General features: G+C 41.9%; 2 protein-coding genes and 2 pseudogenes across 7 annotated transcripts in view; 3 read left to right on the top strand and 1 right to left on the bottom strand.

Annotated features, from left to right (window-relative positions):
- The window catches only part of TJP2 (tight junction protein 2), a 134,267-nt gene extending 94,375 nt beyond the window's left edge, over positions 1 to 39,892 (top strand). For 3 of the 4 annotated variants that reach the window (XM_061200357.1, XM_061200358.1, XM_061200359.1), the window contains 20 exons: positions 975 to 1,077; positions 6,595 to 7,303; positions 11,324 to 11,427; positions 12,365 to 12,518; positions 14,012 to 14,120; positions 14,233 to 14,360; positions 15,810 to 15,876; positions 16,733 to 16,883; positions 20,435 to 20,543; positions 21,811 to 22,021; positions 22,866 to 23,053; positions 23,689 to 23,784; positions 24,523 to 24,602; positions 25,371 to 25,581; positions 31,706 to 31,806; positions 33,030 to 33,242; positions 34,374 to 34,484; positions 35,686 to 36,015; positions 37,822 to 37,907; positions 38,945 to 39,892. In XM_061200357.1, the coding sequence (XP_061056340.1) occupies positions 975 to 1,077; positions 6,595 to 7,303; positions 11,324 to 11,427; positions 12,365 to 12,518; positions 14,012 to 14,120; positions 14,233 to 14,360; positions 15,810 to 15,876; positions 16,733 to 16,883; positions 20,435 to 20,543; positions 21,811 to 22,021; positions 22,866 to 23,053; positions 23,689 to 23,784; positions 24,523 to 24,602; positions 25,371 to 25,581; positions 31,706 to 31,806; positions 33,030 to 33,242; positions 34,374 to 34,484; positions 35,686 to 36,015; positions 37,822 to 37,907; positions 38,945 to 39,110 (3,427 nt within the window). In that variant the 3' untranslated portion in view covers positions 39,111 to 39,892. The remainder of the gene's footprint in view (positions 1 to 974; positions 1,078 to 6,594; positions 7,304 to 11,323; positions 11,428 to 12,364; positions 12,519 to 14,011; positions 14,121 to 14,232; positions 14,361 to 15,809; positions 15,877 to 16,732; positions 16,884 to 20,434; positions 20,544 to 21,810; positions 22,022 to 22,865; positions 23,054 to 23,688; positions 23,785 to 24,522; positions 24,603 to 25,370; positions 25,582 to 31,705; positions 31,807 to 33,029; positions 33,243 to 34,373; positions 34,485 to 35,685; positions 36,016 to 37,821; positions 37,908 to 38,944) is intronic. The other variant, XM_061200356.1, reaches the window with a different exon arrangement.
- LOC133098102 (UDP-N-acetylglucosamine transporter-like) lies at positions 1,971 to 3,415 on the top strand (annotated as a pseudogene).
- Positions 5,142 to 6,043, bottom strand: LOC133097915 (hypoxanthine-guanine phosphoribosyltransferase-like; annotated as a pseudogene).
- A 42,308-nt stretch (positions 39,893 to 82,200) lies between the features above and the next one.
- ENTREP1 (endosomal transmembrane epsin interactor 1) lies at positions 82,201 to 143,751 on the top strand. Of its 3 annotated transcripts, none has more exons than XM_061201209.1 (11): positions 82,201 to 82,280; positions 94,224 to 94,280; positions 119,911 to 120,021; positions 127,022 to 127,150; positions 128,701 to 128,808; positions 128,944 to 129,077; positions 135,435 to 135,564; positions 135,737 to 135,815; positions 137,125 to 137,277; positions 139,900 to 140,192; positions 142,913 to 143,751. In XM_061201209.1, the coding sequence occupies exons 1-11, from the start codon at positions 82,251 to 82,253 to the stop codon at positions 143,114 to 143,116; spliced, it is 1,428 nt and encodes a 475-aa protein (XP_061057192.1). In that variant the 5' UTR covers positions 82,201 to 82,250; the 3' UTR covers positions 143,117 to 143,751. The 3 variants fall into 3 exon arrangements, with proteins under 3 accessions (XP_061057192.1, XP_061057191.1, XP_061057193.1); XM_061201208.1 differs by lacking the exon at positions 82,201 to 82,280 and adding an exon at positions 82,838 to 83,361; XM_061201210.1 differs by lacking the exons at positions 82,201 to 82,280; positions 94,224 to 94,280 and adding an exon at positions 83,193 to 83,361.
- The last annotated feature ends 428 nt before the right edge of the window (positions 143,752 to 144,179 follow it).

The following is a 144,179-nucleotide window of genomic DNA, read 5'->3' as shown; positions in this document are numbered from 1 at the left end:
ACATCCAGACTTTGAATAGAGGAAAGCAATAATTTCCACAGAAAGATGGCTATAACTGTCTATCGTAACTATCATTCCTGGGTTTAGGAATCATTTATGAACATGGAGTGTAAAATTGGCATGCTCTTTTTTTCCCCTAATGCCTACCCACACTGTCTATATTTATTTTCATTTTTATTCGTTAAGAATGAGGATAATCTGCTTAATGATTATCTAATTTGTAAGAGGGTTGTAGAAATTGGGAAAATTTACCAAATGGAAACCCAAGTTTTCCAATTGCCAGGCTTCTGGTCTGAAGAGAAAATGCTATTGGAAAAGATGCATGTCTGAGTCCCCTTAGGATAATTTCTCAGGGCAGAATCTAAAGTTAATTACACAGCTGCCTTGGCCACATGGCTCCAAAATTTAGCTTCTCTTGGCATTTCATCTCAATGGTCCTCTCCAAGTTAGTATTCTTTCATACAGAGAGCATGGTAGAATTTTTACATGATTTTTTTGGATGAGACAAAGTAAGAGTTAGGGTTCTGTGACCTCAAAATTTCTTTAAGAATCTGAGGCGAGCTCTTGATTTCATCCCCTCTAAAACACAAGTGAATATCAACCTCCTTTGGGGAGGTCTGTAGACTTGCTGAAGCGCACCGTGTACCATGGGTAAGGAGGCCCTGACACACAAGTTCCATCTGTGCTCCAACCTCGCTGCCGTCCAGTGCCTCCTGGAGGGACCCCGTGGGTTTGGGTCCTTCTCCCCAGGTGGTTTCCAGGAGACACTGTCCAAAGTGGGCTGAGTGGCTTCTGGGTTCCTTCCTCAGAAGAGCTCAGACCAAGTTGATGGATTAAGCCTCAGGAGTCATTAGACACTGAGCCCTTTAATAAGCATTTTGGGTCAATCTGCCACTTTTATTTGTTCCTAAATAAATGATTCAGAGGGACGAGATGGGAGTTTTTCACATTCCGTTTTTCTGTTTTATTTGCAGAGAAAATGACAGGGTGGTCATGGTTAACGGCACCCCCATGGAAGACGTGCTCCATTCATTTGCTGTTCAGCAGCTGAGGAAAAGTGGGAAGATCGCTGCCATTGTACGTTCTGGGTTTGTTTTCAGCTCACCTCGGTAGGACTTTGTTTTTATGCCCAGAAGAAAATTACTACTTGCTCTTCAGCCCTATCTAGGGACCACTATTTCCATATCCTCAGTACTTTGGGAGGGTGATGTTAAGGGTGATGTAAAGATGTACGTGAATGATCCCTCCCTGCCTTCTCCTCATCCTACTCCTAACTTAAGACCAGTGCTTCTCTTGTCTGAGTGAATTTGCCTTGAGCCAGGTTAAACAAGTATTCCCTAAGAGAATTAACTAGATTGAAAACAACGGTAAAACAGCATTAATTTAGAGACTAAATTATGAGCTCAGAAACTCATTTGTAAAGGCCCTCACAGGATCTGTTCTGTCTTCATAAACTCCTGTTTCTTAGGAGATACTGGCAATCTGTACCATTCACTCATTTATTAGCTCACTCAGTCTTTCAGCAAACATTGGTTGAAAATCAAGTTGGCCCTGAAGCAGGTCTGAGTTGCAAGGAGTGTTCACTCCAGTGGGGCAAGTGGACACACTAAGCGAGAATTGGAACACAGTGTGTTAGGGGCAGTGCTGGGGGAAATGCATCGGATGTGTGGTATTTAACTTTTTTTTCAACTTTATATTATGAAAATTTTCAAACAAAAAAGAAAAGTTCAAAGATTAGTATAATCAACACATGTATCTTCTACAATGTTAATATTCTGCCATATTCACTTGATTTTTCTCTATGTATGTATATAAAGACACATATTTTTAGTGAACCGTTTGAGGGGAAGTTGCAGACATGACAGTTTAATCCTTCTTCTCAAGTCTCCTAAATAAGGACGTTCATCTACATAATTATACTACTATTATCCTATTTAAGAGAAGTAGCTACAGGCTGTATGGCAGGGCTAATGGCGGTCTCTGGGAGGGCTCACGCCAGTGAGTACTTCCCAGAACTGCAGCTGCCAGTGTCCTTGTCCCCATGGTGAGCCTCAGCTGCCCACCGCCTCTGCAGGAGACCCTCCAACACTAGCAGGCAAATGAAGATAAGACATTGTCAGCCAACCTAAAACACCTTTCCTTGGGAATTTTGGTCTTTCAGACTACCAGTTTGGTTCGAACAATGTGTTATTCTGGGACTTTAAAAGAAGAGGGGCCTCATTATCTATCATCTACAGCTGTGGCTGTTGCTGAACTTTTGAAGACAATGGCCTGCATTTTATTAGTCTACAAAGACAGCAAATGTAGTCTAAGAGCACTGAATTGAATACTACATGGTGAAATTCTTAACAAACCTATGGAGACGCTTAAACTTGCTATTCCATCAGGGATATATACTCTTCAGAATAATTTACTCTATGTGGCACTGTCAAATCTAGATGCAGCTACTTATCAGGTCACATTATCAGTTGAAAATTCTTACGACTGCATTATTTTCTGTGTCGATGCTTAGTAAAAAAATTAGGTGTGTACCAGTGGCTCTCCCTAGTAATTTTGATGACAGGAGTTGCTTTTGTACAGTGGCCCTCAGATTCTCGAGCACTTAATTCTTTTTTTTTTAATTTTTTATAAATTTATTTATTTATTTATTTTTGGCTGCGTTGGGTCTTCGTTGCTGCATGCGGGCTTTCTCTAGTTGCGGCGAGCGGGGGCTTCTCTTCGTTGTGGCCTGCGGACTTCTCATCGTGGTGGCTTCTCTTGTTGTGGAGCAAGGGCTCTAGGCACACGGGCTTCCATAGTTGTGGCACGTGGGCTCAGTAGTTGTGGCTCGCGGGCTCTAGAGCACAGCCTCAGTAGTTGTGGCGCACAGGCTTAGTTGCTCTGCGGCATGTGGGATCTTCCTGGACCAGGGCTTGAACCCGTGTCCCCTGCATTGGCAGGTGGATTCTTAACCACTGAGCTGCCATCGAAGCCCCACAAGTGCTTAATTCTAAGGAACTTTCACCTGGCTCACAATTCGTAGGCCTCATGGCAGTTCGCACAGCATGTTTTTCAAGTGGCTTTGCTCGGTTTTACTTTGAGAAAATCTTAAAAGAAACCAAACAATCAGTGTGGATAAGAAACATTCAACTTGGTTTCTTTGGAAGTATATTTGGATTAATGGGTGTATATGTTTATGATGGAGAACTGGAATCAAAGAATGGATTTTTTCAGGGGTGTAACCGGCTGACATGGATAGTTGTTGTTCTTCAGGCACTGGGAGGCCTTGTAATAGCTGCTGTTATTAAGTATGTGGATAACATTTTAAAAGGATTTACAACCTCTTTGTGCATAATATTATCAACACTGATATCTTATTTTTGACTACAAGATTTCGTACCAACCAGTGTCTTTTCCCTTGGAGCCATCCTTGTAATAAGAGCTACTTTCCTATATGGTTATCCCAAACATGCAGGAAATCCCACTAAAGCATAGTGGTAATACTATCTTTATCTGGTTTTTCACATTGGTGCACTGGGGATCTCGACATTAATCCTGCACAGAGGACTTCTACAGATTCTAAGAAAAAATCATCATGCTGAATCTGATTATAATGTTCAAATGGTTTGAAAATATAGAAGTTTAAGGATAAAATATATGTATATGTAACAAAATGCCCATTGCATCTAGAAATCAAAATTTGAAAGTATTTCCAGGGATTAGAATAATTATCAGAGGAAACTTGAAATCTGAGTTTAAGAAGATTTTATGTTTTTGATTGCTGCAGAAATAACCTATGCACTCTTTGCACGAGCACACAACAAATGTCAGACATCAATTTTGCAAATTAGATATATTTAATCTTATTAAATGTTTTTTATCTTACTCTTTCTGTACAGATATATCAAATAACATGGCTATTCAAAGTTTGAAAATTATAATTACCTATAATTTTGCACATATAAAGCTGTGAAGAAATAGAAGTATGATTTGAAAAACATTTTCATGTATCTCAGATTTTTATAGTTATACTGAAGATTACTAAACAAAGGATTGCTATATGTTGCAAATGTTCGAATGCATAAAAATTGATAAAGTAACATTCTGGGTCTGATTTGTCAGAAAAAAATTCATATTTAAATTTAATGTAAAGAAATATACACATCTATTTCTCCGTCTACATTTTAAGATCTTTTAGTGCTTCAAAACTGCTGGAAGCAATCCAGTTGTTCCTGTGCTAGATAGTAGCCAGTGACTTTTACACTAATGGAGTTTTGTCCTTAATCTCTTAATTGTATTTCTTTTCTGTAAATCAGATAAATCCTTGTTATTACTTTAAAATAAAAAAAAGTAATAATAACTCTACAATATCATTTAATATACAGTCCATACCCTAAGATGACTTTGGTAGATTATTTTTCTTCCCCATCCAGGATCCAATCAAAGTTCACTCATCATATTTGGTCCTAATCACTTTAGTCCATTTTAATCTTTTTTTTTTTTTTTAAAGAGACAGCCTTTATTTTAAGGATTTTTACATTGAAGACTTCAAAAAGTGGTAGGTTTTTAGAACTTATTGACCTATATTGAAAAGGAGCTGTTGGCAAAGATTCGCCAGAAATAATCTGAACAAGCGGGAAAATACAGTTAATGCTACTGAAATCTACTAAAGTAATTCCAGGACATATGGTTTATCCAACATAACAATACCTCTAAATGCTGTCACTGATATGAAACTGACTGCTTCTTTTCTAAACACACAGTGGTATAATTAACAATATTCAATCACTTCTGTTCTTTCCTGAATATATAAAAATTAAAATATCAATTAAAAAACTAATATATTCTTGTCTTTAAATGTTTCTTACAGATACAATTTCAATATTTTCATTCAATAGTGGTGTGGTTTAAGAGATTTTTCATTCACAAGTCAAACAACAATCCACCCAAAGGGAACTGATAGTCTATAGGCTCATAGTGCAAATAAAGAGTTCAGGAATGCAGCAACTGACCTTTCTAAAATACAAAACAGATAAAATTCTTAGAAGATACATGCAATAAGCTCTACTAAGCAGCTGGCCACAGAACTAGAACATTTGATAATTTTCCTGGTGATTTCAATGGGACTCCAGATGTTTCCAAACTCAACTTGAACTCTCATCTTAGGCTTTGTACTTTGCTTTTCCAGTTTCGCTAATGACACAAACATGATTCAAATCCCTGAAGTATTCATTGTAGTCAAGGGCATATCCTACAACAAACTTGTCTGGAATTTCAAATCCCACAAAGTCTGGTCTATATCCAACACTTCAAGGGGTCCTTTTCACCAGCAAGCTTGAAGCCTTGACCATCTTTGGATTATGCTGCTTGACTAAGGAAAGCAAGGTTTGCCTTGTTTTGCCAGTGTCAATTATATCTTCAACAATCAAGACATTCTTTCCAGTTAAAGTTGAGAGATCATCTCCACCAATTACTTTCTTTTTAACATTTTTATTGGAGTATAATTGCTTTACAATGGTGTGTTAGTTTCTGCTGTATAACAAAGTGAATCAGCTATACGTATACATATATCCCCGTATCTCCTCCCTCTTGCATCTCCCTCCCTTCCACCCTCCCTATCCCACCCCTCTAGGTGGTCACAAAGCAGCGAGCTGATCTCCCTGTGCTTTGTGGCTGCTTCCCACTAGCTATCGGTTTTACATTTTCCACCAATTACTTTTACGTCACCTGTTGACTGGTCATTATTACAGTAGCTCTTAAGTCTGATAAAATCTACAGTCATAGGTATAGATCTATCACTATTTCTGTTCAGTGCTTTGATGTAATCCAGCAGGTCAGCAAAGAATTTATAGCCCCCCTTGAGCACACAGAGGGCCACGATGTGATGGCCTCCCATCTGCTTCATCACACCTCGAGCCAGCCGTTCGGTCCTGTCCATAATTAGTCCATGAAGAATAAACACCTTTTCCAAATCCTCAGCATAATGATTAGGTCTACAGAATAAATCTAGGTCATAACCTGGTGTATCATCACTAATCACGACTCTGGGGCTGCGGGTCGCCATAGCGGAGCTGACTGGTGCGCGGGCTGAGCGCAGTCTGGGGAGGAAAAGCCGGCGGCGGGGCCGAACAGAAGGCGGAGGCGCAGGCGCGGGAGGCTGTGCGGCGCGGGAGAGCAGAGTGGTCCGCCCGAGCGCCCAGGCGCCGGTCCATTTTAATCTTAAAGGATCCCTCTTTTACCTCCTCTCTCCCCTTACCTGCCCCCCCCCCCTTTTGAATGACATTGACTTTTGGATGAACCTACGCAGTTGTATACGGAATGTCTCACTTTCTGGATTTTCATTTTTGTAACTTAGTGATTTAAAGCCCTTTGGTGCTTTTCACACTTTGAGTAGAAGCAGATTTTGGAGGCACTGTGCTGAGAGTGTTATACTCATTGTCTTATTTTATCCTTGACCCCCTGAGGGGTCCTCGTTTTCCAGATGAGGACCCTGAGGCTTAGCGACTGGGTGGGGACACAAGAGTTTTACTGGAAGGAGAACCCGGGCTCTTAACCACTGCATTCGCTATGTTTGGTTGTGATTGTCTTGCGTCCCCACTGTTTGTTTTGTGACAGGTGGTCAAGAGGCCCCGGAAGGTCCAGCTGGCCCCGCCGCAGGGCAGCCCTCCCGTCCACGAGCATGACCGGGCTTTCGAGCTGCCGGACGAGTTTGATGGCAGAAGCGCGCGCAGCGGGTACAGCGAGAGGAGCCGGCCCAGCAGCGGCGGAGGGCGCAGACGCAGCTGGGAGGACAGCCCGGAGAGGGGTCGTCCCCACGACCGGGCGCGCAGCCGGGAGCGGGACCGGAGCCGCGGCCGGAGCCTGGAGCGGGGCCTGGACCACGACGACAACTACTACGTGCGAGCCCGAGAGCGCAGCCGTGGCCGGAGCCTGGAGCGGGGCCTGGACCACGACGACAACTACTACGTGCGAGCCCGAGAGCGCAGCCGTGGCCGGAGCCTGGAGCGGGGCCTGGACCACGACGACAACTACTACGTGCGAGCCCGAGAGCGCAGCCTCGAGCGGGGCCTGGACCACGACGACGATGACTACCGGCGAGCCCTGCAGAGCAGCTGCGGCCGGAGCGTTGACCCGACCTACGATCACGCCTACAGCCCGGAGGCGGAGTATGGCCGCAGGGCCCAGCCCGATGCCCGGTACGGGGCGTCCCGGAGCCGCAGCCGCGAGCACCTCCACTCCCGCAGCCCCAGCCCGGAGCCACAAGGGCGGCTGGACTCGGACAGGCCCATCGGGGTCCTTCTGATGAAAAGCAAAGCCAATGAAGGTAGTCATGCTTGATGAAGAAAAAGCACTCTAATAGCTAACTCTTACGTGGTACCTGCTATGTGCCAAGCACTGACCTAATAAATGCTTTGCACAGATTAGCTCATTTTGTCCTCACCACCACCCCCTGTGGGAGTTAGTCATATCTTCATTTTATAGACAGGGAAACTAGAGGCACAGAAAAGTTCATTGACTTGCACAAAGTTGTATCATCAGTGGCTGAGCCAGGTGGTGGGAATCTGGCTTTAAACTGATAGGCCAGTGGTTCTCAGAGCAGCATAAATATCACCTGGACACTTATTAGAAATGTGGATTCTCAGGCCCCAGACCAGCCCCCACTGAATCAGAAGCACTGGGGTGGCCCCTGGAGTCTCTGTGTTAACAAGCTCTCTTGGTGAACCCAGTGCAACTTAAACTGATGAAACCACAGTAGGGGACAATGCTCCAGCTAATCTTGATTGAGTTTTTGCTCCATGCCAGGGCCCTCTGTGGAATAAATACTTTCTTATTTAATCCTCGCCAGAAGCCTTTGTGGTAGGTAGGAGACTTCATTCCTCTTTTACAGGTGGGTATAGCAAGGTGCAGAGAGGTTTTTGGTGTGTCCACAGATGAGGCAGGCTCTGGCCCAGGCTGCCCGTCCCATGTTGCATGCCTGGAGCACTTGCATACACTTAAGCACATCCAGATTCACTAGAACCCTTTGTGGCAGCTGGACAGGCGAGTAGCACTTGCAGTTCAGGTGAGGCTTCTGAAACTCAGAGAGGGGAGGTGACTTGCCCACATCTTGAAGCTGGTAAGTAAGTGGTGGAGTTGGAGCTCAAGCTTCATCTCTTGGAAATAGATGGTAGGAAACAAGTAGGTGAATGAACAGGGATTTAGAGCCCCGTGTTGAGCTATTCCTTGCATTGATTCTTGGCTTCCAACTTTTTGAATTCCTGGTAACATATCTTTTATCTCAGCTTGTTCTCTAATTGTCCTCCTTCCGAGAGGAAAAAAGATGAAGAGTACCCAAGAGTGCAAAGTGAAAGACCTCTTGCTTTTTAGGTTGGGAATTTGCATTTTAAAGAGCCTATCAGATGAGAGGGTTTGTTTTCTTTAGTTCTTCTAGAGGAGCATAAGGAGTTGAGTTATACAATTGGGTACCTATTGAAAGGATATTGAGGTAACTGCAAGGGTGCGAATAATGGGATACCTGGAGCCCAGGTCCAGAAAATAAAGGTGAAAGTTGAGATTGTACTATCTCTGAGGAATGTGCATCTTGGGAGATTTAAGAATTCTAGAAAATCTTTATAACCGTGGATAATGACATATTAATTCATCAACCCCCAAGAATTGCAGAGTAAAAACCATTCTGCTTCCAGATTGTGGACTGTAGAGAAGTTTTGAGAAAGATAACTTGACACAAGGCCTCCTTCACAGAGGTCTGATGCATGTCCTGTAGGACTCGCACCCAGATTCTTGAGTTCCCCGCTGCAGTGCTTTTCAGTATTTTCCTGCTCCTCTTTCTCCTCTTCCCCTTCTTCCTCTTTCTCCTTCTCTTCCCCCTCCTCCTCCTGCCACAGAAGGAACCACATCTTGCAAATAATCGTGGAGGCACCAATATGTGAAAAACTTGGCCAAGTGTTTCATGGAACGGTACTTACTCTGTGTGATGATTTTTGAGAGGTTCTGTTACATTAAATTAAAAAATACTGGTCACAACTCACTAAATTGATTTCAGGACTCACTCATGAGTTGTGACCCACAATTAAAAAAATGTTTGTCCTAAGAAACTGCCCACATCATGCCTGGTCTTAGTAATACTATTAAGGAACAAAGAGGGCTCATGCCCCTTTGCTGATACGACATTTTACTGCTTCTGGGCCATTTTGCTTTTTAAACTTAGAATTCAGTGTTTGCTTGTTTGTTTTTTCCAAAGTTCTACTTTTTAAAAGATTTTTTTAAGCCACCTTTTGCTAAGATGACACAGTAGTTTAGCTATCACTGGCTAGAGTTGCATAAGAATTAATCTTTAAAAATATCTGGCTGTAGGCAAAACCTACATTTGATTAAGAAAAATAGGATCCATTCACATGGCCAGCTTTTACATGTTTCATGGGCATCAGATAGCCTTGCTGGTAAAAGTCTTAGAAGCTGGCCAACTGACTTTTTTTCCTCATTTGAGAGGTGCCCACAAACATACCAATAGCAACCTATTTGTAATTTTACAATAAGAGTGCAGTTTTTAAGAGGATGGAGGAATTGTTGACACGTGAGAAAGAAGTCATTGCTCAAGTTTGTCTCAGCCTTCTGTCCTGGGCTGTGAGGCTGTTTAACCTGTAAGGAATTGCCATCCCTGAAGAAAATGCTGTCTGTCTTACCTTTATTCTTTCTTGAGTATCAGCTCCCTAAAGGGCGGGGGTGGACCTTAACAGCTTTAATCCTTGTGGTAAGATCTGAATCTAACTTACTATAAGTCACTTAAAACTTGTCTTTAAATCTACTTCTAAGTGGCAGAAAGTTACTTTATTTTGAATTGATAAGATTTTTTTTTTATTGGAGTATAATTGCTTTACAATGTTGTGTTAGTTTCTGCCACACAGCGCCATGAATCAGCCGTATGCATACACACATCCCCTCCCTCTTGGACCTCCCTCCCCCCCAACCCACCATCCCACCCAACTAGGCCATCACAGAGCACCAAGCTGAGCTCCCTCTGCTATACAGCAGGTTCCTACTAGCTATCTGTTTTACACATTGTAGTGTATTTATGTCAAACCTGATCTCCCAATCATCCCACCCTCCCCTTCCCCCACTGTGTCCACACATCCGTTTTCTACGTCTGCCTTTCTATTCCTGCCCTGCAAATAGGTTCATCCGTACCATTTTTCTAGATTCCACAAATATGCGTTAATATACGATACTTATTTTTCTGTTTCTGACTTCACTGAGTCCATAACAATAATAATAAAATTTGAATGTGCCTCTTTTAAAACCTGCTAGGTTTAGGTAGCTTCCTAAAATAACCAAAATTCATCCTTAAAGTGTGTATTTTTACAAGTTTAATAAGTAAAATCAGAATAGTCTGAATAGTATTTAAAATATTTTAAAATATACATACTTAGTAAATACAGTGGTTTTTCTTGAGAGCAATGCAAAGCCCATAAATCCCCGGAGCTATGCCAGTTTTAGTTGAATACTTTATTTGTTGCTTTGCTGGCTTATTTACCCCTTTTCTTCACACAGTGACATTTTTTCAGTGCCAAATCCCACACAATCTAAATTGTTACAGATAGAGGGTTTGCTATTTGTGGTACCTTCCTGTAGGCAACTGTATTGTCAGTAGAACATGCCTGTTAAGATGTACTGAATTGTTTTTTTTTCTCCCCAACATTTTGTTTTGAAAAGTGTTAATTTTGTGGCAGATAACTCAAATAGCCTTCACCTAGTTTTACCAATTGTTAACATTTTGCCACATTTGTTTTCTTTCTCCTTTTTTTCCCTTTCTCCCTCCCCCATCTTCCTCCCCTACCGCATCTCTCTGTCTCTAAATGGTGTTTTGGAACCACTTGAAGGTAAGTTGCAGGCAACATGACCCTTTACCCCTAAATATTTCAGCAGGTATCTCCCAAGGATAAAAACATTGCCCTTCATAACCATAATGCCATTATCACTCTTAAGAAAGTTAGTATTAATATACCTTTTAATATATTATAGTGCAGTTCATTTTGAAGTTGCTCCAAAATAATGTAATCCACCCCTACCCCCCACCTCTACCCCATATTGGATTGAGGATCTAGTGAAGTTTCATGCAGTGCATTTGGTTTTTATGTCTCTTTTAATCTAGAACAGTCCCTCTGCCTGTTTTTCTTTTTTTTTTAATGACATCGACTGTTTTGACAAGTGAAGGCCAGTGGGCTTACAGACTGTCTCACATGCAAAATTAATTTTGCATACATATTTTTAAATCATCCTAAAAGCCAGCCTTAGTTTTCTGAACACGTTGGTGAAATATGTGTTTATTTGTGTGTTTGTCTTCTAGAGTATGGTCTCCGGCTCGGGAGTCAGATCTTCATAAAGGAAATGACCGGAACAGGTCTAGCATCTAAAGATGGCAATCTGCATGAAGGAGACATAATTCTCAAGGTGGGTGGAAAAGGGCAGAGAACAGCTGGGTTCATGCTCAGCTTCCTAGTCTGTATTTCCGCGTTCAAGTGCCAACTCAGTGAAACTTTGTTGAGATAGGAGTCAATAATAAGACAAAGCCAGGAAGAGCAGCAGAGAGATCATTTTTATCAGGAAAACCAGACTTGGAGATTTGTAATAGTGTAGTGTCAGTTTAAAAAAAAATCTTGGGGGTTCCCTGGTGCAGTGGTTAAGAATCCGCCTGCCAATGCAGGGGACACGGGTTCGAGCCCCGGTCTGGGAAGATCCCACATGCCGCAGAGCAACTAAGCCCGTGCGCCACAACTACTGAGCCTGCGCTCTAGAGCCCGCAAGCCACAACTACTGAAGCCTGCGCGCCTAGAGCCCATGCTCCGCAACAAGAGAAGCCACCGCAATGAGAAGCCCGCGCACCGCAACAAAGACCCAGCACAGCCAAAAATAAAATAAATTAAATAAAAATAAATTAAAAATAAATTTTAAAAAATCTCAACAAAGTCTTTCTTCTTCCCTGTTTATTAAAAGTTTAAGCTCCTGTTCTCTAAACGAAGGAAAGATGAGAGGGCAAGTTGGTGGGATATGAATGCTGAATATTTAATAGTTTTTGTAAACCTCTCTAGTCAGGAAACATGTTCCAGTAGTAAACCAAACCATCATCTTGAGCTTGGAAGTTAAATAAATTAGCAGAGTAACTTAAGTACACTACAGCTTTCTCAGGCCTGTGTTTGGGTTCCAGGCATGCAGGGTTATATTTAATTTAAAGGATAATTCATTTTTATTCAGTCAGTCGTCCTAAAGCCCACGTCTGTTTGAGTAACGGAGCAAAGCCTTTAACTTTTTAGAAGAGGAAAATAAGAATTTTCTATTTTGCTGTGGGTAGTTGTATTGCATGGAACATTACTGTTTTTCATAAACACAGATAAATGGAACCGTAACTGAGAACATGTCTTTAACGGATGCTCGAAAACTGATAGAAAAGTCAAGAGGAAAACTCCAGCTCGTGGTGTTGAGGGACAGCAAGCAGACGCTCATCAACATCCCCTCATTAAATGACAGCGACTCAGAAATAGAAGGTAAAGAAAGGGGAGGCTGTGAGCTGAGCTGGAGGAGAGTAAGACTGTTGCTTGTGCATTGTCATCTCTATTTAGTGTAGCCATTCACCGGGAAGTTAAATTTCTAACGGAAGCCTCTCTTTTAAACTTTAATTCCAGGTTTGGTTATTTTTCTTATTAAAGGGTCTGTTGAAATTAGGATTCCAGTGTGAAATTCTGGTGTACTTGTGAATCCCAGTGGACTCTGATTTAGGCCACTGAAAACAAAACTTGTTAGTAAAAAAATGTATGTAGGAGTGGCTCACAGAACTAACCACATACATTTGTAAATTGCTCATTCTTGTGCTTTATCATGTGATTCTTTTTGAAGTGACTATTAATATTGCCAACAAAGAGAAGACAATGTAGAGGATAGTTAAAACTGGTAGACACTATAACAGACTCAATCAGAATGGCTGAATATTGTGGTATTCATTGGTTAGCAATCTGTGTCACCTCTTCTCTTATGAAGCTATAGTCGTTTCTTTATTTTTAATTTGAATATGAATTTTACATAAGATAACATTTATTTATTTGGTCTCTCTTCATTGATTTCCACAGCCAAATCCAACTTCTTGTCCTTCAAAATGGTCTTGTGTCTTCTTAGCCCTTTACTTTTTGGCGGGGTAATTGAAGTATAGTTGACATACAGTACATACGATAACATTTTAACCATGTAAAAATTACCAATAAAAATAAGTAGGCATGCTATTTCCTACTTAACCATCTAGTATTGGCTTTGTGCAGAAAAGTTTAGAAAATATTAAGTTCTCAAGTTTAGAAATGGACTTGTTGATTTTTAAAAGAATTACTTGATAAAACCTTAAAACTTGGTTTAATTTCTATTATATAAAATGTCTAATCAGGTGGTTACTGCTCTGAATACAGGAAAACAAGTAGAGCACAAGAAATAATCCCAGTGTGCTAGGAGCTTACAGGTTATTTCCTTGTTACTCCAAGTGTGCTCTTCAGCCCACTAGCAGCATCGTGTCATCCAGGAGCTTGATGGAATTGCAGAATCTCGGGCCCGGCCCAGAAGAGTTGCATTCTAACAAGATCCCAGGTGATATGTATGCACATTAAAGTTTGAGAAGCACTGGTCTATGTGCACACTCAAAATGAGTGTGTGTGTGTGTGTGTACGTGTGTATACACACTAATATAGATTCACACATACACACACACATATATATTTTCCCATCATTGGATTTTGTCTCTTCAGTGTCAGCTTTGATGGAAAGTATGATGAAAGAGGAACATAAAATTCTGGATTTAGAGCCCTCTTTGTTAATTAATGCCTTTCCTTTCAAACGATCAGATTCTTTTTTTTTTCAACGAAAGACTATCAGACTAATAGCACATTTACTGCCTGCCCTCTCTTCCGTTTCCCCTGTTTCCTTGCCCAGAGAATAGAATAATTTCTGGCACAGGTCTTAAATGTTTTATTAAGAAGTCTTTTCTTATTTTTGAAATCAGATATCTCAGAAGTAGAGTCAAACCGATCATTTTCTCCGGAGGAGAGACAACAGCAGTATTCCGATTATGATTATCATTCCTCGAATGAAAAGCTGAAGGAAAGACCAAAGTAAGATGATGAGTATTTTCCCTTGCACACATCCCTGTGAGTGTACGCACATACGTATTTGCAAATCTGTCACATGATGAGACCATTAACATGACGTGTGCTTAATTTCAAGAGAGGACACGCATAGCAGATGGTCCAGGATGGGCACCACACCCACTCCCTTTAAGTCCACTGGGGATATTGCAGCTGCAGTGAGCACAGAGCCCAGCAAGGAACCCACATACCAAGAGGAAGCCCCAGGTGAGGCTCATTTTAAACAGTCATGTTCAGGTGTCAGTGCTTGGTAATTCCAGAGGGTGTCTGGAAAGAGAGAGAGAAATTATTTTAAATCATTTTTATATATGGAAGAGGCACTCCTATCTCATTTAATATTGAAAAAAATATAAAGAATAACAGCTCTTTCTGTGTGCCAACAGGTTGGTCACCTTTTGTTATATTTCATTAGTCATGGTCCTTTTGTCTCCCATCCCTGATCCCAACCTGAACTGTTTTCTGCTCACAACACTTCTGACACCAACTGTGTGGGTTTTGTCCTCCGCCCAACTACCAGTTCTCAAATTCTCCAGACACCGACCGGGTGTCCTACAGTTCAATTCAGTTCTGACACTGACTACCCAAGTTCATGCAGACCCCGCAGGTTAAGGGCTCAGTCTCACAAGATGCCCCCACTGCAGACGCCAGTCACGAGTCCCGGGTTGCCGCCTTCACTTCCGACCAACCAGCTCTAAACTGGCGGTTCCCATGACCCTCTCCTCAAGTTTGATAATTTGCTAGAATGGCTCACAGAACTCAGGAAAGCACTTTATTTACTATGACTTTTTTTTTTTTTTTTTTTTTACAAATACAAGATACAATTTAGGAACAGCCAAATGGAAGAGATGCATAGGGCAATGTATGGGGAGAGGGTGGAGAGCTTTCCTGCCCTCTCCAGGCACGTCACCCTCCCAACACCTCAATATTTTCACCCACCCTGAAGCATTCTGAATCCCCTTGTTTATGGTGGCTTTGTCGTGTGCATGGCTTCCTCTTCCTGGTGACCAGCCCCATCCTGAGGCTATCCAGGAGTCATCTCTTTAGAACAAAGGATGCTCCCATCACCCAGGAAATTCCAAGGGATGTAGGACCTCTGTGTCAGGAACTGGGCTCAAAGACAGAGCATTAGAGCAAAAGATACTCCTGGCACCCCTTTCACTCCAGAGATTATAGGGACTTTAGGATCTCTGAGGGTGGGGCAGAGACCAAATACATACTTCTAATTATGTCACAGTCACATTTTGTCAAATTTGATTAGTTGAAGTCCTTTTATGTCCCATTTCTGATCTCAACTCCATTCCCTACCCCTGCCCCCAACCCCATAAAATTATCATGATTTAAATGCACAAGTATTTATCCATGGAAAAAAACAGCATTATTACATGGCTTTTAAGTTATTTAAAAAATGCTACCTGCTTGTAAATGTGATTATGCACCTTGCATTTTAAAGGTTCATTTTCTTCTCACTTCTTTTGAGAAATCATTGACACCTACTAATGCCTCAAAATTAAACTTAAGACATTTTTGTTTGACGTGATAACATATTTGTAGCATAGGGTACAGACTTGAATTTTTTGTGGATTTTGTGATCTTTATATTTAGAGACAAGACAAAGCCTGTTAGTCCAGGTTGGTAATGATGTTTTTTAATCCACAGCTCCTCCACCAAAACCAACCCCAAGAACTGTTCTTCGTCCGAGTCCTGAAGATTTAGCAATATATGGGTATGTATTTCAGTCTTTCTTGCTTTCCCCCTTTCTTCCTCCACATAGCTCTGTCTCCTTAATGGAAATTTGGAAGAATGGTTTTCTTAAACTATAGATGGTGATTTTGCATATAATCAGCTGCCCTTTAACCAACCCCTATTGCTACTTTTTGTGAGAAAGAGAAATCATTTGTAGGACGAGTAAAATGTGGAAGTGAGTGAATGTTAACTTCGTCTGCTTGTCTGCTTACCTGGCTAGTTTTCCAGATGTTATTCTGAATACTTGAGTTTGCTAGATTAAGAACGCCCAGATGGATGAAGTATTGCTTAAGTATGGTGCCTCTGTAGGGGCTATAGTGACAGGTGATCCTGGTGTGTGGAGGGAGGGGAGAAGTGATACAGTACTCTGCACTTGACAGTGAGAACCCCTGCTTCCGTGGTGTTCAGGAGCAGTGGCCTCTGGTTTAGGATCCTGCTTCCCTGGACCCAGGCTGTGTCTCCATTTGACAGGATCCCTATGGGGTCAGCAGGCTTTCCTTTGAAAGAATCCTGAAGTAGGACTCAGATGGCCTTGATTTTTGCTCTAATCCTGCCCATTATTTGCTTTTAATCTTGAATGAGTTTACTTAAACATTCTCTGTTTCTGTTCTTCACTGGTAAAGTGGCCTACTGATATTCATCTCACAGCCCCAAGGAAGATAAAATTATAGATTATATGAGAAAAATGAGAGAGAGCTTTTAAAAGGGTAAATCACTCTATAGATAGAATAAATTAAATTGCTCACTGCTAATGTTGGTTTCCCTTTACCCTGCCCCCCCCCACAAAAAAAAAAAAAATCTCCCATCTTTCTTTCCTGAAACGGAACCCATTGCAGCCCCAGTACCAAAATGGTGAGGTTCAAGAAGGGAGATAGCGTGGGCCTCCGGTTGGCCGGTGGCAATGATGTCGGGATATTTGTGGCCGGCATTCAAGAGGGTACCTCAGCGGAGCAAGAAGGTCTTCAAGAAGGGGACCAGATTCTGAAGGTAGGAAATCCCAGCCCTGTTTCTAAATGTTAGTGGGAAAGAGTGGGGTTTTCTGGAGGGTCTTACGTAAGGGACAGGAAAGTGGTCCAGCTTGTGAAAATAGACCGACTGCAGGTTTGTTGCTGCCAAGCATCAGGTCTGTTTCCTTCGAATGGGTCCTGTCTCCTCAGTCCTGGCACCCAAAACTCATCCCTATGTCTGTGGGACTTTATAGTGTTCAAGACCCTCACAAAGATTTTTATTAGTTTGATTAACAAAAAAATTGAGACTTCAGCTAAAGGCCTAGGTGGAAGAGCTTTCAAAAGATCTTGCTAATGGTTGGTTTTTAGTTGTTTCCCCTGCTTGGTTGTCACTCTTCAGGCCGTGTGCTGTAACTGAACAAAGGTGGGTATTGGCATCAGATCATCTGATTTGAATCCTGTCCCAGCTTCATATTAGTCTGTGGCCTTGGCTTCGCCTCTGAGACTCGGGTTTCTGTATCCGTTCAATGGGGATAAGCATACCTGCCTCGCAGGCACCCTGGAAACATTAGAACAGATGATACTCGCAAGGCGCCCAGCAGAGTTCTCGGCACAGAGTAGGAAGGTCAGTGTCTGTTCTTTATCCTGTTGGAAACTAACGAGTTGCTGCCACTCAGTGTGTTACTTACATCTAAAATTGTCCAGGAAGGAGAATCCCTGGTTAATCAAATATTGGTACTTTTCAATTTACTATATATATGTTTGTATAATCTATTGGTTTAAAAAAATGATAACCAACTCATCTCTGACATTTTATCATGTATTTTCCACTGACTTCAGAATTAACTTCAAGAACACTGAGTACCTTGTGACTATAAAAACACAGAATGCTGGGGAATTGTCTACACCAGAATTTCTGCTTCTGTAAACTTGCATTTCTTATGCATACTAGGGGGTCTGGTAAGAGCATCTAGCCTCAAAGGAGAGTGGAGAAAAGCAGAATTCCCAAAGGAAGCAGGCAGAGCACAAAAAGAGGTGGTCGTTTTCCTTCTTGGCCCTTGGCCTCATGGTGGTAGTTCAGATTTCATTTCTGGAGCCGATGAAGAGCAAACCTTGACCATGAGCTTTGCTGAAGCTTTCCAGTGACATTCTAGACCCTCTTTGGCTCTGGACAGGATCCTAGAAGACTAAGTGTACCTGAATGAACCTCAGGGTACCACATGATCCTAGGAAATACTACTTACCAAGTGCTACCGATAAGAACCCCATTTGAGTGCCAGCTCATACCAATTTACTCGTGGGCTGATGCCAAAGAAGAAAAAGCGTGTTTCCTAACTGATGTGGGACCGTAGGAAGTCAGGTAGGAATTTGGAAGCTTTTGCTCATGAAGGTTCAAGGATGACATATTTTTGTACCCTGGGGGGAAAAGGATTTTCAGAATTTTCATGAAAAAAAATAGTAAATTCACTTAGGGGCTTGACAGGCCTCTCTAAGTCGTTAAAGATGAGGAGAGTCACTTCCATGTGTAAAAGTTGTGATACACAATGTTTTCTACTTGAGAAAGTGACTTGTTTCCTGTTATCACCTTGGTGACAAGGAAGAAACTGGGGGAACCAGCTTCTTTTGCAGTAGTCTCATCTGGAGGTCAGGCAGTAGATGGTCCTTATTCTTGGGTGTGTGGAAATTTTCTGTTGACTACAAAATGAGCCCTCAATTCTTCAAAGGGATGAAAAAGATTGAGCTCACCTACTGGGGCAGAGAAGTTGCGACACAGCCTTAGCGTAGCTGACACAGAATCCTCTTCAGGCTCACAGCAGACACAGCTAGACCGTGTAGACTACTAAATAGATAATGAAAGAAGATATTTATTGGGGAGGGCTGTACCACCTAACCAAAGTGCTGTCCTGACCTTTTTTCCTTTAATTTGTTTCAGCACTCCTTTTCATGGTCAAATTGAATATATCAGGGTACAATGTACATACACTAAGCACTTCACTCTGCTGTGGGTTTTTTAAGTGCAGCTCTTCCTTTTGTAAAGGTGACAGCTTGACATGTGGAACGAAAAAGTGAGCGTGCTGTGGCGAAATGTGTGCCTTGTAAATAACAGAAGTACACATGCTTTAGTGCTTGGCTTACCTATCTCTTTGCTTATTTTTTTACCTGGTATGATTGTCATTTCTCTTTCAGAAACTATTAGAGGAAGGGAAAGAGAAAAAAAAGCTAAGTTTGGTTATTAACCATGTGGATTTTAGCTACCATGTGTTGCTTTAATTTTGACCATTATAGTTTTTGGCTTGACAGAAGGTCAGTCTCTGAATAGAGATGGACAGAGGGACCTCCAAGGTCTTCCCCCATGCCCTGTGGCCCTATCTTACTTAAGTAAACAAATACAAGCATGTACAGTGCATATAAAAACATACACGTGGCCACATATAGACACAGATGTAGATCTGCAGATGGTGCGCAAGAAAGGATTAATTACCAAAGCGTGAATATCCCTAATTCAAGGACAGAGAGATGGAAATGAGCTGTCTTAAATGCTATAAATATTGTTTCAATGGAAAAGTTAACGTGATTGGTTTAGTAAATCACTCTATTTTAAAAGCACCAAGTAAATTTTAATCTCATGCCTATTTTCACTTAATGGTAAATTCCAACCTTAATTAAATTAGACTCAATTAATGATTTTTTTTCAGTAGTAAGGCATTACTCTTTGATTAAAGGATTCTACAAGTCCTCAGTGACTGAAGAAAGTATTTCAGAGGAATTCTATATCTTCACTTCTGTAATACATTATTAAAATGTTAGGTACTTTAAAATCATTTTTACATTTTACTTATGTGTAATTATTCTGTTTTAAAGTGGTTTTCAAGGTACAGGACAAAGATGTCAAAATGTCTTTTTCTTTGTACCACTTTTCAATTTTACTTGCTTTCTAACTTGTCTTCTGAGAGCTATTTACAGTGTACCCTACTCAGTGGGGAATAAATGTGAGCTTCTTGCCCATTATGTATCAGAAGCTTAAACCTAAAAGCCTATAGATTAGGCTAATGGTCTGCCACATAAGACTAATGTTCTTCAATTTCAGGTGCTAGAAGCTGTAAGAGAAAGGTGGATTTGGTCAGAATCCTTATTTGCAGGCTTTTATTTGAATCAATTTGAAAAGTATTAATGCCTTAAGCTGGGCCAGCATGCTCATTTACCATAGACCCCACCACTCCTTATTGCATTACAGTTATTGGATTTGTAATTGTACATTACCTTCCTGACCACCTCTACAGGAGATTCAAAGAAGAGAGGGAAGCGGACACAACTACAAGAAATTCTAACCTGATCCAGTGTTGAGTCCTTGGTGGAATGGCGTAGTCCTAAGGGGTGGGCAGTGTGGGGAGGCAGGAGGGTATGGTGGTGCCCACAGCCCAGACCGGGTGCTAGGAGTCCCTGAGTAGGGCACTAAGGACTTCTTTACATCTGAGGTTTGCTCTGGGCAGGCCCTGATGAAAACAAACAGATCAAAAGCAGGTGGCACCTTCTTGAAAACAACTTCTTATTTCTTCTTGTTTTGTTTTTTCTGTTTGCCCCTCCTATCAGGTGAACACACAGGATTTCAGAGGGCTCGTTCGGGAGGATGCCGTTCTCTACCTGTTAGAAATCCCCAAAGGTGAAATGGTGACCATTTTAGCCCAGAGCCGAGCTGATGGTGAGCAAGTTTGGTTATGAGTTTCGTGGACGGTAGGAAAGGGAGGTAGCTTGGGAGCACAATAGGAAAATCTGGGTATTAAAAAATCGAAGTGGATCCTGACACCTGATCTCTAGGTCATAGGTATGTGGAAAGAATTCGGGTACCATTTAACTTTCTATACACATCTGTGCACCTACTGAAAGAATTTCACTAGTTGTGTGATTTTGGAGCAAAACTGCTTTTCTGGACAGAGATCCATCCTTAATTACTGCCTGAAGTTATTATTGAGTATTTCCATGACAGATGGAAAGGGCCACACCTGCTGGTCAGCTCTCATATTAACCCGTATCAGTCTGACAAGTTGCTTCACCTTTCAAGCTTTATTGTTCTCATCTGTAAAATGGGGGTTAATAGAATCTTCTTGTCTGCTTCAACTAGTACAGTTGATTGACAACTGTATTAGGGTTCTCCAGAGAAATGGAACCAATAGGATGTGTATGTGTGTGTGTGTGTGTGTGTGTATATCTTTCTATACATAGAAAGAGAGAGACAGAGACAGAGAGAGAGACAGGCAGACAGAGAAAGGGAGAAAGTGAGCTATTTATTGATATTGTGAGGAATTGGCTCACATGATTATGGAGCCTGGCAAGTTCCAAGATCTTCAGGGTGAGTGGGTGAGCTGGAGACCCGAAGAGAGCCAATGGTTTAGTTCCAGTCTAAGTCCAAAGGCCTGAGAACCAGGAGAACCAATGGTGTAGTTGCTGTCCAAAGGCAGACTGGCTCAAGATCCATGAAGAGCCAGTGTATCTGTTTGAGTCTGAAGGCAGGAGAAAAGCTGATGTCCCACTTTGAAAGCAAGAAGAGTTCATTTTTCTCTTACTCGGGGGACGGTTTACCTTTTTGTTCTGTTCCAGCCTTCAATGGACTGGCTGAAGCCCACCCAAATCAGGGAGGGCAATTGGCTTTACTCAGTCTGCCCGAGTTAAATGTTAACCTCATCCAGAAACACCCTCATAGATACACGTAGAATAATATTTGACCAAATATCTGGGCACCCCATGGCCCAGTCAAGTCGATGCATAAAATTAACCATCACAGCAACTCGTGAACTTAGTTACTTGTCCTTCTTCCTGTTTGAACTATGGTTCCCGTGGGGCCTGTGTGCTGAGTTCACTAAATGCAAAGAAAGTAAAGAGGGTGATCAGAGTTCAGAGAGCTGATAACCCTTCCAGAAAAGACCTCTGGCCAAGCTGAGTACCACATGCAATGATGCTTTTTCTTTCAGTGTATAGAGACATACTGGCTTGTGGCAGAGGGGATTCGTTTTTTATAAGAAGCCACTTTGAATGTGAGAAAGAAACTCCACAGAGCCTGGCCTTCACCAGAGGGGAGGTCTTCCGTGTGGTAGATACGCTGTACGATGGGAAACTGGGCCACTGGCTGGCCGTGAGGATCGGAAATGAATTGGAGAAAGGCTTAATCCCCAACAAAAGCAGGTATCTGAGACTGCACACTCCCACGCAACCCCTTTAAGCCTTCCCCCCACAAGTAAACAACACCTCCCCCCCCAAAGAAAGCCCCATATGACTTCATCGTTTGTCATCACGACCTCTCCCATCATCCATTTCTTGTGTATGAGGAGACCTTGGAGATATTGCAGGTTTGGTTCCAGACCGCCGCAATGAAACGAATATCACAGTGAAGCAAGTCACACAAATTTTTTGGTTTACCAGTGCATACAGAAGTTATGTTTATATTTTACTGCAGTCTTTTAAGTGTGCAATAGCATTATGTCTAAAAAAAAAATGTACATACCCTAATTAAAAATTCTTTATTGCCAAAAAATGCTAACCATCATCTGAACCTTCAGTTAGTCATAGTGTTTTTGCTGGTGGAGGGTTTGAAATTTTGAGAGAATTCCCAAACTATGACACAGAGGCACAAAGCGAGCAAATGCTGTTGGGAAAATGGTACCGATAGCCTTGCTCGATGCAGAGTTGCCACAAATCTTTAATTTGTAAAAAAACACAATATCTGCAAAGCACAATAAAGCGAAGTACAGTAAGACAGGGTGTGTCTGTATATCAGCCTAAACAGAACAAGCCACGTCATCATGTTTATTACTGAGCTATTTCTGCTGGATTTTATGTGCACCTAGCCTTTCTCTGCCTCCATCCAGAAGAGAAAGGCCCTGTGTTTCTCACCCCGTGAAACTTGCTCATTGTCAAGCTGCACCTCTAAGTCCATGAGTGACATTGACTGGATTTGATTAGTGACCCACACACACATTTGCGCATTTCCTGGCTTTAGAGCTTTACTTCCCCTGGTTTCTTCTCTCAGAGCAGAACAAATGGCCAGCGTTCAGACTGCGCAGAGAGACAGCACTGGGGACAGGGCAGACTTCTGGAGGATGCGCGGCCAGAGATCGGGCCTGAAGAAGAACCTACGGAAGAGCCGGGAAGACCTGACGGCCGCTGTGTCGGTCAGCACCAAGTTCCCGGCTTACGAGAGGGTTTTGCTTCGAGAAGGTGTGGAAGCCAAGTGGGCCAGAAAATAATCCGACTGGGCTCAGAGCCTGTTTTTCTTTGTTTTTTAACTTTAATGGTCACATTCCAACTTATCTGTATCATTTAGACCAAGCCAGCTTACAGAGTTGGAATCATGTTTAAACATGAAATAAGACTTACCAAAAAGTGAGCTGTGCAAACTCGTAGTTCTACAATCTCAGTTATTTTTTTTTAATACTACCATTCAGAAGTTTTTATATATTCTGTAGAGCAAAGCTTATCTTTAGTAATAGTGGGAGGAGTGAACTATAATAAAAGAGGGAGCTCTTTTATTTTTCAGAAAAGAGCTAGTCTGAATTGGAGGTGGGAGAACACACAGTTTCTTTCATTTAGTTGTGTTATCAATATATAAAATACTTTTGCTTCTTATCTTAAGAGCTAAGGACATGTAGGTGTCTTCATGGCTTTTTTTTTTAATTGAAGTATAGTTGCTGTACAATATTATATGTTACAAGTGTACAATATAGTGATTCACAATTTTTAAAGGTTATACTTCATTTGTAGTTATTATAAGATATTGGCTATATTACCCACGTTGTACAATATATCCTTTAGCTTATTTTATACCTAATTTCATGGCTTTTCTCTCATTTCAGCTGGTTTCAAGAGACCTGTGGTCTTATTTGGCCCCATAGCAGATATAGCCCTGGAGACGTTGGCAAATGAGTTGCCTGACCTGTTCCAAACTGCTAGTAAGTCTGTCAGTGATATTTTTTTTCTCCACCAATTTTTATTTTGAAAGATATCTAACATAGAGAAAAAATAATTAACACCCACATACCCTTCACTGTCAACAGGTAACGTTTTGCCATCTACACTCTTTCCCCCATAGACAGACACATGCACACACACAGGTGCACACACAAATTTTTATAATTTCTGCTGCACTGTTTGAAAGTTTAAGTTGCAGGCATTATAACACTTCCTACCTCTGTGAATCTCCTAATTCTCCTCTTATACAACCACAGTACCATTATCACAGCCAAGAAATTTAACATTGATACAATAATTTTATTTAGTATATAGTCCTTTATTCAAATTTTCTTCAGTTATCCCAATTATGTCTTTCATAGCTTGTTGGCACTGTTTTTTTTTTTAATTCAGAATGCAACCAAGGAGCATGCAGTACATTTGATTTTTATGTCTTTCTGGTCTCCTGCTTTTTCTAAATTAGTTTGTAACGTGATATTTTGAACAGTCCAAGCCATTTGTCTCATAGGATGTTCCCTGTTGGCCTGCCCTGTTTCCCCTGGTTAGATTTTGGTTAAACAGGTAGTGTGGGTCCTTCCCATTGCCTCTCATTAGGAGACAGCGAATGTCAGCTGTCCCGTCCTTGCTGATGCTAGGTTGGTGTACTTGGTTGTCACTGGTTTCTAAAATTTTATTCAGTCCCTCCCCACCTTTTTTTTTTTTTTTTTTTGCTTTTGCAGAAACGGAACCAAGAGACGCGGGATCTGAGAAATCCACCGGGGTGGTGCGGTTAAATACCGTGAGGCAAATTATTGAACAGGTGAGGAAATTCACCGGAAGGCCATGCTGTCAGAAAGAATTGGGTCATGGATTGCTGCAGTCTTTTCAAGAATAGAATCTATATATATATATATATATATATATATATATTTTTTTTTTTTTTTTTTTGGCTGCATTGGGTCTTTGTTGCTGCACGCAGGCTTTTCTCTGGTTGCGGCAAGCGGGGGCTACTCTTCGTTGCGGTGCGCGGGCTTCTCATTGCGGTGGCTTCTCTTGTTGCGGAGCACGGGCTCTAGGCACGCGGGCTCAGTAGTTGTGGCCCACGGGCTCTAGAGCGCAGGCTCAGCAGCTGTGGCTCGCGGGCTTAGTTGCTCTGCGGCATGTGGGATCTTCCCGGACCAGGGATCGAACCCGTGTCCCCTGCACTGGCAGGCGGATTCTTAACCACTGCGCCACCAGGGAAGCCCAGAATCTATATTTTTAATAATTATTAACTGTTAATGATAAAAGCTGAATATAAACACAAGCTGTTTCAGTGCGTGGAAACCAGCTGACGTTCTGTGGCACTGATATGTTGGTTCTCTCTGAGTTCTAAGCATTATACCAAATAACCTGTTAATTCATTTTCTCAGAAGTTCTCATAGATTGGTAATATTAAAGTGGAGGGAAGCATTTTCTGCTTTTTGATTTAAATTGGTACATTTTATCTGATGCAGCCTTTACTTATCAATACAAACTCTTTGATGCTATGTGGCTTTACATATCCATTCACATACCCATTTATGTAACTTTTTCCCATTTCTAACAGGAAAAGCATGCGCTCCTGGATGTGACTCCTAAAGCCGTGGACCTGTTGAATTATACTCAGTGGTTCCCGATTGTGATTTTTTTCAACCCAGACTCTAGACAAGGTGTCAAAACCATGAGACAGAGGTTGAATCCATCATCCAACAAAAGTTCTCGGAAGCTATTCGACCAAGCCAACAAGCTTAAAAAAACTTGTGCACATCTTTTCACAGGTAAGTGAAATGCAGAATGTAGTCTCTTTGCTCAAAAGTGAGAAATAGAGAATTGTAGAATGGAAGGAATAGGAAAATAATCAGAATGGAGAATAGTAATCTGAAATTCTATTCGTGACTCCTTGAAAAGTCGCTAATCCTATAAAGTGAGTATACTAGACTCATGGCATTTGTACATTTAGCTTTGTAATTTTGACTGTTTGAAAATGATCATAAAGATCCATAATACACAATACCTGGTCATTTTGATGAGGCTCAAAGTTTGGGGTGGGACTACAAAGCTAGTGATTAAGCCTGGTGTAGCACCAAGTACCCATATCTGCTATGGATTGTGTCATTGTTCTCTGCTTACCATCCATGCATGCGCTGACTTACAAGGTGATCAGAACGTGGTTTCATTATTTTAAAATGTCCTTGAAATAGAAACTTGAACACTCTGGATATTAGGTGATATTAAGGATTTATTACTCCTATTTTAAGGTGAAAATGATATTGTGATTATGGGTTTTTTTAAGAGTTCTTATTTTCTGGCATATATGCTAAATAAAATATTTATGGATGACCTAATATCATGTCTGGGATTTGCTTAAATAATCTTAAGTGGGACTATAGGCCAGACTGGCCAAGAGTTGATAGTTGTTGGGTGATGTGTACATGGGAGTTTGTTAAACTGTTCTCTCCACTTTTGTGTATGTCTACAATTTTCCAGAATTTTTAAAAATATTTATTTATTTGGTTGCACTGGGTCTTAGTTGCGGCTCATGGGCTCCTTAGTTGCAGCTCCAAGCCTCCTTAGTTGCGGCACATGGGCTCTTTGGTTGCAGCAGGTGGGCTCCTTAGTTGTGGCCCATGGGCTCCTTAGTTGTGGCATGCATGTGGGATCTAGTTCCCTGACCAGGGATCAAAACCGGGCCCCCTGCATTGGCAGTGCGGAGTCTTATCCACTGTGCCACCAGGGAAGTCCCATAGAATATTTTTTAAAGTTCCTGAAATGAAGACCTACTGCCTACTGCTACTGTTATTCATGAAAGTAAAATGATTTAAGAATGTGACCTGTTTTAGTAACTGAATATATGCACTATCTATGAAAATGACTAGTTCTGTGAATGTGGTATAATTAAGGGTCTAACAGGGTAGCATGAAGTTTTTGGTCATGCAGTTTTGTGGGAGCAACGTGAGGAGACTGTGTGGATGTAATTAATATCCTTAGGATAATGATAGCTCTTTTGAGTTCAGTGCCAGTCATCACCAACCTGTGTCATTTTTAGCTTATCTGACACCGGGAAGGGAAGGGGAGGGGGTGAATGAATGATGAATGTCCACATTAGACCCTATTTTACTCTTACTGGCTTTTCTTGTTAAAGAGTGAGATGCACTACTTACCACTATGGTGAAGTGCTCTAACTGAGAGGTAGGTAATCTAGCCAAATGCAAAGAAGGGAATGGTGTGTCATAAACGGGGTTTTTGTGAATGTAGCGTCTTAAGAGCTTGTGCTTTTGGTATGTTCGTATATAATCTTTCCTCTGTTGTTTTTACTAGTACTACTATAATTATTATTATCATCATTACTATTTTTATTATAGCAATGGCTAACAGTGATACAGACTTTCATGTGCACTGTCTTATTAGGCCATAGGAAAGGCCAGGTGATTTCCACAAGGTCACACATCCGTGTATGGCTAAGCCCAGACTAACACTGTGGTGTCTCTGACTGTGGGTCCAATATTCTATATACTTTACAGCACAGACGTATTATCCTAATGTTGAAAGGGGTCATATAGTGCTGTTCCTCCATTTAACAGATAATTTGCCCATTGAACTGAGGTCCATATGATTGCGATTAAGCTAATCAGGAAGTTGAAGTTTTCGGGATAACTAAAGTTGGAGGCTGTGACACTGTGAGTGTCCAATTTCATCTAGAACTTTGAGGTGATCCACTCTCAGCATAGGTTGGCAGGCTTCAGTATGGAATTATTTGGTCATCAAGATGGATGGAGCAGGGTGCCAGGTAACTTATCAAAAGGCCCCAGTTGTCTATGAGATGGCCTTTCGCAGCAATCTTCCAGACTTCTAAGTTTAACTCTTGAGAGCTGTGTGAATGGCCCCACTGAGCACTTTCTATGCCTCGTGTCTCACTCAGCCTGGCCAGGCTGTGATTTGATTGTGTGCACCATGGCCAAAATCCAAGGTTTTTTTTATTATTTTAAATTTATGTCATTTTAATGAATTAATAATTGGGAAAAATAGAGCTACTATGATGAACAGTAATTCAAAATCAAGGCTTATGTTGCAGGTGGTCTCACCAGGCTCAATATCCTTCTTTTTTCCTTGTTGCACAGTAACAAGAAAATCTTGTTTCCCGCAGGTGATTATTTAATTATGACGGTATGAAAATGGCTCTCCTTGAAGTTACTGTGTAGTAAACGTGATTGAGTAGAAGAACTGAAGATTTGTAAACTGTTAGTGTGTTGGTAAATTGTTAGTATTTCAGATATAGGACAAATCAGGGCTTAGTATGATAATAATAGTGGTTACAGGAAAAGCTAACATTGCTAGTGCTTGTTGATTTACCTTTTTTGTACTGATATACTTATTGTTCTGTCTTGGTCATTTTTGAAAGGTATAATTTATTTTATAAATTATTTGGTCTTTTGTTTTTTTACATATGTCCATTACTATTTTTACAATATAATAAATGCCTTTTACCTAAAAAATAAAAACTAAAAAAATTAAAATAAAATGGCTCTTCTTGCAAACTCAAGATACTTCTTAGTTAAGTGGAGATGACCAGGGAAACTTCATTCTGAGATTTGCCCAAAAGCAAATTAACTTATCAATGTAAATTAAACTATTAGGCTGCCCAACCCTCCCCCCTCATTTAAAAAATTTTCTTGTAGAATACATTTGCATGCACATGTTGCAAAAATTATTTTTTAAAACCTGAAGTTTAAGTTACATGCTTTCTTGGAATTCCTGAAGCACTCAGTTCATGGTTTAAGTACCACGGAAATGGAATTGTGGACTTAGAGACCCACACAGGGCCACCCTTTGTATGAAATTGTGGGATTTTTAAAGTACCAAAGGGTAGCACTTTTATCAGTTTTCTCAGATTTCATTAATGTGAAATTTGTATAATTCAGTCCTGAGACTTTGGAAATGCTAAATAAATGCTATTTATTAGTGATACTATTTTACACTTTTTAAAAATCTTTAAACGTTACATATTGTAAAAAGAAATTTTCTATGCCATAATATAGTGTTTGAGAAAGCCTAGGGAGAGGAGTGAATCGTGTACTAGTCAAAAGTACCCAAACCTCAGGAGGCAGTTCTTGGTTTCCCAAGGACATGTAGGAACTCTGAGGGCCACAGGAAGCAGACGGAAGTTGCCATACTCCCTGGCCGGGCACTTCAGCTGATGCTTGTCCATTTAGAGAGGGTCCCTGCCATATGAACAGCTTTACTGAAATTTAATTTATATACCCTATAATTCACCCACTTAAACTGTACAATTTAGTCGTTTTTGGTATATTCAGAGATGTATAGCCCTCAGCACCATCAATTTTAGAACTTTTCCATCACCCAGAAGAGAAACTTCATACCCATTGCAGTCACTCCCGATTTCTCCCCACCCCTCCAGCCTCACGTGTCACCTTTTGCTGTTGCTCTCCGTGCTCCCCAACCTCCTTGGGTGGAGAAGGAGAAGGAGCACCGAGCGCATTCGTGCGGGGGCTGGGAAGGGATGCCCATAGAATCCCAGGACTCCCAGCCGAGATGGAGGCTGAGTGAAGCTCCTTTCAGTATTTCACTTTCTGGCGTTCTATCCAAGGGAACATGGGTCTAGTCCAGAGGTTGGGAACAACAGGAATTAACCAGTATTGCTTGTAGTCAAAGAATCTGAAAAAGTTAAGGAGCAGAAGCCAACAGTAAACCAAAGGAACTTGATCCCAAGTGAAGGGAAGCATCATAGCTGTGCACCCACCTGTTAAAGAGAGGTCACGTGCATGAGTTGGATGTTCCCAACTTAGTTGGAAATTACCTTTTTATGGGGCTTAGGAAATTAGTTACTGTAAAGCTCTTTTTTTTTTTCATATACTTGACTCAATGTGGGTTCAATAAGAGGTTTCTGACTTTTTTCATTTTATCAGGGGGCATGAACATATTTTCTGCGTTTCACAAATGCCCCTTTTAACTTTAGGTTTTCCTCATGATAAATACAAACTGTACTCATCTCAGACAACTCCAACATAAAGCTTTAAAAGGCAGCTGAATGTTCTGTATACACTGAGTGCAAGTCACTCATTTTGTCTATAGGGTGCCCGATCTCACTTCTGTTACCAAGAAGACAATAATCTTTTTAAAATACCATGATAAGGATACTAAAGTCCAAGGAATCAAGATTAATTTTCCTTGAGTTGTCCAAGGTATCAGTTTATTCTAATGCTGTAAATAATTAATAACCAAGGAAACTGTAAGCTCATTCAGGATTTTCCAAGGTCAGTGTTAGGACTCTTTAAATGAAAGAATGCTACACGTTACTAGGAAGAAAACCTGAAGCATAATTGCTTACGAAATTTGCTTACTGGTTCTTTTTGGCTCTTTACAAAGAATTATGCAGACTTCAGGATAGGTGGGACAGGCTGCCGAACAACTTTTATCAACAAGTTCCAATTTTCTTTTGGGGGCCACATAATGCAGTACCCCTTAATAACAGGCCATGGTGATATAGTTTTTAAAAATCCTAATTTACCTTCAGTTTGTTCATTTTAGGCCCAATTTTGATTATCTGGTTTATCCCCATTAGGTCCCTAAATACATATTGCTGAAGAACGATCACATGTGTTTTACTTGGTTGGTATTTTATACCGGTGCTCTAAATTCATGTTTGTCATGCCGTGGCTAAGACCATAGACTCTAAAAGCAAACTTCTGAGTTTGCATCCAGGCTTTTCCACTGGTTTGGTGCAAGGCCTTGGGCTAGTTACTTTCACTACTGTGCTTCAGTTTCTCACCTGTAAAACAGGGATAATAGCAATACCCACCTTGTGAGGTTTGTTGAAGCATGAAATGAGCTAATCCATGTAAGGTATTTGGAAAACTGCTTGGTCAGTCGTAGTAAGTACATACATACATAGAAAATGTATGTTCCGTAAATACACACCTGTACAGTTTCATTAATTTATGTCTATATTCTAAAATGTTTAATCCTATCAAAATGGTATTCATTTAAATGTTATCTTTAGTTTTTTATTGGAGATAACATGTACCTTGGTATATGTTTTTCTCACTTATAATGTTCCTGTCTATGTATTGATCTTTAAAATACAGCACATTTATATTTGGTTCAGATGTGTTATCTTTGCCCCTGAAAACACACTGTTTAAAAACATATTTGGGAGTTTCCTGGTAGTCTAGTGGTTAGTATTTGGCGCTTTCACTGCCATAGCCTGGCTTCAGTCCCTGGTTGGGGAACTGAGATCCCGCAAGCCGTATGGCGCGGCCAAAATAAAAACAACAAATTTTTTAAAGGTAGCTTTTCTGAAAAATAGACATTCTTTAAAGAAATTAATCCATTTTTAGCTTTATAACATCCACCTGTAATGTAAACTCCAACAGCCAGATCGTAATAGGTTTTTTTAAAATATAAATTTGTTTATTTTATTTATTTTTATTTTTGGCTGTGTTGTATCTTTGTTGCTGTGCACGGGCTTTCTCTAGTTGCGGCGTGTGGGGGCTACTCTTCGTTGCGGTACGCGGGCTTCTCATCGCGGTGGCTTCTCTTGTTGCGGAGCTTGGGCTCTAGAGCGCAGGCTCAGTAGTTGTGGCACAAGGGCTTAGTTACTCCGTGGCATGTGGGATCTTCCTGGACCAGGGCTCGAACCCGTGTCCCCCTGCATTGGCAGGAGGATTCTTAACCACTGCGCCACCAGGGAAGCCCCAAGATGGTAATAGTTTTAATTACATTAGACTAAAGGGATTTAGTGTTCAAATATTTGTAAACACTTTCTCTTTCATCTGCCAAAGTTTTAACTTAAATATGAAAGTTAGGATAAATTATATCCAATGGGATTTCTAATAAAAATTTCTCTGGAAATTGAGGCACACCTTTTGGTTTGCATTTCTATAGCTACAATCAACCTAAATTCAGCCAACGATAGCTGGTTTGGCAGCCTGAAGGACACGATTCAGCATCAGCAAGGAGAAGCAGTTTGGGTCTCCGAAGGAAAGGTATGTGGCACAGATACTCTGCTGTGAGGTGAGAGTCCGCGTTCTGAGTTTTTTCTCCAGAGGGTAGTGAATGTAGTAAAACCATGCCCATTTCAAGTGATCCCAACACGTGCATCAGTAGTTCGAAAATTTATAAATTCTCTGAAAAAGTAATAAAATGAAGGGACTTTTACAAGAAAAGCAGAATGGGATGTATGAAGCCCTACATTCACTTCCCTTTTGCTTTTAACGTAGTAACTAGTGTTTTGTTCCAAGCACACTAATCAGAGCTTACAAGACCTTGTGTTGAGCTCCACAGCTTATTACTAAGGACTTGGGAAACCCAGAGTGGAGAGGTGAGGCCGAGCTATGTGGAGAACATGGTTAAAAATTAGTAGAAAGAAGAAAAGCTAATGGAGTTTGAATCATTGGCTTAGAAAGAAGTTTGGCAGAGAATGTGTCCTAGGGATTTGAGTAGGTGATGAGAGAGCATTGGGTACTTGTATAGGCGCCTAACCTTGGCTCGCATCTCATCTGTGGAGGCAGTTTACACACAGCCCTACTTCAGGGAGGAAGCAAAGAAACTATAGAATTCCCTGTGGTTCTAGGAGCCTTTGGTGCTGGTATTCTGTGGTCCAGATAAATTGAGGTAGTTTGTGAGACGTTAGAGGTACGATTTTTGTTGCAGAAGTGCCTCCATTACCAATTAGATGGTTGAGCCTAGTCTTGCCCTTTAGGAACTGCGTGTTTAGTCAGAGTATCTAGTAGCATCTACTGAGTGCTTATACCCACTATGGCTTTGTGCTAGCCTCTGTGGTGAGAACAAGTTGAACAGGACATAGCTTCTGCCCTCAAGGATTTGAGAATCTCATGGATGAGCGGAGAGGTGTGCAGCTAAAGGCAGCGTGCACTATTGCTAGGAGACAAATACAACAGAGACAGCTGGAGGAGGGCCAAATTCTGGAAGAAAAGTGCAACAATCTGAGGAAGGCCTGGCTCAGTAGTGGTATGTAGGATGGATGGTGGCAAGGAGAGATAGGGCGGAGGGTTTCTAATCTGAGTCTCTGCACAAAAATTAACATAGTAATTTAAAGCCAAGTGATTTCAGGAAGATAAAGGTGACTTCCCTTTCTAGAACAAGTCAAGGTTTCAGTCACTTGGCTGTGCCCTTGGGAATTTTCTTGAGTCCTCACTCCCAGGAGCCATGTCAGATCCCACTGACCCTCCAAAACAAATTCCTCTAGATGGAAGGGATGGATGATGACCCCGAAGACCGCATGTCCTACTTAACCGCCATGGGCGTGGACTATCTGAGTTGCGACAGCCGCCTCATCAGTGACTTTGAAGACACCGACGGCGAAGGAGGTGCCTACACTGACAATGAGCTGGATGAGCCGGCTGAGGAGCCTCTGGTGTCTGCCATCACCCGCTCCTCGGAGCCGGTGCAGCACGAGGAGGTGAGGCGAGGAGGCCGTAGGCTGCCCGGCCCTGGGCAGGAAAAGGAGGTTCTGGCGTTTCACTTGAATTCCTCTGGCCAGCTGTTTATTCAGGGTGCTGTGGAAGGTATTCCTAAGGGTTGGAGCGGATGATGTCTAGGGAGCCTCTCGTTCCAAGCCAATGCCTGTATGATTGTGGACGTGGTCCATGGGGGAGTGGGACAGGAACTAAGCGGTGGGAGAGCTTGAGTGATCAGCACTCATCACACAGATGCTGTCGGGCATGACGTCATGATATCGGGCCAGCTGTCCAAATTACAAGTGGGACATTATTTTACAATACAGTATTGGTGTATTTACTTGTAACCTTTGATTAGGTCTCTCTCTGTACTCTTAGGTATCCGTGCTTTTTCTTCTCCACCCTACATTTAACCTTTCTAATCTTGCAAAAACTCCTGTTTCCCCATCAGTTTCCTTCTCTCTTGTATTTCAATTTTTTGATTGAGTTCACTGATTAATTATATGTCTGATCTCATGTACTATGCATCCACTGACCAGCGAATAGACAGCTTCTGTGATCCTAGGAATCACATTGCCAGCACTAAGGACCAGAGCGATTATTAGTTACACCTCAGAGAACATTGGGATAATTACCTTTGTAGACAAGACTCTCCATATATTTGGATAATTAATACTGTGGACTTCTCTTTAGCAGTTTAGCTCATTTCAATGAATGATTTTATTCTTTACGAAGTATAAGTACCAAAAATACAAGTTGAAAGGAGGAACAACTCACCATGACCAATTAGTATATACTGCTGGACAAGTTGTAAAGAATAAATTAACTCATGAAAGTCTGCAGATACAGCTGAGCTAATGCTTTAAAATGTTAACAGCTGTTAGTTACAAAAGAGATTTTAGACTTTAGGAAGACCTTTTGTTTTCGTACTTTAAAGGGAGAGATGCAGCTAGTTTTGGGAAAATGTATCTTAAGCACTTGCTAGTGGGAGAATATGCCTGGTATCTGCCTTTTCAGTAAAGAAGCACTTGGTCAGAATTCCCACAAGTTCGAAGAACTCCAGCAAAGCAGACCAGTGCTCTCTTCTTTCTGCTGGGATGTTCTTGTTATGAATGAACGTTTATGTCTTGTAGAGCATAAGGAAACCTAGCCCAGAGCCACGAGCTCAGATGAGGAGGGCTGCTAGCAGAGATCAACTTAGGGACAATAGCCCGCCCCCGGCATTCAAGCCAGAGCCGCCCAAGGTACGTGGCTGGGAAGCCCAGGATGGGAAGGAGAAGAAAGCACATGCCCCTGGAGCTCCTCGCATAGCCAGGGAGGAGCACGCACAATAATATGGCATTGGATTATGTTTTTGACTCACCAGGTTCTCTATTAGAGCCTATCTTTTGGCCTTTTGGGTGAAACCAAAAATTAGGAAAAGGTGAAAAAGTAGAATGGAAAGGCAGTTTTAGAAGAGTATATAATTTTAGGACTATTAGTGTTTGTTTCCTTTTGTTTTGTTTTATTTGTTTGTTTGTTTATGTAGAAAGAATAAAAGTTTGATAAATACTGCATGCCCAGAATCACCTGTCTTAGAATCTGTTTTTCTTCTTCTGTCCAATTAAATTTTTCTGCCCACAGTCTGATTTAGATGCACCTGAAAAATCCTTCCTGGTGACTTGCTAAAGAAAACAATCACCACCATTGTTGACAATGCGTCTCATTATGAGGACCATTTAATTTCTTTTTTAAATAAACCATTGTCCAGAACAGAATCAATGCGAGGACACATGGGCGTATGTCATACGATGCTTTGCCCCTCTCTGAATCAAAGCTATGACTATAGCTTTTCCTTATAACCCAATAAAATTTCTCTCTCTAACTCAATACTTTAGATAAGAAGAAAGTAATAATTGATTGAGCTTTCAGAAGTAATTGGTGACCTCCTAAAATAGATCAGTGAAAATTGACAAGCAGGCCTAGGATGGAAGTATGAAGAAAAAGTGGCCATCAGCGTGATATGCTCCCTCCCCGCTCCCCACCCCAGTCTCCTGCACCTCTGGCTGGACCTCCGGGCCAGGGCACGCACCCTCGGTGTGGTGTGAACTCAGGAGCCACTATTCCATCCTGAAGCCTGACTTGTTCTGAGGTCTTCTCCAAAATTCTGATCTCCTCTAGTACAAAGTGAGGTCTGATCCACCTCTAGCACTTGCGGGCCTCCTAGCACGTCCCCAGCACCCTCTTGCTTTCCTGAGCACTTAATTCTCTCCTATAGGGAGTGAGGTAGGGCTCCGGATGCTAGATCAGTGGCCGTGTGCCTTGCCGTATTTGATTCCTTGTCGGAATGGAATTTGTTGACCACCTTTGGAAACTGATCAGGAAATGGAGTGTATTAAATCACTAATAGAGATTTGAAAATAAACCAAAAGCTCACGGTTAAAACTATGTCATTGCTCTCTGCAGGTCAAAACCCAAAACAAAGAAGAATCCATTGACTTCTCTAGATCCTATGAATACAAGTCAAACCCCTCAGCTGTTGCCGGTGATGAAATTCCCGGGACATCTACCAAAGGATGTCCACCTCCTATTGCAGCAAAACCCACCTTTGGACGGCCTATACTGAAGCCGTCCACTCCCGTCCCTCCCCCAGAGAGTGAGGAGGTGGGAGAGGGCAGTGAGGAGCAGGACAGCGCCCCCAAGTCTGTCCTGGGCAAAGTAAAAATATTTGAGAAGATGGATCACAAGGCGAGATTACAGAGAATGCAAGAGCTCCAAGAAGCGCAGAGTGCAAGGGTAATTCTTTTCCAACCACTAGGTCATCTTAGCATGTCATCAGTAAGAATTTTAAAGAAGTTTCATTGCAGTATAATGATTTGCAGTCCTTTTGCCCCTGCCACAAACATGAAAGGATGTTCACACGCGTGATACAAAGGCACATCCTGTATGTGTGTCATTTCCAGATGGCCAGCTATCAGTGCATCCCTTTTTCTTCCAGTCAAGAAAACCTAACATTGTAGGCGAATAGGATTCTGCCCTTCATACTTAAGAACTTTGTATCAGGTTCTAGAATGGGGAAGTGTGACAAGAGAATCAGTGGCCTCTTTGAAATGGTTTTTTGTTAAAACAGTTGATAACTGAGTTTTAATTTGCTCCCAGATTTGCCATAGAAACTGTGCACACCTTGGGTGCTAAAATTGAAAGGCCCGTAGATTGTCCTTTTTGATACTGTTTGAATTTTTGTGCCATGTGCACAAAAGCCTTTCAGAAGCCAGAGAAAAATTTAAGCATATTCTGCCCAGTGGTTATGGGAGTTTTTTTCATTTAAGTTTGTCACAACAGTGGCAGTGCTTCTGAGCCTTTTTCTGGTTTTCTTTTTTGTTTTTTTGGTGGCGGGGGCGGGAGAAGGAAGGATTTATTACTCACTGTAAGTAAGGAGAACACTGGGGATCTTTTCTCAAAGTAGCGTCTCCCGAACTGCAAAACTGGGGAGGTTTTAAACTAAGGGTACGTGCATATTCATCAGGGGGCTTGAGCAGAGAATTCAGCATAGAATTGGGGCAGAGCTTGACAGAGTCCAAGCTTTAGCTGATTGAAGTCAGGAGGGTCAACATCATCATTCCATCCTCCACCTGGCTGGGGGCCTTAGTTCCTGGTGTCAAGACTTACTGAAGCTCATTTTTTTTTTTTTAACATCTTTATTGGAGTATAATTGCTTTACAATGGTGTGTTAGTTTCTGCTGTACAACAAAGTGAATCAGCTATACAGACACATATATCCCCGTATCTCCTCCCTCTTGCGTCTCCCTCCCACCCTCCCTATCCCACCCCTCGAGTTGGTCACAAAGCACCGAGCGGGAAGCTCAGGTTCTTTATGTCTCATCTCAGAAAGAATTCAGTGAGAGATGAAGTGATAGATAAGAGGTGGATTTATTTAGAGATACACATTCCATAGACAGGACACTGTTCATCTCAACAGGCAAGAGTGGCCCTGGGAGAAACACTCCACAGACAGAGTGTGGGCCATCTCAGAAGGCAAGAGGCCTCTTTTTTCTTTTCTTTCTTCCTTTTTTTTTTGGTGGTAAAATATACATAAAACTTACCATTTTAACCATTTGTAAGTGTTCAGGGCATTCAGTATATTCACATTGCTGTGAACCACCTCCACCATCCATCCCCAGAACTTTGTCATCCTCCCCAGCTGAAGCTCTGTATATGTCAATATTAATGACCCCCATCACCTCCTGCCCCAGTCCCTTAACCACCATTCTACTGTCTGTCTCCATGAATTTGACAGCTTAGGAGCCTCATATAAGTGGAATCATACAGTATTTGTCTTTATGTGACTGGCTTATTTCACTTAGCATAGCGTCCTGAAGGTTCAACCATATTGTAGCATGCAGCAGAATTTCATTAGTTTTAAACATTTTTCCTATTTGACATATACCACTAGGCATCACATACAACCCTGGAAACTAGAGATTTGCTTCTATTTTTCCTCTTCTCCTTGAAATGGGATTGGAAAATGGAACCAGCAGGAAATGAGCAAGCTGACTGTCTAGTCATTCATCCCTTCCCTCTTTTTTTTCTTAATCACCACAGATTGAAATTGCTCAGAAGCATCCTGATATCTATGCAGTTCCAGTCAAAACACACAAGCCGGAGCCCGGCCCGCCCCAGTACACAAGGTAAGAGCTGCTCGGAAGGTATAGGTCTAAAAAAGGGGCTTGTCTAGGACTTGGATGACGAAGAAAGAATTTTTTTCACCTACATTTCGAAGTAACAAGAAGGTTTTTCTTTTTTTTCCTGGTCAACTGCTTATTCAGTCAAATTTAATTGTAAAGATCATAGAGTCAAAATTTTATGGTAGTGTTGATTGTGTGCTAAAACTGACACAGTGTAATCATTGACATTCCAAGTCAGTCCCATTAGACCCATTGGAGCACAGATGTGTTAAATTATGTTAGGATAGCACATGAGCAAAATTCCTGCGGCTTAGATGCCAGTTGTTTCATTGCTAATATTTTCTAGCTCTTAGCCAAGCTCCTTAATTCCTTTGCGTCGCCTAGCAAAGTCAGGCCACTTGTGCTGAGCTGTGGTCTGAACGGAAGATGACATCAATCGACCGGTGTTGGTAAGATGCTTTATGTTTAAAGTGCTACATAAGCACTAGTAATTATCACAGTGTCTTCCTGTTGAGGTTTTACGCTGGATCATTTCCTGCTTCTGAGAATAGGAAACAAAAGAAAAAAATCACGTTTTCTTGCAGCCATTCTGACTGGAAACTAGAGTCTAGTTTTAACGCAACAGAAAACTAGAGGCAGATTTCTTCTTTACCAGTTGAACTGTGGCACAGCCTACCAGGTGGCCCCTGGCAACAGAGGGGATTTGGTATAATTGACTGAAACTGGCAAAGAACTTGCTCTGCTTGTGAGCTTTTAGCCAGTGAGCTTAGGAAGGCACCCGCATCCGGCTGGAGAGTTCTTAGGTCAGGGAGCATGTGGCTGGCTTCCCCGCTCGCTGCTCAAGTGGGCATTGGCCTTGACCTGTTATTCCCATCCTCACTCCTACCACTCTGGGAACCTGGAGCCGGGCCAGGAGTGCCCTGGTTTGTCAGCAGAGTGCGACTCAGGTGAGCCAGCCATCCTGGGCAGTTGACCACTGCGTGCATCACGGGCGGGGAGGCCCGAGCTTTCGGCTTCATGTAACCCTCTCACTTTGTTAGTTCCAGGTCCCCCGAGCCGCAGAAAGGTCCTGCCAGACTTTATCAGGATCCCAGAGGAAGTTATGGCAGTGACGCCGAGGAGGAAGAATACCGGCAGCAGCTGTCAGAACACTCAAAACGCAGTTATTACGGCCAGCATTCCCGATACCGAGACACGGAATTATAGATGCCCGAGGATTGACTCTGGTGCGCCCCGCAGCCGCCCCCTCAGAGCAGCACTCCCACCAACCGTGGGAGGATGGTTCTTTGCAGTTTTGATGCACTGTGGAGATGTAGGGGCACTCCCTGGGGAGCCCAGGGGACTGAGTCTGGGATGCTTATGGCTTTTGGCTCAGAATTAAGAGAAACACTACCGTCTGATACTGTTACCTGCTTCAGTGGACCAAAATCTGTATTAATTCTGTTTGCGTATTTTTAACATATATATTAAGAAATGATAACTATTTTTCCTCATTAATAGCTGCCTTCCAGGACCGTTTCAATAAGAGACAGAATGTGAAAAAAATAAATAAAAATACCGTCTGACTCAAACTGAATTCAAAGAAGTATTTTATTACAACTATGTAAGTGCCTTTGATGAGAAGTGTCTTAAATTTTCTTCTTTTGAAGCTTTATGCAAAGCCATAATGGACTAAAACATTTTGACTAAATTTTTATACCAGTTTAAGAGCTATGGTTTTCTCTGCACTGTGTCATCTTTTCAAGACATTTGTCTTTGTAATATTTTCCATAAATTCTGACTGTATATATAATAGCTATACTTGGTAGTTTGGCTACCAGCGCTAAATAGCTTGAAGACCAAGGAGCTGGTATAGAAGTATTTTGTCTGTCTGTTTAAAACTGTGTGTTCCACGAAAGCAGATACTTGAGAAAAACACATTCCCAAAAGTGTGTGTATTGACTGCAGTCAGTTTTATAATTTAATAAAAAGGAGGACATTGTAATCAAGGTGCTTTGTGGTGGATTTCTACACTGCTTCCTACTTTGAAGTGCAGCTTTTATTTCAATTACTGATCATAAAAGTGAGGACATTGCTCATCGCTGAACATTGGAAAATAGAGACATATGAAAAAGAAAATAAAAATTACTTATAGCCCCATCCCTCAGATAATTTTGGTGCATTTCCTCCGATTATATATTTGTGGATGTCCATGTGTGTAATAGCTGGGTGTACACTGTGCAGTTCTCTTTCCTACTTTTTCTGTTTGAGCGTTTCAGGTAGGTAAAACTCACGCAACATCATTGCTAATAACTGCAGAATAATAATATATGCCGTGACCGCTGCTGCATAAGTAGATAGTTCTGCTAGTGTTGGCCGTTTGGATTATTTCCTATTTTTTGCTGCTTTTTACATGAGATGCACCTTTTTATATATAATCCATTTTTGTATATCAGTGATCAGCATTCCAGTCTTCTTCTGTAGGTAGGTACTCAGAAACGGAATTACTGAGTAAAAGCAGAGGAACATTTTTAAGACTCTTGATGTTTACTGCCAAATTGCTTCCTAGAAAAGTTGCATCAGTTTATATACTCCTGCATTCACTCTTAAAGGCTAAAATATGTTTAGAATTTTAAACAGCCTAGGAATTTAGTTTGTGTGAATCAAAAGTACCCTGAATTTAGGAAAGGAGAAGAGTCTTGGTTCCATTAAGGGCTTTTTGTAATATGAATTCACACAAGGATGATAAGCGTGTGTTTAGCCGAGTTGGTAATTCAGCTTACTCATAACTGAGTTACATTATACATTTATCCTTGGTTGTATCTGTCAATTTGGTGCTGTAATTTATATACCATTCAGTGCAGTACCTTGAATTGAGCAGGCTTCAAGGCACTGACTCAGATCTGCATATTTCATAAATAAAAGCCACCTTTTGTGGATGGAAAAAAAAAAAAAAACCAGGTTAAATATATGATGGTTTAGTTTGCTTGTGTTCTTTAAATGCAGGAATGAGCCCTTTTGCAAACTCAAGGAAGGGAGGAGAGGAGGATTTTGATCAGGAGCTGGGCTGTCATCTGGCTCCATTGTGATGCGTGAGGTGGTGCAGGCAGGAAGGAAGGACCTCTGTTCCCTAGAATGTCCCAGTGGTGCCCCGTGGGCCACCAGTGTCTGCCCCACACCTTTTTAGTTCATTTTCAGCTTTGTCCTAGGGAGGATTTAAGGCTGCCTACAATGTATGTGGAGTATAAGGAAGAAAAAATGGTGCTAGGCAAATGAGGAAAGGGAAGAATATCAGAATAGGAAGGACAAACATGAGTGAGCATGGTGTTCACTCTACATGGAGGAAGGGGGGAAGTCCCAGAATCCTCTCATCTCCCCCATTCTTCTTATTCTGTGGGGTCTCATTTTGCCTCATGCAATCATGACCACTTACTTGCAAGGAGGATTTTGGAGGTCCATTTCTTACTGTGTTTTTCTTTGTAGGGCAGTAGCATAATTCTGAGGGCCATTCAGTAAATGTTCTGGAGAAAGCACCTAAAACTGCAGTGTAGAAACATCGCTCTGACTTCTGATCTAATCCAGAGAGCAATTCCAGAGCATTCAGGGCCATTCCCTCTCAAATAGCAGCATGACATGCATGAAGCCCCAAGGAAAATGCGGTATCCATCTTTCTGCAAAATCCATTGTACTCAGAGTGGGTGGTGGGTGCTTAAAACACAGGGTAGATCATGCAGCAGAGTGCAAACCTCACACGAATTTGTAGGATAAAACAGGGGACTTATGTGAAGTTTCGTACCCTCAGCAGGTCTCTTTGGGGCACCTTCTGCCCTCCAACCTGAGACTCCCCGAGTCTGCATGGTAGTCCTGCTTCATGAGCAGGGTGTTCAGCCTCTGCTGGTTAGAGAAGTGCAGCATAACCTTCTATCCATCCCTGACTTTACTGCTTCTGTCAACCGCGCTTTTGTCTGGTGAAGGAAACAGCAGTAGTTGCGGGGTGGAGGCTGGGGGAGATGGTAATTTGGGTAGCAGACCCCAAGATCAGGTTTTGAGTTCAAGTAGTTGGTTTGGGAAATACAAGGAAACTCTACAATGGGAGACCAGAACTTAATCCCCCCCAGGAAATGCTGGTGAATGGTATGAAACGCGTGCCTCAGAGTTTTCCCACCCAAGTTGGGGGCAGGGGCTGGGCTGTTTGTTCACCAGCTGGCTTCAGACTGACTGAGGGCTGCTCAGTGCAAGTATGCTTGCTTTTTTTTTTTTTTTAACATCTTTATTGGAGTATAATTGCTTTACAATGGTGTGTTAGTTTCTGCTTTATAACAAAGTGAATCAGTTATACATACACATATATCCCCATATCTCTTCCCTGTTGTGTCTCCCTCTCTCCCACCCTCCCTATCCCACCCCTCTAGGTGGTCACAAAGCACCGAGCTGATCTCCCTGTGCTATGCGGCTGCTTCCCACTAGCTATTTTACGTTTGGTAGTATATATATGTCCATGCCACTCTCTCACTTTGTCCCAGCTTACCCTTCCTCCTCCCCGTGTCCTCAAGTCCATTCTCTGGTAGGTCTGTGTCTTTATTCCTGTCCTGCCCCTAGGTTCTTCGTGACCTTTTTTTTTTTTTAAGATTCTATGTATATGTGTTAGCATACGGTATTTCTTTTTCTCTCTCTGACTTACTTCACTCTGTATGACAGACTCTAGGTCCATCCACCTCACTACAAATAACTCAGTTTCGTTTCTTTTTATGGCTGAGTAATATTCCATTGTATATATGTGCCACATCTTCTTTATCCATTCATCTGTTGATGGACACTTAGGTTGCTTCCATGTCCTGGCTATTGTAAATATTGATGAGGGAGAGGGTGTCCTGACCCTCCTCCCTCTCCTTACCCCTCCCCCACTCAGGCAAAGCAATGCGGAGAAATGCAGAGGCAGGCGGTTGACAGGCTGGAGCATGCAGCGGTTCAAATCCTGAGGAGCCCTGACTGCTTGTAACGTGATGATGATTGGGCTATGAATCTACTGAGCCCTCCAAGGCGGGGGATTTTTTCTGTCTAGTGTCTTAGAATGAGCTTGGAGAACACGAGAAGAACAAGGGAACTATCCGCTAGGGAGAGTGGAGGGGGAAAGCCTACGTACCCATATTAGTCAGGGTTCTCCAGAGAAACACAACCAGCAGGATGTGTGTGTACAAATAGAGATTTATTTTAAGGAATTGGCTTATAGCACTAGGGAGGCTTGGTAAATCCTAGATCGGCAGACTAGAGGCCCAGGGAAGACTTGTAGTCTGAGTGCAAAGGCGATGGCCTACTGGCAGAATTCCTTCTTGCTCAGGGAAGATCAGTTGTTCTATATTCAGGCCTTTAACTGACTGGATGAGGCCTGCCCACATTATGAAGGACAGTCTGCTTTACTCAAAATCCACTGATTTGAATGTTAATCTCATCCCCCAAACACACTCACAGAAACATCCGGAATAACCTTTGAGCAAATAATCTGGCCACCATAGCTCAGCCAAGTAGACACAAAATTAATCATCTCGGTATCCTTACAGGCTACCCCTGCAGCTGTACTTCTTAGCCAGTGTTAAAGCATGAGTGAATGAATGAACAAATGAACGAATGACTGAATGGACCAAAAGAAGGAAAATTACATATATTTACACATCTTTATAGATTTTATATGATATTTATATAATCACATATGCATATATTATATATGTACGTGTATTTTGTTTTAAATAAAGAAGAGTTAATTTAGTTTTAATGAGTAGAAAAGCCCTAAAAATTAAGAGAAAACAGGGAATTCCCTGGCGGTCCAGTAGTTAGGACTCAGCACTTTCACTGCCATGGCCTGGGAGCAATCCCTGGCTGGGGAACTAAGATCCTGCAAGTTGTGCGGCACGGCCAAAAAAAAAAAAAAAAAAAAATTATGAGAAACAAAATGAATAAAAAGGATTCAAATAATAGAGTTGAGAAGTCCCAATAAAAAAATAGGTGACATTTAAAAATAATATGTAGTGGGCTTCCCTGGTGGCGCAGTGGTTAAGAATCTGCTTGCCAATGCAGGGGACACGGGTTCTAGCTCTGGTCCGGGAAGATCCCACATGCCGCAGAGCAACTAAGCCCGTGCGCCACAGCTACTGAGCCTGTGCTCCAGAGCCCACGAGCCACAACTACTGAGCCCACGAGCCACAACTACTGAGCCCAAATGCCACAACTACTGAGCCCGCGCACCTAGATCCCGTGCTCAACAAAAGAAGCCACTGCAGTGAGAAGCCCGCGCACCACAACGAAGAGTAGCCCCCGCTCACCGCAACTAGAGAAAGCCTGTGTGCAGCAACGAAGACCCAACTCAACCAAAAATAAGTAAATAAATAAATTTATTTTAAAAATTAAATAAATAATAAGTAGTGAAATGAGATTTAAAATAAAAGGCTCAATGGCAATTAAAATATATGTGTGTAAATAGGGAGATAAATACAACCCATTGCCATCCTACCTTGTATTTTACTTTTTTACTTTTTAAATTTTTTTATTTTTTGGCCATGTCACGTGGCATGTGGGATCCTAGTTCCCCAACCAGGGGTGGAACCCGCGCCCCCTGCAGTGGAAGTGCGGAGTCTTAACCACTGGACCGCCAGGGAAGGCCCCCTGCCTTTTATTTAAATCATGCCTATATGTACATAGGTATAAAATTGGCACAATCTACATTCCCCAAACTAGTGGTTGCAATGGCAATATAGTATTTTGGTATTTATTTTGTGCAATAAAAAGTGAGATGTGGTTTCATTGCTTCTACATTGTCCTCAGATGCTATTCCTCCTCAGAGAGGGCCAGAGTCCAGGTTCCTCTGTCCTTCTGAGCTTAAGTCTCTCCAGGAAGGATGGTTGGGGAAAAGATATTGACTGATATAAATCATCCTGGGAGAGATGCGTTGAGTTAATGAGAGTAGATCTGTCTCTGAGAACGAGAGAAGAGAGGAGTAGAAAAAATGAGGGGGGGCTGGAGCTGGACTAGAAACTTCCCCAACGCCCTTTCTCCTCCTTCCCAAATCCCCCACTGAATGCTCTCTTTGCTTTCCACAACCCGCTCCTCTCCACCCCCACCCCCTCACCCCCACCCCCGCCATTCTAAAATAACTCCATTATGGACTACTGTAAGTATAGATGGACCAAAGGATCTGTGAGAAACAAATGGTGAATACACATAAACCTCATTAGAAGCCCAGGAAGAGGGAATTATAGCAAGATACTTTGGAAGGGTTTGAAAGAGCGGAGGGATGGATTCTGAATCTTTCCAAATGAATGCACCTTTGAGCCAAAATATAAATGACTCAAACTTCAGGCATTTTAAAATATCAAAATGATGTTTTATACCAATGAATAAACTGGCATTTTATTACTCAAAAATAGTATGATGGCCAGGATATAAAGTCAATAATCCAGTCCCTTCCCCAAATCAAATGTTAGTTCCCCCCAGAGCTGGTTCCCTCATTATCCCTATCCTGCTGAGGCAGCCCATAGAGGTTATGAACTCAGATTCTGGAATCAAAATGGTTTTATGTTTAAACCCCGATTTTGTCAGGTATTAGCTTAGAACCTTGGGCAAGTTACTCAACTATCTTAAGGCTCCATTTTTGCATTTATAAAATAGGGATAGAAAATTATAACACTGTGTCGTGGGTTTTATATGGCACTTTAATCAAATGATCTGCATAAAATGTTTGCAATAGTAGCTGGCACAAAATAAATGCTCAATAAAAGTAGCTAGTAATATAATTCTCAGTGGTTTTCCCATATCAGTTTAGAAATCTGAGTGGTGTCTGACTTTCTTACTCTTCATCCAAATGATGACCTACTTTATTCTACGTAAAAACTATTTTTAATTTGTCTCTCTGTCCCTTTTCCCACAGCCACTACCCTAGTTCAGCTGGTTGTAAATTCTCTAATCCTCCACTAGCTAACAGGCATAATCATCTTTCTAACATAGATCTGAGAATGTCTCCCTGCTGCTTAAAAAAACAGTGATGACTTCTCCTTGCCTAGAACGAAGTTTACTTCTTTCATTTTTTTATTGAGATATAGTTGGCATACAACATTGCACAAGTTTATGGTGTATAACTTGTTGATTCGATACACTTACATATTGCAATATAATTACCACCTGGGTGTTAGCTAACACCTCTATCATATTATATAATTATCATTTCTTTTTTGAGGTGAGAACAATTAAGATCTAGTCTCTTAGCAACAAAGTTTAATCGTTAATCATGGCATTCAGGTTTTCCTACTATTTGTCCCTGTCGAGTCTGTTCTTCACCCTTCTCTGTATCTATGTTCTTTGCCTTGTGACTTTACAATTCCTTCCTCTAAAGACTCAATGTATTTCCCCACCCCTTGGCTTTGGATTGACCATGTGACTTGCTATCCTGCACCTCTGCCATCCCATGCCAGGGAACTCCTCAGGCTACCTGCTGTGTCCCAGGCAGGATGAGAGGGATGTGGAGCAGAAACATTCTAACTGAGCCCAGCTTAGATCAGCAGATATATGAGAAATATGACACAAGTTTTGTGTTTAGCCACTGAGTTTGGGGTAGTTTGCTTTGTAACAATAGACCCCCAAATCCTTTTGCAGGCAACTTTCTCCTGCAAAGTCATGTATGTTCCAACTTCATAGGGGACTTCTCCTCACTGCATTTCTTGAATTCTCTGCTGTTTCTTCTGCTGGGAATACCTTTCCCTTTTCTTCACTGTTTTTCAAAATCCTAGGCATTTTTCCAGGATTTTTCCAATCAGCTAATATATCACATTCTCTGGCAGGCCTTCTCTGATGCCCCCAATCCAATTTAACACTGACTCCTTCAGTAAGTTTCCATAGCCCTTCATCTATATTCTCTGATATTCTAGTTACCAATGTACAGAACTGCTCACCACTCACTTCTAAACTTCCTTAAAAGGAGTGTGTGTGTGTGTGTGTGTGTGTTATTCATCTATGTATACTCTTCAGTGTCTTGCATATATTCCAGAAATGTTTGTTGGAAAATGGAATGAATGAATGAAGGGAGAAATAAATTAAATGCAGTGTCTGTGTTTTGTCACAAAAGCATGTCAGTGACATAAGATTTTCTAACATTGTGCCCAGTTTAAACTTCAACACTGATAGCTCTGATATAAACTGGAGAACTTTAGTAAAACAAGTTGAGAAAAACTATTAAGAACTTAGTTTGGCTAGCAAAAGACAGGCTAATATCGAAGTATAGTTTTCAAAAGGATAAAATTATGATTCTCATGCAAATATAAAATGAATCCTTGTCAAAGATTTTTTTCAGCCCATTACTTAATGAGGGAACCAATAAGATATTAAGACTGGTTTAAAGAACATCTGAGGAACTAGTTATAGATAAGCAATTAATTAAGCAATATTAGAATAAGAATTCAGAGTTAAATAAAAACTGGTTAATATCCTACAGGATAGGAAATGATAACCTTTGTCTTTGTCTTTTCCACCAGGCAGAAATTATTTGCATCTCTACCAGACAAAAATCTACACATTAGCGTGCAATTTGACTCTGTCTGGGAACTTTGATCAATAGTTTTAGCCCTCATCAGTCACTATGTGAATTATTATGCTTCATAGTCACACAAAAAATATTTTGTAGATCCTTAGAAAGATTTGTTCTCTAAATTTGGATTATAGCAGGAATTTCGGTAAGCTAAGTCAATGAAAAATATTTATTGAGTGTCTCTGTGCAGATAAAACACAGGCACTATGTACTGAATATGAACTATTCTCTGCCTTTCAGAGGTTTACATTGCAAATTACTTTATTTGCCTGAGAAATGCCTAAATTGATAATCTGATCTGTTCTTTGCCACAGCCCTGCATAGTAAGAATGGCAGGTGTGGCTATGCCAGTTTTATAAGTAATCTATAACTTAGTTGTATAACTTGTTGAATCCTTCAGCTGATAAAACACATTTATAGTTTGGGTTCAAAACAAAGTTTTCTGCTTGTGAATCCAGTCTTCCAGTCTTTCTTTCTAGAGTCCCCTTCTATAGGATCTCTCAAAATAGTTTGTTGATCATGTTGTATTGTTTTCTATTTGCAATTAAAATAAAAAAAGCACTTTGAAGCGGATTCTGCAAATTGCCAGAACCTATGGAACTAATCTAGTTCATAAACATGTTTTGTTTGGCCTGCACAGGGTGATGAAATTTTTTTTTTTTAATTTAAAAATCAGCAGATTTTACGTACAAGTCCAGATTGGGGGCTTTCCTTTTAAAAATGGTAGATGTGGCAGTTCTGGGCGCACATCTTTGCATGGCAACCATAGGCTGGGGCTGGGTGTTTGCTGCCCCATATAGAACCCACCCAGGCTCATTTACTAATATGACCTTCATGACAGGTGAGGGCGTTGAGTCTGCAACCCTCCCTTACCTCTTCCCTGCATCCCTTCCCCACCCTGGATGCTGAGTGTGCAGCGTCCACGCAACTGCAAGGGATGCCAGTGTTCTGAACGTGCAGAAGGAGCTCTGCTGCTCCCTACCATGGTTTGCAACTTACTCTACAAGACGGGCCAGAAATTTCACCTGGCTCTAGAAAGAACTCATGAGTATAGCTCTTCAGGTCCTGTTCTCTGTGTCTACTACAGTTGAAATGTGTTGGAATAAGAAATAGGGATTTGGGAGAAGGTGACAAATATATTTTTGTTGCTTAGAAAATTAGCTCCCAAAGCTCTGCTGAATAAGGACCAAATGGGATTTCAGAGGGATGGCTGTCCACCTTTGTTAGCAGGATGATTGCGGAGGTCACATTTGAGGAGCTGGTCTGGGGAAATGCATACTGAAGACTTCTCTATAGAAATAGAATGTAGGGCTTCCCTGGTGGCACAGTGGTTGAGAATCTGCCTGCCAATGCAGGGGACACGGGTTCGAGCCCTGGTCTGGGAAGATCCCACATGCCACGGAGCAACTGGGCCCGTGAGCCACAACTACTGAGCCTGCGCGTCTGGAGCCTGTGCTCCGCAACAAGAGAGGCCGCGATAGTGAGAGGCCCGTGCACGGGGATGAAGAGTGGCCCCCGCTCGCCGCAACTAAAGAAAGCCCTCGCACATAAACGAAGACCCAACACAGCCAAACATAAATAAATAAATAAATAAATTTATTTAAAAAAAAAAAAAAAAGAAATAGAATGTAGTCCAGGGCATTACAGGAGATTAGATAATGGTTTTAGGCCCAGCTGCTGGACTTGTCCCTGGGCCTGTATTCCTCTTCAGGCCTAGATGAATTAACATTTCCTAAATTAGTCAATACTTATCTATTATAGATATGGATGTGACAGAGGGGAATGGGAACCAGCTCTCCAGTCTTGTGCATTTGTACTAACTGGACGGAAGGATGGTAACGTTCTTTCTGTGGGATGGGGAGCGGAGGCAGTGCCTTCTCCCTGTTTGTCACTTTCTTATCTGCTGCACAGATGATTGAGCTGAAAGAGGAAAAGCGTCCTGTGAGAGAGAACCTGAGAGGCTGGGGTGGAGCTAGTCCCCTCCATCCTCAGTTCAGAGCAAGGGCTTGTGTCTCAGCTGATCTGGCTGCAGTGCCTCACTGGTCCTGGGACCTGGGGTAAGTTGCCTGAGCCTCAGGCTCCTCATGTACAAAATAAGGGTTGAAGTAGTTCCTTCTACAAAGTGTGGTGGTGAGAATTAAATGAGGATTCTACCTAAGTGACTGGCCCAGGGTAGGCACTACAAGAATATCAGCCCAAACCTACCACCAATGTATGTCAACTTTCTTTCTTTTTTGACAAAGCCTATAGGGAGTAGAATTCCTCTGAAGGCAATGAATTCACAAAGCACAGTGATTGAGGATGTTGGCCCCTGAGCGGACTACCTGTGTTTGAATCCCTCTCTGAAAACTATTGATTAGCTTTATAAGCTCTTTGTTACAGCCTCAGTTTCCTCATCTGTAAACTAAGCATAAAAATTGCACCTATCTCAAGAGGTTGATTGTGAGGGTTACATGCTATAATACAGGTAATTTCTTAGCACAGGGCCTGGCACATGGTAGGTGCTCAACAGATGTAAGCCTTAAAAAACAAAAACAAAGAAACCTAGATGCAAAAGTTCTTCTTTTTAAACTGAGGTAAAATTCACATAATATGAAATTAACCATTTACTATTTTAAAGTGTACAATTCAGTGGCAATTAGTACATTCACCGTGTTGGGCAAGCATCACTCCTATCTACTTCCAAGGCATTTTCATCACACCAGAAGGAAACCCTGTACCATTAAGCAGTTACTTCCCATACATTCTGCCTCCAAGCCCCTGGCAAACATGAGTCTGCTTTCTGTCTCTATAGAGTTGGCTATTCTGGATGTTTCATATAAATGGAATCATACAATATGTCACCTTTTGTTTCTGGCTTCTTTCACTTAGCATAATACTTTGGAGGCTCATATGTGAATGGAAATTGACTGAGGGGCCATGCCTCTTCATCGTGATTCATGCAAGTCTCTTCCCAAACCTAAAGTTTTTCAGCTTATACAAATCAAATAAGACTTCTGAAGCCTAGCCATCTACATCACCATGATCCACTAGCCCACATCAAGATCTTTGCAGATCAGATCGCTGACTACTGAGCCACTCTGCTCCCTGTTACCATAGGCATGCCCACCATGTCTTTGAGACTTACCCCGGGATCCCATCATTTCCCTCTCTGAGAAGCTCACCAACAAGGAAAGGACCAGAAATTGCACTTTCTAACCTCAAAAGAATGTCTGAAGGCTCAGATATAGATGTCTGGATATTGATAGAATATAAACGTGTGGGTTAGTGCTCTCAATCTATTTTATTTATTTATTTATTTATTTATTTATTTTTGGCTGCGTTGGGTCTTTGTTGCTGTGCGCGGGCTTTCTCTAGTTGTGGCGAGCGGGGGCTACTCTTCTTTGCGGTGCACGGGCTTCTCATTGTGGTGGCCTCTCTTATTGTGGAGCACGGGCTCTAAGCACAGTGGCTTCAGTAGTTGCAGCACACGGGCTCAGTAGTTGCGACACTCGGGCCCTAGAGCACGCGGGCTTCAGTAGTTGTGGCGTGTGGGCTCAGTAGTTGTGGCTTCAGTAGTTGTGGCGCATGGGCTTGGTTGCTCCGCGACATGTGGGATCTTCCCGGACCAGGGATCAACCCTGTGTCTCCTGCATTGGCAGGCGGATTCTTAACCATTGCGCCACCTGGGAAGTCCCTATTTTTTTTTAAAACCTTCCTTCAAGTCAGTAAGGAAAACTGAAAGCCCAATAGAAAAATGGGCAAAAGATAAAGTTTCCTTAAAAAGCGATACATATAGCTAATAAAGACATGAAAAAATATTCAACTCCACTAATAATGACATGAAAAATAAGACAACAAAGAGTTACTATTTTTCATCTGTGGGGAAGGAAGTGGAGCCTTAGAGTCTCATGTTTTAAAATTAGAGTATAAATTGGTACACATTTTTTTGCAGGTCGACATAGCAATATACATCAAGACCCTTCAACATGTTTGCCTTTGCTCAGCAGTTCCACTTCAAGAATTTATACTAAGAAAATAATAAATGTACAAAGATAGCTGTTTTTATGAGCAGAAACTTGGAAACAACCTAAATATTCAACATAGGAACTTGCTTTAAATAAATTATGGTATATACATGAAATATTATTCAGGCATTCAGTCATTCATTCAGTAAGCACTCACTGAGCACATACGTTGTGAGAATATCATTGTAAAATCTAGGGATACAGATATCTCTTTTTTTATGGACCTTACATTTTAAGGGTTGGTGACCTGGAATAAATAGATAAAAACTTTTTTGAGCTGGGTTGTGTAAGTGCTATGATGGAAATGAAAAGGGTGTTGTGATAAAAAGTGATTAGGGATGGGGCTACTTTAAGTAGGTCAGAGGAAGCCTGACTGAGATGATATTTAAGTAGAGCTTTACATGGCAAGAAGGACATTAGAAATCACTATTATGTAGGCCTGTATTTCTCAGCCTGAAAAGATATTACAATCCCTGTTTTTTTCATAAAGCCATATGTGTGGGAGTAGGGTTGGTGTGTATGCCAGAAAGAAGTCCAAAGAAACTGACATTGATTAGGATACTTCCCCAGCTGCTAGTAACTGAAAACTCAACTCAAAGCTGATTTAATAATGAAGTCAGTTGATTCCTGTAACTGAAAAGGCAGGATTGCCAGGGGCTCAGTGACATCCCGGAGAGCCTGGTTTCTTTCTGTCTCTCTCTTCTGCATTCTGTGGAGTTGCTTCTTCTCGTATGATCCCAAGATAGCTGCCAACGGTCCCTGGGGCTACGTTTCCTCATTCACTTCCAGTAGAACATAGAGAGAATCTTTGTTTGAGTGTCCCAAGAGAGTGGGACCAAGAGTGAGGCAATCCCTAACCACCAGGCTGAGAACTAGAGAGAACAGGTGCCAAAGGAATTTGGGCGGATTTTGCCCAGAGAAAGAGAGAAAGAGAGAAAGTTCTAGGTAGCAAATACCAGTTGTTTATGTACAACAAAAACAACTGCAAAACTCACCGTAAAGTGAATAGTGTTTGTATCTCTGAGCTTTAGATAATGGAATTACTGCTGATTTTTACTTTCCTTTTTATTTATTTGCCCAGATCTTAGTTGCGGCACTTGGGATCTTGGTTGCTGTACGCGGGATCCCTTAGCTGTGCATGAGGGATCTAGTTCCCTGACCAGGGATTGAACCCGGGCCCTGTGCATTGGGAGCGCAAAGTCTTAACCACTGGACCACCAGGGAAGTCCCTTCTTTCATTTTTATACTTTACTGTATGTCTGTGTTTTTGTTTTTTTTTTACAATGAGAATATATTGATTTTATAACTACAAGACAACAAAGTTAATTCCATGTTTTAAATCTGGCAAAATGAAGAAAAGGCATTAAATGAATGAAGACTTTTTTTTGGCCTTTGTGTACTAGCTCTCTACTTTGAATTTACTTCTTCTCCCCTAAAGCATTGTTTTTGCAACAAAACCAGCTATTCCGGCCTTTTCCCTGAGTGAAAAGAAAGGCCCTTTGACCTGGCTCTCAGTGTCCACAGAATCTCCCTCCTCCCCACCCAGTTTCACTTAACAATGTAGCAGCGTGCCTGCTGGCTCGCTCTTCCCGGCTTCAGATGTGCTATTCTGAGCCACTGGAATTATTCAGCCAGTTGAGAGTTCTCTTCGGTGACCACTGAGATACCTCAAACTAAGAATAGGACTGTGACTGATGAAGAAGGGCGACAGCGATGGGGCCACGAGGAGCTTTGCTTGCTTCCTGCCAGGGATTCCGTAAGACCTAAAACTCAGCTTTGTTCTTTGCTCCTAGGTTTTCCATCGGTCTGTGGTTTTACTGTCCACATGTTTCTGTGAAATCTTGTCAGCTGCATCATCACAAAAATAACATGGGCTGGAGAGGCTTATCAAAGGTCTCAGAGAATGTTCCTTCTCAGGTCGCCTTGCAGCTGGGAACCCTGGGTGTAAATGTGCCAGACAATTCCTGTTGTACACTTGGGGACTTTTTCCTCAGAGGCCTTTTGATTTGAGGCCGAAAAAGATAATTTTGCATTTTCTAAGAGCTTCTGAGAGAGACCAATGAAACTGTCTGCCCTCTTTGCACAGTAGAAGCGGTTCTAAAGAGGCAAAAGATTTTAAAGTTAGAGCGTGGGGCTCCACCTTTGCCTAGCTCTGTGGCCTTGGGCAGTTTAAGATTTTTAAGCCTCAGCTTTGTCATCCATAAAATGGGGATTATTAAAACCCACCTCACGGTGTTGTTGTGGTGATTAAACTGTGTTTGGAAATACGTAGCACAATCAATGCCCAGCAAATACTAGCCGATATTATCCTACAGTAGAGAAATTCCATATGCTTCTCAGGAAGTCCCATGTAATCACGCTCCACGATCTAGAGTAGCAACTTCAAAAATGTACCCTTTTATTGGTTTTTCCTCCTTGCAGGTCTATTCTCCCCTCTCCTTCACTCTGGCTCCCTGGGATCTCCTACCACATAGACCACCTGCACATAGGTCCTTGTCTTGGGTTCTGCTTGGGGGACCCAGGGTGAGATAGCTACAGATGAATAAAAAACAGCAGAATATACTCAAGTGGTTTGGAGTTATACTTTTCATAAGATTAAGCATTATTTGGTCATAACAAAGATAATGATGACAACAATGTTGACAGTGATTATGATGATTGGGGATTATTGGTGGGAGGATTGCTGATGGTACCACCACTATTGGGTATTCAGCTCATTAAATTCCACAAATTCTGTTTTTAGCAAACTAAGCAATAATGAGTAGATGCGTATGAACGGGAGAGAGGCTTTGGAGGAAGCCAAAAAGCTGGAGGTAATAAGGCCCAGGGGAATAAAATGATTCAAAGCCCCACTGCCCATATATCTTTTCTTCTTTCTTAAAAAAAATGGGGTAGGGGTGACAATAAAATGCCACTGCCAAAAATAGAGTTCTAGCAGACACAGCATCAGGGTTAGAAATGGTCAGGCTTGGGTAAATTACATTCTATACACTGTACAGTCAATTCCCAATTATTCTTTTTTTTTAAAAATAAATTTATTTATTTATTTATTTATTTTTGGCTGTGTTGGGTCTTCGTTGCTGCACGCGGGCTTTCTCTAGTTGCAGCGAGCGTGGGCTACTCTTCGTTGTGGTGTGCGGGCTTCTCATTGCGGTGGTTTCTTTTGTTGTGGAGCATGGGCTCTAGGCATGCAGGCTTGCTTCAGTAGTTGTGGCACGCAGGCTCAGTAGTTGTGGCTCGCGGGCTCTAGAATGCAGGCTCGGTAGTTGTGGCGCACGGGCTTAGTTGCTCTGCGGCATGTGGGATCTTCCCAGACCAGGGCTCAAACCCGTGTCCCCTGCATTGGCAGGCGGATTCTCAACCACTGAGCCACCGGGAAGCCCCCCCAATTATTCTTATGCTTCTGCAGGTCTCTTCCCATTTTTCATGTCTTTGCCTCCCTCGTGGCTGAGCTGTCTGTGACAGCAGAACCCTCCCTGTGGTTACCCCTCCAGTCTCGGTGCATTGCTACTGTGACACGGGACAAGTAGGAGCCTGCAGATGCCAAGGTAAGGACCTTAGAAGGTTTCACATTTTATGCTTGGTTTGCTGTCCTAGTTACTCTGGCTGTCTAATAAATTACCTTAAAAGTAAGTGGTGGAAATAGCCACTTATCATGCTCATGGATTCAGTGGGTTAGGAGTTTGGACAGGGTGCAGCAGGGACAACCTGTCTCTGCTCCACAATGTCTGGGACCTCAGCTGGAGCCCTTGAAGGCTGGAGGCTGGAATCATCTGAGGGCTCATCCACACACACATCTGGCAGTTGATGCCAGCTGTTGGCTGGAGCCTCAGTTCTTCTCCACTTCAAATTTCCCATGTGCTTCCTCTGTGAGAGTTGGCTTGGACTTCCTCACAGCATGGCGGCAGAGTTCTGAAGGCAAGTGCTCCAAGAGAGGGAGCCAGGAGGAAGTTATATCTCCTTTTCTGACCTAGCCTCACAAATCTTGAATAATTTCTACCACATCCTCTTCACTGAAGCAGTCACAAATCCCATTCAGGTTCAAGGGGAGACTAAATAGAATCTGCCTCTTTTTGGAGAGAGGCAACGTTCTAGAGGAATGTGGGACTGGAAATTTTGCTGTGACCTTTTTGGGAAAATAGTCTGCCACACTTACATACAGGTCACTAAGGGAGCTTATACCAAGGTGCTTCCAAGACTGGATAATTACATTTTGAAATATGGAAAGGTGATGATGTTGGGAAGGAGTAATGGCTGGCTCTTCTGTGACAAACAAGGATAGATTTTTTTTTTTAATTTTTTAAAATTAATTTTTATTGGAGTATAGTTGATTTACAATGTTGTGTTAGTTTCTGCTGCACAGCAAAGTGAATCAGTTATACATATACTTATAAGGATAGATGTTTCATCTACTTTCCCTGCGAGACCCCTGAGAGCAAGTCCAAGAAAAAGGAGGGCCAAAGCAAAGAGCCTAGGTAAATAGTGGTTACCAGATTGGTTGAAACACACTGCCCCATGACAGGGACCTTAAGTTTAAACAGTTGAATCTTCTGACAAACCTGAAGGACAAAGCTCTGTGAAGGCAGAGACTAAGTCAGCCTCGTTCTAAGATGTGTTCAAAGAGCCTCACACATACAGCTCTGGCAACGTGTGTGGACAAGGGGGCCCTGGGGAGGGCTGGGTGTTGGCGAAGATCTGGGAATAAAGATTGTGTCCCTAGCTTGACCAGTAGGGTTACATTCTGAATGTCCTAAGGGAGGACTCGTGCTGTCAATGTATTGATATTCCAAAGGTGGCAAAAGGATTGCAAACCTCTGAGGTGCTCTATGAAGAGGACCCTCAAGCCTTGTATGTACTTTGGGGCCCGATTCTTCATTCATGCCCATTTCCTCAGGACGGTACCTGAAAGTTGCAGAGAATTTCGTGAGATATTCAGTCCTTGCTGAGAGGGGGCAGGATCAATTGCCTCTATTTGCATACTCTGAGGGGATTCATTGAGTGACTGTTAGGCACCAGATGTTGGATACAGGTAAGACTGTGTTTTACTGACTCTGTAGCCCGAACAATGCTCTAGAGTCTTATGGGGAAATGCTAAACAAAAGAAGGAAGAATGAGAGACAAGCAGGATGGGGGAGAGATGGCCCGAAGGAGAGGGAGGAGAGGAGACTGAGGCTGAAGCTTCTGCTCCTTTCCTTTTACTAGCACTTCTGGGCTACCCCTTAGTGAGGAGTCCACATGGAAGTACCCTTCTGGGTTCCCAGCACTGTGACTCTCAGGTCACTATCTGCTGATACCAGCCAGGACCTAAAAGTAGATGAGAGTGGATGGCTGGGGAAAGGGTGCTTCTCTCCTGGAGACCCAGGCTTTGCAGACTTTTCCTTCCCTTCCTTTAACAAGCATATCCTCCTCCAGAAAGTCAGCTGGCACCTGCCCTTTGCTCCCTCTTCATTCCTTCCTTCATTCCTAGAATATGAACATGATGTCTGGATCTGAAGCTGCTATATTATACCATGAGGCAAGAGTCATGTACAGAAAATAGCAGAACAGCAAGATCAAACAAACCTACATCCCTGATGACTTTGTGATGCTATCTACCCATCCTGTACAGGCTGCCCCTGGAATTCTTTTATATCTCAGAGAAAAAAACTTTCAGTTTGTTGAGCCAATGGTATTTTGGACTTTCTGTCAATCATCAAGAGCACTGAAAATGTAGTACTTCTTAAAGGAGTGCTAAACTATTGTTTACAGGAATTTTTGGCCAAGTTTCTGACACCCATTTTGAGAAGTTTCTTAGTATGTGATGGGCAATTCTTTTGCATGCATTTTAGTCACAGAATATAACACAGTGTCCTCTAGTCCTTTCTTAGGTCTCATAAAGCACAGACCTGCAAGGGCATATCCATCTAATCAAGGTCATTTCTCCAACAATGAAAATTTGTTTAATATCAATTTTCTATGCAACTGATCTGTTTCAGCACCTTTCTCTGTACACAATAACTTTTCATTTCCATGCTGAATTTTAGTGCAATCTTTTTGAAGATCGCTTAACTCAACACATGCATACAATAATGCATTCTACTCAAATGAGGTGATGATACTGTGAACAGCCATGACCAAGTTCAGTCTTTGTGAAGGTAGCAACAAATATGTCCTGACTGCTGCCTGGTGAAGAGTAATTCCACACTGTCATAAATTGTTAGATCCATGCAGCTTAATTTCAAAGATAATAAAGTGTGTCTTAGAATCAATGACATACAGTAAGTTTTGATGTCTAACAAAGAAAAATCCTTCCATCTTGATGGTGGTTGTTTTAAGTAACAAAATTTTGGGGGTGATCGTTAGGCAACAAAAGCTTAGTGATACAATCATTTATAAGAATAACTAGGAAATGCATCTGTCTCTAAAATTATACAAATTCCTCATTAAATAAAAGTTAGACATGTGTACAACTTCAATTCTTGACACACATTTTCTGTGCTTATGATAAAAGGAGAAATAACTTCTTAGGCATTGCCTTTATTTAAATGTCAACTTGTTCTTTCTGTGAATAACCATCTACGTTGGAAAAATCTGAAAGTCACCCAGATTTAGGCCAAAGAGGAAAGACAAGTGAGCTCAGATAAACCACGAATCACATTGTGGCTGAGAACTCAGGCTGATATTTATGAGCATTTATAGCAAAGATTCAGTCATTTAAAAATATGTGCTTAAGTGATGAGTAATAAACCTTTCGAGAATTAAAAGGGTTCTTCTTGCTGTCAACTCCATTCCGATTCCTGTTCTCTCGTCCAGAGGAATAAAGAGTCAGATTATCATTTGAGCAATCTTATGCCTACATTTTTAAAAGGAGTACCATTTTGCTACTGACAGCCAGTGAAGCTGGGTGATGGGCACATGGGGGTGCCTTGTTCAATTTTCTCCAGTTTGTAGTATGTTTCAAATTTTTTATCGTAAAACATTTCTTTTAAAATGCTGCCAGTTTAAACAAAGTTCCAAACAATGGTTAATATTCAATAAGTATTTACCCATATTGGTATTTGTAGTTAGGTGCTCACAATGTACACTACTCCCTTAAAAATATCTAGATCATTTCTGCTAGAAGTAGACTCTGAAGTATTTATAAATGTAATGACAGGTGTCTGGGGTTTGCTTTAAAATAATTCAGTGGTAAAGGGCATAGAGAGCATGGATGCAACAAGATCGGCCTTGGGCCAGTAGTGGTTGAAACTGGGTGATGGCTACATGGGGCTGCTTATAATGTCCTCTCCACTTTTGTGAATGTTAGAAATTTTCCATAATAAAAATACTTTAAAAAGATATGTCTAGGGACTTCTCTGGTGGTCCATTGGGTAAGACTCCGTGCTCCCAATGCAGGGGGCCCGGGTTCGATCCCTGGTCGGGGAATTAGATCCCACATGCACGCCGCAACTAAGAAGTCCACATGCTGCAACTAAGAGTTTGCATGCCGCAGCCAAGACCTGGTGCAGCCTAAATAAATAAATAATATATGTTGATGATCCGGCAATCCTGCTTCTAGGCATATACTCCCAAAGAATTGAAAGCAGAGACTTGAACAGATATTTGTACACCTATGTTTGTAGCAGCATTATTCACAGTAGTCAAAAGGAGGAAGCAACCCAAAAGTCCGTTGATGAATGAATGGATAAGCAAAATGAATTATATACATATAATGGAACATTATTCAGCTTTAAAAAGGAAGGAAATTCTGTCATAGTGTACAACATGGATGAACCTTGAAGACATTATGCTCAGTGAAATAAGCCAGACACAAAAGGACAAATTGTCTGATTCTACTTATATGAAATATCTAGAGTATTCAAATTCACAGAGACAGAAAGTAGAATTGTGGTTGCCAGGGGCTGGGGGAGGGAAGAATGGGATTTAAAGGGTATAGAGTTCAGTTTGGGAAGATGGGAAAAACTGGGGAGATGGGTGGCAGTAATGGTTGTACAACAATGTGAATGTGCTTAGTGCCACTGAACTGTACACTTAAAAATGGTTAAAGTGGTAAATTTTAACCATTTTTCATATATATGAAACATATATATTTCACCACATAAAAAGACATGCCTAGTTTTAAAAAGTGTTACTTACTAGGGAGAGAGAAGTAGAGAGGGAGAAACAGAAAGTATATGTTAATGTCATAAGCATTGCTTGATCTCTAAAAGCAATGGTAGGGACTTCCCTGGTAGTCCAATGGTTGAGACTCCTCGCTTCCTCCACAGGGGCGCAGGTTCCATTCCTGGTCGGGGAACTAAGATCCCACATGCCACTCAGCCAAAATAATAATAGTAATAATAATAATAAAATAAAAGCAATAGTAACCCTTTCCATCCTCATACATACCCATCCATCCATTCCTTGTACAGATGCTCTGGGTTACTCTCCTGCTCTGCCCTTTTCCCCCAAAGTCCCGGTGCTTCAGAATCAGGAGATGAGGTGTCACACAGCATCAGTCACAGACGAAACTGTGCAAGGGTGCTCTCCTCCGCCTGCCTCTCATCCGTGCTTTCCCTGTCCTCCCAGAGGGTGTTCCGGCCTCTCGCCGCCTTTCTCTCCTCCTCACCAGACAGAACCACTAGGCAACTCTCCTCATTTCTCTGAGGAGAAACCTGAGGCCTGGAGGAGGAAGGTGGCTCATTCACTGTGGCCAGAGGAAGGAGGCTGTGGGGAGGGACAGACCAGTGTGACCTTGTCCTACTTTTTGCACATCACACACGTGACGTCAGACCTCTGGGTTCTTCCCCTTGGCTGTGCTGACTTTCACCACTGCCCAGGTTTGCTGGTGCTCCCTGGATAGCTAGAAGTCTGTTTTGTCGTGGAAAACACTCCCAGAATGCTCTAGCAGAACTCAGTAGAAGCTCCTTATGGCACATCGTTTGGAAGAAGACCCATCATGGGAATAAATTCTTCAAAAGTTAAAAATATCAAGGTCATTTAAAAACACATGCTACACCTCGGTATGGAAAATGTTGCTTTGTAAACAGAGCTGTTGAAAGACAGGCAAGGCAAGATTACCCAAAAAAAGGGAGGTGAACGTATTTTAAAACAAGTTGTTTCTGTCAATTACCCGTTTGATTTGTCTTTTCACTTGTTCATACCTTATCTCTCCCCTACAGGGTGTTTAAAGTGGCTTGCAGAGATGTCACAGTAAAATAGGATTAAAAAAAAAAGTTGACACCATCACACTGAAGAAAGCCTGGTATAGGAAAAAAAAAGATGTTCCCAGGGATGACTCGGGTATACACATTTCATGCCATGGGATCCTACACTCTCTGCTGGTGGTACAATACCAACTGGATTTTGAACTACTTGGCAGCCAAAACAAAGGGGGCAGTGCCATCGATAACAAGAATCACACAATTGCTAAAACAAAAATAAATCAGCTATTCGGGAGAGGCAGAACTTTTCCTGGAACTTCCCTTCCTACAACTGCCAGGAAGCCCTGCGTGATATAAGGGACAGTATCTTCATGATCAGCCCCGCAGCAGAAACAGTAGGCAGTGTCAGTGTGTCATTGAAACACGTCCTGTGTTTCTGTATGTGTATTCCATGTGAGAAAGGAGTGACACAGAAGTAAAAGTTAAGGAACCTCCAGAAGTGGCCAGAAGGGTGCAGTCCAGGTGTTTAGCTCTCAGATGACCAGACGCAGTTGAAAGTCAAGGTTAACTTGTGACTATCAAGTGGACTGCAAATAGTGTAACATTCCTATTATCCCCCATAATAATACCCTTGGCAAAATCTGGACCACAGGGAGACCCATCTGACTGACTCAGGGACTTGTCTATGGAACTCGCACTTGCTCCTCGTCTGGACCCTCCCTCTGGGTGTGGAAAACCTTACATACAGCTTCTGTGACCTGGTTCTCTTTCTTGCACGCTGTACTGTCCCAGGCCCCCGCACACCCTGTGGGGCGAACCCTCATGGACCCGAAGTCCTGTCCCTGTAGCGGTCCTGGTGCTGGCAGTTCTTGCATTGCCCTGATCCTCTGTTGACTAGATATTCAAAGACACTTCCCAAAGAATGCTCAGCCTCTATAGCCCTTGATTTGACAAAAAGGTTTGTGCCAAGGTCGAATCTACTTCCTCCGATAGGCTCTAAATTGTTTTGTTATCTTCCCGGCAGTGGAAGTGATAAAAGAAAAGCCTTCTGATTGGGAACTAGAGCAGATATGTTTATGGCAGTGATAAACTGTAGAGGTTTTTTTCTCCTACCACCTTCATCAATTTAAACAAAAATGTTTACATGCAAAATCCAGAATAGAAATAATAGTTTGTTTTCAATTCTGGTTTCATTGGTGTTTTATAGATCAGTAGTCGTTAGCAAAAGCTCAACACAGGGCCACACTTGGGCATTTTGTTCAGCCCTGCACACTTGCTATTTTTATGGGCCTGATCCTGTGTGTCCCATGTGGGTTCTGAGTGGTGGGGAGAGAATGACCAGATACCACCCATCACCAGGAGGCGCTTGAAGCAATAGGCTCTCTGGGTGCCAGGCACAACGTAGGAGGAACATCTTCCCTAAAGAATCCTGATCCTGGATCCTAAATAGCCCAGACCAGAGAAGGCTCATCAACAGGCATTGCCTCGTCTTTGGGACTTCCAAGAGTTGAAGGGAAGGTCTCAAAGGGGAGCTTTGCCTCCCCTACAGCAGATATTGGGTCTAATCAAAGAACACACAACTGGCTTCTGGCAAATGCAATGGGCTTACGGAGTCCCTCACAAGGACTGTGGGAACCACACTATTGGTCCCCTCTCAGCCCCTTCCCGAAGCTCTTGGATATGGAGACCTGCCCCTCGTTCTTTGGAAGGGAGGGTTGGGGGTGGCCAGGAGGGAGTTGTGCAGATGAGTCTGTACACAATGTTGACTGAAAAAAAAACATGCACAACGTGAGAGTTGCAAGTTAAGTTTTATTTGGGGCAAAATGAGGACTGCAGCCCGGGAGACAGGGTTTCAGATAACTCTGAGAAACTGCTCCCAGGAGGCGAGGTGAGGAACCAGGATATATAGGAGTTTTGCAACGTAGAGCAGGTAATTGGGAACATCAAAAGATTATTGTTAAAGAAAACCAGATATCTCAAGTTAAGGAATTTAGCGCTTTTCTATGTATGGGAAGATGCAAGAGTCTGGGCTTACTGAAATCGTTCCTTTGATGTGCACCTCAGCTATCTGGGGCCAGTATTTTCACAGCCTGAGTTTCCTCAGGGCTCACCACAGGGAGTGGCTGCAGTCTGATGGCTGCTAGTTGGCAGGTATTCTTTTCAGCCCTGAGTTTCCTCAGGGCTCACCAGCTCACGCTGGAGGGCTGCAATCACTGGTGACTGTGACATCCTTTGTTTATTGATATGGCAGGAAATATTCCATTTATAAATATTCCATTCCATTTATAAATATTCCATTTATCAACAACTTACCTCAACTCTGTGCATGGATGCATCACTTCAACGTTTCATTGTGGTAACTTCACAAAACCACCAGTTTTCAAGAAAAACCATTTATTTGAACACATGAAAATTTTGGTACATTTGCTTTAAAAATCTGTAGTCACAACCTTCAATGTATTTAAACAGGTACAACTCTGATTAACTTGCTTAATAAAAAAAGTTGACTTTTGATATACAACCTTATTATTTTTCCATCTTTATTGAGGTACAATTGAAAAATTTTAAATGTACATATTTAGGTGTACAACTTGATGTTTTGATATATGTGTCCACTATGAAATAATCACAATCATCCATCACCTCACATACTTACCATTTTCTTTTTTTTTAACTTTCTTTTTCCCCTTTTGTGTGTGTGTGTGTGTGTGTGTGTGTGTGGTGAGAACACTTACGATCTATCCTCTTAGCAAATTTCAAGTATACAATGCAGTGTTATTAACTATAGTCACATTGCTATACATTACATCTCCAGAAGTTAATCATTTTGCACAACTGACTCTTTGTACCTTTTGACCAATTTCCCCATTTCCCCTCTTACCAGCCCCTGGAAACCACTATTCTACTCTCTGCCTCTATGAGTCTGACTATTTTAGATTCCACATATAAGTGAGATCATGCAGTATTTGTCTTTCTGTATCTGGCTTATTTCACTTAGCCTCCAGGCTCAGCCATGGTTAATGTCCTCCAGGTTTGTACATGTTGTCTCAAATAGCATAATTTCCTTCTTTTTTAAGGCTGAATAATATTCCATTGTGTATATATTGATATATATGTGTGTGTGTGTGTGTATATATATATATATATATATATATATATATATAATCTGCATACTGTGTATCAAAATGCCCATTGTGAGTATATATACACACATATTCATATACAAAAATATATACGTATATACAATGTATATATAACGTGTGTCCATTCATCGGTCAGTGGACACTTAGATTGTCTCCATATCTTGGCTATTGTGAGTAATGTTGCAATGAACGTGTGAGTGCAGATGCCCCTTCAAGATACTTACTTCATTTTCTTTGGATATATACCTAGAAGTGGGATTGCTGAATCGTAAGATTGTTCTACGTTAATATTTTGAGGAAATTCCATACTGTTTTCCATTATGGCTGTAACTATTTGCATTCCCTTCAACATTATACGAGGGTTCCTTTTTCTCCACATCCTCGTCAATATGTGTTATCTTCATACTGTTATCAGTTTCTCCCTTCAGATCTGTCAATATTTGCTTTATATATTTAGGTGCTCTAATGTTCAGTGAGTATATATTTATAATTCTTATATCTTCCTGTTGAATTGACCCTTTTATCATTATATAATAGCCTTTTTTGTCTCTAGAGAGCTTTTGATTTAAAGTCTGTTTTGTTGAAGTGTAGCCACTTCTCCCTTTTTTTGTTTTTTGTTTGGTTACCATTTGCAGAGAATATTTTTTTCATCTCTTCACTTTCAGTCAGTGTGTGTCCTTAAATGTAAAGTGGGTCTCTTGTACACAATGCATCACTGGATCTTTTTTTTTTTAGTCCATTCATCCATTCTTTTGATTGGGGTGTGTAATCTATTTATGTTTAAAGTAATTGTTAATAGGAGGACTTACTATTATCATCTTGTTAGCTGTTTTCTATCTTTTTTGCAGTTGTTTTGCCCCTCTCTTCTTCTTTTGTTGTCTTCCTTTGTTATTTGTTTTGTTTTGTTCTTCCTAGTGATTTGCTTTGATTCTTTTCTCTTTGTCTTTTGTGTATCTGTTTATAGGTTTTTTCTTTGTAGTTATCCTGAGGCTTGCATTAAAATATCTTGTAGTTATACCCATCTATTTTAAGTTGATAACAACTGAACTTCAATCACATACAAAAACTGTTAAATCTTGGTTTTTCTGGGGAAATGAGGTCTGGGACCTCCTAGTCTACCATCTTGCTGATGTTACCTCTTTGATATGTGACTTTAATTTCCTAAAGTATTTTGACACTTTCTGTCCAATCCTTCCTCTCCCCTGCTGCAAAACACCTCATGGTAATTTATATTGTGGTCATTTTGTCTGTCCTTCTCATGTGTTTATTGGTCGTGTATATATCCTCTTCTGTGAAACCTCACCTCATGTCTTCTGCTCATTTTCTAATTGGATTGTTTGTCTTTTCATTGTTGAGTTTTGAGAGTTCTTTGTGTATTCTAGATACCGGTCCTCAGTCAGATACACAATTGCTCCTCTGCCAGATACACAATTGCAAATTTTCTTCTCAATTCATAGCTTATCTTCACATCCTCTTAACAGCTCTTTGCAAAAGTTTTTAATTTTGATGAGGTGCAATTTTCAAATTTTCTTTTCATATATTGTATGATTGGTGTCAGAACTAGTAACTCTTTACCTAGATCTAGATTCCAAAGGTTTCATCCTATTTTTTCTGAAAGATTTATAACTCTAATATTATGTATAAACCTGTGATCTATTTTGGATTAATTTTTGTATAAGGTGTGAGGTTTAGGTCAATGCTCTTTCTTTCTTTCTTTCTTTCTTCCTTCCTTCCTTTCTTTCTCTTTCTTTCTTTCTTTCTTTCTTTCTTTCTTCCTTTCTTTCTTTCTTTCTTTCTTTCTTCCTTCCTTCCTTCCTTCCTTCCTTCCTTCCTTCCTTCCTTCCTTCCTTCCTTCCTTTCTTTCTTTCTTTCTTTCTTTCTTTCTTCCTTCCCTCCCTCCCTCCCTCCCTCCCTCCCTCCCTCCCTCCCTCCCTCCCTCCCTTCCTTCCCCAGGGATTTCCAATTGATCCAGCACCATTTGTTTAAAGGATCCTTACTTTTATTTATTTCTCATTCACAAACAGGAGAGGAGACCAACAGACAGAGAACAGATTTTAATGACATAATTGGATCTAGGCTGTGGCAAGTATAGGAACACTGGGTAAAGATGATAATTAGGTAAGAGGGAAGGATTGCCCAGGGAGTAATTAGCTTACCTATGTGCTGTTAAAAACTAAGGAAAATAGGGAGACATTTGATCTATTTGTTTTGCATTTTTAAGTGGGTAGAAAGATTGGTGGGAAAGAGAATGGAAAAAATCGATCTGCGTCTTTGTCCCTAGGTGAAGTAGCAAAGTTGAGCTGTGTGTGACTCTATGGAGTGAGGAGGAGGGTGAGGAGTAAAACAGGATAGCATCCAGGTGGGTGTTTGAGGAGATTGTATGCAGCTGATTAGAACCTGGAGAAGACGCTGTTTCCCTCCAGGTAGCCTCCAGGACTATGGCGGTGGCAACACCTCTTGCAGAGCACCCTAACGTCTCTAGGGCATGACCAAACTTGGTATCTCCCTGGAGAGGAATGCCAGGGCTGCCTCTAACCCTCTCCTCACTGCCATTTGTCCTCTTCAGCTTCCTTGTGATGTTGGAATGTAAGTACTTAAGGACTCAAGAGCCTTCCACAAGAGACAGGAAGGTTTTGCATTCCAATGCTTAGTTCCCTGCTATGTAACCGGCTCCAAAATTTTCCGTTATTTTTGGAATGAAAAAACCAAATGCGGTACGGCTTCTTTGGAAAAGCAAGGTGATTGCTCTTCAGCTTGTTTTCAGAAAATAGACACTCTGGAGGGTTCTTTTCAATAGAGATTTAAAATTCAAGAAGAGTGAGGCTGTAAGGAAACAACTATTTTGAAACAGTTAATTCTGTGTGTGCACTTTGTTAGTGGTTGTAGTGAAATTTGGAGCAGAACATAACCAAACATTTTGGCACTTATATGGAGGGAGCAAACAATAGGAAGGGTGATATAACTCACTTAAAATTTTTTGTTAAAAAAAAAAAAGGAAGAGCCACCTGGCTAACTGATTAGCTCTGGGATTCTTCCAGCAGGAGCTATTAACATAAAAGAGGGGAGGATAGGACTATCTAAGTGCTAATGGTTTATTTTCTGTCTTCATTATACACCAAACTGGGTTGCACCTGTAACAGACATTCATGCCATATGATTCTTTCACAGCTTTTCTTAATGTAATTTCTTCACATTCTCTCCAACACTTGTTATTGCCTGTCTTTTCTGTTCTAGCCATTCTGGTAGGTGTGAAGTGGTATCTCATTATGATTTTTCCCCAATGTTGAGCATCTTTTCATGTGCTTATTGGCCATTTGTATATCCTCTTTGGAGTAATGTGTATTCTGATCATTGCCCATTTTAAAATTGAGTTCCTTGTCTTTTTATTATTGAGTTGTAAGAGTTATTATTGAGTTCTTTAGCATACCAGTCAGATGTATAATTTGTGAAAATTTTCTCCCAATCTGCAGATCGTTTTTTCATTTTCTTCATGGTGTCCTTTGAAGCACACATTTTTAGAATTTTGATGAAGTCCAATTCATCTATTTTTTCTTTTGTTGCTTGTCCTTTCAGTGTCATATCTAAGAAACCATTGCCTAACTCCAGGTCAGGAAAATTTACTCCTATGTTTTCTTTTAGGGATTTTATGGTTTTAGCCCTTATCCTTAGGTTTATGAGGTGATTTTTGTGTATTGTGGAAGTTTAATATTCTGTACACAACAAGCAGCTTAAATACAAGTTTCCTTATTGCAGAATTTCCCAAGGCTCTTCATTAATAACAACTTGGTGATACTGACTATGACACAACTCTCCCTCTGTGAGCTGGGGTTCTCCTGCTATACAGCTCTTACCTGAATTTGTCAAGGTCCCTGGGAATATTGAAATGTTTGTGTTGCCAGAGGGAGAAATCTAAATCAAAGTAGCCAGAAAAGGCGATTTTGTTGGAAAGATATCAAGGTATCTCATGTAACGGAAGGAAGAGTTGAAGACCCTGAATGCAGGACGTCTGAGGTGCAGCTGGTCCTGAGGAATGGCTGGAACTAGGACTTGAATGCCGCTAGGACAATTCTCTCTCCCTTCCTCTCTACCCTTCCCCCCTCTTCTTGCTCTCTTGCTCTTTCTCTGGGTCTTACTTCCATTTCTCTCTGCCCATTATCTCCACTCTCCATGCAGGCTGGGTTCCTCCACGAAGCCCACGACGAGACTATGGGCAGCTCACAAGACCCTGGACTCCAAGCTCACACCAGAGACTCTTTTTTTCCCCCAGTTCCAGTTTGAAAAAATTCTAGGTAAGATCTCTGATTGGCCACTTGGGGTCATGTGCCCCTCTGGACAGTCAGTGCAACCTTTCTGGTAACACTGAGAGTGGGTTTTATCTGTGGAAAAGACTCTTCAGAAGTTTACTTTGGGTTTAAACAAGTTGTTCTCAATGTATTATAGCTCTAGTTCTTACAGAACTTTTAATTCTACTTATCTTGCAGTTGTTAACACTTTTTAAGTGCTTTAAATATCGTTTGGTCTGTTTGACAACTCAGTTAATGAAACTGTTTCAACATTTCAAACATCCTTTATCAATTTAATATATTTGATTTTCTTTTAAAGTATTTTAATTGCTTGACCAAACAAGCCAATCTTCCTGAAGAGTTAAATAACTCTTATAAATGCAGTAAATTAGCCTTATAAATAAGGGAAACGTAAAATTTTCATAAGTGTTCCAGTTCTGTGCCTGAACTTGGTAGGATTTCAACATAATATCTTAAGTCTAAATTATTCAATTGAACGTTTTAAACTGGAGTTAACAAGGCTGTCACTCTAACGGAACAAATTCTCTTCAATATTACAAACATATAGGATATCAAATCTATTTAGAGTCTTTCTAAACACCAAAGTATTAATACCATGGTTTTGATCCCCTTAAAAAAAATTTTTTTTAAATAAATTTATTTATTTACTTTTGGCTGCATTGGGTCTTTGTTGCTGTGCACGGGCTTTCTGTAGTTGCTGCGAGCAGGAGCTACTCTTCGATGTGGTGCAAGGGCTTCTCATTGCGGTGGCTTCTCTTGTTGCGGAGCACAGGCTCTAGGCGCGGGCTTCAGTAGTTGTGTCACGTGGGCTTCAGTAGTTGTGGTGCGCGGGCTCTAGAGCGCAGGCTCTAGTAGTTGTGGTGCATGGGCTTAGTTGCTCCACGGCATGTGGGATTTTCCTAGACCAGGGCTCAAACCCGTGTCCCCTGCATTGGCAGGTGGATTCTTAACCACTGCGCCACAGGGAAATCCACCCCTTAAAATTTTTAATGCTTAATTTAAATCTTCCCAGAATTAAAACCTGGTACTCACTAAGGAATACTAATAGAATTCCAGAGAGCTCAGAATATTTAATTCTTAATCTTCCAGTGTTAAAAGATGCTCATTCACTAAGGAAATTTCATCTTATTCTAAGATGCACTTTTTTTTTTCTTCCACATTTTAACGTCTCTGAAATTGGGATGTGTCTTACAATCAATGGCACCTTAATTGGCAGTAGTTAGTCTTTCTCAATGGTACTTAAAATAATGGTGTCTTACATTAGGTGAGATATGGTACCATCTCAGTTAATTGGGATTACTTAAGACTAGAAATGAAGGCTGTGTTGAGGCCTGAAGCTGCAGACATCCAGGGCATTTCTTCTCACCCACACCACTGTCATGTTGAGGTTGCCTTTTTTGGTTTTTGTGATATGACTTCCAAACTTAAAAAAGAAATGTGGCTCATGTAGACCACTAGCTGGATTCAGTTTATCCAAATACTTGAGTCTCTGCCTGCTCATAAAATCTAGGAGTCCCACCCCAGATGATTACTTGATTGGATTTGCACTTATCTGATTTTAGCGTACGAAAATGTCTTTTTTCCATCCAGCCTTAAAACTGATGGGAGCCTATGCTATTTAAATAGTTTTTAAAATTTAACTTGAAGGATATTTGAATGTGACAGATTCTTTTATTCTTTCATGTTCCAGATATTTAAGGTTATCCTACTTTGTCCAGGTATAAATCATGTATTTGAAATCATAATAATTATTATTTTTTCAAATATTTGTCATTGCTTAGCTAGAAAGCTAGAAAGTGGAGAACACGGACATTCTTAATTTTTTCCTAAAGTTAGTGAAACTGTTTTGTATGTTCTTGATGATGATTTGAGATAGATATGTTAAGAAATTATGCCATTTATTTTATTAAGAGATTAAAAAATCATGAATGGATTTTTAAACAACTTTATTGAGATATTGTTCACATACGCATAATTCACCCATTTAAAATGTGCCATTCAGTGGTTTTTAGTATATTCACAGATATGTGCAACCATCACCACTGTCAGTTTTAGAACATTTTCATCACCTCAAAGAGAAACCTCAAACATTTTAACTTTATCCCCATTCCCTCCCAACTCTGGGCAACCACTAGTCTACTTTCTTTCTTTATAAATTTGCCTTTTCTGGACATTTTATGTAAATGGAATCATATAATATATATTTTTTTTAATTTTTATTTATTTAATTTATTTATTTTTGGCTGTGTTGGGTCTTCGTTGCTGTGCACGGGCTTTCTCTAACTGCGGCGAGCGGGAGCTACTCTTCATTGCGGTGCATGGGCTTGTCATTGTGGTAGCTTCTCTCGTTGTGGAGCACAGGCTCTAGGCGCATGGGCTCAGTAGTTGTGGCTCGCGGGCTCTAGAGCGCAGGCTCAGTAGTTGTGGCGCAGAGGCTTAGTTGCTCCGCGGCATGTGGGATCTTCCTGGACCAGGGCTCGAACCCGTGTCCCCTGCACTGGCAGGCGGATTCTCAACCACTACGCCACCAAGGAAGCCCTAATATATGGTTTTCTGTGACTGGCTTCTTTCACTTAGAGAAATAGATGCTGAACTTGATCAAACATCTTTTTAGGAAATATTAGAGGGATAGCTTACTTTTTTATTTGGACGTTTCATATGGATTTGTCTGACTTGCAGTCACAATGATGAGGTCGTTCTATTGAAATGGACCAACCAATTGTGATCCTGAGGGGCAGTGCTGAGAGGGTCCCCTCAGATCAGGTGCCTGCCCCAGACCCAATCTGCAGATGTGGGTGGAGTCAGGCAAGAACATGGCAGCCCTGACTGGAAACGCATGGTCGTGGTAAAGCAAAGAACAGTCAAAGGAGGACAGAGAGAACTGAAGATGGCTTCCTGAATTCAGCTCTTTGTGGGCCCTCTCCCACGTTTTCTGAATCATCAGGAATGTTGTGCACAAAATATTGCTGTGGCATACTGGGAAAGAGACTGAATTAAAAGTCAGAGGCCTAGGTTTTTCCTTTGACTTTGCAGTTTGACTTGAAGGAAATCACTCTATATCTCTGAACCTCAAGTTCTTCATCTATTTAAAGAGTGAAAATTTACTACCCAGCATGGCTGTTGGTGTATTATGAGATGATGTGACTGAAAGATCTGCACAAACATGAGACGTATGAGTGTCCAGTGTCTGTCTTCTCACTCTCTCTCATCCTTGGTATCCTGCAAGGTTGATCCATAGCCACTGCTTCCTGGAGCTGTTTCAGGTTTAACTCTGGTTAAGTGCAGCATCTACCCCTCCACTGCATGTTGCCATTGGGAGTCTCTGTTTATAAGGCCCATTATCAGTGGCCTCTGGGGTCCTCAGAGGTTTTCCCCAGGCTGCATCCAGCCACACTTCCAAGAACACTGAAAACCAGGCACCACTGCCTCCCACCCCACTCCCACTTTAGGTCTCCACTCACCCACTCCATCCCAGCAAAGATGGTTCGGTTGTTAGTTATGTCAGTCCCCTCAGAGGTCTGTCATAGCCAAGCTCATCCTTAGTCATAGTCTAAGCTGCAAAGCCTATGAGTTGAAGAGGGGCACAGCTCCTGCTCTCTGAGCTAAGTTCTGAGGCTGACCCATAGCATAGCCACCACAAGTGGGACATCTGATATGTGGGTGGCAGGTAGCCTGACACCAGGGCTGTGGGGCCCTGGCCTGTCTTTCAGCTTCATTTACACACACACACACACGCACACACACGCACACACCTTTCTTTGTAGTTTCCCATTGAAATGATTCATAAGCAGGATATTCCTCTTCAAAGGAGACCAAGGCACCTGGAGAAGAGAGAAATTCTACATGCTTGAATTTAGAATTATATGTCAGAGCTGGAAAGAACCGTGTACATGATCCAGTCTAAATCCCACCCCATCTCTATCCCATCCCCCGTTAATGGAAAAGGCTGAAGCTCATTGAGGTGATGTGACTTGTCTAAGATCACACAGCAAGTGAGAGAAAAGGCAAAGATCATTCATTCATTCAAAAAAGTTTATTGATTCCTATTTACCAGGCACTGCTCTAGGAGATGAGAATATAGGCTTATTCCATACCAAGTCCCTCGTGGAGCTTACATTTGTCATATCTCCATGGAGATAATAAACAATGTAATGTCAGATGGTGTTAAGTACCAGGAAGAAATCCAGAATATGAAGATAGGGAGTGAAGGAGGAGGGGAAGTGCCACATTTGATAAGAAGGTCAGGGATGGTTTCCCTAAATAGTGAATAAAATAAGAGAACAAGACATATCTGGGAGAAGAGCATTCCAGATAGAACAGCAAGTGCAAAAGCCCTGGTGCAGTAAGGAGGCCAATAAGACCAAGATGTCTAGATTCGCCATCCTGAGCTCCTTCATCAAACCACACTGTCACTGAGTCATCAGGGGTATCCCAAGGGACTTCATGCCCCATAATGTGTCCAGGTTTGAGGATGACTATATAAACCCAGAGTCACCATGCTGCCCAGGGTTGGAACAGAACTTGTGTCCCCCATGTGTACAACATTGACCCAGTACCTCAGTGTAACATAATAGAAACAGCTCTGAGCTGGGGATCAGACCTGTTCTATTGAGTGAGTCATCTAGGTCAAGCCTTCTTGGAAGATCAGATTGTTGCTTTTAAAATTTTAATTAAAATTTAATGTTTAGTTTTAAAATGAGTGAGTACCCAATTTTCATGTATCCTGACCTTTTTTTGTTGTGGTTGTTATAACTAAGTACAGAGATATACACAAATCTTAAATGCACAGCTTTATGAATTTTTATGTGTGTATATATCTGAGACTATCACCCATATCAAGATGTAGAGCATTCCAGTGTCTCTGAAGCTTCCTTTATTATGTCTTCCCCCATTCCCCTCCACCCCCAATACACCGCCCTCCCCTCTGGCAAAGATCACCATCTGACCTCTATCAGCATATATTAAGCTTGTCTGCTCTTAAACTTCGTGTGGAAGGACTCATACAGGATGCACCATGTTTTTTGTTTTTTGTTTTTTTTTTTATGGGCCTCGGCGTGTGGCTTGCGGGATCCTAGTTCCCCAACCAGGGATCGAACCTGAGCCCCCTGCAGTGAGTGTGGAGTCCCAAACACTGGACCGCTAGGGAATTCCCAGGATGCACTTTTTTTGTGCCTGTCTTCTTTCACTCAGCATTGTGTTTTTGAGATTCATTCATGTTATTGAGAGTAGCAGTAGCTATTTTTTTCATTGCAGTGTAGTGTTCCATTAGATGAATATAACATTTTGTTTCTGCAGTGTCCTGTTAATGGCCATTTGGATTGTTTCCAGTTTGGGGCTCCTATGAAAAAACTGCCATGAACATGCTTGTGCACATCTTTTGTTTGGACAATAAGCACTCATTTCTCTTTTACTTAGTGTTTATACTTAGAAGTTGAATTGTCTGAGCTTTTTTTTAAAGTTCAAGTATTTCTCAGAAAATCATTTGACAGTAGCTATTTTTAGTATCTGTTAACCCTAGATCATGGAGTCATTATGCTTTTAATGACTTTATTTTATTAATTATGAACATACCTGTGTACGTTTGGAAAAATATCCATATGAAGCATTATTTATTCAGTCTTCAGATAAGGCATGGTGTCCAAGTGGTTCTTGAGCTACAGGTGGGGAATCATGGCCTTAGAGAATGACTAAAGTGTCCTTGAGACGTAATCCTCTATGATTCTAAAAGGCAGTGTTCCTAAAGGTACACATATATTTTGATTCTCAATAGAGCTTTCTCCTCTTGAGCTGTATGCTGGTGCTTAGAAATGGGGCTCCAGAACTTTCTTGGTGGTGCAGTGGTTAAGAATCCACCTGCCAATGCAGGGGACACGGGTTCGAGCCCTGGTCCGGGAAGATCCCACCGACCGCGGAGCAAATAAGCCCTTGCACCACAACTACTGAGCCTGTGCTATAGAGCCCGTGAGCCACAACTACTGAAGCCCGTGCGCCCAGAGCCCGTGCTCCGCAACAAGAGAAGCCACCGCAATGAGAAGCCTGTGCACTGCAACGAAGAGTAGCGCCTGCTTGCCTCAGCTAGAGAAATCCTGTGTGCAGCAACGAAGACCCAACATGGCCAAAAATAAAAATAAAAAAGAAAAGAAAAGAAATGGGGCTCCATGCTGAAATTGTGTGGCTGTTTGACTCACAACATTATTCTAGCATTGAGTGATGAATATATGTAGTATCAAGTATCTTCTTTTCCTTTCATCAGGGACCCACCGTCCCCCAAATTAGAGTCTAGAGTGCCATGGAAAGGTCCAGCGAATACAGTATGCTAGTTTATTCTTGGGGATCAGCAGGGAGTAGGGGCCCCTAAGACATCCTGTGACCAAGGTGACGGTTCATCAAGGGGTAATGTGAAGGTTTTGCTGCAGGCAGGACGGACGGCAAACCAAAATGACAGCCAGATGGGTTGTGGCGAGGTTTGGTATGGCAGTATGGGAGCTACTTGTTCTGTCTGTCTAGCGCAGTCCCTCCTCTCTCCATTCCTAGTACAGACCCTACTTCCTAAACTAAAGTAGGAATGTGACCCAAGATGGCCGGTTATGGTGCTCTATTTTCCTGGCCTCAGGGATTGCTCAAAGAATGAGCAGAGAAGCTGGGCTGCACCAATCATGATCCTTCTAAGGACTCTTCTCGCTAGAGAGATGGGAGGATTCTTCTTTTCTTGGATGTAAGCTGGAAAGATGAGATGCCAGAGTTCCTGTAGCCATGTCTGCTGTCATGGACACAAGCCTGGTAGAATGACAAGAGGTAGAGAGATGGTCCTGGCAGGTTGCATCCCTGTTTCTTGTCTCTGATGGCCAAAACACACACCCTTGCTTTTTTTTTTTTTAGTAAATTTAATTAATTAATTAATTTATTTATTGGCTGTGTTAGGTCTTTGTTGCTGCGTGCAGGCTTTCTCTAGTTGCGGCGAGCGGGGGCTACTCTTCGTTGTGGTGCGTGGGCTTCTCATTGCGGTGGCTTCTCTTGTTGTGGAGCACAGGCTCCAGGCACGCGGGCTTCAGTAGTTGTGGAACACGGGCTCAGTAGTTGTGGCTCACGGGCTCTAGAGTGCAGGTTCAGTAGTTGTGGCACACAGGCTTAGTTGCTCCGCGGCATGTGGGATCTTCCCGCACCAGGGCTCGAACCCGTGTCCCCTGCATTGGCAGGTGGATTCTTAACCACTGCGCCACCAGGGAAGTCCCTACATCCCCTTTCTAGTCAAACTGGTATGGATTAGCCTGTTGAGCTTTGGTGGAAAGAATCTGAACAAATACACAGCCAACTCCTTCATAACCAAGCCTACTACTTAGTAGATGGTCTGGGTGGACTTAGTCTTGAGAGCTGGCAAGAAGGGCACACATGGCTGGCTCTTCACTTGGTAATCACTTCCAGGGCTGAGCAGAAACAGAAGTCCTCCCGTGTTTCAAAAATGATCCTGTCTTGACCATGCCACAAAAATATGAGCTACCTTTCTGAAGTGTCTCCCACATGCAGAGTCTAGACAGGAATCTAGACAAGATGTCAGGCAATCACAATATAGTGTGGCAAAGACCATGCTGGGAAGTAGAGAGTGAAACAAAGCACCAAGCAGGCTCACCTTACCTGGCCTCTGGGGGGGCCTCGTGGGGGTGTCGAGGACAACTTTCCAGAGCAAAGGAGCTCCAGTCTGTAACTAGGGGTGAGTAGGAGCGTCCTGGGAAAATGTTAGGTAGGTTGGGCACCAAGGAGGTAAGCATGCAACAGTATTTTTGGCAGAGGGAACAGCACATTTAAAAGCCCCAAAGTAAAAATGAGCCTGGGATAAAAGACTGATGTATGTCAAGATACCAATTTATAAAATCAGAGCAAGGTGTGCAAGCAAGCATGTGAAAGGCTTTCAAGTGCACAGAACTCACATCTGCTATCAAGGGCAGCCTGTTTCTCAAATCAGAAGAGGTGGGAGAGTGATTTAGTATCATACCATTTCATGGAGAGCGACTTTATTTTCGTGCTATGGACTGTTGAGAGACAAACAGTGACTATGAGCGCAAGCGGCCCAAAGATGAACAGTTTTCCTTTCGTTTCTTCCTCTTCTTTTTTGGCTCAATTCAGCCAAGGAGCCACCTCATAGAGATGTGAGTATTACAAATAACACACGCAAAGCCTGGTCATAGCAGACTGCCAAGACCAGTAGCTAGTGTTACGAGAAGGTTCAGAGAAAGCACAAGGTTGCTCTGCTTCCTGCATCTTAAGCTCCACATTCCTCATTCTCAGTTCCCGTCCCAGGTACATCCTCTCACAGGATGACTGACGGCAGTGGTGCCCTCTCCATGCGGGGGAGACCCCACCTCTTTCTCCCTGGGTGACCAAGTGGTCTTCAGTAGGTCAATGGCTAACGCATTTTAAATCCAGTGAATCTGTACATTTCCCATAGGTAGTCAGTCTTGAAAAACCCAATATGTGGGGACATCCACAGCTCCGTCTACATGGGCCGATGCCAAGCCCAGGCCAAATCCCTCTCGTCCTCTCTCCTCTGGTTTGATGGGCAGGAACGCCCATCCTCTGACTCTCTTTGGGGGCCCGAGGTTTTGTCTTCTGTGAATAGTTGCTAGAAAGAAGAAAACATGCACATACACACGCACACAGATGGAAAGGTATGTTGGTCTCTGAGACATAGCTTTTGAGGGCATCTCCAACCTCTGGGGAACTTTTACTAAATAGATATGCATGGGCCTCACCCCAACACACACCTCATAAACCAGTATCTCTGCAACTGGGGGCTTAGAAATTATATATATATATATATATATAATTATATATAATATTATATATAATATTAAGTATATATTAAATTATATATAATATTATATATATTATATATATATATAATTATTTCTTTTTTGTTTTTATTGAAGTACAATTGACTCATAATATTATATTAGTTTCAAGTGTACAACATAGTGATTCAATATTTTTATACATTACAAAATGATCACCATGATAAGTCTAGTTATCATCTGTCACCATGCAAAGTTATCACAGTATTATTGACTCTATTGCCTGTGCTGTACATTAGAGTCCCTGTGATTTATTTATTTTATAACTGGAAGTGTGTACCTCTTTTTTTTTTGGCCACGCTGTGTGGCATGTGGGATGTTATTTCCTCGACTAGGGATCGAACCCATCCCCCCGGCATTGGGAACATGGAGTCTTAACCACTGGACCGCCAGGGAAGTCCCAGGAAATATGTACCTCTTAATCTCCTCATCTATACAGAGATGGTTCCAGAGGGGAAGGGGAGACGTGAGATGAGTGGAATAGGTGAGGGAGAAGTTGGATTTTTTTTTTTTTTTATTTTTTTTTATTTTTGGGTGTGTTGGGTCTTCGTTTCTGTGCGAGGGCTTTCTCTAGTTGCGGCGAGCGGGGGCCACTCTCCATCGCGGTGCACGGGCCTCTCACTGTCGCAGCCTCTCTTGTTGCGGAGCACAGGCTCCAGATGCACAGGCTCAGTAGTTGTGCCTCACAGGCCCAGTTGCTCCGCGGCATGTGGGATCTTCCCAGACCAGGGCTCGAACCCGTGTACCCTGCATTGGCAGGCAGACTCTCAACCACTGCGCCACCAGGGAAGCCCTGGATATATTTTTTAAGCTCCCCTGGTGAGTCTGACAATCACCCCAGACCAAGAGCCCCTTAGTGGAGGATATGAACTCTGCTCACATCTGGCAAACACAGCCTACCTTGTTATCCTACAGCATTTTCCTAAACATCTTTGTTCCTAAAAGGTCTAGGCTTCACATTTGCATAACTAAAAGTCTTGTTCAAGACATTTCTTTAAAACAAAGGAATGGTCTCTGCTCAAAGATGAATTAATTACAGCTTTGACTTCTACAGAAACTTGAACCTGCAGGAAGCTCTGGTATTACAAGGTTTCACACACACACACACACACACACACACACACACACAAATACACAAGTTCTCTCTCACACACACACTTATAAAACACACTTTATTACATATATTTTTGTAGCTTATCTCCCCTAGAAAGTTATAAGCCATAAATAATTTTTACAGCAGTTGACTTGAATTGTATTTTGTGAGATTTGCATTATAAGAAGCTCTTCAGTATTTAATTTCAGCAATGTGAAAAGTATGGCTGCAGCCCTTCCGTTTAACAAATAAGTCTGTCTTGGGGCCAGTGGCGTTAGAAATCCTTAACAACCAGTCTGCACCATTATTTCAGAAAAATGGGGTGCCTGGTTTGCCCAGCTCTGCTCAGGGTTACTTTCTTTTCTTCCATTCTCTCTCTCTCAATTAAAAAAGAAAATTCCACAGCTCTTTCTTTGCGAAGTGAATTGTTATTATGGAAGTTGCCACGCCATTTCCTGGACACAATCCTTGTACAAAATTGTACCTCATGGAAAAACAGGAGACCATGGAACTGGAGGCCTTAAAGTTTAGAATGAAGGACTTTTCATTTTGCCTGGGTATTTTGGGTCTGAAAGTTTACCATTCTGCACCCCAATTCACCTGCTTTTCTTGGTCTCTGCTCTCTTACTGGTGACCTGACAAATCATGGTGATGAGAATGGCTTAATTTCAAAATGCAGGCCTTGGGGATTCCATGTGATTACATGGTCCAGCCTCAGGCAGATGAAGCATCACAAATTTGCACTTGACAGATGAAGCAGTTGAGGCTAGAGAAGCTTGGTGCTGCTAAAGATCACAGAGTGGAGGAGGGGCTAGGGCCCTGGATGTCTGGCTCCTAATATGGTCCCCTTTCCATTAGAACCCAGTGGTCAAAGTCCTTCCTGTGCATTAGAATCACCTGAGCAGCAGTGCCTGCCTGGGGACCAGCCAAACTCCTCCCTCCAACATATTTACATCTCAGTTTGTCTTCAAGCCAAATCCTCTGCCTTTCCCTTCCAACTAATTTGCTATTTCAGGTCCCCTCCCATATAAAAATCCCCATGTAAAGATTCTCGAGTCTGGCTACTACCATCCATTAACATTTTTTAAAAATTTGTTAAAATGTAGGCTCCCAGTCCTCTCCAGAGTGTCAGATTCCGAGCAGGAGGAGGAAGCCCGTGAACCTGCATTTTGACCTGCTTCCGGAGTGGTTATTTAGTCCTTGGACCAAACTTTGCGAAGCTGCTCCAGAGTAACCATATTAAATGAGGACTTCTAGATTCCATTCTGCCTTACTCAGAGAAGCTCTTCTCCTCGTAAAATGCAAGCACTGGAGGCAGGTTGCCAGGGAACATGTTTTGAGGAGTTTCTGCAACAGCTCTCACTCTAACGGGGAATAACCTCCTGTAATTAGCTGACAGGTTGGGGCTTCTGAGAAATGGTGGGAAGAACTGAAGAGTTTGTGTAAAAGTGTCCAGCGTAACCTGAGTGAGAGAGCCTGAATTCCTGGGAGGTAAAGTCTTTGAGTTCGGGGAGTGGAAAATGAGGTACAGGGAAGGGAAGAGTTGATGGAAATTTCTCCTCCTCGGATTTGGCTTTGATATGGAGGAAAGCTGGCAGCTGGGTTCCACCCAACAATACACTACAAACGTTGTTTCCTTGAACTTTTACCTACATAATGAAATGCCTGGTCAAATTTTCCACATGTTCTTCTTTAATTATTTTTCATATTTTTTGGTAAGGGCTTTATTGAGACATAAAGATAGATTCACATGTAATCTTTATTGAGATACAATTCACCCAGTTAAAGTGTTCGATTCAATGGTTTTTACTATATGCACAAAGTTATGCAATCATCACCATAACAGATTTTAGAAGATATTTTTCACCTGAAAAAGTAAACTGACCCTTTAGCTATAACCCTCCCCCAATTCAATCGTCTAATACACCCCCTCTGCCCCCATCCCTAAGCAACCATTAATCTACTTTCTTTCTCTATGGATTTGTCTACTCTGGAGATTTCATATAAATGGAATCATATAATATATGGTCTTTTGTGACTAGCTTCGTTCACTTACCGTGATGTTTTCAAGGTTCATTCATGTCGTAGCATGTTCCAGTACTTCACCCTTTTTTATTGCTGAAAATACTCCATTGCATGGCTATCCTGCATTTTGTTTATGCAGGATAAACAAATTCATCCATAATACCACATTTTGTTTATTCATTCATCCACATTTGGGTTGCTTCTACCTTTTGGGCTACTGTGAATAATGCTAATTGTGTACAAGCTTTTATGTGGATATGTTTTCACTTCTCTTGGGTATACACCTAGGAGTGGAATTACTGGGTCAAATGATAATTCTATGTTTAACTTTTTGAGGAACTGCCAGACTGTTTTCTAAAATCCTCACTTAATTTTTTAAAGCCAACCTGAAATCAATGGCTCTGAATCATCATATAAGAATTTAGTTACATACAACTCAACTTGATCATGTATAAATAAGGACTTATTGTAAGCAACTTCTTGGCGGATGCAAAGAGTCAAGCTTGGGTTATAAAAGCCAAAGCTCAAATACTCAAGAGTGCTATTTGGTATAATCTTAAAGGTTGGGGCAATTTTTTATGGATTTGTGTTTATGAAAAAGAATCTTCACAGCTATAAATGTGGCCAATAACAACAACATAAAATAAAATTACTGCATAACAACTCTTAATTAGCAGCTTTGAAAAACGTTTAGTGGCCTGAAAAAATAAGTAAAGCTATTGGATAAAACTATCTATGGATTTTAATTACCCTCGGCTATCATCGTTTCTGTATAGGGAAATAGACAAAAAAATTAAGAATAAAGGACTTAGAAATACTTTAAAGTGTTTAAATATAAAATGCAGAGAACTGCACAAAATGTAACTCCATAAATTTTCTCAAAATGAGTCTCACTCATGTAACTGGCACCCACAGCAAGAAACAGATGGTTATCAGCTCCCCTGGAGCTCTCCCTTTCCAGCCATTAACCATCCAAAGGAAAAGAGGATATCTGACTTCTAGCACCAACCTACCCAGACCCAGAGAATACATTTTTGACAGTACATTTCAGGTGTCAGGGACTGACCAGAGGAATAGATTTGTTAAGCTGACAGAATTTCTCAAGACTCAATCAGACTTTTTTATATTTCACAATATAGTAGAATCTTAAAAATTAAATACCTTTAAGCTTGTGCATAAAATAAAATGTACAAACTAGCACACAAGAAGCTTTCAGTTTAACATCACCTGCAATTTAAGAATATGTACTGTAAAATGTTTTAAAGTGCATGAAACAACATACTTTAAATGTTTATTTTAAAAGACAGGTCCTTTTTTTTCTCCAGGATTTTAAGTTTACTTTCAAGAGGAGTTTGTAAAAGAAGTCCTTGGGACTATTAATCACGGGTGCTTTATTTATTTTATTTTTTAACATTTTTATTGGAGTATAATTGCTTTACAATGCTGTGTTGGTTTCTGCTGTATAACAAAGTGAATCAGCTATATGTATACATATATCCCCATATCCCCTCCCTCTTGCATCTCCCTCCCACCCTCCCTATCTCACCCCTCTAGGTGGTCACAAAGCACCGAACAGATCTCCCTGTCACAGGTGCTTTAATTATTCAAAAAGTGTACATGTAAACACACATACACATTGGCAATGCATCACACTGTGGGTTGAAGTAAGTAATGACCAAAATAAATATAGCCTTTGCAAGCAGAGCATAAAAACGGATACACATTTCCTTTGGTTTATTGCACAGGAGGATATAAAATACCCTCACCTTACTGATAAAATGAGAACCCTAATACAGAGGCTGTCTTACTGCAAAGCGACACTGCTCTGGTTCTTAACCTGGAAAAAAAATCTATTATGATCATTTTATGTATACGAACACTTTCAACACATAAGAATTCTTCCGAGGGAAGGGTAAACTATTAGGAAAAATCATTTTACAAAGGCGAGTCAGTTTTTTTAAGCTCTAAATATATCTTATAAATTACCAAAAACAGATTAGGATTTTATTAGGCTGTTTCTTTGGTAGTTGCGGATTCTACGTTCTACCAGGTGATGCCTAATACAGCTCATGAGTCAAGATGAGTCGGCGACAGAGTGTAACCCTTGCCACGCGCTCCGGGCCGCCCCCGCTTCTTTCTTTCTGGAGGCGGGATACTTCCAAGGTAACCTTGGGCTCCTGCTCGCTCCTACTCTGGTGCCGGGAAAGCACTCCCACCCCCCGCCACGCCCCAACTTCCAGGCGGAGGGCCCGCAGCACAATGTCAGCGCCCGGAAGCCCCACGCGAACGGTAACTTCGCTCTGCGTTGTCCTTCCCCGAAGCCCTGAGCCTTAGACTTTTCCCACCAAGTCACCCACAGCTCCTCTTCCTGCCATCCTCCCTCCCCGGGGGAAAAAGTTTAAAGCCAGGCTCCCTTCGTATTAAAGGTTGCCAGAGTCGCTCTCTGGGCTGGACCTGAAGGGGCCGAGGGTCCACAGCGCTTCGGCGGCGCTCCTGTCCCGCCCCAGCTTGGCGGGTGGGGACAGTCTCAGACCGTCGGCTGCCTGTACCTCCGCGCCCAGACCGCCGTTCCCTCCTAGCCCGAGGGACCAATTTTAAATATTGGGACAGGGCACCTTTCCTGGAGACCCGGGAGCGAGCGCGGGTTCGGCCGGACCCCAAAGGGTGGCGGCGCTGCGCGGCGTGAGCGAAGGGCGCGCGTGGGTGTGCCCGGGTGGGAGTGGGGCGCGCCCGGTCGGCCGGAGGCGGACCCGCCGGCTGGCAGGTGGGTGCGGCCGGCGGGAGTCGGGGCGGCGGCGGCGGCGGCAGCAGCAGCAGCAGCAAGTGGTTGGGCCGTGCGCATTTCCTTCCCTCCCCCTGGGCCTCGGAGCCCGCCCGCTCGCCCAGTGCGCGGCGCCCGCGGCCCCGCTCCGCGTCCTCTTCCCGCCGCCACCGGCCGCTCCTTCCCCGCCCGTCCATGTCCCTGCCCGTGGTGCTCCCGGGCTCCTGCTGCCCTGTGGCTGGGCTCTCGGGCGGACCGCAGGCCGGGGGCCCGGGCGCCGCGGCCGCCGCCGCCCAGGAGCCGCCGCTGCCCCCGCTACGGCCGCGCTGGTCCCGGGCCGCGCTGCAGCCCCCGGCGCGGCCTCGCTGCGCGGCCACCGCCGCCGCCGCCGGGGTGCTGGCCCCGCCGCCCGCGCTCTCCTACCGCCGGGCCGCCGCCGCCGCCGCCGCGGCCCCGGGCTCGGCGCTGCTGCCCGCACGCCCGCTGTTGTCGCTCGGTCTGCTGCAGCTGATCCTGGGCTGCTGCATGGTGGCACTCAGCTTCGGGGCGCTGTCGCTGAGCAGCTCCCCGCAGGTGAAGAACTCGTGCCCGTTCTGGGCCGGCTCCTCGGTGAGTGCCGCGCGTGCCCCGCTCGCCTCAGCAGGGCCCACCCGGGGAGCAGGGGGCTCAGGCCGGTTGCCTCCACTGCCCCGTGATTGATCGCCCCAGGGCTGCCCTTCGGGAGCACAGCCCCTCAGGCCAGTTGAAGTTTTTGGAGGCGTTGAGGCTGGGGGAAAAAAGGGGTAAAGAGAGAGAGGAATTCTGGGGTGAATTGGGTTGCACCTGGACAGTGTCTATTCCTTGTAGGCTAAAGGGTTTTGTTGTTCCTGTCAAACTAATAGAATAAACCCAATTTCCGGCTCTTTGGGAGATTGGAAGGATGGGGGTGGGTGACAAAAAAGCGGGAAGAAAATGAGTCAACTTCTTTCAGCTATTCAGTATTTACTTCGCTGGCAACGTCCGCACGGGGAGGGCAAGGATCTTGATCTGTTTTGTTCACTGATGTATCAACAGTGCCTGGCAAATAGTAGGAGTATTTGTGGGATGGATGAAGTGACAGGTTGGCGCACGTCCTTTGTTTTTATTCCGCACTAAGGCACAAGTAAATGTTAAGTGTCTGGTGTAGGGTAGCTTCACTGTATCTGGGGGCGAGTTCAGGAGGTAATAACAGGGTGTGTGAACGCACCCACGTACTTGATCACTAAAGGAGGGCCCTAAGCCCGCACTAGGTTCCTGGAGCCACGCAGACTGATGGGCAGAATTTAATTCTCCAGAACCCGAACCCATCGTGGATGAGCTTGCCGAAGTCCCAACTAGCCGGAGATGTCTGCCCCGCTCCGGGACAGGCCCTGCCGGCCCTGCCGCCTCCGACAGGGAAGGCTGTTCTGGGGCAAAAGGCTGCTGCCCTCGAGCGTTTTTGGAAACTGGTGGCTACTCATCCCTGCCTCCTAACGATTTCACAGCTTCCAAGGCATCCTGCGTCTTGAGGTTTGCTGAGGATTGAGAGACCTGGAAATAGGTTTTCGTGGAATGATTGTGGAAGATGAATATTTAAAGTAAACGGCCTTTCTCTAAACTAAATCTAAAAGCCTGGCAATGCCTATAGTTTTTACTAAGATCTGTAATGAATGTATATTTTGAATGGCTGAAAATTGTCCTTGCAGGTCCACACAAACCCAGATTCAAGACCAAATTTTAAGAATATAGGGAGAACTAATTGAACCCAAAGTAATTGTTTGAATAAGAACTGTAAGACCATTAGGTACCTAGAGCCTGGCCTGACATTTTATACTTAAACTGATGCCAGTTTGTTCTTCCTTTTGAAATACTTTGATGCTGGATGATCTTACTGTGGTGGGTGGAATTCACAATCTGTGCATCGTGTAAAAGGAATCCCACCCTCCTGGCCCTACCCTTGGGCTCTCCCACTGGCCTCTGGGAGTCCTTTAAAACTTCAGAAAGAGGAGTGTTCCCAACAGGGTAGGGATTAGATCCGTTGTGCTCCTTAGTCCACTTGTCAGACTAAATTCAGCCAAATGGTGGCTGCATTTTATTTCTCTAAATACCATGGGCCAGAAGTGACTCTTGCATACATTTTTAGGGATTTGCTCTTTGTAAAATCATAATCTCTTGTCTTCTCAAAGATAGCTAGTTTAGGATTATTGAAAACTATTTTTTTCCCTCCTAAAATTAAACCCCTAAATCAGTGTACTATTGTGAATTATTTCAGAGGTAAATACACTTTAGATGTCAGTCAAGCCATAGTTAGATTTGATGAACTATTAAAAAAAAAAAAAAAAAAAGAGGACTCAGCCAGAAGATAAAGGCTGCTAGCTTGGGCCTGCTGGCTGGGTACATCCTTGTCTCCGGGACCCAGTAAACCAGAGCAGGGAAAGAATGAGTGATTTGGAACTAAGTCTCTTCCACAGGGTCCTTTTCCCACACTGTGCCCCCAACTCTATACGCAAACTTGCAACTGTTTGTTATTCTTATTTGTTGTGGCCTGTTTCTGAGGTTGTCCTCAGAATTTGCAAAGTGACAACAGAACCAACAGATAGTACATGTCCAGAACAACTGAATAGGATTTGAGAATGGCATTAAGCCCCATGACTGTCCTGGTGTTGCAGGAAAAAAGTCTCAGCAGTAGCATACCTTTTGAATTTATGTGTGTGAGAGAGATGGGTTTTTTTTAAACTCTGCTTTATGGAAAATTTTAAATTTATTCAAACACTGTACAATGAATCTTCATATACCCCTCACCCAGCTCTAACCGTTGTTTTATCTCCTGTACCTCTTTCTGGCTCTGCTGCCAGCTCTATGTGTTCTTTTTTTTTGGCTGCACCGGGCAGCTTGTGGGATCTTAGTTCCCCGGGCTCTCGGCAGTGAAAGCGCCGAGTCCTAACCACTGCACCACCAGGGAATTCCCTCTATGTGTTCTGATAACTCAAGAAGGATGGGTGTTCTAAGCAGGGTAGAAATTAGCTTCAGCATGCACTCTAGTCCATTTGTCAGATTCACTTCCCACGTTATTTTGAAACAAATCTCAGACATCACATCATTACACCTGTAAATATTTCAATACATGTATGTTTTTAAAAAGAAAATATAAGTGGACTAGAGAGACAGCAGAGAAGTGACCAGGAAGTCTTAAGAACTCCACTCTACCTTTAAAATTTTATTGTGAAAATTTTAAATCTCAACAAATATAGAAAGAACCCCCATTGACCCGTCATCCAGCTTCAATAGTTATCAACATTTACATGGTCACTGTATACTCACACCCACTCCCCCTTGGTAACACCCACTGGATTATTTTAAGGCAAATCTCCAGTATTGTAGTTTCAGCATTAAATATTTCAGAATGTATTTCTAAAAGAAAGGGGCTTAATAGTTAAAAGGAAGGGGCTTGATAGCACGTTGTAACTAATTTAAAGACAGCTAAACTAAAGTTTTTATGAGAAAAGCTTAAAAATTATGACTTGAGGACTGCAGAATTTTTTTTGACAGCTTTATTGAGATATAATTCACATTCCATTTAAATCTACTTATATCACCCATTTAAAGTGTGCAGTTCAATGATTTTTATTAAATTCACAGTTTTGCAACCATCTCTACAATCAATTTTAGAAAATTTTCATCACCCCCCAAAAGAAACCCTGTACCCATTAACAGTCATACCCCATTTCTTGATCAATTTACTTTCTGTCTCTATGGATTTGTTATTCTGGCCATTTCATGTAAATGGGATCATACAACAAATGGTCCTTTGTGACTGGCTTCTTTCACTTGGCATAACATTTTCAAGGTACATCCATGTTGTGACATGTATCACTACTTCATTCCTGTTTATGACCAAATGAGATCCCATTGTGTTGCTGTACCATGTTTTATTTATCGCTCAGAAGTTTGACTGGCATATGAAAGTAGGTAGTTGAGTGGCAGTGCCAGCTTAAGTCTAAGGTTACTTCAAACCCACGTAGGAACACAGTAGAAGGATATCCTCATATTTCAAGCTTTGAATGACCATTATATGCCTGAGCCTGCTGTATCAACTAAGTCAGCAAATCTTTTGGCTGCAGTAAAAATTTTGCTCATAAGGGACAAATATATTCATTTGAAAGGACTATTTTGTTAAACACACTATAGTTCAAGAATAGTTTTCCATATATACCGCTGTAAGTGTTATTCTCACCTTGAGCCCGAGATTTGGAGTCTTCCTTCACTTGTCTGAACCTTGAAGGTGTATTTTATCTATTGTAATATATGTTTGAGAATTAACAAGTCCTATAAAGACTCTTTTCCCATACTTTACATACTTACTGTCAACAACTTGAAGGGAGTGTTTTTAATGTGCTCATTGTTTTTGAGCACTCTGTGATCATTTATTTTCTTGCTGGTGTCCTTGGTTAATGACTCAATCTATTATTATTCCCAAAGTTCATGAAACTAAGCGAGTAGACACTTTAAAAACATGCTGAAATTTGACTCAGGTGAGGGCAGAGGGAGGATCTCCATGTCCGTGTTCAGGCCACGCTATCCTGGCTCCTGATTTGGAGGCATAGTTAGTTAATTTAGTTAGCTTCCACTGGGACTACGGGAGACCAGCCTACCACACTGTTTTAGATTAATGAAAGAGTAGAGAGAGTTGCATTGGTTCGTGTCTCCCTCAAAAAACAAAATTCCTGACTCTGATGACGTATATGATCCTTGGGAGATATTTCAGGCAAGTGGTAGAGAATTAGTTATTGTTTTTTGTTCTTCTCTGGGGGCCCTAATAGCCTTTATCATCTACATACATTCATGTCTCTCTGTTGAAGTCACTGACCTGAACTCATGATCCCCCCTCCCTTAAGTCTGTGATTCTTTGGCAAGATTCCAGTTCCTTATAAAGAGACAGACATTGGTGAACCTTAAGGTAAACCTATTAAAAAAAATTTACAATGACAGAATGTAAAAAAAAGAATGAATGGTCCGAGCGGAAACTAACACAAAAATTCTAAAGTCTCTACCAGTTAAACAACAGTAAATACATTTTTTTCTGTCATAATCATCAAATACTACTTTAATATTGAAGGAGTATTTTTAAGTATAACTTTTGCGATGAATTTAGTTTTCTTTGGTCCTTTATTTTACACACAGCAGAGTCACATGATAAGTTCTTTTTTTTATTGGAGTATAATTGCTTTACAATATTGTGTTAGTTTATACTGTACAGCAAAGTGAATCAGCTATACGTATATATATGAATATACGTATATATATATGAATATATCCCCTCCTTTTTGGACTTCCTTCCCATTTAGGTCCCCACAGAGCACTGAGTAGATTTCCCTGTGCTATACAGTAGGTTCTCATTAGTTATCTATTTTATACGTAGTATCAATAGTGTATATGTGTCAATCCCAATCTCCCAATTCCTCCCACTCCACCCCCTTTCCCCCTTGGTATCCATATGTTTGTTCTTCTCTGCGTCTGTGTCTCTATTTCTGCTTTGTAAATAAGATTGTCTATACCAATTTCTTCAGATTCCACATATATGCGTTAATATATGATATTTGTTTTTCTCTTTCTGACTTACTTCACTCTGTATGACAGTCTCTAGGTCCATCCATGATGATAAGTTCTTGAGCAAGTCATTGAGCCTCTCAACCTCAGTTACTCATCTGTAAAATGGGTGGGATGATTCTTGCCTCAGAATTGATTTTGTGAGAGTGTAATTAGAGAACATTTAGGAAAATGCTTCGTTGCTGAGCCCTAGCCCCAGGCTTGGCACATACTAGAACTTCTGTCAATGTTTTTTAAACATCCAGGCAATATTTAATTAAGGTAAGGTGAACAGGCTAGTTTTTTTGTTTGTTTGTTTGTTTGTTTTTGTTTTTTGGTGGGACATTGTGGTAACCAACAAGCATACATGAGAAATACCCAGTTGTCCACTTTGTCAGATCTTTTACTGAGTTACCCTGGGCAGATACAGAATGATACATGCACACATACATTTAAAAAATATATCCAGTGTAAAAGCTATAGGGCAAGATAGGTTATTAAGAATTGTGAATATTGGGGCTTCCCTGGTGGCGCAGTGGTTGAGAAACTGCCTGCCAATGCAGGGCACACGGGTTCGAGCCCTGGTCTGGGAAGATCCCACATGCCGCGGAGCAACTAAGCCCGTGAGCCACAACTACTGAGCCTGTGCTCCGCAACAAGAGAGGCCGCGATGAGGCCCGCGCACCGCGATGAAGAGTGGCCCCCGCTCGCCGCAACTAGAGAAAGCCCTTGCACAGAAACGAAGACCCAACACAGCCATAAATAAATTAATTAATTAATTAAATTTATTTTTTAAAAAAAGTGTGAATATTGTAAATATGGGACACCTATAACATGGCTCTTTTTAACTCTATGTTTAGATACGGCAACTTTTGACAAACAATTCAGAACATTTTTGCCCTAAGGTATGTTAATGGATTAACACAGAAAAATAAGGTAGTAGAATTATATGCTTTTGACTTTAATGATTTGATTTTTAAGCTGGAAAGTTAAGGCACATTCACCACATATGGTGGGTAACAGTGATTCTTGCCTGGAGTATCTTAGAATCCTTCTTTGCAATATCAGAAAAAAAGAAAGGCCTCTGCTTTTCCCCCTAAGCTACAAAGAATGGGTCACAAGTGAGTGAAACCAAAATTGTAATAAATCTCATTATAGTGATATAGAGATAATTTGGTGTTAGAAAATAGGTTCTCGCCTGTTTATTCCGAGCAAGTTGCATCTTGCACTGGGTGGAAAGAATGCTGATGGAGTTGCTTTTTGCTGTTGATGTACTCTTTTAAGAAGCACAGGAGTGAAAAATATGTTTAGGCTTACATAGTCATCTTTGAGCAAGTTCATCTCCTGTTTTTGACCTTCATTCATTCATTGATTCATCATCCATTCAGTTGTTCATTGACTCTTGCCATAACTAGTTGAGTGCCTCTAGGAGCCTTTAGTAGTACTTGAGTGAATATTCAGAGATCCAAGCCCTCATGAGATTGCAAGTGAGTGTAGAACACAATTGAGCAAGTAATAGCATTATGGGGTAATGGAAGGCCAGCGTTAAGGGATCTTGAGTCCCTTCTGATGGAGCTCCAGCTGCTGCTGCCACTGATAGAAGCGGAGGCATTGAATACTCTGCCTCTTCCTCTTTCACTTCTCCATCCTCTCTCCCCAGTCATGAATTGCACACCCCTCCCCGAAATGTGAACCTCCGTTCCCTTCAGTCTTGAGCTCTTAAAGGATTCATCCCCAACTGCAGCACTTTTATTGCACATTCCAGAGGCTTCCTACTTCCTCTGCTTCCCCTTCTCTATCTCACCACTCACGGGGTTCCCCAAGTGTGTTGGCTTACTTAATCTTGAAGAATGGGAGAAATTGAGTAGAAGTTGGTGTGTGCCTTTGTTGCAGGGTTCAGGACTGAGGTGGATGTAACTACAACTCCCACCTACAAATAGAATGTAGTTTCTTGAAGCATCCCTATAAAGAAGGTGGTTTACAAAAATCCTGTTGAAATTTAACATTTGTGTGTGCTGAGTCTACAAAACAATTCAAATGGAAATGATATCTTTAAGTATTTTGTCTTCCAACCCATGAATGTGGTATATGTCTTGATTTATTTGGGTCTTTATTTAATATTGCTCAATAAGCTCTATATTTCTTCCTACTGAGGTCTTAAGTTTCTTTGTCATGTATATTTTGAGATTGTTGATATTTCTTTTTTTTTATCTTATTTTTTATTTATTTATTTTTGGCTATGTTGGGTCTTCGTTGCTGTGCACAGGCTTTCTCTAGTTGCAGCGAGCAGAGGCTACTCTTCTTTGTGGTGCGTGGGCTTTGCATTGTGGTGGCTTCTCTTGTTGCGGAGCATGGGCTCTAGGCACGTGGGCTTCAGTAGCTGTGGCACGCGGGCTCAGTAGTTGCGGCTCACGGGCTCTAGAGCGCAGGCTCAGTAGTTGTGGCGCACAGGCTTAGTTGCTCTGCGGCATGTGGGATCTTCCCGGACCAGGGATCGAACCCGTGTCCCCCGCATTGGCAGGCGGATTCTTAACCAGTGCGCCACCAGGGAAGCCCCTGTTGATATTTCTTATATGTCAAATACATTTTGTACATTTTTAACAATTTTTTAAAAATTAATTTATTTGGCTACATTGGGTCTTCATTGCTGTGCGCGGGCTTTCTCTAGTTGCGGTGAGCGGGGGCTACTCTTCGTTGCGGTGTGGACTTCTCATTGCGGTGTTCTCTTGTTGTGGAGCATGGGCTCTAGGCACGCGGGCTTCAGTAGTTGTGGCTCACGGGCTCTAGAGTGCAGGCTCAGTAGTTGTGGCTCATGGGCTTAGTTGCTCCGCAGCATGTGGGATCTTCCCGGACCAGGGCTCTAACCCTTGTCTCCTGCTTTGGCAGGCGGATTCTTAACCACTGCGCCACCAGGGAAGTCCCAATAATTATGTTTTAAATTTAGTTTGCTCATATATGCAAAGTCCTCTCTAAAAAGAAAGGGAGGGGGGCTTCCCTGGTGGCGCAGTGGTTGAGAATCTGCCTGCCAATGCAGGGGACACAGGTTCGAGCCCTGGTCTGGGAAGATCCCACATGCCGCGGAGCAACTAGGCCCGTGGGCCACAATTACTGAGCCTGCGCGTCTGGAGCCTGTGCTCCGCAACAAGAGAGGCCGCGATAGTGAGAGGCCCGCGCACCGCGATGAAGAGTGGCCCCCACTTGCCGCAACTAGAGAAAGCCCTCGCACAGAAACGAAGCCCCAACACAGCCAAAAATAAATAAATAAATAAATTTTTAAAAAAAAAATAAAAAAAATAAATAAATAAATAAAAAGAAAGGGAGGGAGGGAGGGAGGGAAGGAAGGGAGGAAGAGAGGGAGGGAGGGAGGAAGAAAACTATCTAGCTTAGGGGACTCCTCTGGCGGTCCAGTGGTTAAGACTTCTCCTTCCAATGCAGGGGGTGTGGGTTCGATCCCTGGTCAGGGAGCTAAGATCCCACATGCCTCGGGGCCAAAAAACCAAAACATAAAGCAGAAGCAATATGGTAACAAATTCAATAAAGACTTTAAAAATGTTCCACATCAAAAAAATCTTTAAAGAAAAAAAAGACTCTATGCTCCCAATGCAGAGGGCCCTGCTTTGACCCCTGCTCAGGGAACGAGATCCTGCATGCCACAACTAAAGATTCTGCATGCCACAACTAAAGATAATGCATTCCAGAACTAAAGATTCCGCATGCTGCAACTAAAGATCCCGCATGTGGCAACGAAGATCCTGCATGACGCAACTAAGACCCGGCGCAGCCAAAGATAAATAAATAAATTAAAAAAAAAAAAAAAAATCTTGAATTTAAAAAGAAAGAAAGAAAGCTTAGTTCCTTTGTCCCAGAGACCCTTCATTTGAAATGATAATTGTATCTGTCATAATCTATTAAAAACATTTTATTTATTTATGTACTTATTATACACATGCCCCTTTCAACTTAGCAATGCTACTCCTGGGACTTTATTCAGCAGAAATAAAAAGCACTTGTTTGTAAGGATATATGGCCATGATGTTTACTGCAACATTGTTTGGGGGCAAAAAACTGGAAGAAGAGTGAATACCCATGAATATGGAAATGATTGAATACATTAGGTAGTGGTTGTACAAAGGAATATTATGTAACCATTAAATGGAAATGAATGAGAGCTAGTCCAGTAAACATGAAGTGATTTCCAGTGAAGTATTTGTTGAGAGAGAAAAAGAAGAGGAGGAAGAGTATCTTTTATGATTCGTTTTTGTTTTTTTTTGTAAAAATCATACGCCTGTGCGTGTGTGTGTATAATTCAAAGCCAAGTAAGGAACCTGGACCCCAAGATCTCGTGGATTCCAAGTTCCAATTTGTAAGTAGACGTCACCCATACCCTCTAGACAAGCCCCACCAAGTGTGTTTCCAGGAAGAAATCGTTTAGAGGAAGGAAATATCCTACTGAATTTAAGATGATGAAAGGATATAGTGCCCAGTGAGCAGGCAGCTGATAGTATGTTTAAACATGGACGTGATACAAAGAAATTGTCTCCTGTCTGCCCATATATGTTTTTTGGTCCTTGATATAAATGGGTAGACTTGTCCTCTACTGGTTTGTTGTGAAATGATTACCCTCAGTCAATAAATGGAGAATGGAGAGTATCGCAGGTAGGCCTGTGAGCTTTGGGTTTCAAGTAACACTGTAACCCTTACTGATTTGTAGTTAAATAAATAGTTATTGTGAAATGGTGCATTTGAGTGATTTTGGTGAAAAGTGCACTTGAAAGAAAATCCTCATAACTGCTTTCAGCAGATGCACTTTATTACGTACACAAAGGTCATCAGAGTGACCCTGGGCTGAATAATTACTTTGCTTATCCTTTCCTAACTGCTTAGTGAACTGTGTTATTCAAAAGGCTGATGTTGTCTTCCAGATTACGTTTTGGCAAAATGCTGGTTCTTCTTTACCAAGGATTTTAGGTTATTGTTTATTGACGTGTCATTTTGCAACATGAGATATTTCTCACTGTAGTCTCTCCCCCTTTGAGTAATAAAAGTTCAGGAACATTTACTAATTGCCAATCATGTGACAAGCACTTTGCTAGGAGCTGGGGATTCAGAGAGACAGGACAGGCATTCACAGTCAGTGGGCAAGACAAAAATGCAATGAGTTTTTTTGGGGGAAAAAATTATATGTAGAGGGCTTACAGGAGTGTGGGGTGTTAAGATTAATAAGGCTTATCAGAGGTGATGACTGTGTGTTGGGGCCTTGCAGAATGCATAGGAGTTCTCAGGCAGCTAGGAGGGGAGTTGGGAAGAGAGGACTCTGTGACAAAGAGAAGCACAAAGTCCTGGAATGTCTAGAACCTGGCCAGTCTGAGGAAGGACAAATATGCCTGGAAGGAGGGTGGGTCAGGAGTACATGGAAACCAGGCTTGAGAAGTAGGCAGGGGAAGATCCTGGAAGGCCTTGTTTACCATTTTGAGGAATTGACTTGTCCCGTGAAGGATGGGTACCCACCAAATGAAGGGAGGGTTGCAGCCAGACATTCTTTTTATGAGGCTGACTCTGGTGACAGATTAGGTGCTACTGGGGGCAGGAAACCTGGATAGGAAATACTGATTCCTTAACTCAGAGGATAGGCTAGTTTCTGTTTGTATGTTCTTAACTGACCTTAAGAAAAAACATACGCAGTCAGTGAAAAAGTTTCAGGAACTTGGACAAGAAAGATAGTCTAAAACCCTATACCAGGGCTCATATAATTAACAGGAATATTAAATGTTTGAGTTAGAAGCCTTTGAAATTTCAGTATTTTAAAAAAATATATACTTCAGAGACTGGGGATTCGTTTATTGGAATTGGTCCCTTTTCTAGATTTATGATCCTGTTTATCCTTGTAGGTGATACTCTCTGGAATCATAGGATTAACAACTTGGAAACGGCCTATGATACTCCTGGTATGTACTGATCTTATAAATTTTTACCCTTTGTAAAATGTGCTGTTTATGAAGTCTGTTGAAATAAATTGAGGAAATGCTAAAGCTTCCTTGTTCATTAAAAAAAGAAGTTAACAATGGACAATATTAGAAGCCAGATGTTCTCATGACAGTAAAGTAAGATGATAATTTTGCTGCTTTTCTGATGCACTTTAAGCTTCTTATATACCCAATTCTATACATGTGTTTCAAGTTCCAGGATTAGATCTATTGTAAAGATATAACAAAAGCAAAGCAAAACAAAACTAAATGGCTGAGACTTCCCTGGTGGTCCAGTGGTTAAGAATCTACCTTCCGGGACTTCCCTTGTGGTGCAGTGGTTAAGAATCTGCCTGCCAGTGCAGGGGACACGCGTTTGAACCCTGGTCCGGGAAGATCCCACATGCCGTGGAGCAACTAAGCCCATGCGCCACTACTGAGTCTACTCTCTAGAGCCCGCAGGCCACAACTACTGAGCCCACGTGCCACAACTACTGAGCCCATGCGCTGCAACTACTGGAGCCCGCCCACCTAGAGCCCGTGCTCTGCAACAAGAGAAGCCACCACAGTGAGAAGCCTGTGCACTGCAACGAAGAGCAGCCCCTGCTCACTGCAACTAGAGAAAGCCCATGCGCAGCAACGAAGACCCAACGCAGCCAAAAATAAATAAATTAAAAAAAAAAAAAAAAAAGAATCCGCCTTCCAATGCAGGGGATTCGATCCCTGGTCAGGGAACTAAGATCCCACATGCTGTGGAGAAACTAAGCCCGTGCGCCACAACTACTGAGCCTGTACACTCTGGAGCCCGCATGCCACAACTAGAGAGATGCCTGTGCAGCGCAACGAAGAGCCTGCGTGCTGCAAGTAATAAGCCAAAGCAGCCAAATTAATTAATTAATTAATTAATTTTTAAAAATAGTCTTAAAAAAAAAACACTAAACGGCTTACTCTGGGCATTTTGAACATACACAAAAGTGATATAATGAACTCCCTGTACCAATCATCCAGCTTCAACAATTATCAATCCTTAGCCAATTTTGTTCAGTTAGACCCTTACCCATTCCCCACCCCTTCCACATTCTTTTTTCCTCCACATTCTTTTAAAGCAAATCTCAGCTTAAATCATGCATACATTATTTTTTATTGTTACAATACTTTGGTTGGGCAATCTCAGAATTTCCTTGCTTAGATTTCCTATATTCTCTCTTTATCACACCTATATTATATTTTCATTGTAATAGAGACATATATTGTTGACTTTATCCTTTTTTTAGTTATTCAGGTAAAATTCACATAGTATAAAATTAACCATTTTAAAGTGTACAATTCGATGGCATTTAGTAAATTCCCATCCTTTATTTTTATTTATGTCCTTTTGATTCAGGGAATACTATAAAAAAATAGGCAAATGCCAATGGAGAGGCCAGCTTACAAGGATGAGGTAGAGGATCTAGAAAATTCAGTTTGAAATATGCTTTAAAAAATTTATTTTTCTGTATAGCATCTCTTATTTTTCTCCTATCCATTTTGAAATAGGGTTAAATAATTTTCTGAATTCATTCCATTTATATACATAACGCAGCCAGGCTGTCCTTCAGACCACTGTTTGCTAGGTAATGGGTAACAAATATAAAACTAGTTAAATTCTTAAATACAAGGAGATGAAGCACATTTCAGGATACAGTCAGAATAATGGAGCCCAATACTGTGTTGACGATCTTGAAAAACTGAACTGAAGCGTTTTCAGACCCACAAGACAATGCAGGCAACATTTTACAGGTCCATCAATTATTGCATTTGGTGAAACTTTGTTAATATTTCCAGAAGGAGTAAATGATTGATACAGCATTTTAGTATATTAGACAGCAGGATAGAAGAAAATGAGGCTTTGGATGAGTCTTATGGCATGTGTTATGCATGCTTGGGGTTTGTTTTACAACAACTCTCTAGGTTTACAGTCACTGCAGAAAAATTTTTAATGGTTCAATGTTTATACTAATATTTGGTTATAGACGTCATCTTTGCACTGTCCTTTTCCATTGGGTCAATATTGAAATGCTCAGTAATACGAACCTCAGGTATTTAAAATCAGAAAACTAATCTAATGCTATTTGTACTTTTAAAATTTCAAATGGTGAAGAGAATATGAGTGCTTGTTCTAGATATATATTAAGAAAGTCCACCTTTTAAAACATTTCTTTCTTTAACATTGTTTTCTTTTGGAAAGGTGCCCTTGTAAATTTATTATGTGAGCTCAAGCAACTTTAAATGAAGATGACCTTAATAAAAATGTATTTCTCATCCTTGTTAAGTATATGTACTTTGTCACAAAGTTGTAACCAGTTTGTACATACCATGTTGACCTCTGCTTTTTCTGTTTAATATGAAATTAAGTTCACATCAGTAGCTATTATGTTTCCCTGTACAAGGAGTCCACATGCCTATCACTTAGAATTGCTATGCAGCATTTTGTCATATTTCTGTATTACCATCAGTCATAAGCCTGTTGGACATCTGAGCTTCGAAGTTTTGACTATTATGAATTATGTATTTAGAAGGTCATTTAGTGATCATTTTGAAATGTTAATTAACATCAGTTTATAAAGAAGATAAATTAATTGGCAGGAATTGTGCAAGGGAAAACTTTCTGAGTATATCAGTAGGTCATTTGAGCCTTAGTCAATATCATAGAGGAAAAAACAGTCCACAGGAATCTTAGTAGTATATCATTATAACCTCTGCCAAATGCTTTTGTTATTTAAAAAGCCAGATGAAAGAAACTGACGCACCAGTCAGACCCTCCTAGTTTGAGTCCTCGTTCATTTACGGAAGAGCTAATGTCACTCCGTGCAAGCCACTTAGCTTCTCTGAGTCTAGTTTTCTTTTCTGAACAGAGGATAATCTAGTGACCCTCAATGGATACTTTACCTTTTTTTTTTTTTTTTTTGTCCCCCACGCATCCCCCTTTCTGAGTTTAGGGAATCTGCCATCAGATGATTTGAGTGGGAGGCTGTGTTCATTAGAGAACCCAGAAGTGCCCGTGTGTTTTTGCAGACCCGGGCTGGGCTGGTCAGAGTCACAGCCCTATCGCCATTCACGTCCCACACTCTACCTACAGGGGTGCCTTGTGACTCTGACACAGCTGGGCTGTCCTTCACAAACCTAGGACCTTCTTTCCCTAGCTGTTTGCTTGGCTGCCTTCTCTTCTGGGTCTCAGCTCAGCAGTCATCTCAAGAGAGAGACCTTCCTTGAGCACCCTGATTGCAGTGACCCCTCCTCTGTGCCCCTCACCGGGTCCCAGCACTGAATACTGGCTTCTTCTTGGTCTGTAAGTAGCTGAGTGCGCCTCACCTGTCTCCCCCAGTAGATGGTCCGTCAGTTCTGTGAGGACAGGGGTCTCTCCCCAGGACCACTGCGCTCAGGACACACTTACTTTTGAACGGTGGCACTAATTTGGCAACCAATAAGAAACTCAGATCCTGGATTAGTTCTCAAAGTTTCTCTTCTACATTTGTCTTAAATTTTTCTCACTTGTTTTTGTTCTCTTCAACTTTGTATTTACCACCTTTTAACTTCAGGGTGGTTAGAGAGTATTTTGGTAGTGGAGTTTGGGAGGGGGCTGGTTGGTCTCTTCAGGGGCTTTCAAGAGGCAAGCTGTTCTCATGTTGAGTTGTTGGGTGCACACCGGTCTAGAACATTTGAACACTTCCTTTTGAGAGCGTTTGCATTTGTGCTCCCTCTTTGTGTTTGTTTCAGTGATTACATCAGGTTTATACTGGTTTGAACAAAGAAGGTCAGTTTGACCTAGTTCCTTCAAACTCAAGTTTTCATGGAAACTCAGAGTTGGAAAATTTTATTCACTGGGTCCTCTTCTTTCTACTGATAGAATACTCAGGTGTCCAGAACAAAATAATAATTTGGGGAGACACTTTGTGAATGTTTGTAGCTATTTTGGGCTGTGACTGGGATTAAGGTTGGGGGTGTGTGTATGTGCATGCATCTGTGTGTATATGTGCGTGTGTATGGTATTCTATCAAGAATACTTGTGTATTTTCCATCAAGAGCAAACATTTTCCATTTTAAAAGAATGTCCTTATATTTTCTAGATATCATTCAGTTTTCATTCTAATAAAATGTTTTAGACTTGTTTAGAAATCACAGACTCAGTGCTGGGAATGACCTCAAAGATTGCCTTACTTAGGCACCTCAGTTGGAAAACAGAATTGTCTTGATAAGATAGTTACTGAGTTGGTGGATTGGACCTGGGCTGGTGTCCTAGCCGGGGTGGAGACCCCCTGTCTCTGCCAGGAAGGTTCTTTCTCCTATTGGATTTGCACAGCCAGTAACAAAACTGATGCTGAGACTGGAACAGCACAAGCTTTTTTTTTTTTTTTTTTTAACTATAAAGATGTTTTTATTTTTATTTTATTTTTTTTCACATCTTTATTAGAGTATAATTGCTTTACAATGTTGTGTTAGTTTCTGCTGTATCACAAAGTGAATCAGCTATATGTATACATATATCCCCATATTCCCTCCCTCTTGAGCCTCCCTCCCACCCTGGAACAGCAGAAGCTTTATTCGATGGCCAAAGGATGGAGAAGAGGGAATCTAGTTCTCAAATCCACTTCTCAACCCAATTTGGGGGAGAGACACCAAATATATAGGAGGGTCAAGGTAAAAGGAGGGAGGGAATTAGAAAGAGTGGGAAGAGCACTCATGAGTTATTCGAGAATCAGAGTGTGGTTTGGACCTGGAACTGATGCAGCTCTCCTTTTCAGTCGTTGTGTGGGCTTTTCCAGTTGTTGTCATGAGAATCGTCAACTGTCATGGTGCTGGTGGGTGTGTCATAACCTGCTGATGTATTACAATGAACGTGTAATGAGGCTCAAGATCTACTAGAAGTCAAATCTTCCGCCATCTTGGGCCTATTTGGTTCTAACCAGTTCTTTTTTTTTTTCTTTGCAGCTTCCTCCTGAAGCTTAGATTAAGACTAATTGGTTTCTATTTGAGGGAGGGGCGGGGGTCTGATTCTGGGGCAACAGCCTCGGTAACAAGATGTTTTCCTTTGGTGGTACATTTGGTAAGAATTGCCACTGTGAAAGCCCAGCCAGGCATTCTGCCTACAGTTTTGGTTGCTTATGAAGTGGTAATTTGAGCTATAGTTATTTTTATTTTTCTTGTCAGTTTGAAACAGAGGGGATGAATATGACCTTCAAGCTGATAAAAAACAGCTTTATCCTTTAGCACCAAGAATGAAGGTTCTTCCCTGGTGATGTTCTTGGGTCACATATGTGGTTTATTCTCAACTGCGGGTCCTGTTGATTTGAACCCTAGACTAAGAACAGAAGAGGTAGATGAATTGGCTGTTTTTAGAAAATGATCCATCAGTTTCTCTTCTAACTTCAAGATTATAGTATTTAGGATAAATCCTCCCTCATTCCCCAAAGAGACTAAAAAATGGCGTCAGTACGATATACAGATATCTTATTACCCCTCAGCTAACAGTTCAAGTAGGCTACGCTGGTAAGATGGTCCTGCTCCATGAAGCCATTTGGGGATCCAGGTTCTTTCCATCTTATTGTGCCTCAAAGGGAGGGTCATGAAGTGTCCAGACACTTTGTCAAAAGAGATTGAGGAACTAGTCTCACCAGATAGTCAGAAAATACTTATAGGTGGGTTATGCCGTGGGACAGATGGTGGCCCTTTCATTCCTGATGATGAAAGAACAGGAGGGGGCAGAATACCTAGGCACAGTTTAGGAATCTGTACATTTTTAGAAGGAACTCTGAAGCTCTGGCTTGTGCAGTCTGGTTCTTTCAGGAATATTTCATGGTTGTCAGTCATTTGGAATGAGCTCCCTGGTTTGAGAGTTCAAGAAACCTGCATTTTAATGCTGACACGTTACCACTAATTATTGGATGATCTCAGGGAAATCTCTTGATTTCTGCAGGTATAAAATGAGGGTTTTTTTTACCTATAGTATTTGTTGCATCCCCTTGTCTTGAATACCACTGTTGATTCCCTGAAATCCTGTTGATCAAGCAAAGCTAAGTTTATTGGACCTGCTGAAGTAAGGGAGAACACCTTACCAGTAGTTCTCAGAAGGAGTGAGTCTAAGAGAGGGTATTTATAGAGTTTTAGGACCCCGGCTGGGTGATTTTAAGGTGAGTCTTGCAAGATAGGGAATTGACTGGACTTGGGCAGAACCTATGAGATAATAGCTTTGGATTGGTGGGCAAATGGAGGGGAGGGCCTGGAAGCAAGATTTGATGAGTAAGTTATTAGTTTTGATAACTATTTTAGTTGGTTCACAATCTTACCTTTGAGGAGCAAGTATTTCTTGGAGCAAGTAGCTAAGTTATCTTTGCTTGTTCTCAGTATTGTTTATTAGAGGGTCAGAAGAGTATGGCCAGTCCCAGAATTAGCACAGGGACTGGAAATTATATTGGTTTTAGCTCTTATCGTAAATTTCATGGAGGACCCATTCTTTTTTTTTTTTTTAACATCGTTATTGGAGTATAATTGCTTTACAATGTTGTGTTAGTTTCTGCTGTATAACAAAGTGAATCAGCTGTATGTATACATATATCCCCATATCCCCTCCCTCTTGCGTCTCCCTCCCACCCTCCCTATCCCACCCATCTAGGTGGTCACAAAGCACCGAGCTGATAACCCTGTGCGAATCAGCTGCTTCCCACTAGCTATCTATTTTACATTTGGTAGTGTATATATGTCAGTGCTACTCTCTCACTTCGTCCCAGCTTACCCTTCCCCCTCCCTGTGTCCTCAAGTCTATTCTCTACGTCTGCGTCTTTATTCTTGTCCTGCCCCTAGATTCGTCAGAACCATTTTTTTTTTTTTTTTTTTGGATTGGAGGACCCATTCTTAACATCCCTTATGCTAATTAAGCAAACAAATAATTTCATCAATCGGACAACTTATTTCCATTGTCACTCTGCTAATTTAGCAAAGCTGCTGGGATGTTGTTGGGAGATAAAGATAAAAGCAGCAGCTTCTGGTGTATGGCTTTTTTCATAAATGCTGAGTATCCTGGAATTTGAATTCTTAATCGTCCTGAGGGTGTAGCTTGGACCAGTCAATATGTACATGATATCACACTGTCTGTGCTGAAGTGTTTGGAAGTGTATTTCAGACATACTGTAGTATGTGTGCGTCTGGGTTGCTGAAGGGCCTTCTGACCATCCTGCATCCAGGCCTTCTGAGCCCAACAGGCCATAGTGATCAATTTCTGAATATGACTCTGAGACAACTACATGGACTGTGAATGATTTGGGGCAAGGGAGGAGACCATTTTGAATCAGGGAGCATCTTAAAATAGATGTCGTGTGAAAAGTTACGGAATAATGTGTATGGTACCCCTTGTGTTTTTTAAAAACATCTGGGGGATCATACGTGTGTTTGTAGTTACATGAAAAATTCTTGAAAAGATATACAAGAAACTGTTTACAGTAGGCACCTCTGTTGAGTGCAGTGGGAATGGGAAGGAAGGAGACTGACTTTCCACTTTATGTCTGGAGAGGACATGTGTTGTGTGAAGTGGAGGATGTTTTAGTTTCCCTATTTTGTTTGGGTTCTGGCTGCCGGTACCTACATATCTGAACTCTCTTTCTGGGGGGTTTGTTTATCTGCCCTTGTGTGTCCTGATGAGAGGCAGGATTCTGTCTCTGGCTGGAAGCTTCTCAGGCTAGATGCTTACACTCCTGAATGCCGGCAGCCAGGGTGTGAGCCGTGACCTCCCCCCACTGAAGCTCCGGCCCAGGACTTGGAAGCTGGAGCCCTTGACGCAGAATAACCGGGGCAGCTTAGAATTCATTAGGCAAAAGAGGCAACCTGTGTCCAAGGCTGGCATCCAGTGACCTGGCTTTCCTGTGGCATGACCTTGGTAGAGGTCCCAGCACCCAGCTTCCCTTGGCTCCTTCCCAGATTTCTGAGCCTGGTTCCTGTGGATTCTATGAACTACCTGATAGCCTGCTTGTTTAGTCTGGGTTGGTTTCTGTTGTTCATAACATAATCGGGAACTACGACTGCTGCGGGACTATGATTTTTTTTCTTCTGTGAATGTTACTTTTACAAGAATTTTTTAAAAACTAGTTCGAAAATAAAGAGATTCATTTTAAACATTTGCTCATTTATGGTAACTCAGCTGAAGAACAAGAAATCCAGTGGGTGCTCAAGTTAGATTGATTTATGGTTTGTGCTTGACTTGGGTGGAAAGTGTTAGGTAGAGGAGCTGGGGGGGCAGTTGTCGGGGGTGGTGGTGGTGGAATTGGGTCTGACTAGCTGTCCCTTCTCAACGAGGATACAAAGGGTTGCCTTGTAGAGCTCTTTAGTGAACAGAAAAGAATAATTTATAAACGGACATTGTGTATTAGCAGGTATTCTGCATGTTGATGGAGTGTAGATTTGAGTCAGACCTGGATCTGATCGGGGTCCCGTAATTAGATGTATAGTTTAGGGCATAATAAATAAATCACCTCTCTGAGACTTTTCCCTATTTATTTCTATAAGATATATTTATTTATATATGATATACATACATTACACAGTATATGTATATGTATCAAACATATGTGTATATATGATATATACACACAAATACATAAACACCATATATATATATTTCAAACATACCACTGTGACATTGTGACATTTTATAAATTACTAAGTGCCTTTTAAGAGGAAAAAAATCTTTTTTATTTAAAAAAGGGGGCGCTCATTAGCCTTCTTACTCTTATTGAAAGTAATAATTAGACCTCTGTGCATTTTTCCCAGCATCCAAACCTGACCACTCTCCCCCAAATTAACCATTTTAATTTCTCTCTGCTTTTAGTGCCCCTGGCAGTTGTCTCCATCTCCCTAAAAGGGAGGCATGGGTGACAAATTCTCTCCTATTTTTATTTGAAAATAATTTTTATTTCTCTTACTGATGGCCTTATAATTTTAAATAATATTATAAAGTTCTGTTTCTTAACTCATTAACTTTGGACAGTATCTTTTGATTCTCTCTTTTATAAGATGCAGAAATTAGCAGTTAGCTCTGCTTCTTTCCCCCTTTTACCTCCTGTTGATGGTAACATCGTTCATTTCCTTTCTATGGTCAGTGATTTAACGTTAACATTTTACTCTTAAACTATATCATACCATTCAGATTTTGTCTGTAAATTGTTTCTAAAAGAGTGAAAACTGATAATAGCATTTACAGTATTTTCGTTATATGAATGTGATTGAAATAGGAGGTTAGAATTGGATTCTTGCTTTCCAGATTCACCTGAGGCCAAAATACAACTGATGCCAACAGCTCCCACATTCCAGTGTGTGTTAGACTATCTAAGCAGGACTTGCAAAGCTTCTGGGTGAAACCAGCTTTGCAAACCTTAGCTGATCTCCATCCCCCAGCCTATAAAAGGATTAGGGGTTAAAGAGACAAATGTTTGGAGAAAGTTACTGAATTGCTGTGGCATTTTAAGTTCCACCTCTGCATGGGGGAGGGGAGCGGTGCTTAAAGATAAGCACTGGAGAGCCTGAGACAGGTCTCGCAGTGGTTGACTGGACTGGTGTCAGACTCCTGCCTGGGGAATTTAAAGGGCTGGCTGGAGTCCTTGTGACCTGAGAGTTAAAGACTGCAGTTGGGAAATAATTGTACTTTCACACACCAAGCCCAAGAAGTGTACTTCCAGCCGACCAGATGGGTGGGCCCTGTAAGAGAGAGTAGGCCTGGGGTGAGCTTATATCCTGCCCCAGGGAGCCCCTTAGAGGAGTGAGGGGACCAGAGCAGAGAGAGGCCAGGCTTGCACTGACAGATGCCCACATTAAGGGAACTGCAGGTTCAAAAATGGGTATCTCAGAGGAGCCAATGGAAGCCTCATTCAGGAGAGTCTCCTGTAAACACTTGCCAAGGCCAGTTGTGAACCATCGAGGGAACTCTTCCTGCCCGCCACCTTGTTTACCCACTTGGCCTGGCCTCCCCCTTGCTCCCTCCTCTCCAGAATGGCAGAGCTGTGGCTGGCAGGCTCAGGAGAAGTGGACACAAAAAGCAAGGAAATAGAGGAGATTATATCTTTTCACTGCCTTTCCCACTGCAGACGTGTTTGCTCCCTACAGGAAGAAGCCTGATGAGAAGGAAAGAAGCTGAAATTTAAATGCAGTTTCAAGTTTTGACTGGGACACAGATCTGGACATTTTAATTACCAAAATGGGCCTTTTTGTGACTTGAAGTTACTGGAGGACTTTTTGTATCTGATGTTGACCAGAGGAGTAATGGGCCCAGCCTCAGATTTCATCTAAGGGATCAGGAAGAGCTAGCCCTACAAAGTGGGCGTGAACAACATCGCCGGGGTGAGGGTGGAAACAAAGTGGTTTTCTGTTGATGCCCATGAGTCCTGCTTGTTCAAAGGATCAGCTGCATTATTTTCTGTAGCACCAGGAAGAATGATTGGATCTAGAGAGAGAACAGTTTCAAGCAGCCAAGTCAAATCGATTATTCTTTTTTATTCTCTATCATTTGTTCAGCATCATGTCATATTTTAGTTTGCTTCAGCTTTGGACCATGACTGATATATAGAGTGACGTTTTTCTTAGAGTTTCTAAATGACTCTTCTTTTTCTTGTTGGCAAAAAAGGTACCTAATCTCAGAGATCATGTAGCTTCTTCTTGTATTTTTAAACAGCTTTATGGAGATGTAATTGGCATAGCAGAACATTCACACATTTAAACGGTACAGTTCAATGGCATGTTCACAGATATGCACAAACATCACCACCATCAATTGTAGAACATTTTCACATCACCCCAAAAAGAAACCCTGTACCCGTTAGAAGTCACTCCTCATTTCCTCTCAATATTCCCACCCTAGGAAACCACTAATGCACTGTCTTCTCTATAAATTTGTGTATTCTGGGTATTTCAAATAAACAGAATCATATAATATGTGATCCTTTGTAACTGGCTTCTTTCACTTAGCATTTTTTTTAACACAATATTTTTTTTTTTTTTAAATATTTATTTATTTATTTATTTTTGGCTGTGTTGGGTCTTCGTTTCTGTGCGAGGGCTTTCTCTAGTTGCGGCAAGCGGGGGCCACTCTTCATCGTGGTGCGCGGGCCTCTCACTATCGCGGCCTCTCTTATTGCGGAACACAGGCTCCAGACGCGCAAGCTCAGTAGTTGTGGCTCACGGGCCTAGTTGCTCCGCGGCATGTGGGATCTTCCCAGACCAGGGCTCGAACCCGTGTCCCCTGCATTGGCAGGCAGATTCTCAACCACTGCGCCACCAGGGAAGCCCCCTAGCACAATATTTTTAAGGTTCATCACATTGTAGCATGTATCAGTACTTTTCCCCCTTTTTATTGTTGAATACTATTCCATTGATGGATATACCACAGTTTATATATTTATCAGTTGATAGACATTCCCACTTTCTGTCTACTATGAGTAATGGTGCTGTGAACATTAGTTTTTTTGTGGACATGTTTTCATTTCTCTTGGCTATGTGCCTTGGGGTGGAATTGCTGAGTTATATAGTAACTCCATGTTTAACATTTTGAAGAACAGTTTCCCAAAGCAACTGTGTCATTTTACATTCCCATCAGCAGTGTATGTGGGTTCCAATTTCTCTGAATTTTTGCCAGTACTTATTATTGTATTTTTGATTATAGCCGTCTTTATGGGTGTGAAGTGGTATCTCATTGTGTTTTTGATTTGATGTTGAGAATTTTCATGCGTTTACTGGTCATTTGCATGTCTTCTTTGGAGAAATGTCTATTCAGATCCTTTGCCTCACCATACCTCACCACAGTAACATTCTCACAACTAACAAAATTATCCAATTTCCCTTTTCAAGTCCCTTATCAGATATATGATGTGCAAATATTTTCTCTCATTCTATGGGTTATCTTTCAACTTTTTCGATGGCGTCGTTTGAAGCACAAAAGTTCTTAATTTTCATGAATTTAATTTTGATGAAGTTCTTTTGTTGCTGTACTGTCGTATCTAAGAAGGCTTGTCTGATCTAAGGTCATGGAGATTTACTCCTATATTTTCTTCTAGGAGTTTGATTGTTTTAGCTTATGCTTAGGTCTATAATCTATTTTGAGTTAATTTTTGCCTACGGTGTGTCAGTGGTCCGAGTTCATTCTTTTGCAGGTGGATATCCAGTTGTCCCAGCTCCACTTGTTGAAGAGCCTGTTTTTTCCTCATTGAATTATCTTGGAACCCTTGTTGAAAATCAGCTGACTCTTAAGTGTGAGTTTTACTTACCTAGCTTCTTTTTTTTTTTTTTAATTTATTTATTTATTTTATTTATGGCTGTGTTGGGTCTTCGTTTCTGTGCGAGGGCTTTCTCTAGTTGCAGCAAGCGGGGGCCACTCCTCATCGCGGTGCGTGGGCCTCTCACTATCGCGGCCTCTCCTGTTGTGGAGCACAGACTCCAGACTCACAGGCTCAGCAATTGTGGCTCACGGGCCCAGTTTCTCCGCGGCATGTGGGATCTTCCCAGACCAGGGCTCGAACCCCTGTCCCTGCATTGGCAGGCAGATTCTCAACCACTGCGCCACCAGGGAAGTCCTTATCTAGCTTCTTAATCATACTTTTTGCTAGTTGTTTCACTTTCTCCTTTGGACATTTCTAAGACTATTAACTTCCTATTCCAGTTTGGACTTAATTGTTTTCTAGGTCTCCTATACAGATGTCATCTAAATATTTCTTTTCTTGGTATTCTTGGATTAGAGCCATTGTTCCTTAGATCTCAAGCCTCATGCATTCTTTTTTCTTGAATTCCTTTTTCATTTTGCCAGAGAATATTCTCAAATAAAAGTTTTCATGAAGAATGTGAGGGAAACGAGCTCTCTAAGGGTTTGAATGTCTTGATGTGTCTTTGTTTTGCCCTCCCATTTGAATGATAGTTTGGCTACATATAGAATTTTGGGTTCAAAATGATTTTCCTTCCAAAATTTGAAGGCATTGCTTGATGACTTCTGTCACTGATGCTGACCTGATTCTTGTTCCTTAGTGGGCAGCCCCTTTCTTTCTATCTGGAAGCTTTTAGGATCTTTTCTTTACCTTCATATTGATAAAGTTTAATTTTCAAAAAGATAAAGATCATGACTCTTAGGCAAATATAAAATGAACATGTGTCAGTAATGAGGGAAAACTGGTTCAAAACACATTTGAGGAGCTAAGTATTTATAGGTGATGTTAGGAGGAGATGGCTGGGATAGATACAAAAGTGGTTGATGTCCAGCAGAGCCATCAACAGTAACTTTTGAGGTTTTCTGTTCCATTGGACAGAATTTATTTCCATCTTTACTGAAAAAAAAATCTGCAACTTAAACTCTGCCTCTACAGAGTTATAAAATAGCCAATCAAATAACTAAATAAGTAAATGGAATACCCAATAATCTCTTTTGCTCATTTCCAAGTTTCAGATAATTTTTCTGACAGTCTTCTGAAATTACATGAAGGTATATTTAGGTGTGGGTCTTTTTTCCTTCATACTTTTTGACTATTTTTACCGTTGAGTATTTGAGTTTTTTAAAATTTGAAGACGTGTCTTTCTTCAACACCAAGCAATCTTCTTTGCTGTTTCTTTGATTATTTCCTTCCCTCCATTTGCTCTGCTCTATTTTTCTAGAACATCTAATAGTCAGATGTTGGACCTCTTGAATTGATCATCTTTGTTTCTTAACTTTTCAAAATCTTATACTTTTTATTTCTTTGTCTTTTTCTTTTCTATTCTCTGAGTAATCAATGTTTTCTCCATGGGGGTCAGTAGTTCTGGTTGACATCTTGGTCCTTCTTGTCTGGTGCTGATAGATTTTTGAATGTCTGTTGTTCCTTGATTATTCATAAATTCTAGTTGTGACTGAAGAACTAGGTTGGTAATATTTTTAATGTTTGTAATAATTTGTAATAAGAAGAAGAATAGTAATAATAGTAAACACATAAGTAAGATGCATGTATTAACCCACTAATCCTATAAGATGTTATTAGTATCCTCATTCTGAGGAAACCAAGGCACAGAGAGGTTAAGTAATTTGCCCAAGGTCACACAGCTAGAAGTGACAGAGTTGGGTTGCAATTTCAGGTGGTTTCTATCTAGAGTCCATGTTCTTAATCACTACCCTTGCTTTTGTGGGTCTGTTTCCACAGCAGGCTTGTCTGTTAAGGGGTGGGAGGGTTGCTGGGAGCTCTGTGCAGCTGAGCGGGCCTTCGTGATGGATAGGCTTTATTTTAAGGTGTGCTTGAGAGAAGTAGATGACTCTGTTATACCAGAAAGAAGACTTGACTTGGAGGGACTATTCCACCAGGACCCCTATATCCCCAGGCACATTACTCAGCTCTTTTATAAAGAAGTTCATTAGTAATAGCTGGTGGGCACATGCTTCGGCTTCTTGTTACTTTTGCACCTGCAAAAGCCTCTTCAATATTTTTTTAATGTTTTATTATGAAAATTCTCAAACTTACAGAAAAGTTGAGCAAATAATGAATTCTCATATACTTTCCACTTGGATTCAATAGCTTTTAATGTTTTGCCTTACTTGCTATGTTTATATATAAATATTTTACATTGAAGTATTTCAAAGTTTCAGACTTCATGGTACTTCACCCCTGCATGCTTTAGGAGGCATCTCCTAAAAATAAGACATTCTTCTACCTCACCATAATAACATTATCATAAGTATGAAAATTATTTGTAATTTCCTAATGTCATCTAATATTCAGCCCATATTTAAACTTTCCCAATTATTCCAAAATGTTATATAATTTTTTATTCATCAGAAAGCTTTTCAACTGAAGTATGATTTGTGCATATTTGTGTATGTATATGTGTACAGCTTGACGGATCATTCAAAAGTGAATACTTCTATGTGATCCTGTTCTGTTCTTCAAAATCCAGGACCCAGTCAAGGTTCAGTCATTTTATTTGACTATTCTGTCTCTTTAGTCTTCTGTATTCTAGAATACACTTCCTGCCACTTTTTTTTTCTTTTTCCAGGAATTGACTTTGTGAAGAGATGAGTCCAATTGGTTTCTTTATCTTCTCTCCCTCCCCATCTCCTTCCCTCCACCTCCTTTTCCTCCTTCTTCCTCTCCTTCTCCTCTTCCAGTTTCTCCTCCTCCTCCTCTTCCTTCTTCCTTTGATATGGGAAATTTCAAATATACTCCTAATGTGAGAGAAACACAGCAACCCCCCACCTTGTACTCATTGCCCAGCTACACATGTTCAAGCTTGTCTCCCCTACACCCCTAACCATCCATTTCTCTTCTCCCTTACCACTGTGTTGTTTTCACATAAATCCCAACCTTCACATTTCCTCCTTCAATATTTCAGTACATATATATAAAAGACACGGCTGGGAGCCCAGCAAGGGCTGTTGACTAGAGCATGAACATGTGACCTCCTCCTGTAACAGCCACCCAGCATGGAGACTGGGTTCTGAGAGGGACTGTCTGTAATGAGTGTTCCAAGAGGCCCAGGTGGCCCAGGCGTCATCTTACCGTCTAGCCTGGATGTCCCAGAATGTCACTCCTGCTGCATTCTCTTGGTAAAACAAGTTCCCAAGGCCACCTTAGAATCAAGGGGAGGGGAATTAGAAATTGGGCTCTACCTCTTTTCCTCTTTTTTTTTTCTTTTGTGAGTAAAATCTACATATTTTAAATTTTACAATTTTAACATTTAAAAGTGTACAGTTCAATGACATTAAGTACATTGACAACGCTGTGCCACCATCACTACTATCCATTTCCAGAACTTTTTCATCATCCCCAACAGAAACTCTGCACCCATTCAACCATAACTCCCCATTCTCCCCTGGTAATTACCATTCTGTTTTCTGTCTCTATGAATTTGATGACCCTAGGGACCTCATATAATTGCAGTCATACAATATGTGTCCTTTTGTATCTGGCTTATTTCACTTGGCATACTGTTTTCAAGGTTCATTCGTGCTGTAGCATGTGTCAGTACTTCCTTTTTAAGGCTGGATAATATTCCATTGTATGTATTAGTCTTCACCTCTTGACGTGAGGAACAGCCTGTAAAGTACAGAGGGAAGGACTTGATGGCAGCTGTCTTTGAGGACTGTTGGCTCTGGATAGTTTCTCAAGAGCCTTGATCTTCATTGTTCGGAAGTCATAAGATCTGACTCTCTAATTTGCTGAACCTTGAGAAGCTAAGAGCAGTGGAGAAGGGGCTAGAAGCAGGGAAAGAACGAAGAGTAGAGATGCACAGATGAAAGAGAAGAATAACTTTGAAGGAAAGTGAAGTCTTAAGAATCATAGATCTGCAATTTTGCTTAAAACTTTCTGCTGCTTTGCTTATCTTCAAATCCAAATTTACTTCTGCCACCTTATTCCCCAGGGGCAGAGCAGACCACGTTCCTGACCCTTTCACCTTGTTCGAAGAGTACATCCCCTGTGTCATGTCATCCTCTGATTATTTCTCTTGAGACTCTCATTAGGATATTTTCCTCCTGGTCATGTGCCACATTCCTGATGAGACTATGTTAATTTAGAGTGGCAGAGCTGCCTAAGTTGTACCAGGGAATTATGGAGCCAGACACATGATGAGGACACCCCTTTCTCTGCTACGCCTGATTGCTTGGGTCATGAGAAGAGTCACTTTCCTGGGAAATGAGGGGTGCAATGTGCTGAAAGGCAGCCCTGGGGGATGGGGGATCTGCAAGAGAACAGGGCAGGGGAGGACCCCAGGTAAGGCAGAATTTCCTCTCACAAGCTGGAGCCTTGAAAATACCCTGAGATTTGTATATTTTCCTCAGGAATTTGCACCTCTCAGTTATAAGTGCTTTTAGCTCACCTCGAAGCTGTGTCCCAAACTAGTGAAAATTTGTGTCTCACTCTGGTGGGGAGAGGAAGAAGCCCTTCGCTACTGTTGAAAAAGGAATTCAAAATAAATGTTATTACACTTTAAATATTTTATAGAAAGAAAATCTGAGATAGCCATAACATGAGTAAATCTGACACTTAAACATCTCTGAGAGGAAAGAGAGGCAGCTGGTTCTGTTCACAGCCACGGGCCTGTGTTTGGCTTGTTGGCAGGGAGAACCAGTCTGGACATTGGTAATATATCTGCCAAGCTTCTGGAAGAAGTTTAAAAGATGTCAAGGGAGTGAAGCCCAGGAGCAGGTTCTCTTGGGATCTGAGGATGAAAGGCGCCCTGGCAAACCAAGTCAGCGCATGTGTGAGCTCCCGAAATGGCTTTAGAGCAGCAGGAGGCTGGGCTTTGTGAGTCGCTGTGATTTACTATGTTTTGTTGGTTGCCATGGTGCTGAGCGGTCTATCAGAAGATTCATTTTGCTAAACTAGTTCAGAAAGGTTTTAGTCTGGTGTCTTGTCTTCGATTTTTTTTCCTGGTGTCATTGGTGTTGTATTCAGATAACTTTGCTCATGATTCTACACCTTTGTATGAAAATGCTTCTCCAAACTGAATTAAAATTGTAAATGTTAAGAGTCAAATAAGTGGTTATGTTCACTGTCATGGGTCCTATGACATTCGTCTTATTAACCAGTGACTGATCAGTGGTTTGGAGCTTGGACTTCTTGTCTCTGAGAACATAAATGTTAGAATGTTGGTCACATTCCCAGCCAGATCACAGAATGTTCTTGTTTCAATGGGAAAATGTAACCTGAATTCTAAGGACTGGGTGCTTTGTTCTTCCACCCACCACCCACCACCCCCACTCCTTCCTACAAAGTGATGGGACAGGAGTCCCAACGCTTCCCATCTTCATTCCCCAGGAAGTGGTGAGTTCCCACCAGGAGCGGTAGCGGTAGCCATTTTCATGCAAGCAGTGATAGTTAGTATGGTGTTTGCCTTTCAGGGCCTGTCTGTATATGTTGCAGAATATTAGTAAGGATGCATGATACCTCCATATAGTGTTTATAATAAGAATCAATTTTCTTTCATTTGTTCACTGATTGATTGATTCATTCATTCATTCCGTAATATTTAAGACCACCTATGTTTTTGTGCCCCACTGGAGAAAAGGGTATTCTGTTTTTCATTTATTTTTGAGCAGTATCAAAAGAGTGCCTGTGGGGGAAAAAAGGCATAGTGACTAAATGGGTAGCAGTGATATCTTCTTGGGTAATTAAAAGAAGAAAGAAAGTGTGAAAGAAAAGGATTCTGAGGAAGTAGTAGTATTTTTTGAATTAAAAGTTTTTGAGAAGTTTCTAAAGGAAAGAATTTGGCGAGCTTTTGATATTTAAATAGAAAAAAATACACGCACATACACAAGTTCACTAATCCCATTCATGAGGAATGAATTCTGTTGTTTTGGCTTTCCTCATTGCTATTGTAGGATTCAGTTTTCTCAGGACCACTGAGTCAATTTATGCTTGCCCATTGACTCTGCCCTCATGACCTAATTACCTCCCAAAGGACCCACCTCCTAATACCATCGCTTTGGGATTAGGATTTCAATTTACGAATTTTGGGGGACACAAACATTCAAACCAAAGCAGTGGGTTTTATTTCATTTATGAGTGTACTACAATTTGTTCATCTGTTCTCCTATTCTTAGACGTTTGGATTGTTTCTAGTTTTTGGCTATTATGAACCAGTCGCTATGAACATTCTTGTACATGTCTTTTTCCAGGCATATACACTAATGTATATACCTAAAAATGAATTGCTGAGTCATAGGGTGGTAGATATTTAACTTTATTAGAAACTGCCAATAGTTTCCCATAGTGGTTGTGCCATTTTCTAATTGTTTCTTAGACTCACAATCAGTCCTTTTCTAGCCTCACTTTCATATCCAGAGGTATCTGCTGCCACCCATTTCTGAACATTTGGAGATTCTGAGGAATAAATTCTGCTGTTTTGGCTTTCCTCATTGCTGTTGTAGGAGATTGAGTTTTCTCAGGACCACTGAGTCAATTTATGCTTGCCCACTGGTTTTCTAACTTCTAAAATTTTACTGCCGTTTTTCTGTACTCTCTGTCCTTATGGATTTCTGCATTTAAAATCTTTCCTTTATTGCCATTTTAATGGATTTTCAGGAATTAGTAGAACTAAATGCTTAAGTTCAATTCACTAAACTCATTCATTTTTAAGCTACTCTACCTTCACACAATTACTGGAACTGTTTATTTATTTAAACATACATAGTTGACTTTTCAGATGCATCTTGAGCTTGGAGCAGTAGGGAAGTAAAAAGCAAAGTGAAAGTCCTTAAGCAGCAGGGAAAGGTCAGTCTATTTAGAGAATGAAATCTTGTATCAAAAAAGACACTCAACAATACCAAGCTGTGATAGGCATAATTATTTAATGATGTTATGTGATGGAGATTATGAGGAACTTTCTTAGCATGTAGGAATGGGCAAACTGAAGGTGATCCTTCTTCTTGGATAGCTTCAGTTTCCCCAGACATTCTTTTATTGGGTCACTTAATTGAGACCTGGAATGAACTGGGGGCACAGTTGCAAGAGATCAGTGTCAAGGTGAATTCCAAATACTCAATTGAAAAACATACCTTTTGTGTCAAGCTACCTGGTATATAAGTATCAGAAGATACTCATGATTCAAGTTAGTAACAATAAAACCAAAAACATAAAAGGCTTAACTCATGTTGCCTGTCCTTGTGAGAGGACCAGCTCTTTGGATCCTGGATTTTGCATTTTACCCTTAAAAGCCACAGGATGCAGTGAGGCAAGCTTTCTACTTTCTGAGTCCCACTGTCTTTCATGTCTAAAGTACAGGTTCTAGGAAGACATTTCTCCATCAACTCTGGGCTTTTCTTTTTCTTGATGGTAAAACCCAGAGATGAATTGGCTTCAGTAGAATTCAGGTACTGTAACCCATGGGGTTCACTTCATTGAACAAGTAATGTTGAATTTGAAGTGAGAACAATAGGAGCTAGGCTTAAAGAGCAGAAAAAAATTAGGTTAAATGTAAGGAAGAATTTTATAGAGAAGTTGTTATTAGTCAAGGTCTTGGTAAAACACAGATGACAATAAAACTATAACTTGACAAGCAGTTAATTAACGGCCTGTTCACAAAGGTCTGTGCAGGGTGTAGGGGACAGTGAAGCTGTTACCATCCCTAGTCCTGACGGGAGAACGGTGGTCAGAATCCGGAAGTTGGGATCATGTACAGAGGACCCCTTGAGACCTTGAGAGGACCTGTGGCTTTTCATGAGGGACACAGCCATCCTGAGGCTGCAGAGAAGGAACCAGGAGAATAACACCCCAGCCTCACTCTCCTCCCTCCCTTGGATCTTCTGCCAGGCCTCCCCATTGACTGAACCAAACCAGACACCAGAGGGCAAAGGAGCCCCAATGATACGGTCTGCGGGTCAGTCTCCCTGGGAGGAGGGGATGGAATGAAGAGTAGAGAGAGGATCTGGAGGGGCCAACACGAGACACCCCACACACATGACAATGGTCAGCGTGGTGGAGTGAGTTCCTGAAGCAGGTCGCAGAAAGAATTATGGAAAAGTTTTGGAAACAATATACCTACAGATCATTCTTACAGTTTGTATATATCCTTTCCAGCTGCCACAAAGTCAGGTGCATCACAAGGGTAAGATACAAGGTGCTGGTATCAGACCGAGTGAAATTCATTTTATAATAAAAAGCTGCTCCCCTAAAGAGGAAATGCTTATTATTAGTAATAGTAAAACTGGTTGCCTAGCATTTTGCAGGATACAGAAGATTTTCATATACATCATTTTGTGTGAGTCTCTCATTAATCTTGGGAGGTACCTAGGATGATAGACCTTTTTTTTTTTTAACCTATTTTGTTGAAGTATAGTTGATTTACAATGTTGTGTTAATTTCTGCTGTACAGCAAAATGATTCAATTATACATATATATACATTCTTTTTCATATTCTTTTCCATTATGGTTTATCATAAGATATTGAATATAGTTCCCTGTGCTATACAGTAGGGCCTTGTTGTTTATCCATTCTCTGTATAATATTGAGTTTACATCTGCTAATCCCAAATTCCCAATCCATCTCTCCCTCCCGCTCGCTCCCCCTTGGCAACCACAATTCTGTTCTCTATGTCTGTGAGTCTGTTTCTGTTTTGTAGGTAAGTTCATTTGTGTCATATTTTATTTCACTTTATTTTATTTTTTTAAATAAATTTATTTATTTATCTTTGACTGCGTTGGGTCTTCGTTGCTGCTGCAGGCTTTCTCTAGTTGTGGGGAGTGGGGACTACTCTTCATTGAGGTGCGCGGGCTTCTCATTGCGGTGGCTTCTCTTGTTGCAGAGAACATGCTCTAGGCATGCAGGCTTCAGTAATTGTGGCACGTGGGCTCAGTAGTCGTGGCTCATGGGCTCTAGAGCGCAGGCTCAGTAGTTGTGGCGCACAGGCTTAGTTGCTCCGTGGCATGTGGGATCTTCCTGGACCAGGGCTCAAACCTGTGTCCCCTGCATTGGCAGGCGGATTCTTAACCACTGAGCCACCAGGGAAGCCCTGTGTCATATTTTAGATTCTACATATAAGGGATATCATATGGTATTTGTCGTTCTCTTTCTGACTTATGGTAATCTGTAGGTTATCCATGTTGCTGCAAATGGCTCTATTTCATTCTTCTTTATGGCTGAGTAATATTCCATTGTATATATGTACCACATCTTCTTTATCCACTTATCTGTCCATGGACATTTAGATTGCTTCCATGTCTTGGCTATTGTAAATAGTGATGCTATGAACATAGGGATGCTTGTATCTTTTCGATTTATAGTTTTGTCCAGAATATGCCCAGGAGTGGCATTGCTGGATCATATGGCAACTCTGTTTTTAGTTTTTTGAAGAACCTCCATGCTGTTTTCCATAGTGGCTGCACCAATTTACATTCCCACTGACAATGTAGGAGGATTCCCTTTTCTCCACACCCTCTCTAGCATTTATTGTTTGTAGACTTTTTGATGATGGCCATTCTGACCAGTGTGAGGTGGTACCTCATTGTAGTTTTGATTTGCATTTCTCTAATAATTAGTAATGTGGAGCATCTTTTCATGCGTATGTTGGCCATCTGTATGTCTTCTTTGGAGAAATGTCAATTTAGGTCTTCTGCTCATTTTTCAACTGGGTTATTTTGTTGTTGTTGTTGAGTTGTATGAGCTATTTGTTTATTTTGGAAATTAAGCCCTTGTCAGTTGCATCGTTTGCAAATATTTTCTCCCAGTAGGACAATAAACCTTTTTAACAGATGAGAAAAGCAAGTCTCATAGAGGTTGTTTAAGATATCACAGCAAGCAAGGGGAAAGCCTGATCCCAAATTCAGGTGTCTTCCACAAAGAGAAACTCAAATCACCTGCAATGATTTTTTTAAAGGCAAGAATGATGACAATAGAAGAAAATATAAGAAATTCTTCCCTTTTCCAGGTATAGCTGTGTGGACTTTGTGACTATGATGTTCTTCACTAGTAGCTGATTTTTCACTGTCTTCTGTTTAAGGGGATGCCATCTGGTGATGGTTCAGATGGATATTTGAGTCCTGGATGTTATACCATTATAACTAGGTGAAAGCCAGAGGGGTCCATTCTGAAGGTCCCTGTATATCCTGAATCCCTTATAACTCCAATATTTTGTACGGTTGAGCCTGATCCAACCTCTGAAAGAGATATGCTTGGTATCCTAATAGCTGCCATGTCTGATATATACCACAGTGGTCTACACTAGAGTATGGTATGTCCCCTACATACAAACCTTCAAGTTGAGAACTTTCAAAGATGCGAACATGCGTTCAGGCATGAGTGAAATTGCAGCTTGCCCTCCATCTCCTATTGCTGATGATCCTTCAGCTCTACCATCTCCCACCTCCTCTCCCTCCTCCAGTCAGTAACTCTTCTTGCCTGTTCACTTGATGCCAGCCCCTGTATGCCAGCTGTTGTACTGTACTTTTCAAGGTACTGTACTGTAAGATTAAAAATGTTTTCTTTATTTTTTATGTTGGTTGGTTTTTTATGTATTACTTGTGTGAAAAGTATTATAAACCTATTACAGTACAGTACCATACAGCTGATTGTGTTAGTTGGGTACCTAGGCTAACTCTGTTGGACTTATGAACAAATTGGACCTACCAACACGCTCTCCGAACGGAACTCATTTTTTTTGTATATAGGGGACTTACTGTAAATAGATGACCATTTGGCCAATGTTTGGCCAGAGTTTTAATAATAGTAATAAAAAAGCCAAATTTAGGGATAAATTTGGGGAACAGTGCATGGCTATTTTGTACACAGCCTGTGTGCCTTGGCCCAGGTCCTCATTCTGGGGTTTGCAGGGCGGCATTCTGGTGATGTGGCTTTAACTTCTCATTAGCAGCCCCTCCAGTGTAGGAGAGAAGCCAAGCCCACCAGACAGTGAATCCCTGGTGCCTTCTCTCATCTTGTTTTTGTTGTTCTGACATTTTAGAAGTAGATCATATTCATTATATGATCTCACACTCCTGTCTTGGCAGCTGGACTCAGGATTTTCTTCCTTATTTAAAAAATACATATTAAATATAATTGATATAAATCCCAGATCATAAGTGTTCAGTTAGCTAAGTTTTAACAGTTGGATACACCCATGTAGCCAATATCCAAAACAAGATATAGAACATTTTTATCACTCAAGAAAATTCCCTTATCTCTTCCCAGTCAACCCCCTCACTCCACGCCTCCTCCCCAAAACAGGCAAGTACCCTTTTTTTTTTTTAAAAAAAGCTTTTATTTATTTATTTATGGCTGCGTTGGGTCTTCGCTGCTGCGCGCAGGCTTTCTCTAGTTGCCATGAGCGGGGGCTACTCTTGGTTGCGGTGCACGGGCTTCTCATTACGGTGGCTTCTCTTGTTGCGGAGCACAGGCTCTAAGCGCGTGGGCTTCAGTAGTTGTGGCACGTGGGCTCTAGAGCACAGGCTCAGTACTTGTGGCGCACGGGCTTAGTTGCTCTGCGGCATGTGGGATCTTCCCGGACCAGGGCTCGAACCTGTGTCCCCTGCATTGGCAGGCAGATTCTTAACCACTGCACCACCAGGGAAATCCTGTATTGATTTCTTAATGGTGTCTTTTGATGAGCTGGATTTAAGATTTTAATGGAGAGATTTGGGGTACAGTGTTGGGTAATGGACTCTCACCCATTCTATGTCTGATGATGCTAATTTTCAGTTATGAAGATTAGTGGTGGGCTGGTAGGCATAAGGATTATAACCATGTTTTCTTTTTAAGGTATCTGATATTGCATTAAAAAAAAATTTCTAAAGGCAAGTTCAAGACTTCCCGATAGTAACAATAATTGTGTTGCTGGGTGTGAATATTCCAGATGTATTAGGTCTCTTTGAGTAGCAACTGCCAGGGCATAAAAGAAGCCCATGTTAGAAGACCATGTCCTGTTTTTTGCCAATTATGCATTCTCATTTTCCAAAAAGCTTTGGCAGTGCAAGAGGGGGCTCTTGTAAGGGGGCACAGTGCAAGTCAAGTACTACAGACATGGAAATATCTAGCCTGGGAAACAGTAACACAATAGCCGCTTCCAGCTTTTTCCTCAAGATTTGATGACAGGGCACATAGTCCTTTTACAAATTAACGAAAAAGGAGAGAAGCAGAAGCCAGATTCCTCAGTGAAAAACGAGTCGCCTTGTTCATTGGTCAGGAAAGAGTCTTCAGTCAAGTCCAGCAAGGGTCTGGATTCCTGGAGTCACTTGGTGTTTATAATTCATAAGCTCCTCATGGAGAGGAAGGAGGAATTCCTCTTAAGAAAAGTGGCATCATGTGATACTAAATATTGACTCATAACCTGGGTCTGGGGAGATACTTTCACGCTTCTTGGAATACCAGCAATAAAGGATGAGCTTTCTGTAGTAGAGTTCATGTGTGAACTCATTTGCCAGCCAATTCTGACATATCAGCTACCTGAAATGATGCTTGGTTCTAACACTGATAATCATTAGCTCCAATCTTTTATATTTACATTAAGGTTTGATTTTGACAATAATCAGAGTTCTCAGGTTGAAAAGCCTTTGTAGTCTCTAATTTGCACTAAGTAAATACTGGCTTCTTGGTTGATTTCTGTCAATTCTTAATCATTTAGGGTAATATTTGTAATATTTAACTTTGGATACAAGTACATGGAAGATCACTGCACACCATTTCTTTAGTACCAACATTGTTTGGAACTGAAAAAAGACTCATCTTTATTTTCACACGTACTGTGATTTCTGGCTGGTAATGGCTCTGGGCTCCTTGATTTTCCTGGGTTCCACTTATATTCTAGAATTCTCCATTTGTCTAGTTACCATGATCCTGTAAAAGTCGGAAAAAAATAACAGTGGCTCAAGGAGGAAATAGCCATGGCTTAAGGTAGTGTACAGCTAACAGAACTCCCTCATTTGCAAAGAGCAAGAAAAATAGGGACTTGAAATTGAGAAGACTTGAGGGTCAGGGGCATTCCTCAGCACAATTTAAAACATTCTAAAAAATGAAAAAAAAAGTTTGTACATTAAAAACATTTTTCTGACTTTTTTTAATGTTTCCTCTAGGGAAAGAATATGAGTTTTTTTACTCAGACAAAACTATCTCTGAATTTAGCCACGGTCTTTTTTCTAACTGCCTCTTTTCTTGCTGTTTCAGGTGAACCTCTTTGTGCTGCTGTCTGTGGTGTGTGTCCTCCTGAATTTAGCCGGATTTATCCTAGGCTGCCAAGGGGCCCAGTTCGTGTCCAGTGTGCCCAGGTGTGATCTGGTAAGCGGTTCTGAATCATCACTGTGCACCTGGGCCGACCCTGGCCTGCCCGGCTTTCCCGGGTGCCAGTGTGTGGCTGGCAACACCCAGGACCAGGCAGCATCTTAAAATAAAACCTGAAGTCGGTAAAAGGAAGCGGGAAAACAAAACAAAGAACTTCCTGCTAAGTATTTTACTCAGGTTGTCAATTTTTTTTTTTCTAAAGCAGGGACCAGCCAGAAGAACCCCAGAACCACAGTATTAAAATGCATCATTAGTTAGTGAATAGATGGATCAGTTGTCCACAATCAATATCTATCTGCTCTCATCTAAAGAGGAAAAATGGATATTATCAGAATTTAGGTCAGCAGTCCTTTATCTGAAACCTTTGGAGGCCAGGTGTGTTTCAGCATTCAGAGTTTTTCCAATTTTTAGAAGATAAATGTGACGCATATACTGTTTATTCTGTAGCATCCCAGTGGAGTCTGGGACAACAGAATGTAATCCAGAATCTTTGGTTTCCAGAACTTTCTGGATTTCAGAATTGTGGATAAGAGGTTATGGACCTGTACTATGTCAATTTCTATTTTTCTGATTTTTAATTGTTGTAGTAAAATACCCGTAGCAAAAAATTTACCATCTTAACCATTCAGTAGTGTTAAGTACATTCACATTGTTATGCGACCGATCTCTAGAACTCTTCCCATCCCCTTCTCCCCCTGGCCTCTGGCAACCACTCTTTCTGACGCTGTGGATTTGACTGCTCTTGTTACCAGATATAAGTGGAATCATACAGTATTTGTCTTTTAGTAATTGCTTATTTCACTTAGCATAACATGCTCAATATGTACGCATGTTGTAGTAGGTGTCAGAATTTCCTTCCTTTTTAAAGCTGGATAATATTCTACTGTATGTAGAGGACACATTTTGTTTACCCTTCATCCATCGGAGGACACTTGGGTTCTTTCCACCTTTTGGCTATTGTGAACAATGCTGCCATGGAAATGGGTCAGTTCTCTGGAATATATGCCTGGAAGGTGGAATTGTTGGCCATCTCTGAACTTTTTAAGAGGACTTTTCTGTAACAAATATCTCCCTGTGGCACAAAGCAAAAGAAGTGGACTCTTTACAGGTTGTAGTAAACCTCATCTATTTGGAACTTGGTTCCATGGCAATCTCGCCCTTTCAAAACCAGCAGGATGCAAGTGAAGAAGGCTGCCACGTTTCTCAAAACACTGTGACCAGGTCCTTGCAGTGAAACTCATTGCCTTCCCAGATAGGAAAGCTCCTCCTGGACTCACTAAAAACCTATTGCTGTTTCTTAACAACCCTTCACAATTTCTTTGATTTTTGTCATTCCCTCGCTTAATAAGTGTAAGTTTTAGAAGCACAGGCTCACAATGTTTTCTGGTTTTTAAGGCCCCGTATCATTTGCCCTCATCCTGCTCTCCTGCTGAAGCAGCTCACACTCTCTGTAATGGAGCCCAAGCCCGCATGTCATTACCCAGGCTCCTGCCCTACTTTCCTGTTTCTGACAATGCTGTCTCTCCCCCAACCATTCCCTGTCCCTTACTTCCCTGTTCATCCAAATGGTGTCAGTCTTTTAAAGCCTCATTCAACGATGATCTTCTTAAGGAAATAGTCCCTGATCCCCAGGGAAGGTAATCTTCCAGAATTCCTCTCTGTACATCTCTGAAGCATTTCTCTTTCCTTTTTTGGGCTAAAGGTATTCATATACCTGTCTTCTCTCTTCTACTGGTCTGGAATCTTCCTGAGGACAGTGTCTGGCTCTGTATTTTCTTGGGAGTTTTCAACAGCACCTCCCACAGACTTCTTTACATACATAGAGTGCCCAGAAAATAAATTTTAAACAAGGCTTGTTCTTCCTGTTACTAATCACACAGAAAATTAGAAGGGGCAAAGAGAACAGACACAGGCTAGAAGTGAAAAGTCATAATATTTTAAAAGACAGTTCGATAAAAGAGTAGCATCTATTATATGCAAGACCCCATGCTAGAAACTGCAGATAGTAGAAAGAAAAGTCAGACATCGTTTCTGACCTAGACGTTTATCACGTAGCAAGAGGAGTGGGATAACCACGGCGGGTGCTTGATCAGTGTTTGTGGAGGGAAAGAATAAATGCCCAACTGCAAAGCAAGGGAGGCTGTGATCAGCCCTCGGAGTGAGACACAGCGCTCTGGGGGTGCAAAAGAAGAAGGACATCTACTCTTGGGAAGACGGGAAAAGGATACCTGGAACATAGGTATTTGAGATGGGCCTTGAACAATAAATAAATAAAGGGAGTGGATTGAAGCCAGGAGAGGAGAGGATTCCAAGGGCAGTGGTTAGTTAGTAGTTAGTTAGCCTGAGTGGTTAGATCACTGGTGGCTCTGGAACAAACAGAAGCCAAATTACAAGGCATAAGGGTCTATATATGGTTGACTTTTCTGAGAAATTCTGTGCTTCTCTACCCTGACTCCCTGTTAGAATCACCTGGGGGAACTTTTTAAAGAATACCCAAACTTGGGCCCCATACTCAGAGATTCTCAACTGCCCTGGAGTGGGGGTCTCGGCATCAGTATTGTTTTAAGTTTTAAAGTGTATTTTTAATTAAAAAGTTTTCCCACCACAAAACCAACTCTGGGATTGTTTCTGATTATATAATTGGACAAGCCATAAAAGTGTAGGATGGAACTTAAAAATCATTTGAAATCTCACTATTTGGGGACATCATAGTTAACCATTTGACAGGTTTTTTGCATGTCTTTATGGATAAAAACACACCTAATTTTTCATCAACAGGACCATATCGTAATTGTTTTTCATTAGGGAACGTATTTGGCAAGTGGAGTCTTTCTGAGGAAGGGATGCTCTCCTTCCCTCTTTGCCTCGCCATCCACACCAGTCACCCTGAATCCACGGTAACAGGCTGGGGGATTTCCTTTCATGTTTCATGCTCATGTAACCTTACGTAGATGTGTATGGGGTGGGGTTATTCATGACTTATTCTTCAGAAATGGGATCTTTTGTATCCACTTCCCTGCATATTGTTTTTCTCACTTTAAGATGTATTAGGTACAGCGCTAACATCCTTTTTTCCTTTGAACAAGTCAGTTCTCTATTTTCTTGTTGTCCGTTGTGGTTTGGGTTTTGACAGATAGAAGCAAAGCTGCTATGAATACTATTTTGCAGATCTCCATCGGGGCTGTGACCTAAGCGGAGTAGGCTCCCAGGACAAGGATTGGTCTTCTGTTTGTCTCATTTTTTTTTAGAGCACATTCAACCATTTGATGATTCTATCCATTTTTTAAAAAACAGATAAAATCTATAGCTAAATGACCAGATCTCAAGTGTGCAGTTCATTAAGTTTTGACCAAAGTATACATTCATCATGACAAATACACTCATGTATACACCCCAGACAAAATCTAGAGCATTTTTATCACTTTAGAAAGTTATTTGCTGTCTTCTTTCAAGCAGTCTCAACTCTCTCATAGGCAACCACTGTTCCAGTTTCTTTCACCATAGATTAGTTTTGCCTGTTCTTGAACTTCATGCAGGTGGAGTCATGTGGTATGTACCTTTTTGTGTCTGACTGATTTAGCTCAGCATGATGTCTTTGAGATTCATCCATGTTTTTGGGTCATATCAGTTGTTTGCTCTTCTTCTCTCTCTCTCTTTTTTTAATCAGGGCAATATTTCATTGTATAAAAACAGCACAATTTGTTTTATCAGTTCTCCTGTTGATGGACGTTTGGGTTGTTTCCAGTTTGGGGGTGTTATGAACAAAGCTGTTGTGAACATTTTTGTATAATGTTTTTTTGGAGGCCTGTTTTCATTTCTCTTGAGTAAATACATAAGTATGGAATTGCTGGGTCATGTGATAAATGTATGTCTAACTTTAAAAGAAACTGCTCAACAGTTTTCCGAAGTGGTTGGGAATAAGTATATTTAATTTAAAATGTATGGACAGTTCCTTTATTAAAGAGCTTTAACTTACATTTCTACCAGTAACCCTCTACCTACAGCAAGTGTTACTCTCTATTTTTTGCCAGTCTGATGGGGCTAAGTCGAGATCTCATCGTTACTTTAATTTGCAGTTCCCTAGTTGCTAAAGATGGCATCGTCATTTTTGGGAAAACTTCCCAGAAGAGTCTAATGTGCAGCTAGGATAGAGAGCCGTAATAGTGATTGATGACAGGAGGAAGGAGAGGATCTGACAGCTTCAGGTAATAGTATCAAGTATGAAAGAGGGATGTTCTTCATTTAAGAATGGGGAGATTCGAACAGGGTTGTTTGCAGATGATTAAAGACATTGAAGAGAAGTTAGAATAAGTTTTCAGAAATATTGGGCAGAGATGGGATTAAGAAGGCAGGTGAAGGATCAGGAACACAAAAGGCACGGTTGCCTAGAATCATCTTGTACGAAGCCTCAGGGCTTTCCTATATCAGCTGGGCACAGTGATAGATATTCATTATTGTTTGCATAATGATTAACTTTCAGATAAGATCCTTTGTGTAAAGGGATTAATTATCACTTATCTGGAAAAGTTTGCCATCCAAAGTTTCCAGAGAGAGAGCTGAGGTTTCTGTGTATTTGGATGTCCGGTGTTGTGTGATTAATGCAGCTGTGTATGTGCAGCCCACACAGGATTGGTTTCTGTCTTAAAATAATGCCTTGGATTAAGAATGGACTCATGTGGGAAGGGAGTACTTTGTAAGATGATACCTAGTCTTACCTAAGGGAGGTGAAGTCCTCAGGTAAGATCTTGAGGCTTATACAATATAAGAAATGGAAATTGCCCTGTGTCGCGTTGAAAGACGTGAGCTTGGTTCCTGCTTGGTGAGAGAGGGCCTTGTGTACATGAACAGAATGGAGACATGAGAAGAATGAATCATCTCTATTAGCTGCTTCTTTGTTATACTAAATAATGCTGTTAGTATTAAAACAGGAAGTTCTCAGCAGGAGACTTTCAAGGAGGAAGCCCATTGGGAGTAATATTTATCTTCTGAATTTAGCCTGGTATAAGGATATTATTAACTATGGAAGAGCAGCCAAGAGAAAGTCAGCGATCCCTGAGGGGAAAGAATAGTTCCCACCTGTCTAGGGAAGTCCTGTCTGAATGGCCACAGTAGTTTTCCTTTAGAAGCCAAGAATCTAGATATTAGCAGCAGGATGTACCTTCAAAAATGTGAGACAATGAAAGAAAAATTCAAATTGAAACAGCCTTGTGCCTTTGTGTGTGGAGTCATGGATCTAGGTGTGGGGACATTGCTGAGATAACAATCTCTGTGGACAAACCAGGAAAAGACAGAAACCAAAGTGGTTGTGAATTGATAGATTATGGAGGCCATCGAGGTAACTCTAGTTGTAATTCTTTGTATCAGAGGCAAAATTTATATAAAATCTGGGCATCAGTGTTTATTTTAGTAATGCATCCCTTTCAATATGATTTAAGGACAAGGAATAAAAAATGTTCTAGGATTCATGGAATTCTGGAAGAGGCAAAACTAATCTATATGGAAAAAATATCCAAACAGTGGTTGTCTCTTTGGAGGGTGTGGGCAGGGATCAATAGGAAGGGACATGACGGAATTTTCTCTGGTGATGGTATGTTCTGTATGTTGTTAAGGGTTTGGGTTACAGAGGTATATGCATGGCTCTAAATTCCTTGAATGGTATGCTTATGATTTGTGTATGTAAATTGCAGTTCAAAAGAAAAAGAAAACCAAACCAAAAATTGTGTAATCCAGTGGTACAAATTTTTCCCTTTGGCTTCCTAGTCAACTTATATGAGAATGAACTAAGTTTCCTCCTAATATGGAAAATAACATGAAATTTTCCATATGACTAGAGGATAAGAATCTTAATTCAATGAGAAAAAAGGCTTTTTTTTTTCTGTTAAGCAACAAAAGCATTGTAAATGTTCAGTCATTCTTAAAGATTCCTGAAGAATTTTGCAGCTAGTGAAGTCAAAGCCGCCTATTTAATTTAACAAGTATGAAAGAGGTGTGGCCTTTCTTTTTAGCCAAAATAGAATAGCCAACTTTAATAGCTCAAGCTGCAGAGCAAGTAAGAATGAACCTCTGCTCCCAAATTATGGGTCTTATTAGCCCAAATCAGCTAGTACATATGTTCCCAACCTGACTCAACGGAAACTTGGAAAAGTGACCCAAAGTTTGCAAAGCGTCTCACTAAAAATATATGAGATTACTCATCAGTAATGGTATCGCTTCAAATAAAGAAAAGAAAACTTCTACTAGAATCTATGAACACACTGAAGATGTGAACTAAGAGATCTGTTTAAGCCTACATGGTTTAGGGCTACTGTTCACCAAATAGACCTTGTGCTTCTTCCAGGCACATGGTAGATTGAACTTCCTTGCCCTCTTGGATTAAGTGGAGCCATATGATTTACTTTGGAAATGAAATTGAGCTCATGTGATGAGTGTCATTTCCAAGAGGAAGATTTAAGCTAGGGTGACCAGATTTAGCAAGTGAAAACACAGGACACCAAATTAAATTTGAATTTCAAATGAAGAGTAATAGTTTTTTACTATAAACATATCTCATGCAATATTTGGGACATACTGACCCTAAGGAATGACCTGTTTATCTGAATTCAAATTTAACTGAGTGTCCTACCTTTTACCTTGTAAACCTGCTTTAAGTGCCAATGTGCAATTCATCATGTGCTCTCCATGTCTCTAGCATAGTGACTCTCAATCCTCAGATAGTGGATGCTCCATCAACTTCGGTCCCTAAGGAATATGATGAGCAAAGCCCTCTGCTGACCTGCAATGGACATGTAGCATAGTCAAGAAATAACCTTGGTTGATTAAGCCACTGAAATTTTGGGGCTGGTTGTTACCACAGCATACCCTAGGCTGTCCTGACTGATGTAGACGTTGCCTGACACTGAACCCTGCCATATCTCATTCTGTAGGATTGGTGTTCCATGGTGTGGCCTGTGTATTTTTACTTAATAATTAAATTGTTGTTCTGCCTTTTCCCCTTAAGGTGGACTTAGGTGAAGGCAAGATTTGCTTCTGTTGTGAAGAATTTCAACCAGCCAAATGCACAGACAAGGAAAATGCCTTGAAACTCTTCCCAGTTCAGCCTTGTAGTGCTGTTCACCTTCTACTCAAGGTATCTGGAATAGATTCCACCCCCCACCAGTAACTACACCACAGAGACCCCAAGGAAGGCAAAGCTCCCTGAAATATTCCTCCTCTTTTACCTCGTTCAAATAATCCTGCTGAAGGCAGATATGAGAGACTCCTTATCAGTGACCTAGAGACAGAATTGAGAACCCACAGATTATTGTGTTTCTCTTAAGTTATGAATGGATAGCGTCTTTGTGCTCAAGAATTATAAGCTAGTAAAAAATGTAAAGGAGCCTAAATGCATACACATGTATATGTGTATGTATGTATGTGAATTTACATATACATATACATGCGCACATATGCACACATACACACCCATGATGTAGCTACACATATAAGATGTAGTTTTAGCAGAACCTCTAAAGTCCATGCCCATTTGTTATTGTTCTAATGCTCCTTTGTTGGCTTAAATGAATCCTGTAGGCTGTTGAGTGCTGCCGTTCTAAAACACGTAGACTAAGGAGATGTATTGGCCAGAAAATACAAGAGAAATTCAAGAGACTACCTCTTGTTTAATAGGCCGCAACTATACTAAGCAAAAGAGATGAAAAACAAATGATACCAGCTGAAGAGAAATACAAAATTAACCTTTATTAGGGAATTGGATAAAAATCATGTCCTGACTTAGGGTCTGTTAGCCCAGTGAGTGACAAGCTCAGTTGGTGAACCCTGAGATATTAGCTTTTGGATGGTCCATCACTGATGGCTTTCTTTAGATCTTTGTTTTGGGTTTATTTTCTTGTGGGGAAGAGGAGTCTGTAAGCAAAGAGAGAGAAGCTGTCAGCTCTGAGTTTTGGAGGATGTGAAAATGGCCTTCTTTCTTTGGCTTCTGGATTTTCGGTAGCTGAGTCACTCCCAAACTTTCTGAGCCAGGACTTTGCTTGGAGAAAGCCCCGCTAAGCAGCCAGGACTGTGGCAACAGAAACTTTTGGAATTGGCTTTGCTGCTATTTTGAGACATGTGTTTAGAGGAGACAAGCCCTGTTGACACTCGGGCCGGCCTGCCCCCTGTGTTGTCCTCATTGGGTGCCCGGGGCAGCTCTGCCAGTGGCTCCTGAAATAGAATCAGTGGCCACGAATTAAGCAGTGTGCTGTCCTGGTGGAAGTCTGTGGGAGGGGGGAGGTTGGGATTTGCTATCACTGGGGACACTCACTTCAGAAGAGAAATTCAGTACTTTCCTGGAAGGGATATTTCCAGACAGGATTCTGATGCAAAAAGAAATATGGTAATACCAGGTCTGCCCGGGACAGGAAGCTTCTACGATAAGTTTTTAAAATTAAGAAGTACACACTATTGCATGAGAGTGTTAATAATAACCAGCGTTTGTTTGGCACCTAGCATGAGCCAAACACCATCTAGCGTTTGTTTGGCACCAAGCATGAGCCAAACACCATCTAAGTCGTTTACGTGAATTTTCTCATGGGAATTGTCTTCCTTGGGGAGTATTATTATTATTTTTTAAAGTTTTTATGTTGCATTCTGGTCCTCAGTTTTGAGGTACTCAGGTGCGTCATTGTTTCCTGGTTCCAGAAAGTCCTTTTCGCCCTATGTGCCTTGAATGCCCTGACCACCACCGTCTGCTTGGTGGCAGCTGCCCTTCGCTACCTTCAGATCTTTGCAGCCAGAAGATCCTGCATCGTAAGTCCATGCAAGGTGGCAGGGTGTCTGTGACTCCACTGATCCCACCCTCGGACCTTTTTGTGTCATCCGTTGCTTTTCTCCCCGAGCCTTTGTAGTGAAGGCTGTTGACTAACTGAGGTGCTGTTTAATTAGGATGAATCCCAGATTTCTGCGGAAGAAGTGGAGGAACACAGACGCATCCCAGACCCTGACGACTTTGTGCCGCCAGTGCCTCCCCCTTCCTATTTCGCCACGTTTTACTCATGCACACCCCGGACGAACCGCAGGTATCCTCCCTACATACCCCCACCCAGGTCTCTGGGCTGCTCTCAGTTTTGAGGCCGAAGGGTCTCCAGAACTCACAGCATGGGCTCTGACTTCTCTCCAAAATCTAGACATTGTATTATTTTCCAGGATCGTCTGGTTTTTCTCTCTCTTTTTTGGTCTGACAAATTGCATGAAACCAAAGAAAAGTCAAACCTTGACCTAAGGATATAGTTTTTCAATTTCAGTTAGCTTCTTAAGAAAACTGACACCCAGTGAGTTAACTGCTGTAATTTGACATGATTGGAAACTGCTGTTGCCCTGGAAACGCTCTCAGTCAGGCCAAATCGATATTCATTGTAAACCATCAGTAGGTCCTCAAATCATGAAATTCTTCCCAGCCATTAAAAAAAGATTAATTATTAATTACATCTCCTTGGTCTAGAAAAAAAATAGATACCGTGTTTATTCTCCTTTTTCAAATTCTAGCTCGAAATTTGATCGTCTGTTTCTTAAATCTCAGAAATCTTTATTTGTAGAATGAAGTGCTGCATGCGTTCATTTGGTTGTTAGCCACTTCTAGAATTGTACCATTCTAAAGAATGACTTCATTTGTTCATTCAACAAACATTCCATCCATCCTCTGCTGCTTACTAGTCACTGTGCTGGGTTACTGGAATTCAAAATGAGTCATACCAACTTCCTCCCCCTATCAAGGAGCTCACAGTCTAGGTCATTAAAAATGAGTGTTGAAAGGATCACAGTAGTACTCAAAAGGGAGATTTTGAGCGCAAGAGGAGGACTACCTAACCTAGACTGGTGAGTGGGCTGCAGAGAGCTTGAAGGAAGAGTCAGCTGGTCAGGGTTGGCTTCCAGGATGAAGTGATGATCTTAGTCCGAATTTAAAGGCTAAAGCAACCCTACATTTAACTTCTAAAAAGCAAATCTCTGAATTCTACAAGAAAGACTAGTGTCTTTCCCTTGCTGTTGAGAGGGCCTGGAATTTCTACGTTTTAACCCAGAGGTACACGTGGAGAGTTGTCAAACAAATTTGGTGTCAGGCTTGGGGTTTTTGGAAATCCATTTTCTAGTGCTCAGGGCAGCCACATGTCATTTTGAAAGAGGTCACCAGTGGGAGCTCCCACCCAGACACTGTGAATATTCTTTTCAATGGGTTATCTTCCTGACTTGTCCCTCAGCATCGTATCTAAACCCCACTCTAGCCCCTCCCCTGCCCATCCACCTCGGCGGAAATAAGAGATGACCACAAAGCTGGAAGGGACATCAGCTGGCTGGACAGATGGCCTGGGGGACAGCTCAGCGTCCCTGTTGTACAGAGACTGGTGGGCTGGAATTTCGAAGCTTCAGGGGCCAGGATGGTTTCGCTAGTCTTTTAGGAAACGAGCCAAGAATTACAGAGGTCAGAGGGACATAGCAACAAAACACATATTCTTTGTGTACCATAGGACACCTTTGCTAAAAACGTAGCCCAGTCTCAGGCTGTCTGCAGAGTGCACATTGAAGGACAGTAAAAGTGCCTGTTACTTCATGGCTGGGGAGAGAAATGCCCTCTTCAAGAAGAGTTCCTTGGCTCTCTGATGTTGTGAGTGAGCACTTGGTTAACCTAAGAGGAGGCAACAGACATTTAATTTCATGCTGTGGCAGAAAGGGAAAGTAACTCATGTGGGTTTAGAAGTAGTGCTGACCTGTGGGATCCCCCGCCCTTCTTCCCTCTTTCCTTTCTCTTCTCTGCACCTCCATAGTCATGCTTATCACTGTGGGTCTTTGAGGATCTGGGTGCATCCCTGGAGTTGCCCCTCTGAGCTCTGAGCCAGCCCCTGGCCAAATCTGAGTTGGAAGAAGACAGACAAGCTTGTCATCAAGGGCTCTACCAACCAGAACTTCCCAGAGGAACATGGGGGAGGGGGTTTTGCAGAACACCCTTGAGAGAAAAAGAATGCTTGGCCTAAAGTATATACCTGGAGCACTAGCTCGTATCTCCAATGGGCAAATAGCCTCATTTTCTAAAATTCTACCAATATCTGAGTGCAGCCCACTTTCTTTTTTTTTTTTTAACATTTTATGTATATTTTTAAAATTGTAGTTGATTTACAATATTATATTAGTTTCAGGTGTACAACATAGTGATTCAATATTTTTATAGTTGTATTCCATTTAAAGTTATTACAAAACAATGGCTATATTTCCCTGTGCTGTACAATATTTTGTGTTGCTTATCTATTTTACACATAGTGGTTTGTGTCTCTTAATCCCATGCCCCTGTCTCTCCCCCTGCCCCTTGCCCACTCTCCTTTTTTAAATGGCTAAATTTATTCACCTTTAGATACATATTCTATCAGAGATATTTTTAAATTTGACTGACTTTGCTAGATTCTCAGTATAAATCAACATCAGAGACACTAGCTGTTTAACCCCAATTGGTAATTTTCTTTCTTATAAGCAGGCAGGCAAGAATATTAACAGATGTTTTCATTAATATTTCCACAATCAGTTATGTTAAGAGTTTTCACGCAATACAGGCTCCCCTTTTCCTGTAAGGTATTAGGACCTCTCAGAAGAGGTTTATTTATTTAACTTCTATAAATACAACCATTTCATGCATTGGTATCTCCTTGAAAAAGGGCTTCTCAAGTTACTCTCATAAATAGACGCCTGATTGCAGTCAAGGCTTCTATCCAAAGATGGTTATCTACTTTGTGAATCAATTTGTAAGTACAGGAGGGGGCTGTGTACCCCATCTCCTCTACTCCAGGAAGTTCCCCAGTCTCAGAAACTGGCTTGAGCCAGGAGTCAAAAAGGAAAGTCTCCAACCTATTTCGTGATTGTGGACCTGGTTATACTGTGGGAATGTTACCTGCTAGAGAAAACTGAAGATGAGCGCATGGGAGCCAGGTTGACCTGGGCATTTCTTAAAGGTGAAAGCAACAAGGCCCACACATTTCCTTTCCAAATGAACTTCAAAACCCAAACTCAAGTGGAGCTGGGCTGTGCCTAGGCTTGACTCTGTGCTCAGCTGTTGGGCTGGGCGACCCTGCCTCATTCCCCACTTCCACACCCCTACCAACATGTGCCCCATGGAAGGGCCAAGCTTTCTCAGCACACAGAGGAGGATCGTTCTTTGTTCAAGGTCATATTAGTTGCTCCATCAGCCTCGGATAAGTTCTCAGGGCCTATTTGTAGCATCAAAGCAGAACGTATTTTGCATGATCTGTTTGAGTTTCCTGTTCATCTTCAGATCTCGTGAGCATGAACCAGCGAAGGTTTCCTGGAGACTTTGAGATGAATTTGAATAAGCCCAGGCTCTGGAGTCTCTTAAAAGGGTCACCTTGGGTGGATCTCTTACCATTTCTGAGCCTCAGTTTCCTCATTCACCTGCCTTGTCACGTGACTCCTGAGAGGATTGCTATGAGATAATGGGCTAAAAAAATCTTTCTAAAAATAAAAGCTTAGACCCTGCTCTACCATTGTTAGTTGCATGGTTTCAGATGTTCTTGGCATGTGTCTTCCTCTTAAGAAACATTTAGCCCTTAATCTTACCCCTACCTTATCAGGCAACAGTTTTCTAAAGACACTCATTTTCAGTAAAAGTTTGATCACCTTTCCCAGATATAACAGGGTTTTGATTTCAGCCACCATAATCCATTTCGCTTAGCAGTGGTCTCAGTCCTGGCTGTGCCTTGGAACCACCTGGGAGCACTGACAGCGTACAGATACCTGGGCCCCACCACAGGCAACTAGGGCAGAGTTTCTAGAGGTAAGGCCTGGGCCATGCCCAGTTTAGGAACCCTCCTGGGTGATTCTACTCTATAGCTGGGTTGAGTACCATAAGGGATCACGAACAAAACCTGTAGCAAACAGACCGATTTCCCTCCATGGATCCTTATTTACCCAAAAGCGGTACAAATAAGGAAAAGTTGCTTAATAGGAAAGGAACTTTCCTTCTACATCAACTCTAGCAGCATCTTCCACCTAAATGAGGCTTTGCTGGTCATTGTAATAACCACCATAGAAGTCATTCATTTTGCAGCCAATTTAGATAAAGTGTACCCCCTTTCTCCCCCCAGTTTTCCTTCTTGAAGAGATTCTGTAGTAGTTTAGGATCTAAAGTGGAGCCCGTTCCTCCCACTTCTTGGCCCTAAGCAAGCCCTCTCTCTTCTACAGCAGCACACAGGTAGCCAGTGGGTTGGGAATATGAAATACACAGCACCAGAGCTAACGAGCAAAGCTGGGGGATGAACTTCCCAGGCAAGGACACCGCAGTGAAGAAACGCATGGGGAGTTGGCTGAAGGGGGACAGGCAAGGGTTTGTAAGTGCCGGAAAGATGCTCACAGGATTATGCTAATTAAGGATTAAAGATTGGCCCTCTGGAGCCGAAAGAAGGAGTGCATAGGTCTCAGTGAGTAAAACAAGTTGCCTTGTTCATTGGTCAGGAAAGTCTTCAAAGTCAGGTCCACAAAGGCTCTGTATTCCTGGAGTCACTTGGTGTTTATAGTTCTTAAACAGCTTCAGCTGGAATGGAGAGCTGGCGTGAAACCCGTGGGCAAGTCCTCCTCTAAGGGACAAGAATATCCCTTTCTTGATGACTTTACCGGGACCCCTCCCAGCCAGGCTAGGGAGGGACCATTCCTGCAGGTGCCTCTCCTCAAATGTGCTGAGCCTGCACACATCCCTGCCTGGGGTGTCAGCACATGACCTTCTCCTTCCCTCTCAGGTCAAGCACGAGCTGAGAGTCTTGTTTATGAATAAAGATGCAGGAAAAAAGGGGAGCAGTTTCTCACTTTTTCATTCAGGCTGTAGGAGTCTCATCCTTCTAAATCCCAGAATTCCAGAAGTTTTATTGTTAGGAAGACAGAATATCACATCTTTTTCAATTTTTTTCTTCCACCAATTGCGTTTTTGTAAATGGGCACAAATGAAACAAGCATAAATGCAGAGAGCACCTTTCTAAAACAAAACAAAACAAAACAAAAGCAGTCCCTTGTAGGCAGCTGGCCCCAGAGTTTGTCTCTTCATCAATCTCCTTTAGTTTATGTCCATTTTTGCATTTCAAGAACAAATGTTAAACTTTTGCTATTATCTTTTTTTTCATTCTCCAACACTTCATGGCCTGAGTACAGTTTTTTATGGTCTTCTGTGTATTTTTTAAATTGTGATATAATTGACATATAACATTGTATTAGTTACAGGTAAACAAGTAATGATTTAACACTTGTATATATTGTAGAATGATCACCACAATAAATCTAGTTAACCCATCACTACATATAGTTACAAGTTTTTTCTTTTCTTGTGATGAGAACTTGTACGACCTACTCTCTTAACAACTTTCAAATACACCATGCAGTATTATTAACCATAGTCACCATGCCGTGCATTACATCCCCAGGACTTATCTGCATGTATTTTATAACTGGAAGTTTTGTCATAAGGTACAAACTTTCATGTATTTTTAACTGGCGTTTTCAAATTTAGGTTCTTTGTTATCTAGATAATTTGTGTGTGTGTGTAACCTTCTGTGAATGCTGGTGGAAAATCTTGTGGGTTTTTTGTTTTTATTTTTTGCTATCAAAGGTCTCTCACCCACAGGCCAACAGCCACAGCTACAGCAAGCGCTCCATCAGTGTTTGTTGAATGACCACCTTTAGGAAGAGGCACTCTGTGATTCCTCCTGCAGCATTGCTGCTATGTCTCTGAGCTGTGATGTTGTTCACTTTTTTTTTGAAAAATGTATTCATTATTTCAAACATTTATTTAACAAACAGTGAGTTTCTACCATGAATCAGACATGAGGGAAACCCAGGCAAGAAACTTTTGTCATGTACTAATGTAACAAATAATTGAGTTTCCCTGAATCCTTAGTTGTTTTTTTTTATTGAGGTAAAATTCACATAACATGAAATTAACCTTTTGAAAGTGTACAATTCAATGGCATTTAGTACATTCACAATATGGTGCAACCATCACTTCCGTCTACTTCTAAAGCATTTTCCTCACCTCCAAGGAGACCCCGTACCCATTAAGCGGTCACTCCCCGTTCCCCCCTTTCCCCAAGCCCCTGTGCAACCACTAATTCGCTTTCTGTCTCTTATGGATTGTTGTTTGCTTTTTGACTAGCAAATTTAAAAGGAACGATGGTATTGCATTTTCTATGTTGTCACTTGCCTAAGAATTCTGGGCACTCCATCAGAGAGCAGCTTAGGTTATTCCCCTGCTCCTGGACCAGGAGGTTGTAGCATGGAGCGGCGAGTGATTTTCCCCATTGTCAGTGGATAACCCTCTAGAGGTAAAGGCCAGTATGCTGGAGCCACTACCATCAGATGGCCAGACATGCTTCCTGATGCCAGGATGCTCTTCCTAGGATGGTTGGTCCTGATGTTATACCACTGCCGCATATCTATGGAGCGCGAATCAAAGGCGTGGAAGTGTTCTGTCCTCTGGAACCCCCGCCTCCCTATGAAGCTGTGGTGAGCCAGACGGACCAGCAGCAGGTACTGTCCATAGAGTTTCTCTTTGGTACATTGACGGCAAGTAGGAAAAGCAGCCACACAGGGAGCGGGGTGGGGAAGGGACCATGCCCTGTAGATCTCTTCAGGTTCACTCCAGTCCAGATGATGGTTGAGTTGAATATCAACAGACAACCCTCTTTTTTCCTTGTTGCAGGGATCTTCATTCCAAATGCCAGAAGGATCAGAAGCTGCCACCAGCCCTTTGGAACCGATCTGCATGCCAGTGACTCAACGTAATAAATACATTATTGCTGCCCAAACTCATGATTCAATAGACTAAAAATGGTAAAATAATCATCTGTACGATATTTTGTTGGAGGTCAAATAATCTTGGAGCAAATGGTTCAAGCTATATCCTTTCTTCTGGGTATAAAAATATTATCAACTCTTAGGGCTTACAAGTAGGAAATAATATGTGAACAGAAATAAAGATATCTTTAGAATCTTTTATGAATAACCAGACTTTTCAGAAATGGATTACAGAGTTTAATTTGGTTTTCCTGTGTTTTCTGATCTAAGATTTTTTTTTCTCCTGTTAAAATAAGATAAGCTCTTGTAAAGGCACAAAAAGAGTTTTACCTATTGCAGAGTGATTTGCTCATTTATAACCAAGGACCCAGGTCATACTGCTTTCACATGTACTGAATGCTGATTTACAATCCTGCATTAAATACTAGAGTCAGTTTACAGTTATCCTTGTAACTTAAGGGAACATTGTTACCGCTTTCTCTCTTTGGAGAGGTTTTAAATGGCCCAGAGGACTGTCCACCGAACAAAATTGCAAATGGTGATAAATAATGGATCAACTTTCAGCTATTTTAGGTGGAGGTAATTTTTCAGCAGCACCATTTAGAATGGGTTTCTGCTCTGTTCACCTTCCATCTTAAGTAGAATTATGCAGCAGGGTTCTGTTTCCTAAGTATGTTTTTAATTCTTCCATTTCTTAAAAAAGTTTCCCAAACCACGAGTCAGGCTCACAAATGATGGGACTTTATTTTCCTGAACAGCAGTCATCCAATTCCAGAGTGGTTTGACTGGTTCATTTAGTGGCCACTGGCTCTTTAACTTGGCTTTCCGGGAGTTTCCCAGCCTAGCCCGCAGACACACCCTCTGCCTGCATTTGGCCTGCAGCCCCAGGGCAGCCACCCCACCTGTACCGGTATTACCTTCCACCTAATCAAGGTCAGCCTGAGTTGTCAGAAAGGGTAAAACGGCTAGGACCTTTCCGGTGCTGCACCAGGCTGCTCCCCTGGGGAAGACGCTGAGCACCTTTAGGCATTTTAGCATGGCTTCTTCTTCTGCTCCTGGATTTAAAGCTTTTTGTTTGCTTGTTTTAGGTGTGGAGGGGTAGTTTGAGGAGGCAGCATTTCCCACGGTGCTGCAAGATAAAAACTTACTGGGCCCACAGCCTAAGCAAATATGAACTGTATTACCCTTGTCCCAGAAGGTTTGGGCTCACAGGTGTTTCCTGCCCAACATTTTGAAGGCGCCAGCTGAACAGAAATGATTTCTGTTTCTCCTCTTTAAAAAAAAAAAAATCAGGTGGGGACATTCCTAACACACCTGGAGAAGAAAGCGCATCCATGTCAACTCCCTGCTCCAGCCAGCTACGTCCGGCGAGGAGCTGGAGAGCCCTCCAGCCCCTGAGGACAAGATCCAAGAGTGACCCTGTGCTTCATCATTCTGCAGAGAGAGGTGATGTCATTTCCCAAGTTCTTCGCAGCGCGCTGTGCTTGTTTGCCTATAGGTGCCGAGTGGCTCTGGCCACCCAAGGCCCTGTGGTTCAAGAGAGAGCTTGGAGGGAGCTAACAGGTCTTGGGAAAATCAGGTATTCTGCATGCACGTTAAGGATAGACATCTACCATGTCTTTTAAGGCTGGTAAGAATTTTTCTTGTCAAGTACTGTCATCAGACGCGTTTGGTTGCACGTGATACTGTGCTGGGTACCACACGAAGAAGGTAGTGCAAACCTAGCTCTGATTCCTAGATGCTCACAGTCGTGTGGGAATGAACATTCTCCCTCCAGGAAAAAGTCAAAGGGGTGTATTTTTTACCCCCTCTTCTATAATTTAACACTAGTTATCTTTTTACTGTGTATGAGTAGATTGAATTATTTAAATCTGACCTTGCTTTAAGAACTTTGGATAGAGCGAAGCTCTCACACTCCATCTCTCTCCCTTTCTGTTTTGAGTTTGTTTGTGTATAGATGTTATTTGGATAATTTTAAATTTTAATAGTTACAATTTTTTTATAAGGTACTATGTACAGTGTCTTTGTTACAGTATTTATAATTCTCACTGCAATTTCTTATTATTTTTTTAAATTAATTAATTAATTTATTTATTTTTGGCTGTGTTGGGTCTTCGTTTCTGTGCGAGGGCTTTCTCTAGTTGTGGCAGGCGGGGGCCACTCTTCATCGCGGTGCGCGGGCCTCTCACTATCGTGGCCTCTCTTGTTGCGGAGCACAGGCTCCAGACGCACAGGCTCAGTCGTTGTGGCTCATGGGCCCAGTTGCTCCGCGGCATGTGGGATCTTCCCAGAGCAGGGCTCGAACCCGTGTCCCCTGCATTGGCAGGCAGATTCCCAACCACTGTGCCACCAGGGAAGCCCCACAATTTTTTTAATTAAAAAAAATTTTAAACTGAAAATGACATTGAATCTTCTTTTCTGAATATATGACTGCCTCAACATCTTCAAATACCTCTTCCTTGTAGAGAATTGTAAAAAATAGAGGAAATAAAGGAAGAAAATGAAAGTCTGTAATCCCACCAGCACAGGCTTCTTTCGGTGACCTGTTCTAACAAGTTGCCTATGCTGTCTTCAAGCTCTATGCAAACACAGCTTTGCAAACCCTCTGGTCCTGCTCCGTCCCGGGCCCCATGTCACCTCCTAGTTGTATTCTGTCCCCCTGACAGCCTGTGTTGTTTGCTACAGCTCTGGACTGACCGTGTGGGAGCCAGAGGGAACACTCCTCTTGTCTCTCCAGTGGCTTCTGAGCGGGAAGGAGTCCTGCCCGGGACTGAGCGCCCTCTGGCCCCTCAGCTCCCCGGACCTGTCTTCACCGTGGGGTCCTCTGCCCCACCTGGCAAGCTGAGGACTCGGGATGGCCACCTGCAGCTTCCACAGGAACTTGGCTGTCTACACAGCTTAACGAGATCTTTCCAGAACGCGCTCCCCTTCTGCAGCGCTGCAGGGGCAAGGATGACATGTGTTTACCCGTTGGAGCCCTCTGCTGTGGAAGGGACCAGGTCGCCTTCAAGTGACAGTGGAGTCCCTGACTCTGTCCTCACACATGAGTGTCTGTAGTGAGTGTTCCCCGAAGAGTCAGGTTCTCTGTGATGTGCACGTGGCAGCCGAGGAAGACGGCTGCCAACCCCTGTTTAGAACTCCTCATGCCTGCCTTTCTCCAGAGGAAAAGGAATGCTCCCCTTCCTCCACCTGTTTTCCTACCCCCTGCCTCCCTTCTTCCTTGAATATCTAAATTCCTGCTTGTCAGACCTTCACAGACTGAAATCTCCAGTGTCGTGTACACTGAAGGCTGCTGTCTGGCTTGTGAACATGTGGAGACCAGGCCTGATTTCACTTTACCCATCTGCCAGTGCAGTAATGTTCTGCCAGTCCTTATACCCTTGCTGAAGTAGTAGTTGTGGAAATTAGCCTGTGGTGGATTTCCCAGGCCCTCTGTTGACTTCCAGAATGACGTGTACTTTTTCTGCACTAGATTTCTCTTTCTGTAATAGTCAGCCCTAGCGCCACCTCCCAGCCATGGTGTGACATCGATACTGTAAGTCAGTACAGTGCCCCTGAGGATGTTTAGGACAAAGGTACAATCAATGTGAGCAGAGCATTCCATTCATCCCACAAGTCTCGTCTCTCCTCAGTTCCTCTCTTCCAGTGGCCTCTTCATCCTCTCCCCGGAACATTCTTCCATCAGTCAACCGTGTTTTTTCTGCCTGCCCAAACCATCCCTATATATTGGTGATCACCCCATGAAACCATTGCTCCATCATGATTTGCATTCTGGATGCTCTTCTCTGTCATCTGTCTTTACCTTGATGGTTGTGTTTTATGTGGCACAATAAAATATCTGGGGGACGTGTCCTATTGAAATTACACTTCATGGAATAAGCTCATGTCATAGTTGTTGGGGTTTTTTTTTTTTTTTTCCTCCTGCAAGAGGAAAAGCAAGATGTGCATGGCCGTCAGCATTTGTCACATGTTTTCCACATGGAGTTTCGTGGTTTGTGCTGTTTCAGGTACAGATGTGTGTTCACGGGGCTTGGCCAAAAGGTGCGTGTTGTTTGTCTCTGCCCACAGCTGTCCCCGTGCTCAGCTGTGAAGCCGCGACTCAGACTGAGGGAAGACCAGACCTGGCTGCGGTGACCTTGAGAAGAGGGTTGAAATCCCGAGCTTCGAGATGCAGACCGAGGTCTTTAATAGATTACAGATCTTACATGGACACCAAGCTGCTGGTGGCAAGGTTCCTGGAGCAGTCCTCCTGCAGCATGACCCCGGACATCCATGAACTTGTAGAAAACATTAAATCTGTTTTGAAGTCCGATGAGGAGCACATGGAGGAAGCCATCACAAGTGCCAGTTTTCTAGAACAGGTAGTTTTATTATTAATATCAGGCATGAATCAGATAACTTGTTTCCATAACAGCTGAAGCGGCTTCTCTGGTTTCCTGTCAAAGGCACAGAAAGTTCATGGTCACTGTATCAAAGGGAATGGGGTTAGGAGGTCTGGGGAAAGAGGAGGAAGTTGCGTGCTTTCTTTTCACATGTGGTGACTTTGCCACAGCCTTCTTGGCCCAAGAGAAGAGACACCGATTTTTCCGAGATATGGAAGCATGCCTGGAAAAAGAAAAGGGAGCAGCCCAGGGATGAAAGCAAGGGCTATGGGCAGTGTGGAGTACATTTAACATTCCATTTCCTAAGTTGAACGTTTCCCTTGATCTGGCATGTTTTTTCAGCCCTTCGACAATGATGGACATGTGTGAATTTTAATACTGGCGAGATTCTGGGAGCCGTTCACGTTCCCATGAAATGTTTGGCAAGATTACCTAAGCTGATAGACTTAAAGGAACAAACATCTTTTCCTTTCCATTTATTAAAAAACACATGGCAATCCCCAAACAAGTAGCCTGTGAAAAGATAAAACCGGGCACGTAAATATTCCACTTGCGTGTCAGGTTTCTCATCTTTAAAGTGAAGTGTTGGACTAAGTGGTCTCTACACCCATATCTCTGAGTGAATGGAATTTCCCTCTGATGAGATGGGTCGCAGCTTTCCTCACCCACCTCTTTCAAAAGCAGCGTTTACCTTTTGGGTGTTTGCTCTGTAGCTCCACGTCTGTGGGGTGGCCGTTGGAGACCTCAGTGCACAGTGGCTCACGGGTGTTACTTGGCTGTGCCTGTGGGTATTACATGCCCATCAAATACTTCTTGTGATGAGTTGGCCTGATTCTCAGGGTCATTGCCAGATACTGGATCCTAGGTACGTTTTTCAGGCAGATTGAACAAATCCCCATCTCACTTTCCTTTCTGTTCCCCTTCCCACCTGCTGGCCTCTTCTTACAGAGGCCAGAAGCCAGATTCTGTCCCATCCCTCAGGGGACCGTGGGGAGCAGAACAGTCTGATTACTCGTGTGAAGAGGTACATGAACCATGGGCCCTTTTGTTGTTTGCTTTCTAAAAAAGTGGTCAACCAGTAGTCCTAGGTCAGGCTCCAGTTGGTAGCCTGTGTAGGAGAGAGATTTACATGCACATGTCCCTGGTCTCCTCCAGATGTCATTCCCTGCCTCCTTCCCTCTGTTCACCCCAATTGCCTGATAAACAGAAGCAAGTATTTGGAGCTGCCAAGTTCTGGTGAGGTAAGAGCTGGAGCATCTGCAGAGCTGTTGGTCTGGACCTTCTGCGAAGTCTTGCTTGATGGAAAATAGCTTTGGGGAAAAAGAACAAGCACTTATAGTTCAACAGATGCTATCACTATAAATGTTTGCTAGGTCTTTGTGCACAGACTGGATCAAAGTTCAGGTACAGGGATTGTTGCAGTAGACTCTGGGCCATCTGCCGGGGCTTCCAGAACTGGATCCCAGTGGTGAGGTATCATAATGCCACACCATCCCCCAGACAGAAGGAGGCAGGGACAAGGGCAGGGGAGCTTTTATTTCTGACTCTACCCAGCTTTGCACATTTTCACCTTCTCTAGTATTATTGGGATGTGTTCTTATATCCATTTTAATTTTTTACCAATATCAAAACCGCTTGTCCTAACTTACCATGTAATAACAGTAAACATCTATGAATGTTGGAATTTTCTTCTTACTCAGGAAACAAAGACAGCCTTAAAGACAAATATAATAACAGAGTGTTAGAAAAATTTGATGTCCCATCTTTTGGGGGGATTAACCTTTTAATGACCTTAAAATCTCAGAATGGTGGAAACTAAACAAAAAGACATCCCAATGATTGTTCTGTGATGTTAGATGGTAATGAAGCACTTGAGTTTTTCCCAACGTGCTAACAGCAATATAGGTCATACAGACATGACTGTGTAATTTTAAAAACTGTATGTACACAGCAGTTCTCCTCTTATCAATCTCAGTTGGATTGGGGATTGCCTATTTTTGCTGTTATATGATATATTTAAAGTTATGTATGTGCTGCATTGCAAAATAGATCTAGCAGTAGAAACATTCTTAACAGCTTTTACAAATAAATTGGCCTAGTTTTTATGTTGTTTATCATATTTTTTCTTAATTGAAGAATTATCAGATCAATTAGAAGCATCATTAGTTTTAGGTGACATTTTATAAACTTAAGCAGACCGGTGGTTATACAATTTTCAAGTATATCGAGATCACCTGAGTTCTTGTTAAAAATACAGATGCCCAAGCCCCGTTCCAGATTCCCATGTCAGAATTGCTAGGGGGTAGCAGGGAATCTACTTTTCTGACAGGCTCCCCTCCCCTCTCGTGATGTGCAGACCCAGTGAGAATCACTGGCTTAGACCACAGGGAAATTGGGAAAAAAGTGATGAGAAGAATGTTAAATATAAAGCAGGAAATTGCAGTAGACAAATAGTTAAGCATGGTAGGTCTACAGCTGAAACAATAGAAAATTGGGGGTATTTCTTAGGAACTTCAGAAAAGAGCCAACATGTTAAGAGACTCTCTGGAATTCCAAGTGGGTTCCATCTTGGGAAAACACCCTTTTTTCTTTCCCAAGGCAACTAAACTAAATATTACATGGATAAATGTAGGAGGCAGGTCTGAGGATCACATCTGGTGAAGCTTAACCTCTTTGTCACCCTGTTTATTCTCCCAAAGATCATGGCCCCGATGCAACCCAGCACTTCCAGGGCCCTCGTGCTGCCCTTGAGGAGACAGCCTGGCCTGCTGCACCTGCAGAGCTGCGGAGATCTGAGCACCTTTGTCCCCGTGGGGAGGCCGAGAGCCGAGAGGAGGCCCCGGCGAGCGGAGGCTGAGAGGCCACACAGCCTCATTGGCGTCATCCGAGAGACTGTCCTGTGAAGCTGCGGGGCCCGGGCTCCTGAGGAGCAGGAAGAAAGATGGGCCCTGGAAGGCACTCAGGGCCTCTGAGGGGATGGATCCCCTTCCTAACCCTGTAGTTTCCTGGCTGGGAGTAGGGGTCCCCCTCTGGGTACTCCTCAGAAAGGGGGGCACTCTGGAGAACATTTATTCCCACTCTTTGGCTCCCCTTTCTGCCGGCCAAGGGCACTCGAGGGGGAATGACAAGTTATTCCGGACCCATTTGGCTTTTGGATGCGCCGAGTTGGAGGCCGTGAATGAAGCCGCATCTCCTTCTCTGCCCGGGTCTGCCCTGCTGTGGGCGGAAGCGGCTCAGAATTCTGTGCCCGCTGCGCCCCTCGCGGCTCCCTTCCTCACTGAGTTCTTTCCCTGGCTGGAAGGGCAGATCTGCTGGGTGGCTATTTATTTGCTGCCAAGTGAGAGTGGAACTGGCACGGAAGCAGGATGATTAACCCTGATATACTGCGATGGTCAAGCCTCATGTTAGGTCACTTTCAAATCACACTCTCTTTAGGAAAAACAGGAAACTTGTTTGGTGACAAATTTTATTGAAAGACATTTAGGGAGAGAATTCTTGTTGATGCCATTTATTCATGCTTGCAAAACTAGAGACAGCTAAGGCAGAACTGAGAATAAAAGTGTTTACCTTGGACTTCCGGGCTCACTGTGCAACATTTGTTTATGCGTAGGTGGCCAGGCCTTACAATGGGTTTGGAACTTGCAACAGTGGTGGCCAGGGGGTCAGGTCCGGGCAGGCCACCAAAGCAGCTTAATCTCAAAAGCATCCAAGCCCCATGGATAACAATGCATCCTTCATCCATTCAGTCAGTGCTTGGCTTCACTGAGCTGCCTTCTCGTGGGGTCATGAGCAATAAATCAGTAAAGTGATTACAGATTGAGGATTAGTGCTAAGGAGGATGGGACCATTAGAGAGGGCTTCTTTGAGGAAATGACATTTGAACTGGACTTGACTTTGAGGGTCAGGGAAGAGTGTTCCAGGCAGAGGGAACGACCAATGCAAGGACCACGGTAACTGCAGCCCCGA

This window comes from Eubalaena glacialis, chromosome 9 (assembly GCF_028564815.1).
Source record: "Eubalaena glacialis isolate mEubGla1 chromosome 9, mEubGla1.1.hap2.+ XY, whole genome shotgun sequence".
NCBI lineage: Eukaryota > Metazoa > Chordata > Mammalia > Artiodactyla > Balaenidae > Eubalaena > Eubalaena glacialis.
Note: the sequence above shows the minus strand (reverse complement) of the source record. Positions and strands in the feature narration are given on the sequence as shown.

Excerpts from the sequence above, each read along its gene's own strand:
- ENTREP1 (XM_061201208.1), top strand. The coding sequence starts at position 82,948 with ATGTCCCTGCCCGTGGTGCTCCCGGGCTCCTGCTGCCCTGTGGCTGGG. Across the intron at positions 128,809-128,943 it reads CAGCCAGAAGATCCTGCATC|GATGAATCCCAGATTTCTGC; the intron begins GTAAGTCCATGC and ends CTGTTTAATTAG. Across the intron at positions 137,278-139,899 it reads TCATCATTCTGCAGAGAGAG|CTGTCCCCGTGCTCAGCTGT; the intron begins GTGATGTCATTT and ends CTCTGCCCACAG.